General features: G+C 36.2%; 2 protein-coding genes across 2 annotated transcripts; both read right to left on the reverse strand.

Moving 5' to 3' along the window:
- Positions 1–20,207: 20,207 nt before the first annotated feature.
- LOC142341016 (UNC93-like protein MFSD11) lies at positions 20,208–88,813 on the reverse strand. The gene is made up of 8 exons (XM_075391836.1): positions 88,560–88,813; positions 76,278–76,440; positions 70,626–70,852; positions 63,237–63,391; positions 62,880–63,015; positions 21,925–22,131; positions 21,157–21,467; positions 20,208–20,629 (listed from the first exon to the last, which is right to left on the reverse strand). Exons 2-8 carry the CDS (start codon positions 76,403–76,405, stop codon positions 20,291–20,293), a joined length of 1,503 nt encoding a protein of 500 aa, XP_075247951.1. The 5' UTR covers positions 76,406–76,440; positions 88,560–88,813; the 3' UTR covers positions 20,208–20,290.
- Positions 88,814–93,112: 4,299 nt separating this feature from the next.
- Positions 93,113–134,439, reverse strand: LOC142341727 (putative pre-mRNA-splicing factor ATP-dependent RNA helicase mog-1). Its single transcript, XM_075392894.1, has 12 exons — positions 133,755–134,439; positions 133,109–133,261; positions 127,644–127,853; positions 126,452–126,643; positions 121,543–121,767; positions 121,030–121,183; positions 109,255–109,475; positions 108,775–108,945; positions 107,369–108,572; positions 104,694–104,871; positions 104,162–104,342; positions 93,113–93,569 (listed from the first exon to the last, which is right to left on the reverse strand). The coding sequence occupies exons 1-12, from the start codon at positions 134,369–134,371 to the stop codon at positions 93,323–93,325; spliced, it is 3,753 nt and encodes a 1,250-aa protein (XP_075249009.1). The 5' UTR covers positions 134,372–134,439; the 3' UTR covers positions 93,113–93,322.
- Positions 134,440–144,179: the final 9,740 nt, after the last annotated feature.

Consider the following 144,179-nt stretch of genomic DNA (forward strand, 5'->3'; position numbering starts at 1 on the left):
TGCTGCTGCCATGCCTTGATTTTACGCTTCTGATGAAGAAAGAGCAAAAGCGGCCTTTTTCTTGACAACCAGCTGAGTGCTGCACCACGTCCGTTACGGTTGAAGTAATAGCTCGTCGTTGATTTTCTGTCATTCACATCACCAGACGAGTGTGCATTAATTTCCCCCACTAAATCATAACTAGCATCTGTTGTGTAAGTAATTTTAAACCCCTTATAACTTGAAGATATCGCAGTCGTTTTCCGCATAGCCAGTGTTGATTGGTAGGTGCGTTCAGGTGTCTGGAGAGAAAGTTATTTGGGAACATGATGTCTGGCCTCGTCTGTTTGAACAAATACAGAAGTGATCCATCTGTAGATATTTTGATCCAATTATTCATCTCCGTTCTTTGTTCTCTGAAGTTTTAAAGTCAAACCAGCCGAAGTTCTTGAGGGTTTGCAATGATCCCTTTGAAACAGCTCAAGCATTGTTTCTATGTAGCGTATTTGGTCGACTGTGACTTTGCCCTTTTCCCGTCTGATTCTTAGACCCATAAACCAGTGTAATCTCCCTCTATCCATGTGAAATGTTGCCTCGAGTGACTTTTTGTTATCGGAGATCACTGTCATGCTCCTTGATGCTACTATGATGTCGTCATCCAGACAAAGATGAAAGTGTGACCCTGTGATTCTGCTCTCACGAACAAGCAATGATCGTTCCTGCTTCTGGTGAACCCCTGTCTCAGTAGGAAGTTTGCATGTTCCTTATACCCGTTGTTAGCTTCTTGTGTCAAACCATAATTTGATTCATTCAGCTGACATACTAACTATCCTCCATCTGATCATTGTTTTACAAGCGCCTGTGGCTGTTCCAGATACACTTTTTCCTCTATTGTTGATTGCAGGAAAGCCGTCCTGACATCGAACTGGTGCATCGCATGACCCTGCTTTGCTGATAATTGAAGTAGAATCCTGAATGTCTCTGGCTTACAGGTAGGCGCAAAAGTCTCAAAGTAGTCCAGTCCTTTCACTTGTTTGAAGCCTTTTGCCACATAGCCTGCTTTGTAGTTGTCTACTTGACCACTGCGTCCCAATTTCACTTTGTAGACCCATTTGCCCGGTATGACGTCCCTGTCTGTGGGTGATCTCACTAGGTTCCAGGTCTTGTTGTCTTGGAGTCTCTTGACCTCGTCCTTCATTGCCCGGTGCTACTGGTCCCAATCCTCACCTTGCTTGGCTTCGTAGATTGTTTTGGGTTCCACATAGTCACCCTCAGTCACAGCAATATGGGTCCTAACTTCTCCAAGAAATTGAGGAAAATTCATTGCTCGTGTGCCTCGTCTGCGCTCTGCCCTGTCCTCCTGCTCCAGTGCCTCCTCAAAGAAGCCATATGTCTCTGACAATGAGAAGTCCTCAATGTCACTGTCTTCCAGTGACTCGAGACTCTGAGACTCCTCTTGTTGCATTAGATTCCTCATCTAGTGCTGCTTCCTCAGCATCCGAGGCATCTCATCTCAGTGTCGATTCTTGAGTGTTCACGCTTTCTGCGTTATGCCTCTCCTCCTTTATTGCAGTAAATATGCACTGTTGCTCTTTGTTGCCATCGTCTTGATGAACATCATCTGGGTGCCAGATACCAAGTATTGCTAACTCCTCATCTAGTATATCGGGCGTCTCTGTGTTGTTAGGGTTTAAGACCGCTTCAGACTCCTTGATGATCACATCTCAAACTGCCACCACCATGAGTGTGTTGGGTATGTATACCATGTATGCGTTGTCTCCTTCAGTGTAACCCACAAATTTTCCTTCCAGTGCCTTGGGTTCAAGTTTGCTGAAGTCTCTGTCCCTCTTCCTCATGAAAACTGTGCAACCAAAAATTGATAATTTCCTATGTGAAAGCTTAGATTTCATACCTCGCATCAGCTCTGCTGGGCATTTTTCTTCTCCTCGTCTCACAAACAAGTTATTGATTCTTGTTGCGTGGAGAATTGCTGCTCCCCACATCATCTTGGGAACACCCGAGTCAATGGGGAAGCATCTTGCCAGCTCCAGCAGTGTCCTGTGGCACCTCTCAGCTAACCCATTGTGTTGTGGCGTCTCAGGCATGGTTGATCTTCTCCTGTAGAAAGCCTGCATCTAAGCAGTACATCTTGAACTGCTCTGAGAGAAACTCCTTCGTATTGTCTTGTCCCCACGCTGAGAACAAACTTCTTCTGGAGTTTCATGCAGCTAGTTCCTTTACCGAAAGTGAAGCTACGTCCCCACTCCGTGCATCTTGAGACTGATAAGAGGTTTGAAGAATAGTCAGGCACACTCAAAACATTTTTGAGTTCGCATTGGAGTTCCCCTTTGTTTGGGGATATGCTGATCCTCACACAGCCTCTGCCCACCACAAAAGAAACATCTCCGTTGGGACTTCTGACCCCTGATTGAGTGGGCACAAAGTCCAGGAACGCGTCGATGTGTGTCACTATGTGATCTGTACAACCACTGTCCACTAGCATGCCTGCTGTCTTCCACTGGGTAAGAGCTGCCCAGTGTTATTCGTCTGGTGAAGCCAATGTTGGACCCATTGCCACTGACTCATGCTTGCCTCCATCTCTCTGTCTCTTGCATGCCCTGTCTGGGTGACCTTTTTCACCACACTTGTTGCATTGTGCTGTCTTCTTCCTCCTGCAGTCCTTGGCAAAGTGTCCAGAAATCCCACACAAAAAGCAGTTTCCTTTCATGGGGCCCTTCTGGAAGTCCTGCTTCACTGCCAGTGCCACTGAACCACTGTGTTACTTGTGTCTCTGTGCTGTACTCTTATGGAAGTTCTGCAGTCTTTTCCTCAACTCAGTGAAGTTCGCTTCCGGGGTGAAGATTTCCTGTATAATAAACCTTTCATACCCCATTGGCAGACCATTGAGGGCCAAAGCGTTGAAGAGGGTCTCTGAGACTGCTTCCCTGCTTCGTGTAGCCTTGTGAGCAACTCCTGTACTCTGACGAAGAAGCTATCCTCAGAATCCTCGAGCTGCAGTCGAGCCAGCCGTGCCGCCGAAGTCACCACTGTCGGCGTCTCCACACTCTGAAATCTCTCCTGCAAAAGCTTCCAAGTCTTTGCTCGATCCCCGATGCCGTAATCTCCCATACAGTCACGTCTCATCAGCATCAGCATGAGGGTTATTGCATCTAGAGTCAGTGCCAGATGGCACCACACATTGTTCCGTTTCTCCTTGATGTCTGCAACTTCCTTCTCATATGCATCCTTCAGCACCTTGTGATTCTTCTTCTCATCATTGCTCGCCCAATTGGCTAGGGGCGTTGGGTGGTGTCCCATTGGGTTGCTGCTCTGTCCCAAGTAGCGATTTGCAGATTCCCTTTGTGTGCACCGTTGCTACAATTCTTGTGCTCCGGATTGGAAAGTCCTGTGCTTTTCCTGTGTATGTCAGCAGCTTCAATGTCTGTTGATCCATTGTAATTTGAGCAGGAAAACAGTTGTGAAAGGAAAAGTTACCCCCTGGGAATTTTCAGAAGCAAACCATATTGGGTAACCCTTGCGACCCCCACTGTAAATCATGGTGCTAAGACTAGTTTTGTATCATGACTTTCTTGCACTGATAATGGGTATATATACAGCTGATCTTTGAGCCTTTTTTCAACCCCAAAATCAAATCACCATCTTGATCTAATAATCAGATCTCTCCTGTAAATCTCTAAATTCTACTGTAAAATATCATTTTTCCTATTCTCTCATTTTGAAAAGTTAATTTTTCTACTTAGTTAAAAACAGTTTTTATTCCGCTTGCGAAAACCCATAACCCAACAGGTTATGGGCCCAGCATTATTCTAAGTCATAAAACTAATTTCTAAAACAAAACTAAATTGTTTTTGTCAGTCATAATCTTTTTCTGCGGAGTACCATAGATGGTATGCATTTACACTTTTCTAAGAATTTGTTCACGTTTCCGGTGGTATCATAATTATTCAATACATGCTGGGAAGATTTTACATCAAATAATCTCACTCTAAGAATAGTTATCTACATTCACCAATTTGTGTCGAATATTGATTCTAAGCACCATTTCTTGACGATTCATTTATATAAACTTTGTTATTAAAATCAATTTGCTCGTGTCTTGGTAATCTGGTAAGTTAAACTTTCGTTCTATTAATTCTCACTGAGTTCATGACTTTAGTTTGATCGATATTCTATCGGGTCCCAATACTCTTCCAATCGGATATAAGCCTGTTTTTGACACCTGGCCATAGAGGTTTTGTTTCAACACAACACAACAGCAGAGAGTTTTTGATCAGCACGAGCTTATATGAGTAAGTATAGTATTGACACTACTCTAAAGAGGTGACTTTCTACTCCAGAGGTTAAATTTGGTTTTAATTCAATTCGACAAAGGAGAGCTCTGGTCCGACACAAGTCTTAGGGAGATGGAATTCGGTTTGACATCATTCCGCAGAGGGGAACTTTTTTCAAACTACAACACATGGGGAACTTTTCTTTCAATACTAGTACCTAGGGGTAAGTTTGTTTTAAGAAATACTCCACTGATGTACGTGTAGGTCTCACATTTTAAACAAGTCGAGGCGCCAGACCCAAGCGATGTAAAATGATCAAAAAATTTTGGTTAGCATAGGGCTGTATAGTGCTAGCAAAGTTGGAGGGGTTTGAAAAATGTTATGGTCGTACGTACGGTATAGTCTTAAGTACATAGTTACATAAATAAGTTCTCAATAGGTTCTGAGCATAGGCAGATACAAGATTATTTACAAAATCTCCTGTTTAGATTTACCTCTGATTTGAATGGGTACTAGCGAGAATTTGTTGACTGAACCAAAAAATAACCGAGAATATTTACACTGTCAAATATCAAATTCCTAAGACCACTTCTTTACAACATTATGATATCAGTAAAAATTAGCTACGACTAAGAACTAAGGTCAGGCAGAAATAATTTTTGTTTCTGCAAGTTTTGTTCAAATTACATTATTTTTCAATCCGAGAGTTTTGTGAAGCCTGTTGAGATAGGTAAAAACAACATGAAGTCAGGTTGGACTCTTCGGAAACAACCATTTCCCAAACAAGCCTACTGAAAAACGTTTAAAAAAATCCTGAAAAAAGTGTAGCATACAATCTTTAAATGATAGCAATGCTACTTTTAGGCATAAAACCAGAATGAAAACATTTATCATGTTTTGAGCAACCAAAAAATTTTCAAGATTGCTTCTCAAAACACCAAATTCTTCGTTCTGTTTAAAATTCTTTCATTTTTTGCGGCTCTTGAGACAATCCAATGTCTCTTTTGTTTTCGAGCAAAAAGTCCACCAACATTTGTCAAATATAAACCTTCAGATACTCACAAATTGAGCGAGAAAGACAAACATATTTCCTTGTCAATGATAATATAATCAGGAGTTTGGCTGTTTGTGCCACCAAAAACCTCATGCAAGAAAATAAAGAAATTGAATTTCTTGAAATCCAGAACTTTTAAGAAAAATTAGCTAAGTAATAACCTTGCGTCACTGCTCAGACGTTTTGAATTCAAGTGGAATGAACGAATAATGGCTAATTAAACAAGGCGGCTCGGTAATGTGCGATGGCACATAAGGTTCCGACCCCGCCCATCCACAATTTTGGCATAATTGTCTACCAAATGAGGAAGAGATAGAAAAACCCAAAAAATATCTTTTGCGAATCCCAAAAAAGTCCACGTCTTTTTCAAAAAACTCTGTATGAACGATAAGATAGCCTCCAAAGCAAATAACTCAGTGGAGTAAAAATTGATGCATTAGATTGCTGTAATATGTCAATATTAAGAAAGCGAGTCAAGACGAACCGCAAAATCAAACAACAACAACAACAACAAACATTAATTACATCAAAAAATTTATGTCCCTCTTAAAAACTAAATTTAATAAAAAAAAGTCAACATACCGTCAGATAAACCTAAAACTAAACAAAAATAACTTATAAATCACCAGAAAACATATGCGACCAGTCCATAAAAAGGTTTGGTAACAATTATACAAAAAAGAACAAAAACAGTAAAGTAAAAAAATTAACTGATTTTTTTGAAACAGTTAACTACAAAGTAATAAATACCATTATGAATCAATTAATATTACCACAAATTTACGATTACCACTGTTTCTATAGAAGGGCATTAGGACCTTTCCTTATTCATTTTTTAAAGCGGCTAAAAAGAACAACAAAAAACAAACAAAATTTCAATTGAAACTTGCCAGAAAACGCTCTCAAAACCGTCAAGCCATATTTTGGCCCTCAAAATATATTCGATTGCGCCTTCTTCAAACAGCTATAACGTATTACGTGGCCATTCATTAGTAAGACTAAGTAACAAGTAGACAAAAAAGCGAAGTGCTAAAGTAATACTTTTAATTTTTTTTTTGCGAAACTAAATTACATTCAATGTCATGAAAGGCAATAATTACAAAAAGAACTATTTAAATAGGGTCGTTTATTCATGAGAGAGAAGCCCTCGAGACCTGCAATTATCCAGAATATTTCTTGCATCTACAAAAAGAACGTCAATTATGACAAAAATCAAATTAATATACTTTTTTTTGTGAAAAACCGATTTTGACACACCAATCCCTTTTATTCCCCTGACATCCATAATGTCATATTTGGCCTGTAATTAACTAACGAGATTAGGTAACAAAAGAAACATAAAAAGAACAAAATTGCGAAATTGAAAAGTTTTTTTTTTTTAATTTTGGAACTTGATTGTTTTCAAAGTCATGAAAGCCATCAGCTATCTACTATTATCAAAATATCGGTTTTTATATTTTTCCATGAAAAGCCAATGAAAGCTATCACTATACAGGAAGTTTCATACGACCGAAACGAAAAAGTATAAATGACAGTTAGACAAAATTTAAAAAATTCAATTGATTTCTTCAAGAAAGAGGCGTCGAGGCCGTTAAAACGATGATGCATATCTTTCACGATTTTAATATGTGCCTTATTCTGAATGCTAATAATGTGACATGAGAACTGTGATAATGTGACAAAATTAGAAAACGTGAAAAACTGGCAAATATCAAAACAAACAAAAATCTGAAATCTTGTAGTATCAAAGCCAGAAAACAATATATTCAGGCTTAAAACTGCAACCGAGAATAAATGTTAAATCAGTAGAAAGAAGAAACATTCTTTCTTTGCTTAAACTAAGCTGGAAGTTGAACAAATTAAGAAAAAAATAGAGGAAAAGTTAATTAAGCCATTATTTATTGAAAAGTCAATTATTTTTTTTTAAAAAAAGAAACGACCATAAACTTTCAAGTAAAAAACTAAATGCATTCGCTTTGAGCTGCTTAGTAAGCGAATTGGTTGGACCTGTCACTCCTGAGCTTTGATTTGATATGTTCTGTTCTTTATTATTAAAAAAGAGGTCTTTTTTTAAAAAAAAAGACCGACTGATTAAAACCCGATTTTTTTTTGGATTGTAACAGTCCAAGAATGGCCCAAAACTATCCCTGCTAATGCTTATTGTCCGTTAGGAACAATTGATTTTTCGAATGTTGTAGATATAGATAATTTTTTAGTTGAAAACTCAAAAACAAATTCTGCATTTTTGATAATCAACGAGTAAAGTTAGCAAAAAAGGCAAAGTTTTAACTACAGAGCACTCTCAGCGGACACTGAAGTAAGTATAGCCCCCCTCTGAGTCTACAAAGATTGTATGAGTGTTGTTTGGGGTGTACTGTCGGCAAAATTAATCAAAGTGGACTAAAGTAGCTTATTTGGTGCTGTTTTTGATGAAAAAGGCTAATTTTTGAAATGTTTATCCAGATTTTTTGACCAAAAAAATAAAATTAAAACAATCAACAATGCTTGTTCGTGTTCAAAAATAAAATAAACGACACTATTCTTAAAAATTATAGCAAATTTTAGCAAAACTGACGAAAATTTAGGCAAAAATTCCGGAAAATGTGAATAAAAACAACGTGAATTCACTCTACTTTTCTCAGAAGTTTAAACCTCGAAAACTCCTTTGGAAAACGAAAATTAAAAAAATCTTTTTAATTCCATATTCTACGCTGGACGAGCTTTCTAATGATACCAGTCTCAACTCTCTACGATGAATATATCGGTCGGCGAAAATTCACGGAACAAAAAAACCCATTTGAGTATATAGTTCCTCCCCCCTCAAGAGGGTCGGAACAACTAGGGCGTTACGAGCGGTTTATTCAACAATAAATCTTCTTGATAAATAAGGGAGTTCTGAATTTTTCTCAACTGAACAGATTTAGAACCTATTCAATAAAACGTAGATTTTCTTGCTTAAATTAGAGGCCACTTATTAAATTGTGGATCAACTTGTTTCAAACATGTGATTTTTTGGCTCTTTTCTCGTAAAATTAAGTTAATAAAAGAAACCGGATTTGACTAAATCTCTATTATTTACTTTTGCGAAGAATATAAACCACTTGATTTGTGTACTTTTTCAGAGCTGCTTTTCGAATTCAACTTTATATGTGAAGTCTATCCTTTCTGTTGGAAAGATAGGGTACTTACCTAGATTTTTGCGTGCATTGATGCAATTTTCTCAGTAGGCATAAGTACTAGAAGTTACTTGGTGTTAGTTTAATCTGCTAAGAAAACGATTGTACCCAGTTTTCCTTATAAATTAGTTAGTGCAGAAGACTTTTATGAAAGTTAAAGTTGCCTAGAGGGATCACTCAGAGGAAATAACTAAGAATTATGTTTGAATTGGTTGGATATTAGAGGCTAAGGCTCCCAAACTCCCTTACCTAAAGTCCAAACTCTACATTGGCGGCAGAGGTAGGCTACTTTTTTCCTTTAGTTTCTTTATTTTAACCGTTCATTTTACCAAAATTGTAGACAGTATCAAATTACACATGTTTCTAATTACTAGTGACGTCCAACTGGGTGTTGAAAGGTGTTGTACCATTTCAGTGAATCATACATTAGCAAACCAAATGATGTTAACTTCAACTCAAACGAACTTTGGTCTAAGGCAGAAACAAAGTGAAGGGATCACCAATTGAACCGAACGAGTCTTCCGATTTTGCATCAAAAAATCCAACACACAAATCAAGAACCAGACCGACTGGTGCATTGGTCTTGCTAGAGAGGCTCTTGGTGGAGAATTCGAACACACAACTCAGGGAGCAACCATATGTGGAATTTTCTGCCACCGTGGGACAAGCACTCTAAGGGGTCTTCACAACTCAGCGACTCCGTCGCAACCATTACTGGATAGTGATGATGAAAATGCGTGTAGCACCACATCACCATTTGGGGTGTGCGTTCTTCAAAAAAGTGGCAAGGCATGAGAAAATGGAAACATGAGAAGCACCCTTCAGCCCAGAGTTCCATTTCCATCCCCTGGATTTGGTTCTGCTGGGCATCATTTGATGAGAAGTTCTATTGAACAAATGATTTCGGACAAGAAGCAATAATCGGGATCAACAAGCTCAATCGGAGTCCCGCCAAGTAGGCCAGTGTTGCGATTAGAAAGGCCGCTACAGCCGAGGATGCGCGAGATAGAAACAATTGGCCTGCCCTGTGGTCTTTTTTGAATGCCTCAAGACTCAAAAAACTTGCTGAACTTTTTGTGAATACTAAGAGCAAGGAGTCGCCTTGCATATGTTCTATTAGTAAGGATTTCCCTAACCTTTTATCTACTAATGTAATTCTTCTAACTGTGTAATTATAACTATTCCGGAGAATATATAAATCCAAGAGCGTGGGGTAGAAACGGAATTTCTAAGTTAAGCAGTTTAAGACTATAAGAAAAATTAGCAAAACTACTAAACTTGTGTTAAATCTCCAATTTTAAGAACTTAGTTGGAATTAAAGAATGAAGGCTAAGTGTGTAAGGACTTTATAGGCTGTTTATTCAAAAAAAATTCATCCTGATAAGTAATCGCAGAATTCTCAGCTCAAATTAGAGGCTACTAAATTGAAGTGTCCTTTTTTAACCATCTGACTTTTTCTGGTTTTTCTCATAAAATTAAAGTTACAAAAAAAATCGACTTGATTATATCTCTACTATTTCTTTGCGGAATATTGCTGGATATTTGCGCTTGATTTTTGTACGGTTTCAGAACTTCTATTCAAATTTAACTTTTAAAGTGAATTCTCTCCTTGCTATTGTCACGACAGAGAATGCCGACCTGGATTTGGCGGGTTTTAATGTAGTCTTCTTAGTAGGCATAAGTACTAAATGTTAACTGTTGTTGTCCAACTTTTGCTAAGTATGGGATTGTGCCCGTTTTTCTTTATTAGATTGTTAGGGCAGAAGGTCTTTAAGAGAGTTAAGTTCGCCTAGAGGGTTAACTCAGAGAAAAATACTTAGGAATTATTTTTGAAACTTGGTGGAATTTAGAGGCTAAGGCCCCGAACCACCTTAGCTGAAATCTAAATTTCTCCAAACGAATCCCAAACCAGCGCTGCCTATGGTCTATGCTGTATTCCCCTTTATCATGTGAGAAACTTTCCCTACTGTACAGAGTCTAATTCAGCAGTACTAGACATTTAAAAAGAGAACACATGGTTGCCTGTCCTACTTGGGAGAGATGCATAAATTGTCACCCTCTGCATAATTCGTGATAAGGTATCATCTGCTTGCTTTTCACAAAATTGGTTTCCACTCGTTAAAAAACATCTGTCCCTGGGAGTAAATCGCCCACGTGAGACTTAAGATACCATGTGGTATATCCCTAATTAAGTGAGGATCAATCGTTTTTTCCCTTCCACTATTATCAAATCAGACTTTCCATCCCACCTCTCATTCAGTCAAACATCAATTTTATAACTTTGCAAATCACAATTAATTTTACAATTCGAACATTAAATTTGGAAATTTTGAACTCAACTGACAAATGAAACGTTGTCAGATATTGCTTATTTTAACATTAAGATCGAGCTTTTGTAGTAAGGACGTAAACCATTGAAAAACTATTGAAAAATTAGCAACAAATAACCTCTGCCACATGTTTAACTGTTGTTGCTGAGGTCGTCTGCAAATGCTCTTTACTTGGCCAGAAGCTCTTTAGAAAATGTGCCATATTCATTTGATCAACCCCCTTTGTACGAAAAACAGCCCTTGGAGGACCTATGAGGTTGCCTCGTCAATTTTTGCAAGCCGCTTATAAGGGTTTTTTTTCTGGTTGGAGACAAAAATTGAAAAAAAAATAATTCGCTGAGAAATTTATTTGCTTATCTGAAAAGTAACTGCTCTTCGGACGCTCTGAACAAGGTTTGAAAATATCCTACAGCGATGTCTCGCGGGCATGCTTCAGTGGCCTGTGGGACTTGATATGAAAATATCACAACCGAACATGTTTGTAAATCATTAGGTTAATTAAGAGAAAACATGCTTGCAAAATCCAGTGCTATGTAATGAGATTACTAAACGAAAAGATCGAAGGGAATAAAATGGTTAAAATGGTGTTCGGTTTATTGTCATCTAACACTTTTAAACAATAGATTACATATAAATGACATTAAAATAAAACACCATATTTTTTATTATTCTCTACAATGACTTTCAGAGTTCCACAAAATAGAGCAATAATAAATAAAATCTATTGAAGGGAGCGATGCTTGTCATGTGAGTTCATATACTAGTGACCGAAAAAATACATTTCGAGATAAGAAGATTTAACTTTTCAAGAATCGAACTGATTGAGTAAATTATGTTCCCCCTATTTACACTTTGGTGCAATCTAGGAGAGACTAGTTCAAAGTTGCAGGAAAATCATTATTGCAATCTTGAAAAGCCGATGCCTAACCGACGAGGTACACAGCACTACAATGTTTCTTTTAGGGACAATTCTTAACGCAAGGCTCATGACAGCATTGAGTGAGGAACCCGAAGACTTGACCGCACTCAAGTCAAATCATTTCTTGCTAGGAAGAGAAAACGCAAGTGCTCTATTCATGCCATCCAGATAACGCTATCATGACCTGCAAAAATCCCTTAAAATGGCAAGCATATGCCGAAATTATCTGGAAAAGACGGACTTGTAAATACATTCCACAATGGAACCAGAGATCGAAGGGCTCAACAGAACATGAGCGAAACCTGAAATAGGGTGAACTTGTTTGGCTAATAGATGACTCTGTGAAATGCTGCGAGTACAAAACTGGGACAAATCTTTGAAATCTTTACTGGCAACGACGGTGTTGTGCGATCACCGAGAGTCAAAATTGCACACGGAGAGCTGAACTGCCCGTCGTGAATTTAGCGCCAGTGTTCTACGATGGTGCTTTCGAGATTAAAAACAGGGCCCGCAAAGTTGGCACAATTTTAAATCAGCAACAAGAGCCATCAGACTGCAAAAGATGAGTTTTGAAACTGAGAAAACTTAGAATTTGTCAAAACCTAAAAATGGTCAAAGCTGAAGAATTTTATAAGTTAGGACAAATATTTGTACAGCCCTCTCTGATTTTGGAAAGGGAAACCTGAGCAATCCAGGGTTATTGGAGACGGTAAGGGTAACCTCTAAACTATACATGGACCCAACGCATTTTATGGCATCATACTCACCAGTGTGGATATTAGCGCTTATATGGTGCAAAATTCGCTTTGTGAAAATCGCAAAGTTGAATTTTTCCAGAAGGTTGTTTTTCCAGAGATACTTTAAAATATTCAAAGGCTTCTCAACTATTCTGCTGCCATTTTCTGTAATTTCCATCAAATTATTTCAAAAAATTAAAAAATTTGGCATCCTCTTCCATGAAGGTCAAGAAAAAAATTAAAATCTTGCAAGAAATCAATTTGAATCTCACAAGATTTCTGGCATATTTCTCTGACGCCAAGGGCCGTTGACTGCTTCGCTATACTAATGTTAAATGCTGCACTAGATTCATTTGGCATAAAAATAGCAATACAGATGGATCTTCATAAACTAGTTAGAAGCTTTTCACACACATTTATCTTCGATTTGTTGCCGCCAATTACGCCTTTTTCATAGTACATTTTAAACTTTTTTTCAGATCACATTTATTAGAACTTAATTTTATACTCCGTCTAATCCCCAGCAAACAAAGTTTTTGAACCTTTGTGGCTCAACATATCAAACTGTCACACACAACTGGTGACGCCAACTCATATTTTAATGGATGGTTATTATTTGTCAGCCCTTCGCTTTTCGGTTCAGAATATATTTGCTAATTACATGTTGCGAATGCTGAATATTGCAATATAGAATGATTTGAAAGTTCACGTGTACGTTTTCCTGTAAAAATTTATGTTATCCAGTTCTCGAGTTGAGCGTAGAATTTGAGCAAGGGCTCCTTTCAACAAGGCGGCAAATTCAAAGAAGTATCACAAACTGGCTATGCTGCCCGTTCTTTACTGAATAATTTTTCGTCTATTTGACCAGTCGTCTAACTGAGACGAACTACACCGTCGTCATATGCTGTTGGCTGAACTTATTTAAGACAAGTGGTATATTTGACATTGTTCTTTGTGAAGTCAATCAATTTCACAGAACTTCAGATGAACATCTAGGGATTGCCAGTACATGCAGTGAGCTTTTCTGTGGAGTAGAAGGATAATACAGCAACTAGGAACCGATTCAACACTAAAACCTGATATTGTATGGAAACATGGAAAAAACATGCAGCAATGAAGCTATTTAAAACTTTGATCCCGGAGATAATTATAATGTCCGATTACGTTTTTAAAATTAAAAAATTTGAAAAACTTAAACTGCTGATTCCATTGTTGACGCAATATTGTAGTAAAAACCGCCTTAATATAGGAGTCCCTTCATTGACTTGCAAAGGGTTCAGGAGAACCTCAAATGAACTTAACCCGGGTTGACTAAAATAACGTACCATAATAAGTACCATATATGACACCTAGTTTACCATAGAGCGGACCATATATGGTCCACAAAAGCCATTAAATAAACATATTATTAAGTCAATTCTAATTTTCTTTAAACAAGGTATTGGGAAAAACCATATTAGGTATGAAAAACGCCCAAGGAAATAATAACCAAGACAAAACCCACTAAACTGTTAAAGAACTACGCATTTGGCTATGCGTCAGCAGCCCGTGGTACTTGATATGAAATCATCACAACCGAAAATTGTCACGACCCAATTTTAATGTTAACATGGGTGTTTATTTCAGCTGGGGTTTATTTCCATGCGGTTTCACGTATAAAAGTAGTGACTTATATTAATCGAAAGACGTGATCGTAAAACAAATAAAAAATATAGGAAGACAAGTCCCGAATTCTCATTGACTAAACAAAAAACGAGGCCTAAAAGTGACTAGAACTGCATGCTGGATTTGTAAAATCATTTCAAAAAACAATAAAACATAGCAGGACAAGTCCTGACGTACAATTCAAAAACTTTTCATCCACTAAACAAAAGACTAGACCTAGAACGGACTATGAGTGAATTGGGAAACCATTTCCAAAAAACCAGACCACAAAAAACAGAAATACAAAATTAAAATGCCGCATGTGAACAAAAAAAACCACTAGCGAGAAATGAAAATTTGGTTCAAACAAGAAACTAGGCCTGGAATGAACTATGAATGGATTGGGAAAACTTTTAAGAAAAAATCCGATCATAAAAATCGAAAAAACAGTAAAAATCGAAGTGAAATTGCCGCATGTGAACAAAAGATTACTAGCGAAAAGGCGAAGTTTTGTTCAAACACCGTTTTCTCACTCTACTTTAAAATTAGAGTAAAAAAATTTCAGACCCCAAAACCACTCGCTCCACTTCCTGTTTCGGCGTGACCAAAATCACTACTCCAATTTGACTTCAAAAATCATGAAAATGTGTAAACAATCTTGAAAACATAGCCGGAAGAATTCCGGAAACGACTCGAAGGAGAAAATTGCCCAAACTTATGACCAGACAACTAGAGCAACTATTGTGAACCCTGAACCTCCACAAATGCCTTAAAAAATTAAGGAAGAATAGAAACGGCGTTCAAAAACAAATTGAAAAAAAAATTAGAAAAACTTAAGTTTTTTAACTAGTTTTTTTAATAGTACAAGGAAACATAAAGCCGATTAAAGTTCCTTTGCAATAAGAGCAATGAAAAGCTCGCAAAAGATTGGGCAAGTCATAATAGGCTAAGAAATTTCTCTAAGATTTAAAAAAAGAAAAACTGCAAAAAACAAGAAAAATGGTTTTAAAGTTTCTCATTTTTTCTGTCAATTTTCCTAAGAAAAAAATGATTTATACCAAGAAAACTTTAATCAATTGGTATCTGAATACTCCTTAAGTAACAAGCTTCTAACAAAATCCCACTTAAAGCATTAAAACAAAAAAATAGGCAAAAAATCATTACATTTCGTCTAAAAATCAGCAAAACTGATCAAAAACCTCCGAATTAGCATTAAACACAGATTAACTACTTGAAACCTTCAATTCCTATCAAAACAAGTCTAAAACTAATACAATATCACAATCAAACCTCATAACTATCAAAAGTTGCACAAAAAACTGCTTTTAAAGGCCGCACGTGAACAAAAACATTTCGCTCGCTTAGAGAAAATTTTTTCACACATCAATTTCTCGCTCTCTAAAAAAACAACGGTATGAACAAAAACCACTTTTCGCTCCGCTCTTCACTTTTGTTTAGCACCAAAATGACTCCAAATTTTTTTCACGCGTTTCATTTCCCGCTTCAAAAATCACTCCAATAAAATTGATTAAAAAAGAACTTCTCCAATACTCCTCTTCGAGTCGTAAGAAATGACAGCGCCCCAATACAATTCAAATTTTTTGAACTGTAAAAAAAACCTCGAAAAAGTTTTAAAAAGTCTAAATCAGATTGCCGCATGTAAACAGAAACAACTATCTAAACAATGATTTTTTTGTTCAAACCGTTTCTCACGTAACTCAAAGTTCGGGAGACAAAATTCCACAAAAGCCAATCAATTTTTCGCCTCACTACTTGCTTGTGCAATATTCAAAACAGTCAACTTTGTTGACACCAAAACAATGCTTATATCTTTGTACAAATGAAGGTTACGCAAATCTCGTTGAAATTGTCGACTTTGCCGATGCACAACAGTGGGAGAGAATCCCAGGCATATCATGCCAAAAGGAACTATTACGCCAGGAATTCACAGCAACAAACCCTATAATTCATTGGCACAACAACAACTTTAGAAGTCATTTCACAACAGATTCACAGATACGCCCGAAGAAGACCCCTTTCAAGCATATTCAACTTGGCCTTCCATCATTTGGTGAGTCGTCGGAACTCCTTGTAGGAACGAGCAAGACGTCTTCAGCAGCACTGCATCGCGAAAACTACATGACAGCTTTAAAATATTAATATCAGTTCTAAACAGCAGACGCCTTACAAAAGTAAGAGGCGACAGCCTCCGCGAAAGCTTACGAGCTGGACATTTTTTGACAGATATCACAATAGGCTTTCAAGTAAATTGGTGCCAAGCCATAGCTTGGTGCCAAAACATAGCTTGCAGATTGCCAGAAAATAGCCGCAAAAGCTTCGTAGATCTGCAGTCACCAAAAAAGTAAAAAAGACAGACCAAAAAAGAAATTTATTCCTTTCATTAAGGGGTGAGATGTTATATACTGATTAATAATCTGTATAAGTTATTGCTGCCTCTATTAGCTGCTCTCAAATAACCTGCATTTAGAGTGACACACACCCATTTGACCTTATCTCTTTGAATTAAAGTACATAAAAGTCAATTTCAAATTGAGGAAGTCATTTTTGTGAGTGAGGTAAGTCACGTGTGAAAAACTAAATCACGCGAAAGAACAAAAAATGCTCCATTGAGAGTGTAAAATGCCGTCATGCACGCAACTCAGTTTTTTTGCGGAAACTAAATGCAATTTGGCAGCTCATAAAAAAAGGTCCTCTGAGTACATATAAGTTAGAACAATTGTCGAAACGTCGAACAAATTTGAATTCCAGATTTAAGAGTATATATGAAGATGATAACGTCTTGACTACAATTAAAACGTACAATTCCTATCTTTTAGTCCTTCTATGATTATGAGATATTAGCCAGTAAAGATTGTCGTAGTGCTCCATAAAATAGCTGCCGCCTCAGCTACATAGTTTGTCTTCTTTTGGTTATACAAGACGGCTAATTATGACACATCTTTTTCACGAGACGGAGAAACAATTGATCTGACCCCCCTGACCCAAACGGAACTGATTCTGAATCTCTATTTAATAAGACTTATGTAAGAAGCGTTGCGTTTAAGATTCCATTGAATCGTGATCAGGGTACACATCGGAGTCATAAAAAGCAAGTTACACAAAGCGGGGACGAAGCTTGGAGGTTTTCTTGATAGTAAAGTTGTACAGGGAAATAGGCTATAGTTGCCACCAAGAATTGATATTGGGGCTCACTTGAGCTCCTATGCAAGCACTAAAAGATAGAGATTTCTATCCGCTAAGAGTCTGTATCGAGACACCTTAGTACATATATGGACTCAAATCACAGAACCTCTAAACATATAGAACGTGTAATTATAAGAAGACAAGAAGAAAACAAAGAAGCTTATGATCAGTTACAGATGTGTTCAACACATTTTAAACAACCGAAACATCAGTTTCTTTGTTTGCAGTCCTTTCAATTCCGTGACCGTTAGCTGTACCATTCTCCGTTTCGATGCCATTTTTCTCTGTCAAAACTGATGCCTCCGTGACCTTGAATGACAAACGAAGGTTACGCAAATCTCGTTGAAATTGTCGACTTTGCCGATGCACAACAGTGGGAGAGAATCCCAGGCATATCATGCCAAAAGGAACTATTACGCCAGGAATTCACAGCAACAAACCTTATACTTCATTGGCACAGCAACAACTTTAGAAGTCATTTCACAACAGATTCACAGATACGCCCGAAGAAGACCCGTTTCAAGCATATTCAACTTGGCCTTCCATTATTTGGTGAGTCGTCGGAACGCCTTGTAGGAACGAGCAAGACGTCTTCAGCAGCACTGCATCGCGAAAACTACATGACAGCTTTAAAATATTAATATCAGTTCTAAACAGCAGACACCTTACACAAGTAAGAGGCGACAGCCTCCGCGAAAGCTTACGAGCTGGACATTTTTTGACAGATATCACAATAGGCTTTCAAGTAAATTGGTGCCAAGCCATAGCTTGGTGCCAAAACATAGCTTGCAGATTGCCAGAAAATAGCCGCAATAGCTTCGTAGATCTGCAGTCACCAAAAAAGTAAAAAAGACAGACCAAAAAAGAAATTTATTCCTTTCATTAAGGGGTGAGATGTTATATACTGATTAATAATCTGTATAAGTTATTGCTGCCTCTATTAGCTGCTCTCAAATAACCTTCACTTAGAGTGACACACACCCATTTGACCTTATCTCTTTGAATTAAAGTACATAAAAGTCAATTTCAAATTGAGGAAGTCATTTTTGAGTGAGGTAAGTCACGTGTGAAAAACTAAATCACGCGAAAGAACAAAAAAATGCTCCATTGAGAGTGTAAAAAGCCGTCACGCACGCAACTCAGTTGAAATTGCATGAATGAATGAACAAAAAGCCGATTTGAAGTCATTGTGACGTCATATGGCCGTAACAAAAAATCTTGACGACGAAATAAAATATGGCAGTATAAGTCCTGACGTAAAATTTAAAGAAATTTCATGGACTAAACAAAAGACTAGACCTGACGCGCCCGAATCGACTATGAGTGATATGGGAAAACGATTTGCAAAAAAAGCAGATCAAAAAATAAAAAATAGAAATCAATGTTAAAATGCCGCATGTGAACAAAGAACCATTAGCGAGAAGGGGAAGTTCAAAAAAACTAGGCCTAGAATAAACAATGACTGGACTGAGAAAACCATTAACAAAATCCTATCCAAAAATTTGAAAAACTGGAAAAAAAATGAAACTGACGCATGTGAACAAAAAACCACTAGCGATTAAGCGAATTTTTGTTCAAACACGGTTTTCTCGCTCTACTTTAAAGTTAGAGCCAAAACATTTCACGCCAAAAAACCACTTGCTCCACCTCCTGTTTCGGCGTGACCAAAATCACTACAATTTGACTTCAAAAACGAAAATAAATGAACAGATCTCAAAAAAAGACAACGCCCCAATACAATTCAAATTCTTTGAATTGTAACACATTCTTTGAAAAGTAAAAAAACAAGAGAATGCCAACAATAGCCTCAGCTATCGCTTCGCGGCTATTAAACAGTAGGCAAAGGGTAGCGCAGGCATTTCGTGCCGAAAGGAAGTATTAAGCCAGGTTCTGTACGCACCACCAGCCCTGGCGTCAGTGAAGCCAGCCGATTAGCTCGGTTCTCTGACGTCCGATTGCAGCACCACTATTACAGTAAAAATTATCAGACGGCTGAACAACCTTACAGCTTTGGCGTGACGAAAATCACTACTAGAATTTGACAAAAATTATCAAAATTTGTGAAAAGTTCTTTACAAAGATAGCAGTTAGGAAAAATAAGGGAAAATCAAAGCTTTGACACATCATGATTAAAATCTTGAGCCACCAAAAATCGGGCAGAAAAAGAAAGCAGATTATCTCTTTGGGCAGCAGAGTTGGACCGTTTTTTTTATCTGACTTCAAACCATTGATTACAAATTTTTTTTGCGGAAACGAAATGCAATTTGGCAGCTCATAAAAAAAGGTTCTCTGAGTACATATAAGTTAGAACAATTGTCGAAACGTCAAACAAATTTGAATTCCAGATTTAAGAGTTGGTCAGAATACATGAAGATGATAACGTCTTGACTACAATTAAAACGTACAATTCCTATCTTTTAGTCCTTCTATGATTATGAGATATTAGCCAGTAAGCATTGTCGTAGTGCTCCATAAAATAGCTACCGCCTCAGCTACATAGTTTGTCTTCTTTTGGTTATACAAGACGGCTAATTATGACACAACTTGTTCACGAGACGGAGAAACAATTGATCTGACCCCCCTGACCCAAACGGAACTGATTCTGAATCTCTATTTAATAAGACTTATGTAAGAAGCGTTGCGTTTAAGATTCCATCGAATCGTGATCAGGGTACACATCGGAGTCATAAAAAGCAAGTTACACAAAGCGGGGACGAAGCTTGGAGGTTTTCTTGATAGTAAAGTTGTACACTGAAGAGGGAAATAGGCTATAGTTGCTCCTATGCAAGCACTAAAAGATAGAGATTTCTATCCGCTAAGAGTCTGTATCGAGACACCTTAGTTCATATATGGACTCAAATCACAGAACCTCTAACCATATAGAACGTGTAATTATAAGAAGACAAGAAGAAAACAAAGAAGCTTATGATCAGTTACAGATGTGTTCAACACATTTTAAACAACCGAAACATCAGTTTCTTTGTTTGCAGTCCTTTCAATTCCGTGACCGTTAGCTGTACCATTCTCCATTTCGATGCCATTTTTCTCTGTCAAAACTGATGCCTCCGTGACCTTCAAATTTTTCACAGCTTTCTCATCATCCCTTTCTGTTGAGGTATCCTCTCCAATATTCACAATGATGCAAAACACGGCAAGTGTGAGCAGACTTCCAACTGCCATGATGTAAATATGCAATCGAAGGCCGAAATGGAGGTGGTTGGTGTAGAAAAATACAAGAATTCCACCAATGGCTTGGAAGAATGAGAACATAGCCATTGCACTGGGTGTGGCCTCCTAAACAGAAACATAAACCGACTTACATCGGATGAAGTGCTTTCGGGCGACAGGCGGGGCAATTTAATTTAGAGGGGGTATAGATTAAAAAATTTTTATTGATGCAAAAAACCCGACCCAATATAGGGGCTGCAACCGGGGGCTCAGGGATGTTAGACCGATATCTGTACCACTAAGCTACAATGTCTTTGCGTCTCTTTCTCTCGCATTCGCTTTTATATGAGCAACAACTTTATTTCGGAGTAGAGCAATTGAGATCACTATAAAAATGAAGAACTAGAGTGTGAAAAGGCCACTCAAGAAGTCAAAGAATGTTCTAGAACAAGAGCGCAAAAACGTTCAAGCCAAATGCTGCGTAAAAAAGACATGCTTACAATAATGGCTTCAAACTTCGTTCCTGGGCGGCGATTAAAAAGGAATTTGTAGAGAACTTAGATCCTAGATCCTAAAAACATACCAAAAAAGTTCTAGGAACAACTGCTTTTCCAAGAAAGAGCAAAGTAACGGTAAGGGTGACAGAAACTCACTTTAAAATTTGAGCCGATGAAACTGAAAATCTCAGTTTGGAATAGACAGTCAGAAAATCCAAGAAGAAAGGAGCACAAGACTGCTATTGGCTGATTTGGCGTGAAAACTGAGATTTCATCTGTTTTCTGATTAGGCGAGTCGTCTGGCAAGAATAGATACATGAGTAGGAAACACACACAAGCAACACAGAATCCCGTGGACACGCAGAATAGCTGAAGAGAACCCTTTGATTCGTGTTCTTGCTGTTTGCTCTTTGTGTGGATGACCAGTTTGCTCCAACAGATGCGCCCACAGGCGGCCGTGATTTGGCCTAAACCAGGAAAACGTAAAACGAACACCAGGCCACAGCCTGTTTTAGCACGTGAGAACAAATTAACGCTTGTTTTTTGGGATCATCGTGGTTTGAATAGACTGATAAGAGGTGGGACTAACGATAGCAATTAGTATTATATATCAGTTACCTATCAATTATTATTATTATTATAGATGTTCATATTATGACGGGGAAGATTAAACAGTTCCAGCAAATGGATATCAACATAACTTCATCTCAAAATAAATGTGTCAGAAATGAGAAATTGCTTTCAAACAAGACAAACTTTGGACAGTAAAAAGACCAAGAGCAAAGAGCCCATATAATCAGTGCAAACTTCACCTGTTGAGTAATTTAAAACTTTCAACTCAAAAGTTTGATACTATTAATGTCCGAACAATTAAATCTTACACAATTTTTGTACGTAACAGTACGGGAATAACACAACACCCACCGATGCCAACAAATATTCCTGATATTCCAGCAAGCCAGTAGGCGTCGTTTTTGAAGTACATGGTCTGTCCCACACACGCACCATAGACACCCATGAAGAAACTCTGATAGATACCAGTGAAGATGTATGGCACAATCAGAAAGAGCGCCTTGAAGTCTCTCAATAAAAGAACTGTCTCCTTTACTGTATCAACACTCGTTTTGAAACCTGTTAACATAACAGACTAACGTCGAGCGAATTGCTCTCAAACGACTGGCGAGCGGTTGACTTCGTCAGTAGCTAGCTTAGATTTAGTTCAGTAGGTAGCTACTGCTTAGTGAGGCTAGCTTTAGCTTAATTGAAGGGGCGCGAGGTTGCGAGAAAGGGGTGAAAAAAGAGGTGTCAAAAAAAACCGCCCTGCACACCATGAGCATACGTCTCCAATACAGTTTCTGTGAATCGCATACACTGAGAAAAGCGAGCTGAAAGGCTCTAAGAGAACTTAATGCCCTCTGGGCGTTACCTGTTTATCCCGTTTTTGAGGACGAAAAGTCAATGGGTCAAACGGAAAATCGGTCATGCGAAAAATCGCATAAGAAAAGACCACAGGACTAATATAATTACTACAAACTTTGATTGAAGACAGTTAAACAGATATATCAAATACAAACCTAAAGCGACAAACGTCGGACCACTTGCTCTTTAACGATATGTGGGACAATTCAATTAAAAGGCCTGTAGCCTAGATGAATTTTAATGTTTAACTAACAGGCCCGCAAAACCATAACAAGAAAAACATTTACACGAATAGGTTTAAAAGAAGTAAAGGTTTTTGTTTCGCACCAACTCGGGCTCGAACCCATACCCCTCGTCTAACATCCATAGATTTCACCACATAAGCTATCCATGCGTATTCCACTTGTCTTTTGCTCTTTCTACAGCAATATTCTGGACAATGGAACCTGTTGAATTGCTTGTTTTTGCTATACCGCATGCTTAATCAGCGCAAAAAATGTGCATATTAGGAGCTTAGAAATGATGGTAAAACGCGTCTCAAAACGCATTTATTACGCTAGGTTGCATGATTAAAATATGTTACGATAGGAGCGCTACTGACCATTGTGCTCAATTGCGACTGATATTTACTATGAAAGGGGAAGATTAGACAAGACGACTAACTTCAGATTAGCAGTCCTCCATCTTACGAGCTGCACTATAACCACTACAAACCACGGTTCCTCACAATCGCTTTTGTCTTAAAAACAAACATAATTCAGATAGAGAGCATTTGAGAATACCCAAACATCTAAAATTAAAACGAGAAAAGTTAGTTGAAAGCTAAGAGTGCTCTAGATTAGCACAGAATCTTTAAAGCTAAAAAATCGCAAAAGCCACACACAATTACAATAAAACCTCAAACTTCGTTCGGGAGCAATTAAAAACCACATAGTACCCAGGTCAGTGAATCCGCCTTCTGGGCGAGCATACTTTCAAGCCCTCACAGCCTCGTGCTGAATGCGCCTGACTAACAGTCTTTATCCCAGGTTCGGTTCTCATACATCAACTTTGAGCCTTTTAGGTCATTGACCACTCCCGATAGAATCGCTTAACCATGCTGCTCAACCCTGTTCTTGTACATGCGCTTCGAGAGGTCCCCTTAAACATGCAAAAACTTCGAACCATTTCGAGCTCAAAGGCTTAACATATAGGATTATCAGTTTTCCCCCAAACACAAATATGAACATAAAACGAATCGCGTCGCAAGAATTGCTCTCGAACAAAAGGCCTCTTGGTGTTGATTAAAAATTTCCATGTCTACAAAAGGAAAAGTAATCGACACGAGTTTGAACTCTAGTCCCTCAGAATAGCAGTCCTCCATCTTACCAACTGCACAAAAAAAACCACAGACCAACGTTTCTCACAAAGGCTTTACTCGTATCAATAATTATATTTCAGATTGAGAGCATTTGAGATTACGCAAAAATCAAAAAGTAAAAGCGCGAAAATTTTAATTAAAAACTAAGAGTGTTCTAGAATAGCGCAAAACCTGTACAGCTAAAACTTTGCAGAGAAACACGTTTACAACGAGATCTTCAAACTTAGTTCACCATTAATTAAAAAACACTTAGTACCTAGGACAAAACATCCTCACTCTGGGCGAGCATGATTTTGAAGGCCTTTTAATCTCGTGGCACCTGACTAACAGTTTTTTGTCCGGGGTTCGGTTCTCACCAATCTACATTGAGCCTTTTAGAATATTGACCTCTCGATGTGTCCGTCTAACCATGCTGCCCAATACGGCTCTTAAACATGTGCTTAGAGAGACCACTTAACCATGCAAAACTTTTACACAATTTTAGAGCTAAAGCTATTAAAATATAGGATCGTTCATCTCACTCCATATTTTCACTTAAACAGGCTGCCTAATGCGGCTCTCACACATGCGCCTCGAGAGGCCCATTAAACATGCAAAAATTTTGTCAAATTTTAGAGATCACGCGTTTAATATATAGGATCAGCATTTTTATCTCACAAACACACGCAGGAAGAAAACCGAATCGGAACGCAAGAATTGCTCGCAAACAACAGACGGCATGGTATTGATTAGAAATTTTCATGTCTAAAAAAGGGATGGTAACCAACACCGGTTCGAACTCTGTATCCTCAGAAGAGCAGTCCTCCACCTCACCAACTTTGCTATAAGGACTGCATACCTCCGTTTCTCACAAACGCTTTTATCGTATCCATAAACATATATCAGATTGAGTACATTTTGAGATCCCGCAAAAATCAAAAGGAAAAGAGTGAAAAACTTAGTTGAAAGCTAAGAGTGTTCTAGAATAGCGCAGAATCTGTAAAGCTATAACTTTGCCGAAAAACACGATTACAATAAGAATTTCAAACTTAGTTCGAGAGCAATTAAAAAACACGTCGTACCCAGGACATTAAAACCTTGCTCTCTGCGAGCATACTTTCGAGTCCTCTTAGCCTCGTGGTAACTGCACCTGACAAACAGTCTTGTCCCAGGTGCGGATCTCATCCGTCTACATTGAGCCTTTACGGTCGTTCATCTCACTCCATATTTTCACTTAAACATGCTGCCTAATGCGGCTCTCACACATGCGCCTCGAGAGGCCCATTAAACATGCGAAAATTTTGTCGAATTTTAGAGCTCACGCGTTTAATATATAGGATTAGCATTTTGTTATCTCACAAACACACACAGGAACACGGAACCACTCAGCGTCGGAAGAATTGATCTCCGGCAGCATGATGTTGACTAGAAATTTTCATGTCTAACCGGACGATACCCGACACGGGTTCGAACCCTCAACCATCAGAAAAGCAATCCTCCGTCTTGCCAACTGCGCTATAACGACTACATACCAACGTTTCTCACAATCGCTTTTATCGTATTATTGAACATATTTCACATTGAGAACATTTTGAGATCACGCAAAAATCAAAAAAGAGTGAAAAACTTAGTTGAAAGCTAAGAGTGTTCTAGAATAGCGCAGAATCTGTAAAGCTAAAACTTAGCAAAAAAACACGTTTACAATAAGAACTTCAAACTAAGTTCGAGAGCAATTTATCCCAGGTTCGGTTCTCATACATCAACTTTGAGCCTTTTAGGTCATTGACCACTCCCGATAGAATCGCTTAACCATGCTGCTCAACCCTGTTCTTGTACATGCGCTTCGAGAGGTCCCCTTAAACATGCAAAAACTTCGAACCATTTCGAGCTCAAAGGCTTAACATATAGGATTATCAGTTTTCCCCCAAACACAAATATGAACATAAAACGAATCGCGTCGCAAGAATTGCTCTCGAACAAAAGGCCTCTTGGTGTTGATTAAAAATTTCCATGTCTACAAAAGGAAAAGTAATCGACACGAGTTTGAACTCTAGTCCCTCAGAATAGCAGTCCTCCATCTTACCAACTGCACAAAAAAAACCACAGACCAACGTTTCTCACAAAGGCTTTACTCGTATCAATAATTATATTTCAGATTGAGAGCATTTGAGATTACGCAAAAATCAAAAAGTAAAAGCGCGAAAATTTTAATTAAAAACTAAGAGTGTTCTAGAATAGCGCAAAACCTGTACAGCTAAAACTTTGCAGAGAAACACGTTTACAACGAGATCTTCAAACTTAGTTCACCATTAATTAAAAAACACTTAGTACCTAGGACAAAACATCCTCACTCTGGGCGAGCATGATTTTGAAGGCCTTTTAATCTCATGGCACCTGACTAACAGTTTTTTGTCCGGGGTTCGGTTCTCACCAATCTACATTGAGCCTTTTAGAATATTGACCTCTCGATGTGTCCGTCTAACCATGCTGCCCAATACGGCTCTTAAACATGTGCTTAGAGAGACCACTTAACCATGCAAAACTTTTACACAATTTTAGAGCTAAAGCTATTAAAATATAGGATGAGCATTGCTCATCCTCCAAACACACCCAGGAGCATCAAACGACTCAGCGTCGCAAGAAGTGCTTTCGATCAACAGGCGGCATAGTGCTGATTAGAGACTTCTACGACTACAGAAGAGAGGGTACCCGACACAGGTTCGAACCCCGACCCTGAGAATAGCAGTCCTCCATCTCACCAACTGCGCTATAACGCCTACATAACAACGTTTCTCAAAATCGCTTTTATCTTATCAATAAACATATTTCAGATTGAGAGCATTTGAGATTACTCAAAAATAAAAAAATAAAGAGTGAATGAAAAACATAGTTAAAAACTAACAGTTTTCTAGAATAGCGCAAAATCTGTATAGCTAAAAGTTTGCAGAAAAACACGTTTACAAAAAGAACCTCAAGCTTAGTTCGGGAGCAAATTAAAAAAACGTAGTACCCAGGAAAGTAAATCTTCCTTCTGGGCGACCATACTTTTGAAGCCCTCATAGCCTCGTGGCAACAGCACCTGACTAATAGTCTTTTGTCCCAGATTAGGTTCTCACCCATCTACTTTGAGATGTGAAGGTCATTGAACTTCTCGGTATGTTCGCCTAACCATGCTGTTCAATGCGGCTCTTAAAGCTGTTCTTAGAGAGGCCACTTAAACATGCAAAAATTTTGTCCTAATTTAGAGCTCACGCGTTTAAAATATAGGATTAGCATTTTTCATCCCCCAAACACACAAAAGAACACAAAACCACTCAGCGTCGGACGAATTGGTCTCCGGCAGCATGATGTTGACTAGAAATTTTCATGCCCAACCGAACGGTACCCGACACGGGTTAGAACCCTCAAACCTCAGAATACCAATCCCCCATCTCACCAACTGCGCTATAACGACTACATACCAACGTTTCTCACAATCGCTTTTATCGTATTATTGAACATATTTCACATTGAGAACATTTTGAGATCACGCAAAAATCAAAAAAGAGTGAAAAACTTAGTTGAAAGCTAAGAGTGTTCTAGAATAGCGCAGAATCTGTAAAGCTAAAACTTAGCAAAAAAACACGTTTACAATAAGAACTTCAAACTAAGTTCGAGAGCAATTAAAAAACACGTAGTACCCAGGACAGTAAAACCTTCCTCTCTGCGAGCATACTTTCGAGTCCTCTTAGCCTCGTGGTAACTGCACCTGACAAACAGTCTTGTCACAGGTGCGGATCTCATCCGTCTACATTGAGCCTTTAAGGTCGTTCATCTCACTCCATATTTTCACTTAAACAGGCTGCCTAATGCGGCTCTCACACATGCGCCTCGAGAGGCCCATTAAACATGCAAAAATTTTGTCGAATTTTAGAGATCACGCGTTTAATATATAGGATCAGCATTTTTATCTCACAAACACACGCAGGAAGAAAACCGAATCGGAACGCAAGAATTGCTCGCAAACAACAGACGGCATGGTATTGATTAGAAATTTTCATGTCTAAAAAAGGGATGGTAACCAACACCGGTTCGAACTCTGTATCCTCAGAAGAGCAGTCCTCCACCTCACCAACTTTGCTATAAGGACTGCATACCTCCGTTTCTCACAAACGCTTTTATCGTATCCATAAACATATATCAGATTGAGTACATTTTGAGATCCCGCAAAAATCAAAAGGAAAAGAGTGAAAAACTTAGTTGAAAGCTAAGAGTGTTCTAGAATAGCGCAGAATCTGTAAAGCTATAACTTTGCCGAAAAACACGATTACAATAAGAATTTCAAACTTAGTTCGAGAGCAATTAAAAAACACGTCGTACCCAGGACATAAAACCTTGCTCTCTGCGAGCATACTTTCGAGTCCTCTTAGCCTCGTGGTAACTGCACCTGACAAACAGTCTTGTCCCAGGTGCGGATCTCATCCGTCTACATTGAGCCTTTACGGTCGTTCATCTCACTCCATATTTTCTCTTAAACATGCTGCCTTATGCGGCTCTCACACATGCGCCTCGAGAGGCCCATTAAACATGCGAAAATTTTGTCGAATTTTAGAGCTCACGCGTTTAATATATAGGATTAGCATTTTGTTATCTCACAAACACACACAGGAACACGGAACCACTCAGCGTCGGAAGAATTAATCTCCGGCAGCATGATGTTGACTAGAAATTTTCATGTCTAACCGGACGATACCCGACACGGGTTCGAACCCTCAACCATCAGAAAAGCAATCCTCCGTCTTGCCAACTGCGCTATAACGACTACATACCAACGTTTCTCACAATCGCTTTTATCTTATCAATAAACATATTGCAGATTGTGCATTTGAAATTACGCAATCAAAAAGTAAAAGCGTGAAAAACTTAGTTAAAAACTAAGAGTGTTCTAGAATAGCGCAAATTCTGTACAGCTAAAACTTTGCAGAGAAACACACGTTTATAACAAGATCTTCAAACTTAGTTCAGGAGCAATTAAAAACACGTAGGACAAAAAATGCTCCATCTGGGCGAGCATTCTTTCGAGTCCTCTTAGCCTCGTGGTAACTGCACCTGACTAACAGTATTTTGTCCCAGGTGCGGTTCTCATCAATCTACATTGCGCCTTTTAGGTAATTGACCTCTCGATATGTTCGTCTAAACATGATTCCCAATGCGGCTCTTAAACATGTGCTTAGAGAGACCACTTAACCATGCAAAACTTTTACCCCATTTTAGAGCTAACGCGTTTAAAATAAAGGATTAGTATTGTTCAACCCCCAAACACACCCAGGAGCATCAAACAACTCAGCGTCGCAAGAAGTGCTTTCAATCAACAGGCGGCATAGTGTTGATTAGAAACTTCAATGTCTACAGAAGAGAGGGTACCCGACACAGTATCGAACCCCCGACCCACAGAATAGCAGTCCTCCATCTTACAAACTGCGCTATAATGCCTACACAACAACGTTCCTCACAATCGCTTTTATCTTATCGATAAACATATTTCAGATAGAGAGCATTTGAGATTACTCAAAAAAAGCAGTGTGAAAAATATAGTTAAAAACTAAGAGTGTTCTGGAATAGCGCAAAATCTGTAGAGCTAAAAGTTTGCAGAAAAACACACATTTACAAAAAGAACTTCAAGCTTAGTTCGGGAGCAAATTAAAAAAACGTAGTTCCCAGGACAGTAAATCTTCCTTCTGGGCGACCATACTTTTGAAGTCCTCATAGCCTCGTGGTAACAGCACCTGACTAACAGTATTTTGTCCCAGGTTAGGTTCTCAACCATCGACTTTGAGATGTGTAGGTCATTGACCTTCTCGGTATGTTCGCCTAACCATGCTGTTCAATGCGGCTCTTGAACAAGTGCTTAGAGAGGCCACTTAAACATGCAAAAATTTTGTCCCAATTTAGAGCTCACGCGTTTAATATATAGGATTAGCATTTTTCATCCCCCAAACACACAGGAACATAAAACCACTCAGCGTCGGAAAAATTGATCTCAGGCGGCATGATGTTCATTAGAAATCTTCATGCCTAACCGAACGGTACCCGACACGGGTTCAAACCCTCAAACCTCAGAATAGCAATCCCCCATCTCGCTAACTGCGCTATAACGACTACATACCAACGTTTCTCATAATCGCTTTTATCTTATCAATAAGCATATTGCAGATTGAGCATTTGAAATTACGCAAAAATCAAATATTGAGCAACGCAAGAATTGCTCTCGAACTACAGACGGCATGGTGTTGATTGCAAATTTTCATGTCTACAAAAGAGATGGTAACCGACACAGGTTTGAACTCTGTACCCGCAGATCAACAGTCCTCCACCTCACCAACTGCGCTATAAGGACTGCATGCCTCCGTTTCTCACAAACGCTTTTTATCGTATTAACAAACATATTTCACATTGAGAACATTTTGAGATCACAGAAAAATCAAAAAGAAAAGAGTGAAAAACTTAGTTGAAAACTGAGAGCGTTCTGGAAAAGCGCAGAATCTGTAAAGCTAAAACTTTGCAGAAAAACACGTTTACAATAAGAACTTCAAACTTAGTTCGAGAGCAATTAAAAAACATGTAGCACCCAGGACAGTAAAACCTCCCTCTCTGAGAGCATACTGTCGAGTCCTCCTAGCCTCATGGTAACTGCACCTGACTAACAGTCTTTTGTCCCAAGTGCAGATCTCATCCGTCTACACTGAGCCGTTACGGTCGTTCATCTCACTCGATATTTTCACTTTAAAATGCTCATTAATGCGGCTCTCACACATGCGCCTCGAGAGGCCCATTAAAATGTTGTCGGATTTTAGAGCTCACGAGTTTAATATATAGGATTAGCATTTTGTTATCTCACAGGAACAAAAACCGAATCGGAACGCAAGATTTGCTCGCGAAAAACAGACGGCATGGTATTGATTAGAATACTTCATGTCTACAAAAGGGATGGTAACCAACACCGGTTCGAACTCTGTATCCTGAGAAGAGCAGTCCTCCACCTCACCAACTGCACTATAAGGACTGCAAACCTCAGTTTCTCAGAAACGCTTTTATCGTATCCATAAACATATCAGATTGAGAACATTTTGAGATCACGCAAAAATCAAAAAGAAAAGAGTGAAAAACTTAGTTGAAAACTAAGAGTGTTCTAGAATAGCGCAGAATCTGTAAAGCTAAAACTTTGCAGAAAAACACGTTTACAATAAGAAATTCAAACTTAGTTCGGGAGCAATTAAAAAACACGTAATATCAGGGACAGTAAATCCTCCCTCTGGGGCAGCATACTTTCGAGCCCTCTTAGCCTTGTGGTAACTGCACCTGACCAACAGCCTTTTGTCCCAGGTTCGGTTCTCAACCATCTATTTTGAGCCTTTTAGGTCGTTGATCTCTCTCAATATTCTTGCTTAACTATGCTGCTCAAGGCGTCTCTTAAAGATGCGCTTCCAGAGGCCCCCTCAAGAATTGCTCTCGAACTAAAGACGGCATGGTGTGGATTACAAATTTTCATGTCTACAAAAGAGATGGTAACCAACACATGTTCGAACTCTGTACCCTCAGAACAACAGTCTTCTATCTTACCAACTGCGCTATAAGGACTGCATGCCTCCGTTTCTCACAAACGCTTTTTATCGTATTAACAAACATAATTCACATTGAGAACATTTTGAGATCACACAAAAATCAAAAAGAAAATAGTGAAAAACGTAGTTGAAAACTGAGAGTGTTTTAGAATAGCGCAAAATCTGTAAAGCTAAAACTTTGCAGAAAAACACGTTTTCAATAAGAACTTCATACTTAGTTCGAGAGCAATTAAAAAACACGTAGTACCCAGGACAGTAAAACCTTGCTCTCTGCGAGCATACTTTCGAGTCCTCTTAGCCTCGTTGTAACTGCACCTGACAAACAGTCTTTTGTCCCAGGTTCGGTTCTCATCCATCTACATTGAGCCTTTAAGGTCGTTCATCTCTCTCGATTTTTTCGCTTAAACATGCTTCATAACGCGGCTCTCACACATGCGCCTCGAGAGGCGCATTAAACATGCAAAAATTTTGTCTAATTTTTGAGCTCACGCGTTTAATATATAGGATTAGCATTTTGTTATCTCACAAACACACACAGGAACAAAAACCGAATCGGAACGCAAGAATTGCTCGCGAACAACAGACGGCATGGTATTGATTAAAAATTTTCATGTCTACAAAAGGGATGGTAACCAACACCGGTTCGAACCCTGTATCCTCAGAAGAGCAGTCCTCCACCTCACCAACTTCGCTATAAGGACTGCATACCTCCGTTTCTCACATGCGCTTTTATCGTATTATTGAACATATTTCACATTGAGAACATTTTGAGATCACGCAAAAATCAAAAAGAAAAGAGTGAAAAACTTAGTTGAAAACTGAGAGTGTTCTGGAATAGCGCAGGATCTGTAAAGCTAAAACTTTGCAGAAAAGCACGTTTACAATAAGAGCTGCAAACTTAGTTCGAGAGCAATTAAAAAACACGTAGTACCCAGGACAGTAAAACCTTCCTCTCTGCGAGCGTACTTTCGAGTCCTCTTAGCCTCGTGGTAACTGCACGTGACTAACAGTCTTGTCCCAGATGCGGATCTCATCCGTCTACAATGAGCCTTTAAGGTCGTTCATCTCACTCGATATTTTCACTTAAACATGCTTCTTAATGCGGCTCTCACGCATGCGCCTCGAGAGGCCCATTAAACATGCAAAAATTTTGTCGAATTTTTGAGCTCACGCGTTTAATATATAGGATTAGCATTTTGTTATCTCACAGGAACAAAAACCGAATCGGAACGCAAGAATTGCTCGCGAACGACAGGCGACATGTTGTTGATTAGAAATTTTCATGTCTACAAAAGGGATGGTAACCAACACCGGTTCGAACTCTGTATCCTCAGAAGAGCAGTCCTCCACCTCACCAACTGCGCTATAAGGGCTGCATACCTCCGTTTCTCACATTCGCTTTTTTCGTATTATTGAACATATTTCACATTGAGAACATTTTGAGATCACGCGAAAAATCAAAAAGAAAAGAGTGAAAAACGTAGTTGAAAGCTAAGAGTGTTCTAGAATAGCGCAGAATCTGTAAAGCTAAAACTTTGCGGAAAAACACGTTTACAATAAGAACTTCAAACTTATTTCGAGAGCAATTAAAAAACACGTAGTACCAGGACAGTAAAACCTTCCTCTCTGCGAGCATACTTTCGAGTCCTCTTAGCCTCGTGGTAACTGCACCTGACAAACAGTCTTGTCCCAGGTGCGGATCTCATCCGTCTACATTGAGCCTTTAAGGTCGTTCATCTCACTCCATATTTTCACTTAAACAAGCTGCCTAATGCGGCTCTCACACATGCGCCTCGAGAGGCCCATTAAACATGCAAAAATTTTGTCGAATTTTAGAGATCACGCGTTTAATATATAGGATCAGCATATTTATCTCACAAACACACGCAGTAACAAAACCGAATCGGAACGCAAAAATTGCTCGCAAACAACAGACGGCATGGTATTGATTAGAAATTTTCATGTCTAAAAAAGGGATGGTAACCAACACCGGTTCGAACTCTGTATCCTCAGAAGAGCAGTCCTCCACCTCACCAACTTTGCTATAAGGACTGCATACCTCCGTTTCTCACAAACGCTTTTATCGTATCCATAAACATATATCAGATTGAGTACATTTTGAGATCCCGCAAAAATCAAAAGGAAAAGAGTGAAAAACTTAGTTGAAAGCTAAGAGTGTTCTAGAATAGCGCAGAATCTGTAAAGCTAAAACTTAGCAAAAAAACACGTTTACAATAAGAACTTCAAACTTAGTTCGAGAGCAATTAAAAAACACGTAGTACCCAGGACAGTAAAACCTTCCTCTCTGCGAGCATACTTTCGGGTCCTCTTAGCCTCGTGGTAACTGCACCTGACTAACAGTCTTTTGTCCCAGGTTCGGTTCTCATCCATCTACATTGAGCCTTTAAGGTCGTTCATCTCTCTCGATTTTTTCGCTTAAACATGCTTCATAATGCGGCTCTCACGCATGCGCCTCGAGAGGCCCATTAAACATGCAAAAATTTTGTCGAATTTTTGAGCTCACGCGTTTAATATATAGGATTAGCATTTTTTTATCTCACGAACACACACAGGAACAAAAATCCGAATCGGAACGCAAGAATTGCTCGCGAACGACAGACGACATGTTGTTGATTAGAAAAATTCATGTCTAAAAAAAGATATGGTAACCAAAACAGGTTCGAACTTTGTACCCTCAGAACAGCAGTCCTCCATCTTACCAACTGCGCTATAATACCTACATACCACTGTTTCTCATAAACGCTTTTATCGTATCAAAAAATATCTCAGATTGAGAGCATTTGAGATCACGCAAAACTCAAAAAGTAAAGCGTGAAAAACTTAGTTAAACTAAGAGTGTTCTAGAATAGCGCAAAATCTGTATAGCTAACACTAAGCAGAAAAACACACGTTTACAATAAAAAATTTAATATTAGTTCGGGAACAATTAGAAAACACGCAATGCCCAGGACAGTAAATCCTCCCTCTGGGCGAGCATACTTTCGAGTAAGTACTTTTCAGAAGGCAGGGCACCCGACACGGTTTCGAAACCTCGACCCTCAGAATAGCAGTCCTCCATCTTACCAAGTGCGCTATAATACGTACATTTCACTGTTTCCCATAAACGCTTTTATCGTATCAATAAATATCTCAAAAAGAGAGCATTTGAGATCACGCAAAACTCAAAAAGTAAAGCGTGAAAAACATAGTTAAACTAAGAGTGTTCTAGAATAGCGCAAAATCTGTATAGCTAAAACTAAGCAGAAAAACACACGTTTACAATAAAAACTTCAAACTAAGTTCGGGAGCAATAAACACGCAATTCCTAGGACAATAAATCCTCCCTCTGGGCGAGCATACTTTCGAGCCCTCATTGCCTTGTGGTAACTGCACCTAACTAACAGTCTTCTGTCCCAGGTTCGGTTCTCACCCATCTACTTTGAAGCTTTTAGCTTCTTGATCTCTATCGATATGTTCGCTTAACCATGCTGCTCAATGCGGCTCTTAAACATTGCTCTTCGAGAGGCCCCTTAAATATGCAAAAAATTTATACAAAAATGGAGCGCACGCATTTAATATATAGGATAGTGCAAAAACGTCCAACCAGGGTGTCATTCGCTCCCTTGAACTCCTCAGTCCCAGCCTTATAGCCTTCATCACTGGGCTATAAAGCCCAGCATCAAGCAGCAATCGCTTTTACTTCACCAGCAAACTATATTAAGAGTGAGCGCAATTGAGATCACTCAAAAATGATGGAGAGAAAAGTTACTTGAGAAATAAAAGAAAGTTCTAGAACAAAACCGCACAAATGGTCCAGCAGGAAAATTGCACAATGAAGATACACTAGTGTACAATAATTGCTCCAAACTTCGTGCGAGAGGAATTAATTCACTTTTTAAAGGTACGTTAATTATCTCATGTAAAAAATCCACCAATACTTAAATAAAGAAAGCCGGCAATTAGCCGGCGTTGACGCGCTTGATGCACATCGGGATTGAAACAGAAAAAGAAAAATAGGCAAATTGACTGAACTTTTTTTTCAGTGTCAAAAAGTGTTCTAATTTGGCGTGCAGTTTGTTAGATTCTTAAACTGTACATAATTGAGCTTCTAAACTGAAAGAAGCCAATGAACTTAATACCGATATCAGCTAGCAAACATTCTAAAGAACGTTGATAACCTATTTCTCGAGGACTTAATGAACGGGCTCCATCGGTTTATCCCGTCTCTTTTGATTTTGCTCTTTTGATTTTGACATTATTGACTATATTGCGTGAATCAATGCATGAAAGATTTTAAAATCCATTCAGTTGAAACAGTGAGTGAATTAAGTCAGAAGTCAAACGTGAAAATTGTGATTTACGCAAAACGAAAACGTGATCAAAAGGTAAAGCGAAATTAAAAAAAAAACAAAGAAGGACAAGTCCTGTCGTACAATTCACAGAATTCTCATTGACTAAACAACAGACTAGACCTAGAACGGACTTTGAGTGAATTGGGAATACCATTTCCAAAAAAATCAGACCAAAAAATTAAAAACAAAATTGAAAATAAATGTCAAAATGCCGCATGCGAACAAAAAACCACTAGCGAGAAAAAGCAAATTGATTCAAACAAAAAACTAGGCGTCAAATGAACTATGAGTGGATCGGGAAAAACCATTAAGAAAAAAAATCCGATCCAAAACATAACCAGCAGATTGCCGGAAAATAGCCGGTGTTGATGCGCTTGATGCACATCGGAATTGAAACACAAAAAAAAGAAGAGATAAATTGACCAAATTTTTTCTATTTTTTAAGTGTCAAAAAGTATTCTAATTTGGCGTGCAGTTCCAGTTGGATTCCAGAACTATACTTAAATCAGCTTCTAAACTGAAAGCTAATAAGCGAATGAGGTAAAAAAGCAAAACAAGAACAGATAGAAATTCACAGAATTTTTTTCTAGGTCTCAAAAGTCTTCTAATTTGGTGCGCAGCTTCAATTAGATTCTAAAACTAAACTTAATTCAGCTTCTAAACCAAAAAACTATTAAGCTTATTACAAATTTCAACTAGCAACCGCCAATATGAAGTTTAATAACCTAATTCACTATGGCTTGATGACTAGGCTTTATCAGTTTTTCTCGTTTCTTTTTATTTTGTCTTTTAATTCTGCTCTATTGAAACTGACCGTATTCCCTCAATTGCGCAATTCATTGGGTGAAAGAATTCATAATCAATTCAGTTGACACAGTGAGTGAGAAGTAACGAGTCAAACGTAAAAATAGTGACATTTGTAAAACGGAAAACGTGATCAAAAGCTAAAGCGAATTTAAAAGGGAGACCGCTTTAATAAACATAAACCGACAAATGCCAGAAGAATTGCTCTTGAACGTCAGGCGAGGCAATTTAATTCATGGTCTTTAGTATAGATCAATTGTGCTGTATTGGTGCAAAAAACTTTAACTCCACCGGGATTCGAACCACTGACCTCTCGATCCATGGCCACCCGCACTAACCACCGCGCTACGAGTCACTTAATTTTTCTTTGCTGCAACCAATTTTATATTAGCAACTTCGAAGCACTAGAGATCACTCCAAAATGATGAACGAAAGCGTGAAACAGTCACTGGAGAAGTCAAAGAATGTTCTAGAAGAAAAGCGCAAAATTGTGAAGCAAAAAATTTGCATAAAAAAGACACACACGTTTACAATAATTGCTAAGAACTTCGTTCAAGAGCAATTAATTGCCATTGAGAGGCTGACGGCGGCTATTAGAAAACCCACCAGATATTTCAACGATTGCCTATGAAATTCAATGCCGTTCAATGCTATCAAAAAATATGCCCCAAAAAACGTTTGCCAGAAGTTTGACATAGCAGAAAAAAGAAGAAGGCCTTCATAACAATTAGTTAGCTGCAAAACCTAACGCAATTGCCAACGTAAACAAATATTCTATAAGTCCTTAGGTAACTTTTCCTTAGAAAGCAACACAAAGGAAGTAACACGTAAATTGCGCTCTAAGTCCGCAAACTGCACTCTAAGTCCAAAAACTGCACTGAGAGCTGGACAGAATAGCTCTCAACACTCAAAAACAAACAAAGTCGACGCAAATAAAAAGTTCACTGTGGTTCAATGAGACACATTGAAATGAGGAAAGCCTCAAAATACCCCCCCAAATTCATAAAAAAAACAAAAGGTCCAAATCAGTAGTTTGATAACCAAAAAATGATAGCAACAACACATTTTTTCCTTTCGATTCATACAAGGTGACCCAATTTAGTAACAAAAACAGATGTAAAAAAATAACCTCTGTAAAGGAACCAAGTTCTGTTATACTTCCCCGCTTACACGCACACAAACACACACACACACATTTTCCTCCACTCATATACATTTCTGTCCATTCCAAACCCTTTCATTTCCTGACTTCCATTCCCCCAAACTGTTTCCATGGATGCTCTTTTTATTTGCAGATTTCATTGAAGAAGTCAGAAGTGGTTGATATAACTTCCAATAGTATTTGTAGTAAGGGATTTCCCGTTTCTGACCATAAATTTTGTGCCAATGGCGCGAACTGTTATGTATATACGAGGAAACAATCAAGACACATTTGGATAAAAACTACATCACAACCGCAGACCTCAGTTGCAGACACTCTGTTTGGTACCTTCCTCATAAGTAGAGGGTAAAAAATGCCCTCTGCGCAATTTTAAGATTTCTTAAAATACTCATTTTACACAATCTCGAGCCCTCGGATCATCATCAAAAATGGGCATTTGCCTCACGTATTTACCCAAATTTAAAACTTTTATTTTTATTCTACTGAAAACCTGCGTTTTATCTCTAACTATATTTCTGATCTCAAACTATGTCTTAATTGTGAGTGGGAAAACCCAGTCACAACTATGGCTTTTACCTACTCTATTGTTTTGTTTTAGACTGATTATGATTTGAACTCGAGCTACCAGGGAACCTGCTTCGCAGGCAGTTTCAACTCGAGCTAACGTCTCAGCTTGGGTTAAAGTCAAACCTATGGTCTCAACTATAACATTAGATGAGGTTTTCGCCAAAGCCCTAGCTTTGACGCACAGGGCACTTTTTACCCACTATTTGGATAAGGTTAATACTATATTTAATAGCATGTTCTCTGAACTTAATTTTTGTATGACGAAATCTATATCTCTGTACGTAAGTACATAATCTACATTTTTCTGTTTTAAATCTAAAGTAAGAAATATGTTTAAATCTTACAGGAGCAACAAGTTATATACAGATCTGGAATATTATACTGTTCGCTCATATGATTAGTTCTATCTCCTTTCTTTGATATGATATCACATATAGAACAATTATAAGGCTATCTCTACAATTATCGCAACATTTACTCTATGGCTTATGTTCACAATCATTACACTTTAGAATCATTTTGTCTATTTTTGAAATTCAAATTTTTTATTAAAAATGAATATTAATATAAGCTTTGAGTGTGACAATTGCAATTTATCAACTCAAAGAAAGATTATCTCAAACATAAATTAAGTGATTATCACTTAAGCAGAGCAAGAGGAATATGACGAGGAATTTGATTCTGTAGCTAAGGCTGAGTATAAAGTTGAAACTGAAGATAATACTAAAGATAAAACAATAACGAAAAATCGGTCAGGCAAAAAATAGCATTAAAAAGACCCAGGACTTTGCGTGAAAATTGCTTCAAAAAGACTCAGGACAACTGTGTTTGAGAGCCATTAACAATTTTAAAATGAATCCTTAAAATGAGCTTTTCATTTCAAAAAAAAAGATTGTTTAACCTGTAGAATGCATCTACAGATACTCGAGTTGTAAAAATACCGGCAACACTGATATAATAGCAACGAACATTGTTTGCGCGACTGAAACCAGTAATATTTTCAAAAACAAATTCAGTTACCGTCGTTAAAACCATTAGCTGCGTACAGAAAGTCTAAGCAAATTTAGTAGTCCCTCGTTACGAAGATCCTCCGATCAGTCATTAACGAGGCTAAGTGAAAGTTAACAAGACCAAAAAATTGTGCTTCATACCATGAACTCATGTCTACTCGACAGTTTCGTTGAATCACATTCTTAGAGACGAGTAAGGCTCTTACAGATCTGCTCAGGAACTTAATGCCCTCAAAAGTAACTGGTTTATTCCGTTTTTCTCGACAAAAACATGCGAATCTTGTTGGTCAGAAAAAAAGACGATCAGACAACTCCGTAGTACAAAAAATGCATGAAATAAAGAACTGATACAATTGTCACTAAATTCGCGTTTGCAAACAACTTAAAACTATCCGTTGCTTACTCAAGAACTCCAATAATCCACCATTAGAAAATCCACCACAGTTCTTTAATAGCATCAGAGAAAAACTAGAGAAAAAACAACACTTAAATTAGAACGAGTGAGTGCTGGAAAACTATGCTAGACCCCTTATATGGGTAAAAAGAGAAAGCATTACCTTTGGAGACTCATTGCGACAACTTCTCAGAATTGTACGGCTGCTTTGCGAGACAGAAGAGGCAAGTTCCGATAATAGCACTCACAGTTTTGACGCACAGGGCACTTTTTACCCACTACTTGGGTAAGGTTAATATTATATTTAATAGCATGTTCTCTGAACTTAATTTTTGTATGACGAAATCTATATCTCTGTACGTAAGTACATAATCTACATTTTTCTGTTTTAAATCTAAAGTAAAAAATATGTTTATAAATCTTACAGGAGCAACAAGTTATATACAGATCTGGAACGCAAGAATTGCTCGCAAACAACAGACGGCATGGTATTGATTAGAATTTTTCATGTCTAAAAAAGGGATGGTAACCAACACCGGTTCGAACTCTGTATCCTCAGAAGAGCAGTCCTCCACCTCACCAACTTTGCTATAAGGACTGCATGCACTTTAAGGTCGTTCATCTCACTCCATATTTTCACTTAAACATGCTGCCTAATGCGGCTCTCACACATGCGCCTCGAGAGGCCCATTAAACATGCAAAAATTTTGTCGAATTTTAGAGATCACGCGTTTAATATATAGGATCAGCATTTTTATCTCACAAACACACGCAGGAACAAAACCGAATCGGAACGCAAGAATTGCTCGCAAACAACAGACGGCATGGTATTGATTAGAAATTTTCATGTCTAAAAAAGGGATGGTAACCAACACCGGTTCGAACTCTGTATCCTCAGAAGAGCAGTCCTCCACCTCACCAACTTTGCTATAAGGACTGCATACCTCCGTTTCTCACAAACGCTTTTATCGTATCCATAAACATATATCAAACTGAGTACATTTTGAGATCCCGCAAAAATCAAAAGGAAAAGAGTGAAAAACTTAGTTGAAAGCTAAGAGTGTTCTAGAGTAGCGCAGAATCTGCAAAGCTAAAACTTTGCAGAAAAACACGTTTACAATAAGAAATTCAAACTTAGTTCGAGAGCAATTAAAAAACACGTAGTACCCAGGACAGTAAAACCTTCCTCTCTGCGAGCATACTTTCGAGTCCTCTTAGCCTCGTGGTAACTGCACCTGACAAACAGTCTTGTCACAGGTGCGGATCTCATCCGTCTACATTGAGCCTTTAAGGTCGTTCATCTCACTCCATATTTTCACTTAAACAGGCTGCCTAATGCGGCTCTCACACATGCGCCTCGAAAGGCCCATTAAACATGCAAAAACTTTGTCGAATTTTAGAGATAACGCGTTTAATATATAGGATCAGCATTTTTATCTCACAAACACACGCAGGAACAAAACCGAATCGGAACGCAAGAATTGCTCGCAAACAACAGACGGCATGGTATTGATTAGAAATTTTCATGTCTAAAAAAGGGATGGTAACCAACACCGGTTCGAACTCTGTATCCTCAGAAGAGCAGTCCTCCACCTCACCAACTTTGCTATAAGGACTGCATACCTCCGTTTCTCACAAACGCTTTTATCGTATCCATAAACATATATCAGATTGAGTACATTTTGAGATCCCGCAAAAATCAAAAAGAAAAGAGTGAAAAACTTAGTTGAAAGCTAAGAGTGTTCTAGAATAGCGCAGAATCTGTAAAGCTAAAACTTAGCAAAAAAACACGTTTACAATAAGAACTTCAAACTTAGTTCGAGAGCAATTAAAAAACACGTAGTACCCAGGACAGTAAAACCTTCCTCTCTGCGAGCATACTTTCGGGTCGTCTTAGCCTCGTGGTAACTGCACCTGACTAACAGTCTTTTGTCCCAGGTTCGGTTCTCATCCATCTACATTGAGCGTTTAAGGTCGTTCATCTCACTCCATATTTTCACTTAAACATGCTGCCTAATGCGGCTCTCACACATGCGCCTCGAGAGGCCCATTAAACATGCAAAAATTTTGTCGAATTTTTGAGCTCACGCGTTTAATATATAGCATTTTTATACTAAGCATTTTTATATTATCATATATTAGCATTTTTTATCTCACGAACACACACAGGAACAAAAATCCGAATCGGAACGCAAGAATTGCTCGCGAACGACAGACGACATGTTGTTGATTAGAAAAATTCATGTCTAAAAAAAGATATGGTAACCAACACAGGTTCGAACTTTGTACCCTCAGAACAGCAGTCCTCCATCTTACCAACTGCGCTATAATACCTACATACCACTGTTTCTCATACTCATAAACGCTTTTATCGTATCAAAAAATATCTCAGATTGAGAGCATTTGAGATCACGCAAAACTCAAAAAGTAAAGCGTGAAAAACTTAGTTAAACTAAGAGTGTTCTAGAATAGCGCAAAATCTGTATAGCTAACACTAAGCAGAAAAACACACGTTTACAATAAAAATTTAATATTAGTTCGGGAACAATTAGAAAACACGCAATGCCCAGGACAGTAAATCCTCCCTCTGGGCGAGCATACTTTCGAGTAAGTACTTTTCAGAAGGCAGGGCACCCGACACGGTTTCGAAACCTCGACCCTCAGAATAGCAGTCCTCCATCTTACCAAGTGCGCTATAATACGTACATTTCACTGTTTCCCATAAACGCTTTTATCGTATCAATAAATATCTCAAAAAGAGAGCATTTGAGATCACGCAAAGCTCAAAAAGTAAAGCGTGAAAAACATAGTTAAACTAAGAGTGTTCTAGAATAGCGCAAAATCTGTATAGCTAAAACTAAGCAGAAAAACACACGTTTACAATAAAAACTTCAAACTAAGTTCGGGAGCAATAAACACGCAATTCCTAGGACAGTAAATCCTCCCTCTGGGCGAGCATACTTTCGAGCCCTCATTGCCTCGTGGTAACTGCACCTAACTAACAGTCCTCTGTCCCAGGTTCGGTTCTCACCCATCTACTGTGAAGCTTTCAGCTTCTTGATCTCTATCGATATGTTCGCTTAACCATGCTGCTCAATGCGGCTCTTAAACATTGCTCTTCGAGAGGCCCCTTAAATATGCAAAAAATTTATACAAAAATAGAGCGCACGCATTTAATATATAGGATAGTGCAAAAACGTCCAACCAGGGTGTCATTCGCTCCCTTGAACTCCTCAGTCCCAGCCTTATAGCCTTCATCACTGGGCTATAAAGCCCTGCATCAAGCAGCAATCGCTTTTACTTCACCAGCAAACTATATTAAGAGTGAGCGCAATTGAGATCACTCAAAAATGATGAAGAGAGAAAAGTTACTTGAGAAATAAAAGAAAGTTCTAGAACAAAACCGCACAAATGGTCCAGCAGGAAAATTGCACAATGAAGATACACTAGTGTACAATAATTGCTCCAAACTTCGTGCGAGAGGAATTAATTCACTTTTTAAAGGTACGTTAATTATCTCATGTAAAAAATCCACCAATACTTAAATAAAGAAAGCCGGCAATTAGCCGGCGTTGACGCGCTTGATGCACATCGTGATTGAAACAGAAAAAGAAAAATAGGCAAATTGACTGAACTTTTTTTTCAGTGTCAAAAAGTGTTCTAATTTGGCGTGCAGTTTTAGTTAGATTCTAAAACTGTACATAATTGAGCTTCTAAACTGAAAGAAGCTAATAAACTTAATACCGATATCAGCTAGCAAACATTCTAAAGAACGTTGATAACCTATTTCTCGAGGACTTAATGAACGGGCTCCATCGGTTTATCCCGTCTCTTTTGATTTTGCTCTTTTGACTTTGACATTATTGACTATATTGCGTGAATCAATGCATGAAAGATTTTAAAATCCATTCGGTTGAAACAGTGAGTGAGGTAAGTCAGAAGTCAAACGTGAAAATTGTGATTTACGCAAAACGAAAAACGTGATCAAAAGGTAAAGTGAAATTAAAAAAAAACATAGAAGGACAAGTCCTGTCGTACAATTCACAGAATTCTCATTGACTAAACAACAGACTAGACCTAGAACGGACTTTGAGTGAATTGGGAATACCATTTCCAAAAAAATCAGACCAAAAAATTAACAATAAAATTAAATGTCAAAATGCCGCATGCGAACAAAAAACCACTAGCGAGAAAAAGCAAATTGATTCAAACAAAAAACTAGGCGTCAAATGAACTATGAGTGGATCGGGAAAAACCATTAAGAAAAAAAATCCGATCCAAAACATAACCAGCAGATTGCCGGAAAATAGCCGGTGTTGATGCGCTTGATGCACATCGGAATTGAAACAGAAAAAAAGAAGAGATAAATTGACCAAATTTTTTCTATTTTTAAGTGTCAAAAAGTGTTCTAATTTGGCGTGCAGTTCCAGTTGGATTCCAGAACTATACTTAAATCAGCTTCTAAACTGAAAGCTAATAAGCGAATGAGGTAAAAAAGCAAAACAAGAACAGATAGAAATTCACAGAATTTTTTTCTAGGTCTCAAAAGTCTTCTAATTTGGTGTGCAGCTTCAATTAGATTCTAAAACTAAACTTAATTCAGCTTCTAAACCAAAAAACTATTAAGCTTATTACAAATTTCAACTAGCAACCGCCAATAACCTAATTCACTATGGCTTGATGACCAGGCTTTATCAGATTTTCTCGTTTCTTTTATTTTGTCTTTTAATTCTGCTCTATTGAAACTGACCGTATTCCCTCAATTGCGCAATTCATTGCGTGAAAGAATTTATAATCAATTCAGTTGACACAGTGAGTGAGAAGTAACGAGTCAAACGTAAAAATAGTGACATTTGTAAAACGCAAAACGTGATCAAAAGCTAAAGCGAATTTAAAAGGGAGACCGCTTTAATAAACATAAACCGACAAATGCCAGAAGAATTGCTCTTGAACGTCAGGCGAGGCAATTTAATTCATGGTCTTTAGTATAGATCAATTGTGCTTTATTGGTGCAAAAAACTTTAACTCCACCGGGATTCGAACCACTGACCTCTCGATCCATGGCCACCCGCACTAACCACCGCGCTACGAGTCACTTAATTTTTCTTTGCTGCAACCAATTTTATATTAGCAACTTCGAAGCACTAGAGATCACCCCAAAATGATGAACGAAAGCGTGAAACAGTCACTGGAGAAGTCAAAGAATGTTCTAGAAGAAAAGCTCAAAATTGTGAAGCAAAAAATTTGCATAAAAAAAAGACACACACGTTTACAATAATTGCTAAGAACTTCGTTCAAGAGCAATTAATTGCCATTGAGAGGCTGACGGCGGCTATTAGAAAACCCACCAGATATTTCAACGATTGCCTATGAAATTCAATGCCGTTCAATGCTATCAAAAAATACGCCCCAAAAAACGTTTGCCAGAAGTTTGACATAGCAGAAAAAAGAAGAAGGCCTTCATAACAATTAGTTAGCTGCAAAACCTAACGCAATTGCCAACGTAAACAAATATTCTATAAGTCCTTAGGTAACTTTTCCTTAGAAAGCAACACAAAGGAAGTAACACGTAAATTGCGCTCTAAGTCCGCAAACTGCACTCTAAGTCCAAAAACTGCACTGAGAGCTGGACAGAATAGCTCTCAACACTCAAAAACAAACAAAGTCGACGCAAATAAAAAGTTGACTGTGGTTCAATGAGACACATTGAAATGAGGAAAGCCTCAAAATACCCCCCGAACTTCATAAAAAAAACAAAAGTTCCAAATCAGTAGTTTGATAACCAAAAAATGATAGCAACAACACATTTTTTCCTTTCGATTCATACAAGGTGACCCAATTTAGTAACAAAAACAGATGTAAAAAAATAACCTCTGTAAAGGAACCAAGTTCTGTTATACTTCCCCCCTTACATGCACACAAACACACACACACACACACACACATTTTCCTCCACTCATATACATTTCTGTCCTTCCAAACCCTTTCATTTCCTGACTTCCATTCCCCCAAACTGTTTCCATGGATGCTCTTTTTATTTGCAGATTTCATTGAGGAAGTCAGAAGTGGTTGATATAACTTCCAATAGTATTTGTAGTAAGGGATTTCCGGTTTCTGACCATAAATTTTGTGCCAATGGCGCGAACTGTTATGTATATACGAGGAAACAATCAAGACACATTTGGATAAAAACTACATCACAACCGCAGACCTCAGTTGCAGACACTCTGTTTGGTACCTTCCTCATAAGTAGAGGGTAAAAAAATGCCCTCTGCGCAATTTTAAGATTTCTTAAAATACTCATTTTACACAATCTCGAGCCCTCGGATCATCATCAAAAATGGGCATTTGCCTCACGTATTTACCCAAATTTAAAACTTTAATTTTTATTCTACTGAAAACCTGCGTTTTATCTCTAACTATATTTCTGATTATATCTCAAACTATGTCTTAATTGTGAGTGGGAAAACCCAGTCACAACTATGGCTTTTACCTACTCTATTGTTTTGTTTTAGACTGATTATGATTTGAACTCGAGCTACCAGGGAACCTGCTTCGCAGGCAGTTTCAACTCGAGCTAACGTCTCAGCTTGGGTTAAAGTCAAATCTATGGTCTCAACTATAACATTAGATGAGGTTTTCGCCAAAGCCCTAGCTTTGACGCACAGGGCACTTTTTACCCACTACTTGGGTAAGGTTAATATTATATTTAATAGCATGTTCTCTGAACTTAATTTTTGTATGACGAAATCTATATCTCTGTAGGTTAAGTACATAATCTACATTTTTCTGTTTTAAATCTAAAGTAAGAAATATGTTTAAATCTTACAGGAGCAACAAGTTATATACAGATCTGGAATATTATACTGTTCGCTCATATGATTAGTTCTATCTCCTTTCTTTGTTATGATATCACATATAGAACAATTATAAGGCTATCTCTACAATTATCGCAACATTTACTCTATGACTTATGTTCACAATCATTACACTTTAGAATCATTTTGTCTATTTTTGAAATTCAAATTTTTTATTAAAAATGAATATTAATATAAGCTTCGAGTGTGACAATTGCAATTTATCAACTCAAAGAAAGATTATCTCAAACATAAATTAAGTGATTATCACTTAAGCAGAGCAAGAGGAATATGACGAGGAATTTGATTCTGTAGCTAAGGCTGAGTATAAAGTTGAAACTGAAGATAATACTAAAGATAAAACAATAACGAAAAATCGGTCAGGCAAAAAATAGCATTAAAAAGACCCAGGACTTTGCGTGAAAATTGCTTCAAAAAGACTCAGGACAACTGTGTTTGAGAGCCATTAACAATTTTAAAATGAATCCTTAAAATGAGCTTTTCATTTAAAAAAAAAGAAGATCGTTTATCCTGTAGAAGGCATATACAGATATTCGAGTTGTAAAAATACCGGCAACACCGATATAATAGCAACGAACATTGTTTGCGCGACTGAAACCAGTAATATTTTCAAAAACAAATTCAGTTACCGTCGTTAAAACCATTAGCTGCGTACAGAAAGTCAAAGCAAATTTAGTGGTCCCTCGTTACGAAGATCCTCCGATCAGTCATTAACGAGGCTAAGTGAAAGTTAACAAGACCAAAAAATTGTGCTTCATACCATGAACTCATGTCTACTCGACAGTTTCGTTGAATCACATTCTTAGAGACGAGTAAGGCTCTTACAGATCTGCTCAGGAACTTAATGCCCTCAAAATTATTCCGTTTTTCTCGACAAAAACATGCGAATCTTGTTGGTCAGAAAAAAAGACGATCAGACAACTCCGTAGTACACAAAATGCATGAAATAAAGAACTGATACAATTGTCACTAAATTCTCGTTTGCAAACAACTTAAAACTATCCGTTGCTTACTCAAGAACTCCAATAGTCCACCATTAATAATCCACCACAGTTCTTTAATAGCATCAGAGAAAAACTAGAGAAAAAACAACACTTAAATTAGAACGAATGAGTTCTGGAAAACTATGCTAGACCCCTTATATGCGTAACAAGAGAAAGCATTACCTTTGGAGACTCTTTGCGACAGCTTCTCAGAAGTGTACGGCTGCTTTGCGAGACAGAAGAGGCAAGTTCCGATAATAGCACTCACAGTTTTGACGCACAGGGCAATTTTTACCCACTACTTGGGTAAGGTTAATATTATATTTAATAGCATGTTCTCTGAACTTATTTTTGTATGACGAAATCTATATCTCTGTAGGTAAGTACATAATCTACATTTTTCTGTTTTAAATCTTAAGTAAAAAATATGTTTGAAAATCTTACAGGAGCAACAAGTTATTTACAGATCTGGAATATTATACTGTTCGCTCATATGATTAGTTCTATCTCGTTTCTTTGTTATGATATCACATATAAAACAATTATAAGGCTATCTCTTCAATTATCACAACACTTACTCCATGGCTTATGTTCACAATTATTACACTTTAGAATCATTTTATCTATTTTTGAAATTCAAATTTTTTATTAAAAACGAATATTAATAGAAGCTTCGAGTGTGACAATTGCAATTTATCAACTCAAAGAAAGATTATCTCAAACAAAACTTAAGTGATTATCACTTAAACAGAGCAAGAGGAATATGAAGATGAATTTGATTCTGTAGCTAAGGCTGAGTATAAAGTTGAAACTGAAGATAATACTAAAGATAAAACGATAACGAAAAATCGGTCAGGCAAAAAATAGCATTAAAAAGAACCAGGACTTTGCGTGAAAATTGCTTCAAAAAGACTCAGGACAACTGTGTTTGAGAGCCATTAACACTTTTAAAATGAATCCTTAAATTGAGCTTTTCATTTCAAAAACATAGCCGGCAGATTGCCGGAATAGCTGCGAAAGAATAGACCTGCGTGACATATAATGGAGATAGCAACAGATACAGATTTGAATTGCAAAAAAAATCGACGCCGCTCAAAGAAACTAGGTAAAAAACATTCAGCGATAATTTAAAAAAGCTTGTTAAAATTCATTCCGCAGAAGCCTCTTATTAGGGACCATTACTGCACAAATGAGTTCCTTTGACCTTAAACAAATTCAAATGAAACTTAAGTTTTAAAGTGCAAAAGTCGTTTTATTGAGTGAGGTAAGTCACGTATGATCAAAATCTAATCACGCCAATAACCTAAAACCTTTTGCTAAAGCGAGTGAGAAATGGCGTCACGCGCGCAAATGCCGTTAGTGAGAGGAAGAAATCATTCAGAAAATTTGACTTTTTAGCTTTGCTGTGTGAACAAATGTAAAACGAAAAAAGAGCGTCAGACGACGAAACAAAAAAAACCAAGAGCACCGCAATATAGCTTCGCTCAGCTTACAGTTTCGCAGCTATAAAAAAGATTGTTTAACCTGTAGAATGCATCTACAGATACTCGAGTTGTAAAAATACCGGCAACACTGATATAATAGCAACGAACATTGTTTGCGCGACTGAAACCAGTAATATTTTCAAAAACAAATTCAGTTACCGTCGTTAAAACCATTAGCTGCGTACAGAAAGTCAAAGCAAATTTATTAGTCCCTCGTTACGAAGATCCTCCGATCAGTCATTAACGAGGCTAAGTGAAAGTTAACAAGACCAAAAAATTGTGCTTCATACCATGAACTCATGTCTACTCGACAGTTTCGTTGAATCACATTCTTAGAGACGAGTAAGGCTCTTACAGATCTGCTCAGGAACTTAATGCCCTCAAAAGTTAATGGTTTATTCCGTTTTTCTCGACAAAAACATGCGAATCTTGTTGGTCAGAAAAAAAGACGATCAGACAACTCCGTAGTACAAAAAATGCATGAAATAAAGAACTGATACAATTGTCAATAAATTCGCGTTTGCAAACAACTTAAAACTATCCGTTGCTTACTCAAGAACTCCAATAATCCACCATTAGAAAATCCACCACAGTTCTTTAATAGCATCAGAGAAAAACTTGAGAAAAAACAACACTTAAATTAGAACGAGTGAGTGCTGGAAAACTATGCTAGACCCCTTATATGCGTAACAAGAGAAAGCATTACCTTTGGAGACTCTTTGCGACAACTTCTCAGAATTGTACGGCTGCTTTGCGAGACAGAGGAGGCAAGTTCCGATAATAGCACTCACAGTTTTGACGCAGAGTGCACTTTTTACCCACTACTTGGGTAAGGTTAATATTATATTTAATAGCATGTTCTCTGACCTTAATTTTTGTATGACGAAATCTATATCTCTGTACGTAAGTACATAATCTACATTTTTCTGTTTTAAATCTAAGTAAAAAATATGTTTATAAATCTTACAGGAGCAACAAGTTATATACAGATCTGGAACGCAAGATTGCTCGCAAACAACAGACGGCATGGTATTGATTAGAAATTTTCATGTCTAAAAAAGGGATGGTAACCAACACCGGTTCGAACTCTGTATCCTCAGAAGAGCAGTCCTCCACCTCACCAACTGTGCTATAAGGACTGCATACCTCCGTTTCTCACAAACGCTTTTATCGTATCCATAAATATATATCATATTGAGTACATTTTGAGATCCCGCAAAAATCAAAAGGAAAAGAGTGAAAAACTTAGTTGAAAGCTAAGAGTGTTCTAGAATAGCGCAGAATCTGTAAAGCTAAAACTTAGCAAAAAAACACGTTTACAATAAGAACTTCAACTTAGTTCGAGAGCAATTAAAAAACACGTAGTACCCAGGACAGTAAAACCTTCCTCTCTGCGAGCATACTTTCGAGTCCTCTTAGCCTCGTGGTAACTGCACCTGACAAACAGTCTTGTCCCAGGTGCGGATCTCATCCGTCTACATTGAGCCTTTAAGGTCGTTCATCTCACTCCATATTTTCACTTAAACATGCTGCCTAATGCGGCTCTCACACATGCGCCTCGAGAGGCCCATTAAACATGCAAAAATTTTGTCGAATTTTAGAGATCACGCGTTTAATATATAGGATCAGCATTTTTTATCTCACAAACACACGCAGGAACAAAACCGAATCGGAACGCAAGAATTGCTCGCAAACAACAGACGGCATGGTATTGATTAGAAATTTTCATGTCTAAAAAAGGGATGGTAACCAACACCGGTTCGAACTCTGTATCCTGAGAAGAGCAGTCCTCCACCTCGCCAACTGTGCTATAGGGACTGCATACCTCCGCTTCTCACAAACGCTTTTATCGTATCCATAAACATATATCAGATTGAGTACATTTTGAGATCCCGCAAAAATCAAAAAGAAAAGAGTGAAAAACTTAGTTGAAAGCTAAAAGTGTTCTAGAATAGCGCAGAATCTGTAAAGCTAAAACTTAGCAAAAAACACGTTTACAATAAGAACTTCAAACTTAGTTCGAGAGCAATTAAAAAACACGTAGTACCCAGGACAGTAAAACCTTCCTCTCTGCGAGCATACTTTCGAGTCCTCTTAGCCTCGTGGTAACTGCACCTGACTAACAGTCTTCTGTCCCAGGTTCGGTTCTCATCCATCTACATTGAGCCTTTAAGGTCGTTCATCTCACTCGATATTTTCGCTTAAACATGCTCCTTAATGCGGCTCTCGCACATGCGCTTCGAAAGGCCCATTAAGCATGCAAAAATTTTGTCGAATTTTAGAGCTCACGCGTTTAATATATAGGATTAGCATTTTTTATCTCACAAACACACACAGGAACAAAAATCCGAATCGGAACGCAAGAATTGCTCGCGAACGACAGACGACATGTTGTTGATTAGAAAAATTCATGTCTAAAAAAAGATATGGTAACCAACACAGGTTCGAACTTTGTACCCTCAGAACAATAGTCCTCCATCTTACCAACTGCGCTATAATACCTACATACCACTGTTTCTCATAAACGCTTTTATCGTATCAATAAATATCTCAGATTGAGAGCATTTGAGATCACGCAAAACTCAAAAAGTAAAGCGTGAAAAACTTAGTTAAACTGAGAGTGTTCTAGAATAGCGCAAAATCTGTATAGCTAACACTAAGCAGAAAAACACACGTTTACAATAAAAAATTTAATAATAGTTTGGGAACAATTAGAAAACACGCAATGCCCGGGACAGTAAATCCTCACTCTGGGCGAGCATACTTTCGAGTAAGTACTTTTCAGAAGGCAGGGCACCCCACACGGTTTCGAAACCTCGACCCTCAGAATAGCAGTCCTCCATCTTACCAACTGCGCTATAATACCTACATACCACTGTTTCTCATAAACGCTTTTATCGTATCAAAAAATATCTCAGATTGAGAGCATTTGAGATCACGCAAAACTCAAAAAGTAAAGCGTGAAAAACTTAGTTAAACTAAGACTGTTCTAGAATAGCGCAAAATCTGTATAGCTAACACTAAGCAGAAAAACACAAGTTTACAATAAAAAATTTAATATTAGTTCGGGAACAATTAGAAAACACGCAATGCCCAGGACAGTAAATCCTCCCTCTGGGCGAGCATACTTTCGAGTAAGTACTTTTCAGAAGGCAGGGCACCCGACACGGTTTCTAAACCTCGAAACTCAGAATAGCAGTCCTCCATCTTACCAACTGCGCTATAATACGTACATTTCACTGTTTCCCATAAACGCTTTTATCGTATCAATAAATATCTCAAAGTGAGAGCATTTGAGATCACGCAAAACTCAAAAAGTAAAGCGTGAAAAACATAGTTAAACTAAGAGTGTTCTAGAATAGCGCAAAATCTGTATAGCTAAAACTAAGCAGAAAAACACACGTTTACAGTAAAAACTTCAAACTCAGTTCGGGAGCAATAAACACGCAATTCCTAGGACAGTAAGTAAATCCTCCCTCTGGGCGAGCATACTTTCGAGCCCTCGTTGCCTCGTGGTAACTGCACCTAACTAACAGTCTTCTGTCCCAGGTTCGGTTCTCACCCATCTACTTTGAAGCTTTTAGCTCCTTCATCTCTGTCGATATTTTCGCTTAACCATGCTGCTCAATGCGGCTCTTAAACATGCTCTTCGAGAAGGCCCCTTAAATATGCAAAAAATTTATACAAAAATAGAGCGCACGCATTTAATATATAGGATAGTGCAAAAACGTCCAACCAGGGTGTCATTCGCTCCCTTGAACTCCTCAGTCCCAGCCTTATAGCCTTCATCACTGGGCTATAAAGCCCTGCATCAAGCAACAATCCCTTTTACTTCACCAGCAAACTATATTAAGAGTGAGCGCAATTGAGATCACTCAAAAATGATGGAGAGAAAAGTTACTTGAGAAATAAAAGAAAGTTCTAGAACAAAACCGCACAAATGGTCCAGCAGGAAAATTGCACAATGAAGATACACTAGTGTACAATAATTGCTCCAAACTTCGTGCGAGAGGAATCAATTCCCTTTTTAAAGGTACGTTAATTATCTCATGTAAAAAATCCACCAATACTTAAATAAACAAAGCCGGCAATTAGCCGGCGTTGACGCGCTTGATGCACATCGGGATTGAAACAGAAAAAGAAAAATAGGCAAATTGACTGAACTTTTTTTTCAATGTCAAAAAGTGTTCTAATTTGGCGTGCAGTTTTAGTTAGATTCTAAAACTGTACATAATTGAGCTTCTAAACTGAAAGAAGCTAATAAACTGAATACCGATATCAGCTAGCAAACATTCTAAAGAACGTTGATAACCTATTTCTCGAGGACTTAATGAACGGGCTCCATCGGTTTATCCCGTCTCTTTTGATTTTGCTCTTTTGACTTTGACATTATTGACTATATTGCGTGAATCAATGCATGAAAGATTTTAAAATCCATTCAGTTGAAACAGTGAGTGAATTAAGTCAGAAGTCAAACGTGAAAATTGTGATTTACGCAAAACGAAAACGTGATCAAAAGGTAAAGCGAAATTAAAAAAAAAACATAGAAGGACAAGTCCTGTCGTACAATTCACAGAATTCTCATTGACTAAACAACAGACTAGACCTAGAACGGACTTTGAGTGAATTGTGAATACCATTTCCAAAAAAACCAGACCAAAAAATTAAAAACAAAATTGAAAATAAATGTCAAAATGCCGCATGCGAACAAAAAACCACTAGCGAGAAAAGGCAAATTGATTCAAACAAAAAACTAGGCGTCAAATGAACTATGAGTGGATCGGGAAAAACTGTTAAGAAAAAAAAATCCGATCCAAAACATAACCAGCAGATTGCCGGAAAATAGCCGGTGTTGATGCGCTTGATGCAAATCGGAATTGAAACAGAAAAAAAGAAGAGATAAATTGACCAAATTTTTTCTATTTTTTAAGTGTCAAAAAGTGTTCTAATTTGGCGTGCAGTTCCAGTTGGATTCAAGAACTATACTTAAATCAGCTTCTAAACTGAAAGCTAATAAGCGAATGAGGTAAAAAAGCAAAACAAGAACAGATAGAAATTCACAGAATTTTTTTCTAGGTCTCAAAAGTCTTCTAATTTGGTGTGCAGCTTCAATTAGATTCTAAAACTAAACTTAATTCAGCTTCTAAACCAAAAAACTATTAAGCTTATTACAAATTTCAACTAGCAACCGCCAATATGAAGTTTAATAACCTAATTCACTATGGCTTGATGAACAGGCTTTATCAGTTTTTCTCGTTTCTTTTTATTTTGTCTTTTAATTCTGCTCTATTGAAACTGACCGTATTCCTTCAATTGCGCAATTCATTGCGTGAAAGAATTTATAATCAATTCAGTTGACACAGTGAGTGAGAAGTAACGAGTCAAACGTAAAAATAGTGACATTTGTAAAACGGAAAACGTGATCAAAAGCTAAAGCGAATTTAAAAGGGAGACCGCTTTAATAAACATAAACCGACAAATGCCAGAAGAATTGCTCTTGAACGTCAGGCGAGGCAATTTAACTCATGGTCTTTAGTATAGATCAATTGTGCTTTATTGGTGCAAAAAACTTTAACTCCACCGGGATTCGAACCACTGACCTCTCGATCCATGGCCACCCGCACTAAGCACCGCGCTACGAGTCACTTAATTTTTCTTTGCTGCAACCAATTTTATATTAGCAACTTCGAAGCACTAGAGATCACTCCAAAATGATGAACGAAAGCGTGAAACAGTCACTGGAGAAGTCAAAGAATGTTCTAGAAGAAAAGCGCAAAATTGTGAAGCAAAAAATTTGCATAAAAAAAGACAAACACGTTTACAATAATTGCTAAGAACTTAGTTCAAGAGCAATTATTTGCCATTGAGAGGCTGACGGCGGCTATTAGAAAACCCACCAGATATTTCAACGATTGCATATGAAATTCAATGCCGTTCAATGCTATCAAAAAATATGCCCCGAAAAACGTTTGCCAGAAGTTTGACATAGCAGAAAAAAAAAGAAGGCCTTCATAACAATTAGTTAGCTGCAAAACCTAACGCAACTGCCAACGTAAATAAATATTCTATCAGTCCTTAGGTAACTTTTCCTTAGAAAGCAACACAAAGGAAGCAACACGTAAATTGCGCTTTAAGTCCGCAAACTGCACTCTAAGTCCAAAAACTGCACTGAGAGCTGGACAGAATAGCTCTCAACACTCAAAAACAAACAAAGTCGACGCAAATAAAAAGTTGGCTGTGGTTCAATGAGACACATTGAAATGAGGAAAGCCTCAAAATACCCCCCGAACTTCATAAAACAAACAAAAGGTCCAAATCAGTAGTTAGATAACCAAAAAATGATAGCAACAAAACATTTTTTCCTTTCGATTCATACAAGGTGACCCAATTTAGTAACAAAAACAGATGTAAAAAAATAACCACAGTAAAGGAACCAAGTTCTGTTATACTTCCCCCCTTACACGCACACAAACACACACATTTTCCTCCACTCATATACATTTCTGTCCTTCCAAACCCTTTCATTTCCTGACTTCCATTCCCCCAAACTGTTTCCATGGATGCTCTTCTTATTTGCAGATTTCATTGAAGAAGTCAGAAGTGGTTGATATAACTTCCAATAGTATTTGTAGTAAGGGATTTCCCGTTTCTGACCATAAATTTTGTGCCAATGGCGCGAACTGTTATGTATATACGAGGAAACAATCAAGACACATTTGGATAAAAACTACATCACAACCGCAGACCTCAGTTGCAGACACTCTGTTTGGTACCTTCCTCATAAGTAGAGGGTAAAAAATGCCCTCTGCGCAATTTTAAGATTTCTTAAAATACTCATTTTACACAATCTCGAGCCCTCGGATCATCATCAAAAATGGGCATTTGCCTCACGTATTTACCCAAATTTAAAACTTTAATTTTTATTCTACTGAAAACCTGCGTTTTATCTCTAACTATATTTCTGATTATATCTCAAACTATGTCTTAATTGTGAGTGGGAAAACCCAGTCACAACTATGGCTTTTACCTACTCTATTGTTTTGTTTTAGACTGATTATGATTTGAACTCGAGCTACCAGGGAACCTGCTTCGCAGGCAGTTTCAACTCGAGCTAACGTCTCAGCTTGGGTTAAAGTCAAACCTATGGTCTCAACTATAACATTAGATGAGGTTTTCGCCAAAGCCCTAGCTTTGACGCACAGGGCACTTTTTACCCACTATTTGGATAAGGTTAATACTATATTTAATAGCATGTTCTCTGAACTTAATTTTTGTATGACGAAATCTATATCTCTGTACGTAAGTACATAATCTACATTTTTCTGTTTTAAAACTAAAGTAAGAAATATGTTTAAATCTTACAGGAGCAACAAGTTATTTACAGATCTGGAATATTATACTGTTCGCTCATATGATTAGTTCTATCTCTTTTCTTTGTTATGATATCACATATAAAACAATTATAAGGCTATCTCTTCAATTATCGAAACAGTTACTCCATGGCTTATGTTCACAATTATTACACTTTAGAATCATTTTATCTATTTTTGAAATTCAAATTTTTTATTAAAAACGAATATTAATAGAAGCTTCGAGTGTGACAATTGCAATTTATCAACTCAAAGAAAGATTATCTCAAACATAACTTAAGTGATTATCACTTAAACAGAGCAAGAGGAATATGAAGATGAATTTGATTCTGTAGCTAAGACTGAGTATAAAGTTGAAACTGAAGATAATACTAAAGATAAAACAATAACGAAAAATCGGTCAGGCAAAAAATAGCAATAAAAAGACCCAGGACTTTGCGTGAAAATTGCTTCAAAAAGACTCAGGACAACTGTGTTTGAGAGCCATTAACACTTTTAAAATGAATCCTTAAAATGAGCTTTTCATTTCAAAAACATAGCCGGCAGATTGCCGGAATAGCTGCGAAAGAATAGACCTGCGTGACATATAATACAGCAACAGATAGCAACAGATACAGATTTGAATTGCAAAAAAACGTACTGTGGCAAAAACGGAGATCATCCCAAATTAATATTCAAAATCAAAAACTGAAGACTCTATTAATCAAGAATTAGGGCATATATGTTTGGCACTACTTAGAAGCACACTATTGACCTTTAACAAGTAAATGATCATAAAATTTAAAGTTCCATAAGTGAGTTCAGAAGTCATTTTTTTGAGTGAGTTTAGTCATTAAAAAAGCCAATTCCAAGAAGACGAAACAAAAATCTGTTAGACGAAAAAGAAAACTTAGGCCGCGGCGATTTAAAATTAGTATAAATTTTCGTTTTTAGCGAGCGGTTGTTGGCTAGCCACGGGAGGGGGGAGGAGGTGCAGTGGAGTGCTTAAGGGGGTGGCAACAGTCGGGTGGAGAGGGCAACAGCGACGTGAGGGGGGGTAATAGTGGGGGGTCAACAGTGGGGGGTCGTCAACCTCTAGGAACCGCTCTTCACACCATAAGTATAAGACATCGCCCGTTTATCCCGTTTTTGAGTACGAAAAGTCAAAAGCGTCAGACGAAGAATCGGTCAAGCAAAAATTTTATTAAACATAGCCGGCAGGTTGCCGGAATAGCTTCAAAAGAACAGACCTGCGTGCCATAAAATAGAGATAGAAACAGATACAGATCTAAACTGAAAAAAAAATCGACGCCGCTGAAAAAAACTATGTAAAAAACATTCAGCGATAAATTAATAAAGCTTGCTAAAATTCATTCCACAGAAGCCTCTTATTAGGGACCTATACTGTACATATGAGTTCCTTTGACCTTAAACAAATTCAAATTAAACTTAAGTTTTAAAGTGAAAAAGTCATTTTATTGAGTGAGGTAAGTCACGTATGATCAAAATCTAATCACGCAAATAACCTAAAAACTTTTGCTAAAGCGAGTGAGAAATGGCGTCACGCGCGCAAATGCCGTTAGTGAGAGGAAGAAGTCATTCAGAAAATTTGACTTTTTTTAGCTTTGCTGTGTGAACAAATGTAAAACGAAAAAAGAGCGTCAGACGACGAAACAAAAAAAACCAAGAGCACCGCAATATAGCTTCGCTCAGCTTACAGTTTCGCAGCTATAAAAAAGATTGTTTAACCTGTAGAATGCATCTACAGATACTCGAGTTGTAAAACTACCGGCAACACTGATATAATAGCAACGAACATTGTTTGCGCGACTGAAACCAGTAATATTTTCAAAAACAAATTCAGTTACCGTCGTTAAAACCATTAGCTGCGTACAGAAAGTCAAAGCAAATTTAGTAGTCCCTCGTTACGAAGATCCTCCGATCAGTCATTAACGAGGCTAAGTGAAAGTTAACAAGACCAAAAAATTGTGCTTCATACCATGAACTCATGTCTAGTCGACAGTTTCGTTGAATCACATTCTTAGAGACGAGTAAGGCTCTTACAGATCTGCTCAGGAACTTAATGCCCTCAAAAGTAACTGGTTTATTCTGTTTTTCTCGACAAAAACATGCGAATCTTGTTGGTCAGAAAAAAAGACGATCAGACAACTCCGTAGTACAAAAAATGCATGAAATAAAGAACTGATACAATTGTCAATAAATTCGCGTTTGCAAACAACTTAAAACTATCCGTTGCTTACTCAAGAACTCCAATAATCCACCATTAGAAAATCCACCACAGTTCTTTAATAGCATCAGAGAAAAACTAGAGAAAAAACAACACTTAAATTAGAACGAGTGAGCGCTGGAAAACTATGCTAGACCCCTTATATGCGTAACAAGAGAAAGCATTACCTTTGGAGACTCTTTGCGACAACATCTCAGAAGTGTACGGCTGCTTTGCGAGACAGAAGAGGCAATTTCCGATAATAGCACTCACAGTTTTGACGCACAGGGCACTTTTTACCCACTACTTGGGTAAGGTTAATATTATATTTAATAGCATGTTCTCTGAACTTAATTTTTGTATGACGAAATCTATATCTCTGTAGGTAAGTACATAATCTACATTTTTCTGTTTTAAATCTAAAGTAAAAAATATGTTTATAAATCTTACAGGAGCAACAAGTTATATACAGATCTGGAATATTATACTGTTCGCTCACATGATTAGTTCTATCTCTTTTCTTTGTTATGATATCACAAATAAAACACTTATAAGGCTATCTCAACAATTATCGCAACATTTACTCCATGGCTTATGTTCACATTTATTAAATTTTAGAATCATTTTATCTTTTTGAAATTCAATTTTTTTTATTAAAAATGAATATTAATAGAAGCTTCGAGTGTGACAATTAAAATTTATCAACTCAAAGAAAGATTATCTCAAACATAACTTAAGTGATTGTCACTTAAACAGAGCAAGAGGAATATGAAGAGGAATTTGATTCTGTAGCTAAGGCTGAGTATAAAGTTGAAACTGAAGATAATACTAAAGATAAAACAATAACGAAAAATCGGTCAGGCAAAAAATAGCATTAAAAAGACCCAGGACTTTGCGTGAAAATTGCTTCAAAAAGACTCAGGACAACTGTGTTTGAGAGCCATTAACAATTTTAAAATGAATCCTTAAAATGAGCTTTTCATTTCAAAAAAAAAGATTGTTTAACCTGTAGAATGCATCTACAGATACTCGAGTTGTAAAAATACCGGCAACACTGATATAATAGCAACGAACATTGTTTGCGCGACTGAAACCAGTAATATTTTCAAAAACAAATTCAGTTACCGTCGTTAAAACCATTAGCTGCGTACAGAAAGTCTAAGCAAATTTAGTAGTCCCTCGTTACGAAGATCCTCCGATCAGTCATTAACGAGGCTAAGTGAAAGTTAACAAGACCAAAAAATTGTGCTTCATACCATGAACTCATGTCTACTCGACAGTTTCGTTGAATCACATTCTTAGAGACGAGTAAGGCTCTTACAGATCTGCTCAGGAACTTAATGCCCTCAAAAGTAACTGGTTTATTCCGTTTTTCTCGACAAAAACATGCGAATCTTGTTGGTCAGAAAAAAAGACGATCAGACAACTCCGTAGTACAAAAAATGCATGAAATAAAGAACTGATACAATTGTCAATAAATTCGCGTTTGCAAACAACTTAAAACTATCCGTTGCTTACTCAAGAACTCCAATAATCCACCATTAGAAAATCCACCACAGTTCTTTAATAGCATCAGAGAAAAACTAGAGAAAAAACAACACTTAAATTAGAACGAGTGAGAGCTGGAAAACTATGCTAGACCCCTTATATGCGTAACAAGAGAAAGCATTACCTTTGGAGACTCTTTGCGACAACATCTCAGAAGTGTACGGCTGCTTTGCGAGACAGAAGAGGCAATTTCCGATAATAGCACTCACAGTTTTGACGCACAGGGCACTTTTTACCCACTACTTGGGTAAGGTTAATATTATATTTAATAGCATGTTCTCTGAACTTAATTTTTGTATGACGAAATCTATATCTCTGTAGGTAAGTACATAATCTACATTTTTCTGTTTTAAATCTAAAGTAAAAAATATGTTTATAAATCTTACAGGAGCAACAAGTTATATACAGATCTGGAATATTATACTGTTCGCTCACATGATTAGTTCTTTCTCTTTTCTTTGTTATGATATCACAAATAAAACACTTATAAGGCTATCTCAACAATTATCGCAACATTTACTCCATGGCTTATGTTCACATTTATTAAATTTTAGAATCATTTTATCTTTTTGAAATTCAATTTTTTTTATTAAAAATGAATATTAATAGAAGCTTCGAGTGTGACAATTAAAATTTATCAACTCAAAGAAAGATTATCTCAAACATAACTTAAGTGATTGTCACTTAAACAGAGCAAGAGGAATATGAAGAGGAATTTAATTCTGTAGCTAAGGCTGAGTATAAAGTTGAAACTGAAGATAATACTAAAGATAAAACAATAACGAAAAATCGGTCAGGCAAAAAATAGCATTAAAAAGACCAAAGTGAAAGTTAACAAGACCAAAAAATTGTGCTTCATACCATGAACTCATGTCTACTCGACAGTTTCGTTGAATCACATTCTTAGAGACGAGTAAGGCTCTTACAGATCTGCTCAGGAACTTAATGCCCTCAAAAGTAACTGGTTTATTCTGTTTTTCTGGACAAAAACATGCGAATCTTGTTGGTCAGAAAAAAAGACGATCAGACAACTCCGTAGTACAAAAAATGCATGAAATAAAGAACTGATACAATTGTCAATAAATTCGCGTTTGCAAACAACTTAAAACTATCCGTTGCTTACTCAAGAACTCCAATAATCCACCATTAGAAAATCCACCACAGTTCTTTAATAGCATCAGAGAAAAACTAGAGAAAAAACAACACTTAAATTAGAACGAGTGAGCGCTGGAAAACTATGCTAGACCCGTTATATGCGTAACAAGAGAAAGCATTACCTTTGGAGACTCTTTGCGACAACATCTCAGAAGTGTACGGCTGCTTTGCGAGACAGAAGAGGCAATTTCCAATAATAGCACTCACAGTTTTGACGCACAGGGCACTTTTTACCCACTACTTGGGTAAGGTTAATATTATATTTAATAGCATGTTCTCTGAACTTAATTTTTGTATGACGAAATCTATATCTCTGTAGGTAAGTACATAATCTACATTTTTCTGTTTTAAATCTAAAGTAAAAAATATGTTTATAAATCTTACAGGAGCAACAAGTTATATACAGATCTGGAATATTATACTGTTCGCTCACATGATTAGTTCTATCTCTTTTCTTTGTTATGATATCACAAATAAAACACTTATAAGGCTATCTCAACAATTATCGCAACATTTACTCCATGGCTTATGTTCACATTTATTAAATTTTAGAATCATTTTATCTTTTTGAAATTCATTTTTTTTTATTAAAAATGAATATTAATAGAAGCTTCGAGTGTGACAATTAAAATTTATCAACTCAAAGAAAGATTATCTCAAACATAACTTAAGTGATTGTCACTTAAACAGAGCAAGAGGAATATGAAGAGGAATTTGATTCTGTAGCTAAGGCTGAGTATAAAGTTGAAACTGAAGATAATACTAAAGATAAAACAATAACGAAAAATCGGTCAGGCAAAAAATAGCATTAAAAAGACCCAGGACTTTGCGTGAAAATTGCTTCAAAAAGACTCAGGACAACTGTGTTTGAGAGCCATTAACAATTTTAAAATGAATCCTTAAAATGAGCTTTTCATTTCAAAAAAAAAAGATTGTTTAACCTGTAGAATGCATCTACAGATACTCGAGTTGTAAAAATACCGGCAACACTGATATAATAGCAACGAACATTGTTTGCGCGACTGAAACCAGTAATATTTTCAAAAACAAATTCAGTTACCGTCGTTAAAACCATTAGCTGCGTACAGAAAGTCTAAGCAAATTTAGTAGTCCCTCGTTACGAAGATCCTCCGATCAGTCATTAACGGGGCTAAGTGAAAGTTAACAAGACCAAAAAATTGTGCTTCATACCATGAACTCATGTCTACTCGACAGTTTCGTTGAATCACATTCTTAGAGACGAGTAAGGCTCTTACAGATCTGCTCAGGAACTTAATGCCCTCAAAAGTAACTGGTTTATTCCGTTTTTCTCGACAAAAACATGCGAATCTTGTTGGTCAGAAAAAAAGACGATCAGACAACTCCGTAGTACAAAAAATGCATGAAATAAAGAACTGATACAATTGTCACTAAATTCGCGTTTGCAAACAACTTAAAACTATCCGTTGCTTACTCAAGAACTCCAATAATCCACCATTATAAAATCCACCACAGTTCTTTAATAGCATCAGAGAAAAACTAGAGAAAAAACAACACTTAAATTAGAACGAATGAGTGCTGGAAAACTATGCTAGACCCCTTATATGCGTAACAAGAGAAAGCATTACCTTTGGAGACTCTTTGCGACAGCTTCTCAGAAGTGTACGGCTGCTTTGCGAGACAGAAGAGGCAAGTTCCGATAATAGCACTCACAGTTAAGATAGACATAGTCAAATAGCGAGTATTGTCCGAGATGAGATCCACCTGAACCAACAATTACGTGAACAGAAAAACGATTACATAATAATTCCCGTTCTTGTTCAAAATTCAGCTATGCTCTTCACTCCAACAGATTCTATGCTTTTACAGGATACAAATTATCAGCAATTCAAAACCTATTACATAAATTGCGAGGAGACACAAAGCAATGGCATTCCGTTTGCCAAGCAAACTTAAAACGTAATTTAATGCAGTGCGCACCTCACCTCGTAGAATGTGAAAAATAGTACTCCATTTCCAAACAGGTAGCTGAACTGAGCAATGAGCCAGAAGAGGGAGGTGTTGACCTCCAGGTATTCTGTGGGGCAGGACACTGTGATCAAATTAAAACCAGCTGCCCATAAAAGACTAGTGCACACCCCTGAAACAAATCAAGTATGTATTCCGTCTTTCCGTTGAAACCCTGTCAAAGCTCATCTTTAAGTGTCTCAGACAGCTTTTTCAACAGTTTTTGCTGAAAAGATAGACCATCTCAAAAGTTTCCATGACCTTTCAAAATCAGTTTTTTAAAATAGCAAAGCAGCTAACAAACTGAATTATCATAACTCTTTGTTCAAAGCTTTTTATGAAAGAACAAAACGTATCGCGGAAAAGTTTAGACAAAAGTTTCGTGGAGTTTAGATTAGTTAAACAGGCTCGGTTTATCTCAAAAGGATAATTTTTTGTGGCTGCAGCTTCCCTGTGTTTTGAGTAAAAAAATCAACAGATAGCGATGATACAATAATTTGACGTCTTGTAATATACAAAGATTGTAAACAAAGCTGTCAGTTTGGCGTAAAACAGCTGCGATACAGCTGCTGAGATAGAACTGTAGTCTCAAATAAATATAAAAATTCGACCTACATATTTTGAAAAAGAAAGTTTTTATACATATTGTTGCCATGTTAAGGCTAAGGTACTGTACAGATGCCCCCAAATAACTCCGACGAAAAAAACATACACCCAACTCCGCCGATTAAAGTATGTAAAAATCTATCAATTTGAGAGGAAAGGTCATTTTGAGGGTGAGGTATGTCACATATGAGCTAACTATTTATTCAAAATGTTTACGGTTCGAAAGGTTCAGAAATGTTTAATGTTGTGGCCTTTAATAGGTGTGAAACATTCATTTTAAAATTTGGAAATCTTTTCAAAGGTTATGAATTTCGTAGTTAGACAAACTCCTGTTTTTGAATGAGTGGATAGAGAGATTGGTATTGATACCAAAAAACATTAGAACAGATAGCTAAAACTAAATAGAACAAACTTCAAACACCGGACATCTAAAATTGGGCTTTACAGGTGCATCCCATTTATTATTTATTGTTTTCCTCCTCCACAGCTGTTTGAAAGCTTTTTCAGGAAAAGGAGAGAAAGAAGAGTTAAACTAGCCCATATACGTCAAAATGACTTCACGCAAAATGTCGAAACAAACTTTTATTCGACGAAGTAAAAAATAGGCGCGCAATGATAGCCTGTTGAGAAGCTGAGGGCAGCTAATAATCGCCCAATATATTTCTATGAATTAGAAACAACCACATAACCACACAATCAGTCAAGTGGCTCTATAAACTTCTATAAAAATACAAAATGAAGAAGTAATATAAGTTGGGGTGGGAGAGAAATTGAAATAGTGGGCTTGTTGTCTAGAGAGATCTAAAATCAAGATCTAAAATCAAAAAATGCAATCAATTTCGGCTCATTTTTCATTTGACACTTAGTGGTAAAATACAGCCATTTGATTTTAGCTGCTAAAAACATTAAAGCAGAAAAAAGTCGTTCGATTTACACACCCAAACATCACGAAAAGCACCTCATCATATCAAGAGTTTTAGACTTGTCAGCGGCTTCGGTGAACTGCGTCCCTCGAAATTTCGAGGCCCGAAGAGAATTGCTCACTCACTTAATGCCGTCGACTTTACCAGTTGATCCTGTTTCTTAGCCTAAAAGCTTTCGAATGAGATGAACTTATAAAGATAGCCGTAAGTATTTAGGAAGCAACTCAGCGCGTCGCACTTTGCGAAACAAAAAACGTGATAGCAGCCAAACCCCATTCTTTACCTGGGAATAATAAGTCTTTGAAGCACCAAAGTTAACTGAAATATTTGCGTTCCATAATGATTTAAAGATACTACACAAATGATAAAACTATTTTAACCGATAGTTTTATACGTCATAGCTTCGATGAGAAAATTCAATTTGAAATTTTGATTGAAATTTACCTCAAAATTTCTTATTAAACAGACCTGGTAACGTTGAAAAAAAAACAAATACCACCAGGCTAAAAAATTGTCACGGAATAGCCAAAAATTTAAAACTAAGCAATTAACTCCGCGACCCGGAAGACAGATTGTGAAAACATAAAGAATCAGACGTTCATAGAAACGTATTTCTGAGAATCAGCTAAACTAAGTCCCAACAAAAAGTTTGGTTCAGCATTTCAAAAAATGAAAGATAGTTCTCTTGCTTGTTGGAGATATCTCCGATAAAATGAAATTGTTTAAGTGCAAAAATTAAAATAACCAAGAAAAGGGCAAAGGGAACAGATCAGAAATTAGAAGGCAGAAAGTCATTGGTTACCAAGACCGAGCCACAAGGAATTTCTCAGTACATAGAAGTCATTTACAAAATGTTTGCGAGGACTCATAAACGCAGGCCAAATAAAACTAAACAACAAGGCGATATTTCACCACAGATTAATGTGAGAAACAAAAAAGGGGGCAAACGCTGGAATGTGGAGGACACACTTCAAAAACAGTAAGAAGGCGTATTCATAATTTGGAAAATGAAATCAAAGAAGTATAAAACAAGCACACTTCAATAATTGGCTTTGTAGGGTCAGTAAAATTAATCAACCATCTTTCTGTCATCATAAAACGAAGAAAACTTAATTCGGAGATTCTTAACATTTCGACAAAAAGGTCAAAATATTGTTAAAATTGCCATTATGAAATAAGTTATTAATGCATTTCAAACGCCTAAGGCAAATAAATAATTGAATTATCATGAGATGAAACTAATAAACCTGGCGGCGCACATAAAACCTTATTCTGGTAACAAAAACAAAACATACCCAACAGATTGCCGACAAATAGCCGCCGTTGATTCCCATAACTCTATTGGGATTGAAAGGAAAGAAAATATCAACAAAAATTGATTTTTGTATAAAAACATTTTTAAGTGCGATTTGTTGTGATGTCATTTCGTAATTGAACATACTCCTGTCTCAGTGAGAGGCTACAGGGTCTAGTATCAATACCAATAAGCATTATAGATAGTAACTAAAACTTATGAGAACAAAGTTCAAGTACCGGGCATCAAAAGATGGGCTTTATGGGCTTATCCCCTTTCTATTTCTGACTTTGATGTTGTTATACTGACTCTCTTCATTTTGAATTGCTTTGCTGAGCAGCTGCTGTTTAAAAGGATTTTGGGCAGAATGACAGAAGAGTGAAACTAGCCTAGAGAAGTCAAAAAGATTTCACGCAAAATGCCGAAAAAGCGGCAAAGGGTAAAGCCAAAAAAAAGTTCGACGAAGTAAAAAAAATAGGAGCACTATAATAGCCGATTGAGAAGATGAGGGCGGCTATTAACCAACAACAATTAGAATAAAAGCAAACAACCCACCGAACTGTGTTTTCTTTTTGTACAAATTTATAAAAGAGACATATACAACGTCAAAAATTGACAAACGCAGGTAACAGAAACGCACTACTGCAGCTTCGACATATTTATCACAAAACCCTTACAATATACACTGATTAAAAAACTAAACAGAGCCGGCAGATTGTCGGAAAATTGCCACGATAGACGCTTGTGGCCTTCCATGAATTGAAACAACTTAAGAAACAAGATACGCAGATACCAAAAGACCACTAGATTTTTTGGGTTAGATACGTACTGTCAATTTTATGATACACATGCGGTCTATAATGAAAAACCCCCTAAAAGGGCTTTTTCAAAATTGATTTTCGAGATCATAAATTCAAAGACTAATACTCAATAATTAGGACATATAAGTTTGGCACTACTTAAATGCACCCTATTGATCTTTAACTAGTAAATGTTCATTAAAAAAGTTTCAATTTTCATTGACAATACAAAAAATTAGACCTAGAACGAACTATGGGTAAATTGAGAAAACCATTTCTAAAAATCAGATCAAAAAATTAAAAAAAAAACAAAATCAATGTCAAAATGCCGCATGTGAACAAAAAATTATAAGTGAGAAATGGAAATTTGGCTCAAACAAAAAACTGGGCCTAGAATGGACTATGAATGGATTCAAAAAATCATTTAGAAAAAAATCCAATCCAAAAAATCGAAAAAACAGTAAAAATCAAAGTGAAATTAAATTGCCACATGTGAACAAAAAACCACCAGCGAGAAAGCGAATTTTTATTCAAACACCGTTTTTTCACTCTGCTCTAAAATTAGAGCAAAGAAATTTCACATCGCAAAACCACTCGCTTTTTCGCACCATTTCCTGTTTCGGCGTGACCAAGATCACTACTCCAATTTGACATGAAAAATCATGAAAATGTGTGAACAGATCTTAAAAGACAGCGCCCCAATACAAATCAAATTCTTTGAAATGTAAAAAAAATTAGGAGCACTATAATAGCCGATTGAGAAGATGAGGGCGGCTATTAACCAACAACAATTAGAATAAAAGCAAACAACCCACCGAACTGTGTTTTCTTTTTGTACAAATTTATAAAAGAGACATATACAACGTCAAAAATTGACAAACGCAGGTAACAGAAACGCACTACTGCAGCTTCGACATATTTATCACAAAACCCTTACAATATACACTGATTAAAAAACTAAACAGAGCCGGCAGATTGTCGGAAAATTGCCACGATAGACGCTTGTGGCCTTCCATGAATTGAAACAACTTAAGAAACAAGATACGCAGATACCAAAAGACCACTAGATTTTTTGGGTTAGATACGTACTGTCAATTTTATGATACACATGCGGTCTATAATGAAAAACCCCCTAAAAGGGCTTTTTCAAAATTGATTTTCGAGATCATAAATTCAAAGACTAATACTCAATAATTAGGACATATAAGTTTGGCACTACTTAAATGCACCTTATTGATCTTTAACTAGTAAATGTTCATTAAAAAAGTTTCAATTTTCATTGACAATACAAAAAATTAGACCTAGAACGAACTATGGGTAAATTGAGAAAACCATTTCTAAAAATCAGATCAAAAAATTTAAAAAAAAACAAAATCAATGTCAAAATGCCGCATGTGAACAAAAAATTATAAGTGAGAAATGGAAATTTGGCTCAAACAAAAAACTGGGCCTAGAATGGACTATGAATGGATTCAAAAAATCATTTAGAAAAAAATCCAATCCAAAAAATCGAAAAAACAGTAAAAATCAAAGTGAAATTAAATTGCCACATGTGAACAAAAAACCACCAGCGAGAAAGCGAATTTTTATTCAAACACCGTTTTTTCACTCTGCTCTAAAATTAGAGCAAAGAAATTTCACATCGCAAAACCACTCGCTTTTTCGCACCATTTCCTGTTTCGGCGTGACCAAGATCACTACTCCAATTTGACATGAAAAATCATGAAAATGTGTGAACAGATCTTAAAAGACAGCGCCCCAATACAAATCAAATTCTTTGAAATGTAAAAAAAATTAGGAGCACTATAATAGCCGATTGAGAAGATGAGGGCGGCTATTAACCAACAACAATTAGAATAAAAGCAAACAACCCACCGAACTGTGTTTTCTTTTTGTACAAATTTATAAAAGAGACATATACAACGTCAAAAATTGACAAACGCAGGTAACAGAAACGCACTACTGCAGCTTCGACATATTTATCACAAAACCCTTACAATATACACTGATTAAAAAACTAAACAGAGCCGGCAGATTGTCGGAAAATTGCCACGATAGACGCTTGTGGCCTTCCATGAATTGAAACAACTTAAGAAACAAGATACGCAGATACCAAAAGACCACTAGATTTTTTGGGTTAGATACGTACTGTCAATTTTATGATACACATGCGGTCTATAATGAAAAACCCCCTAAAAGGGCTTTTTCAAAATTGATTTTCGAGATCATAAATTCAAAGACTAATACTCAATAATTAGGACATATAAGTTTGGCACTACTTAAATGCACCTTATTGATCTTTAACTAGTAAATGTTCATTAAAAAAGTTTCAATTTTCATTGACAATACAAAAAATTAGACCTAGAACGAACTATGGGTAAATTGAGAAAACCATTTCTAAAAATCAGATCAAAAAATTAAAAAAAAACAAAATCAATGTCAAAATGCCGCATGTGAACAAAAAATTATAAGTGAGAAATGGAAATTTGGCTCAAACAAAAAACTGGGCCTAGAATGGACTATGAATGGATTCAAAAAATCATTTAGAAAAAAATCCAATCCAAAAAATCGAAAAAACAGTAAAAATCAAAGTGAAATTAAATTGCCACATGTGAACAAAAAACCACCAGCGAGAAAGCGAATTTTTATTCAAACACCGTTTTTTCACTCTGCTCTAAAATTAGAGCAAAGAAATTTCACATCGCAAAACCACTCGCTTTTTCGCACCATTTCCTGTTTCGGCGTGACCAAGATCACTACTCCAATTTGACATGAAAAATCATGAAAATGTGTGAACAGATCTTAAAAGACAGCGCCCCAATACAAATCAAATTCTTTGAAATGTAAAAAAAATTAGGAGCGCAATAATAGCCGCCTGGAATTGCTGACGCGGCTATTAAAAATTAGGAAATGCTTTGTTAGGTTCTCAGAAACATTAAAATCAATCCCAGAAGGTTACATATTAATTCAGCTTTGACAAAACTTCTACAAAAACCAAACTACAGCCAAAAAACATGGTTGGTAGGTTGCCAGACATTATCTGCGATAGCTTTGTAGATCTTCAGTCTCCAAAAGATAAAAAGGCTGCGAAAAAAATTTTTAATTTAACTAAATGCTGAGATGGTATATTTTGATTTTATAAAATTGTCTTCCACATTACTGTTTTCAACAGCTACCCTCAAATAAGCTTCGATTAACGACACACAATCAATCAAGCTTATCTACTTCAATTAAAGTAAGCAAGAGTCCCTTTGAGAGTAGGGTAAGTCATGTGTGAGGTAACCAGCAACCTATTCACGCAAAGAAACGAAAAACTCGCCCCACTAAGAGTGAAAAATGACGACAAGCACGCAATTCAGTCAAAATTGCATACATGAAAGAACAAACAGTAGATTTGAAGTAATATGGTCGTAACAAAAATCTTGACGACGAAAACTCGAGAAGGCCAGTAATAGCTATCGGAACTATTAATGAGCCAAACAGACAAACGGCTCAAAAACAGTAGCCTATATGCGCCATTCTCTCAAAGTCATAACCAATTGCGTGTAACTAGGAATTAGTGGAATCACGTTTAATCAATACGGCAGACAGTTCAAACTGTTTAAGGCCGGTTTAGAGTTCAAACTGAAACAGAAGGCCGGCTGACGTCGTTTACTGTTCCTCTGTATCATTATTTATAAGTCTAGCACCAGAATAAATCCGTTTTTCCTTTCAGACAAACGGTTGTGCTGAGATGCAACAAACCTGATATCGATGTTGACACATATAAAGCGTACACATTGGGCTTCAGGAAGGAAGCTGCATATAGGACAAAACTGACCGAGGCAACGAGCAGTGATATTTTGTCCAAAAGTACTCGAACAAGGAAGGGAGTTACGAATGGTCCAAGGGCAAAGAATATGTTGAAGAGCATAAGAGTGGTATAGCCAAAACCCTGTCCAAATCCTGCATCGGCATGAGTAGACTGGTAGCTAAAATCAAATCAAAACAAACATAGCTGGCAGATTGCCAGAAAATAGCCGCAATAGATTCGTATATCGGCATTAAAAAAACAGTAAAAAAGACGGACCAAAAAAATTTGTCTTTTCATTGAGGGCTGATCTGTTATATTTTGATTAAAAATCTGTTTAATTTATTGCTGCCTCTATTAGCTGATCTCTAATAACCTTCATTTAGAGTGACACACACCCATTTGACCTTATCTCTTTGAATTAAACTAAATAAAAGTAAATTTCAAAGTGAGGAAGTCATTTTTGAGAGTGAGTAAGTCAAGTATGACAAAAAAATTTAATCACGCGCAAGAACCAAAAAACTCGCTCCACTAAGAGCGAAAAATTATGTCACACACGCAATTCAGTTGAAATTGCATGAACGAATGAACAAAAAGTGGCTGTGACGTCCAATGGTGGCAACAAAAATCATATGACGACGAAATAAAAAAACATAGCAGGACAAGTCCTGACGTACAATTCAAAGAATTTTCATTGACTAAACACAAAATTAGACCTAGAACGGACTATGAATGGATTGGAAAAATCATTTAGAAAAAAATCCGATCCAAAAAATCGAAAAAACAGTAAAAATCAAAGTGAAATTGCCGCAAGTGAACAAAAAACCACTAGCGAGAAAGCCAATTTTTGTACAAACATCGTTTTCTCACTCTACTTTAAATTTGGAGCAAAAATAATTCACGCCGCAAAACCACTCGCTTTTTCGCTCGACTTCCTGTTTCGGCGTGACCAAAATCACTACTCCAATTTGACTTAAAAAATCATGAAAATGTGTGAACAGATCTTAAAAACATAGCCGGAAGAATTCCGGAAACGACTCGAAGTGAAAATCTATTTAACCGCCATCCAACTACTCATCAGAAAAAAAACTTGCCTCCACTAATTTATAATTTTCTCGAACTCAAACCATAAAACAAAAAAGTAAAAACAAAAAAATCAAATCTGTTAAAATCTGATCAAATTTTGTCATAACTTGAGATACCGAAATAACTATCTCTGTCAAAATTACTTCATCAAAACAACTAGTTCTTACTAAAACCACTTAAGTGAATGTTTAAAAAATACTTGAGGTCAACTTATGAAAAAAAGCTCTAAAAAAGCTCTGAGAAAACAACTTGCACAAAAAGTAAGTAAGTAAATTTCTTACTATCACAAAAGCATATATATCCAAAGAAAAAATCGTTTAAGCCAATAGGGCATCATGATGCTCGAAAAAACAATAGACAAGTAATAATAGTCTAAGAAACTTGTCTCAAAAAACAAAACCCGAAAAACTGCAAAAAAAAATTAAGAGAAATAGTTCCAATTTTCGCCATTTTTTGTCATACTTCTCAACAAAAAATTGATTCATACCCAATATTGCCCATACTTAATACTAAACAACTAGAACAACTATTATGAACCCCAAACCTCCACAAATGCCATAAAAAAATAAGGAACAGAAACGGCATTCAAAAACAAATTCAACAAAAAAACTATAAAAACTCAATGAGTTTTTTTTAATAGTACAAGGAAAAATAAAGCCGAATAAGGTTCCTTTTCAATTAGAGCAATGAAAAACTCTCAAAACAATGGGCAAGTTATAAAAGGGTGGGTAAGATTAAAAAAAAAGAACTGCAAAAAATGAGAAAAATGGTTTAAAATTTCTCAATTTTTCGGTCATTTTTCCTTAGAAAAAAATGATTTATACAAACAAAACTTTAGTCAATTGGTATCTGACAATTCCTTAAGTAACAAGCTTCTAATCAAATCCCACTTAAAGCAGTAAAACAAAAAAACAGGTAAAAAATCGTTAAATTTCGTCTAAAAATCAGCAAAACTGATCGAAAACCTCCAAATTAGCATTAAAAATCAAATTAACTACCTGAAACCTTCAATTCCTAACAAAAATTAAACTAATACAATATCATGATCAAACCTCATAACCTTCAAAAAATGCCAAAAAAACTGCTTTTAAAAGCCGCACGTGAACAAAAAAATTTCGCTCGCTTAGAAAACAATTTTTTCACACATCAATTTCTCGCTCTCTCAAAAACAGCGGTGTGAAAAAAACCACTAACATTTCACGCCTCACTTCACTTTTGTTCAGCACCAAAATCACTCCAAATTTTTTTACGCGTTTCATTTCCCGCTTCAAAATTCACTCCAAAAATTGATTAAAAAAAACATAGCAGGACAAGTCCTGACGTACAATTGAAAGAATAACAGAAAAACTTGACCTAGAATGGACTATGAGCGAATTGAAAAAACCATTTTGAAAAAATCAGATGAAAAACAAGAAAAACAGAAAATCAATGTCAAAATGCCGCATGTGAACAAAAAAACCACTAGCGAGAAATGAAAATTTAATTCAAACAAAAAACTAGGCCTAAAATGAGCTTTGAATGGATTGGGAAAACCATTTAGAAAAAAAAACCGATCCAAAAATTGAACAAACAGTAGAAATCAGAGTTAAATTGCCGCATGTGAACAAAGAACCACTACCGAGAAATCGAAATTTTGTTCAAACACCGTTTTCTCACTCTACTTTCAAATTAGAGCGAAAAAATTCACGCCGCAAAACCACTCGCTTTTTCGCTCCATTTCCTGTTTCGGCGTGACCAAAATCACTACTCCAATTTGACTTCAAAAATCATGAAAATGTGTGAGCAGATCTTAAAAAAAACAGCGCCCCAATACAATTCAAATTCTCTGAATTGTAAAAAGGACTTCTCCAATACTCCTCTTCGAGTCGTAAAAAGACAGCGCCCCAATACAATTCAAATTTTTTGAATTCTAAAAAAACCAGGAGAAGGCCAATAATAGCCCCGGCTATAGCTGTGCGGCTATTAAAAGTGAAGCAGGAGCTAAATTCAAGTTAACACCCTTTTATTTTTAGCATTTGAAATAATTCAAACTTTATCACAAATCCCGTGAAGGCTATGATCCTCTGCTGCCAGCTCATTGAAAATTAATTATTCTCAAAAGCCTTAATTGGACAATTGAAAACCCCGAAAAAGAACAATGAATAGCCCAACAGGAGAGAAAGAGAGAGGGAAAATAGACTAGAACATACTTCTTCCATTCATTTTTTTCTGAAGCTCCTTGTTTTCTTTATAAAGTTGCAGTTCTAGAGAAAAAAGCAAACGGACTTCATAAAACATAGCTGGCAGATAGCCAGAAAATAGCCGCAATAAATTCGTAGATCGGCAGTCTAAAAAAAAACAGTAAAAAAGACAGACCAAAAAAATTTGTCTTTTTATTGAAGGCTGACAGGTTATATTTTGATTAAAAATCTGTATAAGTTATTGCTGCCTCTAATAGCTGATCTCAAATAACCTTCATTTAGAGTGACACACACCCATTTGACCTTATCTCTTTGAATTAAAGTAAATAAAAGTCAATTTCAAAGTGAGGAAGTCATTTTTGAGAGTGAGGTAAGTCAAGTGTGACCAAAATTTAATCACTTGCATGAACAAAAAAACTCGCTCCATAAGAGCGAAAAATGACGTCACGCATGCAATTCAGTTCAAATTGCATGAACGAATGAACAAAAAGCAGATTTGAAGTGATTGTGACGTCATATGGTCGTAACAAAAATCATGACAACGAAATAAAAAAACATAGCAGGACAAGTCCAGACGTACAATTCAAAGACTTTTCATTGACTAAACAGAAACACTAGACCTAGAATGGACTATGAGTGAACTGAAAAAAATCAGAACAAAAAAATAAGAAACACACAGAAAATCAATGTCAAAATGCCGCATGTGAACAAAAAAACCACTGGCGAGAAATAAAAATTTAATTCATACAAAAAGCTAGGCCTAGAATGAGCTGTGAATGGATTGGGAAAACCATTTAGAAAAAAATCCGATCTAAAAAATCGAAAAACAGTAAAAATCAGAGTGAAATTGACGCATGTGAACAAAAAACCACTACCGAGAAACCGAATTTTTGTTCAAACACCGTTTTCTCACTCTACTTTGAAATTAGAGCGAAAAAAATTCACGCCGCAGAACCACTCGCTTTTCGCTCCATTTCCTGTTTCGGCGTGATCAAAATCACTACTCCAATTTGACTTCAAAAATCATTAAAATGTGTGAACAGATCTTAAAAAAAAACATAGCCGGAAGAATTCCGGAAACGACTCGAAGTGAAAATCCATTTAAACGCCATCCAACTACTCGTCAAACAAAACTTGCCTTCACTAAATTATGATTATCTTGAAACAAAGTCATGAAGCAAAAAAGTAAAAACAATAAAATCAAATCTGTTAAAATATGATGAAAAATCTGATCAAATTTTGTTATAAATTGAGATCCCGAAAAAACTATCTCTGCCAAAATAACTTCATCAAAACAAATAGTACTTAAAAAAACCACTTAGGTGAATTTTGAAAAAAATACTTTAGGCTAAATTATGAAAAAGCTCTTTCAAAAACAACTTTCACTGAAAAACTGGAAAAATTTACTAAATTTTTTAATATTTCAAAAAACATATAAATCAAAAGAAAATATCCCTTCAGCCAAAAGGGTATCCAGATGCTCGCAAAACAATAGACAAGTAATAATAGTCTAAGAAACTTGTCTCCAAGAAACAGAAAACCCGAAAAACTGCAAAAAAAAATTCAGAGAAATAGTTCAAATTTTCGCCATTTTTTTGTCATATTTCACAACAAAAAATGATTCTTACCCACAAAACTGTAACCAATTGTTATCATAAATTTTATCAAGTAGAAGGGGTTTCTTCAAGACCCATTTGAGCCAGTAAAACAAAATAATCGTCAAGAAAACGCAAAAATTAGCCCGAAAATCAGCAAAATTCATTAAAAACCTCCGAATTATCATAAAATTCATATGAATTTCCAGAAACCTTCAAACCACTACCGAAACCAGCTTAAAATTAAAACCAAATTATAAAAACCTCTTAACCAAAATAAATTAAAAAAAACTGCTTTAAAATGCCGCACGTGAACAAAAAAAAAATTCGATCGCTTAGAGAAAAATTTTTCACACATCAATTTCTCGCTCTCTCAAAAACAGCGGTATGAACAAAAACCACTCTCTTTTCGCTCCGCTCTTCACTTTTGTTCAGCACCAAAATCACTCCAAATTTTTTCACGCGTTTCATTTCCCGCTTCAAAAATCACTCCAATAAAATTGATTTAAAAAAAGGACTTCTCCAATACTCCTCTTCGAGTCGTAAAAGGACAGCGCCCCAATACAATTCAAATTCTTTGAATTGTAAAAAAAAACCAAAAGAAGGCCAATAACAGCCCCAGCTATCGCTGTGCGGCTATTAATAAACGAGAACAGTCACCAGTTTATACCGGAGCACTTAAAACTCATCGATAATTCGACTTTCGTACTTAATATGCCGGAGCAAAATAAAGGGAAATGCGGACCTGTTGAGAACTAGCTCGGATGTATTGGCGACTGCATTGAATGCAGAGTAGAGACAGAGGAAGGCAAACCCAATGATGAGGGTATTAGCAGTTATATGGCTGAAGCTGTCACCCAGTGAGATCCTCATCTTGCATTATCTAATTGTGACCTCGTAGCACAAGTCTGTCAAACAACACAATTATCATCAAGTGACTACAAATTATCCCTAGAATCCACTCACTTATTTCATAAATTTTTAAAGCCAGTATTCTTGATTTGAGTTTTCAATACCTCAATTCCTTAAAAAAATGGGAAAAGGGATCAAAAGGATGTAAGGGCTGATCAGAAAAAGGTTTCTAGCTTCAATTTAAACTACTGTAACAATAAACATAGCTGGCAGATTGCCAGAAAACAGCCGCAATCGCTTCGTAGATCTGCAGTCTCAAAAAAGTAAAAAAAAAAAGAGACAGACCAAAGAAATTCGTCTATTCATTAAAGACTGATATATTAATTTTTGATTAAAAATCTAAATAAGTTTTTGCTGCCTCAAATAGCTGATCTTAAATAACCTTCAATTAGAGTTACACACACCCATTTGACCTTACCGCTTTGAATTAAAGTAAATAAAAGTCAATTTCAAAGTGAGGAAGTCATTTTTGAGAAAGAGGTAAGTCAAGTGTGACCAAAAATTTAATCACGCAAATGAACAAAAAAATTGCTCCACTAAGATCAAAATATGACGTCACGCACGTACTTCAATTGAAATTGCATGAACGAATGAACAAAAGGGAGATTTGAAGTGGTTGTGACGTCATATGGTCGTAACAAAAATCGCGACGACGAAATAAAAAACATAGCAGGACAAGTCCTGACGTACAATTCAAAGAATTTTCATTGACTTAACAGAAAACTAGACCTAGAACGGACAATGAATGGATCGGGAAAACCATTTAGAAAAAAATCCGATCCAAAAAATCGAAAAAACAGTGAAAATCAAAGTGAACTTGCCGCACGTGAACAAAAAACCACTAGCGAGAAATCGAATTTTTGTTCAAACACCGTTTTCTCACTCTACTTTAAATTTAGAGCGAAAACTTTCACGCCGCAAAACCACTCGCTTTTTCGCTCCACTTCCTGTTTCGGTGTGACCAAAATCACCACTCCAATTTGACTTCAAAAATCATGAAAATGTGTGAACAGATCTTAAAAAAAAGACAGCGCCCCAATACAATTCAAATTCTTTGAATTGTAAAAACATAGCATGACAAGTCCTGAAATACAATTCAAAGGATTGAGCTAAAAACTTAGCCGTACTCTACCTGGCCGGCAGATCAATTGAACAATGCCGGCCAAAACACAAACAAAATCATCTCAAAAAAATTGAGAAACTAAAACAATCAAACAAACTAAACAAAAATATACTCATTGCAAAACTCTCGAAGCTTTTACCCCTAAGGCATAATTTGATCCCTTTAAATATACCTATTTCAAAAATACGTTCAAAACCAACTTTTGTAATCAGTCCAGTATTGTATCTGCAAGACCTGAAACCAAGCGTTGAAAAATTCATTGGCTCAAAGATCGATAGGCAATAATTAGAAATTTCAAATTTCAAAAATAAAGAAATTCGTTCTATTAATTTGTTGAAAACGTTTCAATAACCCCCTAGCAACTATTTAATAACATACATTCAAACCCCGGATGAGGTTACCCGGGGCAAGAAAAAATGAATAAAAGAAATGTTTTGAAAAATCTTGAAAAAATTGCAAATTTTATCAAAAAGTTTCTAAAATTCCAAAGGTTAAATTGTTGAAAACGTTTCAATAACCCCCTAGCAACTATTTAATAACATACATTCAGACCCTGGATGAGGTTGCCTGGGGCAAGAAAAACTGAATAAAAGAAATGTTTTGAAAAATCTTGAAAAAAACTGCAAATTTTATCAAAAAGTTTCTAAAATTCCAAAGGTTAAATTGTTGAAAACAAATCCACTGATACTAACAACCGTGCAGTAACTTTTTATCAGACCGCGGAATCAGTTTTCTGGCACTTGATAAGGGACAAATATCAAAAATTGACAAAAACTTTAGGAAACCTTAAAGAAATTGCAGATTTTATCAAAAAAATGCTGAAATTCGAGACACTAAAATGTTGAAAACCAACTTGAAAATCAACCCATTGTTACTAGAAACATTGCCATTCCCTATTATCGAACCTTACAGGAGATTCCCTGGCCGCTAAGGCTGGAAAAACTCTAAACGAAAAAAATTTTCAAAAAACTTGAAAAAAACTGCAACAATTAGTATCATTTTGCGCGTTTGTGTTTGTGGTACCGAAACATATAGCTCATAAAAAGGCTAAAACAAGTAATTTTGTATCGCAAAAGGCCTTCATCAATTTTTAAAAACTTCAACCTAATACTAATCAAACAGAAAACTCCAAAAACCCCAAAGAAACATGAAAAATTGCACCATTTTGAGCCAAAACTCCTAAAAATGACATTTAAACCTTACATTGAGGCCATCCCAGCAGCTGCGCCACTCTAAGCACTTGAAAGACTACTAAACCCCACTTTGGGCCTCTAATAAAACTTAATCCCCGCTGGGTTAAAGTCAGTGAAAAATGTGTGAACACATCTTAAAGAAAACGGCGCCCCAATAATTTGAATTGTAAAAAAACAAAGACAAGGCCAATAATAGCCCCAGCTATCGCTGTGCGGTTATTAATAAGAGTTATTAGTTCCATTCACGGAGGATAAATTTCATTAAAGGGTCCATGAAACACAAAATAGCTATCTCGTAGCCGTTGCCGATCATGGCAATTTTGAAATACCCAATCAGAGATTGAGCATATATATTAAAAACAATCAAGCTTCACCTATAAACTCTGATAACTTAACGCACTATGACTTAAGGACCGGGTTGCGTCTATCCTTTTTTCCTTTTGCTCCTTTGAATTTGACCAAATTCACAACATTGCGTAAATTTGTTGAACAAATTCCGAACCGTTATTGAGTGCTAGCAATTCTAAAAATTTCCAAACTGCAGATAGACTAAAATGAGTGTTACAGTAAAACCACGGAGGAAACAAAGAGAATTTAAAAACATGGCTTGCAGATTGCCAAAAAATAGCCGTAAAAATAGCTTCGTAGGCCTGTAGTCTCAAAAATTAGTAAAAGAAACAGACTAAAAAAACCAAAAGCTGAGATGTTATAATTTGATTAATAATCTGTTTAACTTATTGCAGCTTCTATTAGATGCCCTCAAATACCCTTCAATTAGAGTGACACGCACTCAATTGACTTTATCTCTTTGAATAAACGTAAAGAAAAGTTAATTTTAGAGTGAGAAAGTCATTTTCGAGAGTGAGGAAAGTCGCGTTTGACCAAAAATTTAATCACGCATATGAACAAAGCTCCCTCCAGTAAGTGTAAAGGTGACGTCACGCACGCAATTGCATTCAAATTGAATCAACCGATTAACAAAAAGCAGATTTGGATTGTGACGTCATGTGGTCGTTACAAAATCTTGACGAAATAAAAAATCATAGCAGGAGACAGGCTGAAATACAATCCACAGAAGTGAATTAAATAATGACCCAACAATTAAATTGTTATGGCAACAGCAAACTAAGACAGTCAACAAATCCCCTAATCTTATATGCGCAAAAGAACAAAAAAATCTCAAAACACTTTCCAAGATTTAGTGTTTTAAGAATCCCTAAAATTATCAACAACTTATGAAAATAATATTGACCCTACGAGCACTTATAAATAATACAAAATACAACCTTGTAGGAATCAATAACAGATAAACATATAAAGCAAAAAAGGCGCAAACTAATGGCTGACAAACTGTCAATAGAACTACAAATGATGGCAAAATTCGCAAAAAATTCGAAAGCAAATGATATCTCAAAAATAAAAAAGCTGGCTGAAAGAAAAAACTGATTCAAATTACGCCGCACTAAAAGGCCGATAAGAATTTGTTATTTTTAAGATTAAGCAATAAGATCGCAAAAAAAACACTTAAGACCAAAACATCAACTTTTATTTTTCAAAAACCAGGTGTCAAAATCTTAGAAACGACCGCACTGATCTGAAGCAAATAGTCATAGAAATAATTAGCCATGAACTGGAACAATTCAATAGATTAAGATGATTCTCATTAGCAACTTATGAGATTTTCCCATAATGAGACAGCAAAAAGTACAACACGTACTCAAAACTCACTCATTTTAGATATTGCGAGCACAAATAGTGTCAAAGTCATGAAAATCACCAGCCATACATTCAAACAATTATTTAGGTTCATTTATGCTTCATTAGCAACCAATGCTAGTGTCATTAATCAAATAAGCTGACAAGGCATAATGACAAATAAGGGGCAAATATCAAATTTTCGATTAGATTTTACAACAACAAAATAGCTGCGGGCCGATGGGTTCAAACGATTCCAAATATGCGTTATTAGAAGACATATGTATCATACTAAAAATACTCAAGCGCAGAAACACTGAGAACAGCAGTCAAAATGCCGCACGGTAAAAAATTGCTTTCAAAAACCTAATATTTGTTCAAATATCAATTTCTCACTCCGTTTCAAAGGTGCTTGGGAAAAATGAAGCTTCAAACCTGCTCGAATTTTCGCTCCCTTTACTTTTCCGACGTGAATGCAATCATCACTCTAATCTCTCTGAAGCGAAAAAGCCGAAAAAGTGTGACCAATCCTTAAAAAAAGACAGCACACCAATACAATCCAAATACTTTGGATTGTAAAAAAAATAGAAGGTGGCCAACAACGGCCTCCTCAGCTAGCTCTATGCGGCTATTAAAAAGCAATGAACAACCGTCTAACATCGGATAATTCTTCTCAAATGACTGCCATGCATTTATATTTGCTTATAGCTAGCTTGACCTTAGTGAAGCTTTGCCCCGAGGGGGCAGCAGAAAATTCTAGGGCCCGGCTGAGACTTAGGGTGATGAGGGGAGGCAATTCAAGCTTAACAAAATGGCCTCTACGGCCATGGAAATCAATCATTTTAGCAAACTCCATAATTTATGCAGTTTTGGCTAACTATAATTGGAGACCAGCAAGGAAAGGTTCAGAGCAACCCAAATGCCCTCGGGCTCAAACAGTTTCTGAAAACTACAAGTTAACTCAGCCAGACCAAACGATCAGGCGGAAAATGACACAGTAAAAAAGCGATTAGACCAAAATAAACACACCCGCCATATTGCCGGTAAATAGCCGCCGCTGATTCCAAGAAGCATAATTGGGATTGAAAGAAAAGATATTGAAAGAAAAGATTTTTGTACAAAGTCCGATTAATTTTGATGGCATTTCGTAGTAGAACATACTCCTGTTTCATAGAGAGAGGCCATAGGGGCTACTATCAATACCTATAAGCATTAGAGATGGTAGCTGAGACTTATAGGAACGACGTTCAAATAGCGGGCATCTAAATTGGGCTTTATGGGTTTATCCAGTTTCTACTTCTCACTTCAATTTTTTATACTGACTCTTTTCATTTTGAATTTCTTTGCTGAGCAACTGATGTTCAAAATCACATTTAGCAGAATGAGAGAGGAGAGAAACTAGCCTAGTGAAGCCAAAAAAATTCACGCAAAATGTTGAAAAAGCGGCAAAATGAGGTAAAGCAAAACATTTTTTTGTTCGACGAAGTAAAAAAAATTAGGAGCGCCATAATAGCCGGCTGAGAAGATGAGGGCGGCTATTAATAATTAAACATAACCGACTATTGTCAGAAGGATTGCTCTCGAACGACTAGTGGGATCAGCCTGCATCAGTCGACTAGGAATCTACTGCAGCCTGCATCAGTCAGTAAGGAGCTTCAAATGACGTCATATTATAATAACTAAAACATTGACACCAATTTTGGCGCACATTTCAATTGACTTTTAGTAGTGAACTGCCGCCACTTTAAAAATGCGGCATTGAAAAGGTAAGGGCACAGAAGTCATTCGAAAAGCCAAATCTGCCAAGCAAAAATTTTGCAAGAAAAGACAAACAGGTTTGCAATTTCGTGCGAGAGCAATTAATCACTTTGTTTGAGCAATTTCTCATTTCCCTGCAGCAATATTAAAACGGTGAAGTTAAATTTGGTCGGAATTGTTCATTAGAAAGATCGGTAAAAACGACTTTAACCAAAGAGGCCCATAATTGACTACATGAACAACTGCTATATATTATTTTGAAGAATATTCAAAAGTTTAATATAAATAACGAGAGAAATGATTAACTGTAACTTTTATTAACTGTACCAAGTTAAGAACACGATAGTAGATTGGTTTCGATTAGGGTGGGTTTAACAAGGATTGATCGATATTTAAATAACACAATGTGTTTAATTTGTGGTTCATAATGTCGACAAAAGCGGTGACCTTCCTTTCGACCTACACCGTTTATGCGCAAAAGAACAAAAAAAATCTCAAAACACTTAGGAAAGTTCATTTTTCAAAGATTTACTCTTTTAAGAATCCCTAAAACTCTCAACAACTTATTGACCCTAAGAGTCCTAAGAAATAATACATATTACGACTTTGTAGGAATCAATAACATATAAACAGATAAAGCAAAAAAGGCGCAAACTAATGGCTGACTAACTGTCAACAGAACTACAAATGATGGCAAAATTCGCAAAAAACAAATATTTCGAAAGCAAAAGCTATCTCAAAAATAACAAACCTTGGCTGAAATAAAAAAACTGATTCAAATTACGCCGCAGTAAAGTGCCAATAAGAATTTGTTATTTTTGAGACTAAGCAATAAGATCGCCAAAAAACACGTAAGACCAAAACATTAACTTTTATTTTTCAAAAACCAAGTGTCATAATCCTATAAACGACCGCAATGAACTGAAGCAAATAATTAGAAAAATTTATCACCCGAGAACAACTGTTGGAATCTGTAAAATGGGATATAGTGATAAAACGGCAATAAATAAACAAATACTAAAAACTAAAAAATTCAATAAATTTTTTTAAAAAAACTAACAGCGAATAAGTCATAGAAAGCAATATCTATGAACTGAAACGATTAATTAAACTAATTTAGGCATACTCAGGAACGGATAATACTTCTCATTAAGGAGACTGAGAAAAAACAACAATTTCAGCAATCAAAAACTCGATATTTACTGAAAACAATGAAAGTCAAAGTCATAGAAATAATTAGTCATGAACTGAGAAAATTAAATAGATTAACACGATTCTCATTAGCAACTGATGAGATTTTCCCATAATGAGACAGCAAAAAGTACAACACGTACTCAAAACTCACTCACTTTAGATATTGCAAGAACAAATAGTGTCAAAGTCATGAAAATCACCAGCCATACATTCAAACAATTATTTAGGTTCATTCATGCCTCGTTAGCAACCAATGGTAGTGTCATAAATCAATTAAGCTGACAAGGCATAATGACAAATAAGGGGCAAAAATAAAATTTTCGATTAGACAACAACAACAAAGTGTCACAGTAAAAAAAAAATAGCTGCGCGCCGATGGGTTCAAGCGATTCCAAATATGCGTTATTAGAAGACATATGTATCATACTAGAAATACTCAAGCGCAGAAACACTGAAAACAGCAGTCAAAATGCCGCACGGTAAAAAATTGCTTTCAAAAACCTAATATTTGTTCAAATATCAATTTCTCACTCCGTTTCAAAGGTGCTTGGGAAAAATCAAGCTTCAAACCTGCTCAAATTTTCGCTCCCTTTACTTTTCCGACGTGATTGCAATCATCACTCTAATTTGACTTCTCTCTGAAGCGAAAAAGCCGAAAAAGTGTGACCAATCCTTAAAAAAAGACAGCACACCAATACAATCCAAATACTTTGGATTGTAAAAAAATAAAAGGTGGCCAACAACGGCCTCCTCAGCTAGCGTTTTGCGGCTATTAAAAACAACGAACAACCGTATAACATCGGATAATTCCTCTTAAATTACTGCCATTCTGTTGTCTTTGATTATAGCTTTGCCCCGTGATTATAGGGAAGCTTTGCCCCGTGGGGGCCGCAGAAAATTCTAGGGTCCGGGTGACACTCAGGATGATGAGTGGAGGCACTCCTAGCTTAACAAAAACCTCTATGACAATGGAATTAAATCATTACAGCAAACTGCATAAATTATGCAGTTTTGGCGAACTGTACAATTGGAGACTAGCAAAGAAACGTTCAGAGCAACCAAATGCCCTCGAGATCAAACAGTTGATCTTGCTTTTGAAAACTAACAGCGCATAAGTCATAGAGCGCAAAATCTATGAACTGAAACGATTAATTAAACCAATTTAGTCATCCTCAGCAGCTGATAATACTTGTCATTACGTACACTGAGAAAAAAAGACAACAAAATCAGCAATCAAAAATTCGATATTTCCTGAAAACCATGCAAGTCAAGGTCATAGAAAAAATTAGCCATGAACTGAAATATTTAAATAGAATAAGATGATTAACATTAGCACCCGATTAGATTTATCTGTAATGAGACTGCAGAAAGTACAACACATACTAAAAACTCAAAATTATTTAAGATATTGCGAGAAAAAATAGTGTCTAAGTCATGAAAACCACCAGCCATACATTCAAACAGTTAATTAGGTTCATTTATGCATCATAAGCAACCATTGATACTGCCATTAATCGTATTAGCTGACAAGGCATAATGACAAATAAGGGGCAACGTAAAACTTTCGATTAGATATTACAACAACAAAGTGTCAGTAAAAAAAATTAGCTGCTCTTCGATGGTTTCAATCGATTCCAAATATGCGTTATTAAAAGACAGATTGCAATCATAACTCTAATTTGACTTCTTACTGAAGTGAAAAATCCAAAAAAAATTGTGACCAATCTTTAAAAAAAGACAGCACACAAATACAATCCAAATACTTTGAACTGTAAAAAACAAAGAATTAAAACAAAGAGAATTTGCACTATTAAAAACAACAAACAACCGTCTATCATTGGACAATTCCTCTCGAATGACTGCCATGCAGTTATATTTGCTTATAGCTAGCTTGACCTTAGTGAAAATTCTAGGGCCCGGGTGAGACTTAGAGTGATGAGGGGAGGCAATTCAAGATTAACAAAATGGCCTCTACGGCCATGGAAAAAAAATCATTTTAGCAAACGGCATAATTTATGCAGTTTTGGCTAACTGTAAAACTGGAGACCAGCAAGGAAAGGTTCAGAGTAACCAAATGCCCTCGGGCTTAAACAGTTTATCCTGTTTCTGAAAATTTACAAGTAAACTCAGCAAGACTAAACGATCAGGCGGAAAATGGCCTAGTGAAAAACCAACATGACTAAAATACACATACCCGGAAGATTGCCGGTAAATAGCCGCCGTTGATTCCAATAAGCATGATTGGGATTGAAAGAATAGAAGATATTGAAAAAAAGATTTTGTACAAAAACATCTTTTAAGTCCGATTAATTTTGATGGCATTTCGTAATTGAACATACTTCTGTTTCTTAGACAGAGGCTACTATCAATACCAATAAGCATTAGAGATGGTAGCTAGGACTTATAGGTTCGACGTTCCAATAGCGGGCACCTAAAATTGGGCTTTATGGATTTATCCCGTTTCTACTTCTCACTTCAATTTTTTATACTGACTCTTTTCATTTTGAATTGCTTTGCTGAGCAACTGATGTTCAAAATCACTTTTAGCAGAATGAGAGAAGAGAGAAACTAGACTAGTGAAGCCAAAAAGATTTCACGCAAAATGTTGAAAAAGCGGCAAAATGAGGTAAAGCGAAACATTTTTTTTTGTTCGACGGAGTAAAAAACATAGCAGGACAAGTCCTGAAATACAATCCAATGAATTGAATAAAATACTGAGAATTAATGAGAACCTGATCAGCAGATCAAATGAACAATCCCAGCAATAAGACAATCTCAAATTTGAGAAACTAAAATAATCAAACAAATTAAATAAGAAAATAATCATGGATAAAACTCTTGAAGCTTTTATCATGAAGGCCAAATATGATACAATTCAATATATTCATTTACTCACGCACAAGACATGAAAGAGACTCCACTAAAGATAGATAAACTCGAGAAATTTGACGAACGCTTCAAAGAAACTGACAAGCGCAAAATTTGAAGTTTCTAAATTTTGCGGCAATAAGATGTTCAAAACCATTTTTTGGTCCGTGGTTTTCTGCCATATAACTCTTCTGCAAAACCTAAACAGTGTTTTTGGCCAGTAAAGATAGTTCAACTCAGAAACGGCAAAAAATTTCAGAATTAAAAAACAATTAAAAATTTTAACAAAATAATGCTAAAATTCGTGATATTAACATCTTCAGAACTGTTTCATTTTCTCCAGGAACTATAAAGTATTTTTATTTCAAACCTTATACAGTTTCACTGGCTCATAAGTGTTAATAAATTTGGAACATAACAATTTCCAGAAACATTGAAAAAAAAAAACAATTAATTTTTATCAAAATATTACAAAAACTCATGTTATTAAAAAAGTGATAACCAATCCATTACCTCTAGAAAAATGTGCAGTTACCTATTCATTGCCACTAGAAACTATGGAGTAACCTACTTTTAAACCGTAGAGGAAACTCCGTGGCCTCTGATGATTGAGAAACCTAAAAAATGACAAAAACTTTCGAAAAAACTTGCAAGTTTTATAAAAAAAATGCAAAAACCCGTGATGTTAAAATGTTCAAAAACCATTCCATTAACACTAGAAACTATGTAGTAACCTATTATCAAACCCTGAAGCAGGTTTCTTGAAACCTAGGGCTGAAAAAGCTCGAAAAATGACACAAAAATTTTTAAAAAACTCATTAAAACTTTTCAAATTGTAAAAATTAGTATAAAATTGCGTGTTTATATTTGGAGTACCAAAACATATAGCTCTTGAAACGGTCATAGAAAATAATTATGCCTTGGAAAAGACCTTTATCAAGGTTTACAAACCTCAATTTTAGACTGGTCCTACAAAAAATTCGAAAACTGGCAAAAAACGCAAAAAATTGGAACATTGAGGGCTCGAAAACTCCTAAAAATGACCTTTTAACCTTGAATTACGGCCTTTCCAGTAGCTTCGCCACTCTAAGCAACTGAAAGACTATTAAACGCGTCTAAGGGCCACTAATGAAAGTTGATGCCCGCTGAGCTTTACCTGTTCATCCCGTTCTGAAAGCTCAAAGTCATGAAAAGTGTGAAAACATCTTACAAAAATAAAAAAACATAGCAGGACAAGTCCTGACGTACAATTCAAAGAATTTTCATTGACTTAAAAACCTAGACCTAAAACGGACTATGAATGGATTGGAAAAACCATTTAGAAAAAAAATCCGATCCAAAAAATCGAAAAAACAGTAAAAATCAAAGTGAAATTGCCACATGAGAACAAAAAACCACTAGCGAGAAAGCGAATTTTGTTCAAACACCGTTTTCTCACATTACTTTAAATTTAGAGCGAAAAAATTTCACGCCGCAAAACCACTCGCTTTTTCGCTCCATTTCCTATTTCGGTGTGACCAAAATTACTACTCCAATTTGACTTCAAAAATCATGAAAATGAGTGAACAGATCTTAAAAAAAAGACAGCGCCCCAATACAATTCAAATTCTTTGAATTGTAAAAAGACAGATCACCAATACAATCCAATTCTTGGATTGTAAAAAATAGGAGCGCTATAATAGCCGGCTGAGAAGATGAGGGCGGCTATTAATAATTAAACATAACCGACTATTGTCAGAAGGATTGCTCTCGAACGACTAGTGGGATCAGCCTGCATCAGTCGACTAGGAATCTATTGCAGCCTGCATCAGTCACTAAGGAGCTTCAAATAACGTCATAATATTATATTAACTAAAATTTAAAGTTAAAACAATGACACCAATTTTGGCGCACTTTTCAATTGACTTTTAGTAGTGAACTGCCGCCACTTAGAGTTCAGCTGCTTAAAATTACGAATCAGAGAGAAATTTTGATCTCGCAAAAACAAAAAAGGTAAAGGCACAAAAAAGCCAAATCGGCCAAGCAAAAATTTTGCAAAGAAAAAGACCAACAGGTTTGCAACTTCGTTCGAGAGCAATTAATAATTTTGTTTGAGCAATTTCTAATTTCCCCGTAGCAATATTAAAACGGTGAAGTTGAATTTGGTCAGAATTGTCTATTCATCAGAAAGATCGATAAAAACGACTGTAACCAAAGAGGCCCATAATTGACTACATGAACAACTGCCATACATTATTTTGAAGAATATTCAAATATAAATAACGAGAGAAATGATTAACTGTACCTTTTATTAACTGTGCCAAGTTAACACTATCAGCAGCAGTAGTAGGAGCAACAAAGCAGTGATGTTCTTGTCATGCACACTTCATACAACCACGATAGTAGATTGGTTTTGATTAGGGTGGGTTTAACAATGATTGATCGATATTTAAATAACTCAATGTGTTTAATCTGTGGTTCATAATGTCGACAAAAGCGGTGACCTTCCTTTCGACCTTCACCGTCGTCTCATTGCTTGATTCCAATACTAACCAATCAATCTCTGAAATTAACGAATCAAATAAATTAGAGCAAAGCAAAGTTATGCTCGTGGGTTAATTCAAATAGCAACCAACACAATCGGCAAATCATTGAATGCATTCATTTTTAAGAAAAAAAATTAAGAACTGATTCAACTTTGTATAACAACGTTGTATTCAACTTTGAGTCAACAAATAGCAACTAATGATGAGCAACGGATGACTACCCATCACATGTGACTTAGCAGAGAAGGAAACGATTCGTTAAAAACTGTTTTTCCATAAAAACAATTCTTGTACTTTTGATCGGCAACATTATCAAAAATTTTATCACTGATTGAATGTTTCTCAAATTAGCATCCGATATCAGCCTATCTTTCCTCAAAAACAAGCAAATAGAAAAAACTGCTTCGAACAAACTAATAGATTGAATTCCCCAGCTCCAGTGGTAAATTTTAGCTTCGCTAAGCTGCTTTCATTGTACAAAACCAAATAAAAGTCTGTTCAATTTCACATTATCAAGTTCTTGAATGCTTCAATCGAGCTCTGGAAACAGGACTTTTATACTTTTGACATTTGATCGATTAACTGCCACCAGGCGCCAAATTTAAGCTGCCTCGTTTGAATAAGAGCTAAATCGGCAACACAAAAACCCTAAATCGACAACACAAAAAGTTTTAAAAAGTCAAAAAGTTTAGGTGCATGTGAGATTGGTAAGATAGGGGTGTAGATAGTGTGTGTGTAAATAGTTGCCCACAGGGTGGTAGATGTGGATGTTTAGGGAGAAGTAAAGGGTTGGTGGGGGAGGGTGGGATAGGAAAAGTGGATAGGTGGTGGGAGCGGGGGTTAGGTAGGTGGGGGGGGGGGGGCAGATGGGTGATGGGGGTTAGGCAGGGGTTTGAAAATTAGATGGTCGGTCTGCAGTTTAGACAGGTTGGAGGGATTAAAAGTGATCAGAAATTTTCAAAATGATCTCTTCACCTCAAATATTACCAGCAATTCATAAACATAGCCGGCAGATTGCCGGAAAATAGCCGCGATAGACGCTTGTGGCCATGCATGAACTGAAACAACCAAAGAAATAAGAGATAGATCAACCACCAGTCCTTAAATAGACCACTTGGGATAGATTCGGACTGTCAATTTTATGACACATACGGTCTATAGGGAAAAAGTGCTCAGAGAGCTTTTTCAAAATTGATATTCGAAATCAAAAACTCAAGACTAATACTCAAGAATTAGGGCGTATAAGTTTGGCACTACTTAGATGCACACTAATGATCTTTAACTAAAATTTTCATAAAATTTAAAAATTAAACTTCCATAAATGAGTTCAGAAGTCATTTTTTTGAGTGAGGTAAGTCACACAATTGGCCTAAAAGCAGAAATGACGTCACGCACACAAATTTTAACTGCAAAGCAATAGAAGTTAGTGAAAAAGTCAATTCCAAGAAGTCAGGTCGTAAGAATCATCGATGGAGACGACGAATTAAAAAACATAGCAGGACAAGTCCTGAAATACAATCCAAGTAATTGAATGAAAGACAGACCTAATGAACCTGACTGGTAGATCAATTGAACAATCCCAGCCAACAAGACAAAATCTCAAAAGTTGAGAAACTAAAAGAATCAAACAAACTGACCAAAAAACGATCATTGCTATAACCCTTGAAGCTTTTAACTTGAAGGCAATATATGACTCATTTCAAAAAACTCATAAACTCACGCAAAAACCTTTAAAGAGAGAATCTGCCACTAAAATTAGATAAACTGGACAAATATGACAAATGCATCAAGAAACTGAGAGAAAATTTAAAGAAAATTTCCAAAAATAGGGCTACAAATATTTTTTTTGACTCTGGAGTTCTGTTTTGTAAACCGTCTACAACATTTAAAAGGTTTCGTTGGCCAGTAAAGATAGTTAAACTCAGAGAATGACAAAAAAAATCGAAAAATTTGAAAACAATCGAAAATTTTAAATTGCAAGCTTTAAAAAATTCCCTACAATTGCAAAATTGAAAAATTGGAAACTAGTTTATTGCCCCTAGAAACTATGTAGTAACATATTAGCAAACCATATAGCAGGTTCCCTGGCCACTGAATAAAAATTTCAAAAATTTTAAGAAATTGCAACTTTATCAAAAAAAATTTCAAAAATTAAGAAATTGCAACTTTATCAAAAAAATTGGTAAAAGATATTCAAATGTTGAATACTATTCCCTGGCCAAAAAATATTTTCAGTTAACTGTTAGCAAACCCTAGATGAGGCTTCTTGCCCCCTGGGGCTGGAAAACTTGAATAATGACAACAAATGTCAGAAAATTTGAAAAAAAAACCAAAAATGATTTAAAAAATTGGTAAAATTCATGAAGTTAAAATGTTTAAAACCACTTCATTACCACTAGAAACTATTCAATAACTTATTATTAAACCTCAGAGGAGCTTTTTTGACATCAGAGTGTGAAACAACTCAAAAAATTACAAAAATTTTCGACAATTTGAAAAAATTAGTATAAATTACCGTGTTTATGTTTGGAGTAGCAATAGATATAGCGCTTAAAGTGGCCGTAAAAAGCAATTACGTCTTGCAAAGGACCTCTATCAACTTTAATAAACCTCAATTTCAGACTGGTCTAACAAAAATCCAAAAAATGACGAAAAAGTGCTAAAATTTTCATTATTTTAGGCTCAAAAACTCCCAAAAATGACATTTTAACCTTGAATTACGGCCTTCCCAGTAGCTTCACCACTCTGAGTACTTGAGGGACTACTACACGCGGGCCTCAAATGAAACTTGATGCCCACTGAGCTTTACCTGTTTGTCCCGTTTTGAAAGCTCAAAGTCATGAAAACAGGTGTGAAAACATCTTACAAAAATTTAAAAAAAGACAGAGCACCAATACAATCCAATTCTTGGATTGTAAAAAAACCACGATGTCCCCAATAATAGCCGCTATCGCTTCGCGGCTATTAATTAATATATATTACAAACTAGGCTATTGTAAAAGCCCAATGTTACTATACAACAAAAACTAAGCTACAAGTTCAAGTAAATTGTTCGAAAACAGGAGTCCCAGTTCAAAAACAAGTCAATGTTTGAATAGAAAAGTCAAAATTCAAGCCGCGAATAAATTTGCTTCAGCTACAAAAAAAAATATCCGGTCAAACAACGGACACTAGAAGAGTCGTGCGCTAAAAATTTTTTGAACCTACCTATTTCCAATCGTTACAAAAAATAAAGCAATATATAGTAAAAAGCAAACTCGAAAAACATTTTTAGAAAAGAACCCCATCACAAAATTCAGTAAAAATTGAGGCCAAACTCCATTATGTGGGCAAAACACAAGCAAGAAAGCGAATCTTACTTCAAATACTGTTCTCACTACTTTAAAATTAGAGCGAAAAAATTATGCTGCAAAACCACTCGCTTTTTCTATTAGATTCCTAATTCGGAGTAACCAATTTATCACTCCAATTTGTCTCCCAAAATAATGAATAAATGTGAACAGATATTAAAACAAAGCATGACAATTTCAGCCATACAATTCAAGAAATTTAATTTACTAAACTAAAACGAGACCTAGAAGAGATTATAGATGGATTGAAAAAAAAATAATTTAGAAAAAACGATCAAACAATCGCGAAAAAACAGTAAAAATTAAAGATAAATTACCGCATGTGTACAAAAACCACAAACGAGAAGGAAATTTTGTTGTAACACCCTTTTCGAGTGGAGAAAATTCACGCCTTAAATCGACTTGCTTTTTTGTTTCACTTCCTGTTTCGGTGTGACCAAAATCACTACTCTAATTTGATTTCAAAAATAATGAAAAAGTGTCAACAGATCTCACGGCGGTTAATAAAAAACCTGTGTAATATTAATATTCCTCTTCGAGTCATAAGAACCTGTGTAACACCAATAATACTCTTCGAGTCGTAAAAAGGACACTTACGTTTACAAAAATTGCTTCAAGCTTCGTTCGATAGCAATTAAAAACTTGAACAAAAGGCCATTCTCAAAAAGGGCAGCTCCTAAATAAAAACTATTCGATTATATGACGTGGCAGTCCAAAAACTGTCTACATCGGCTATTTATATCTCTTTATAAATACCTCACTTTATTTCAAAACACCTCTCTACAAATTTTTGACGTAGAAAGTAGACAAATTTGAAGCATTGGTAGAAAACAACAAAAGTTTCAAGGGCGACTGGGTGAAAATGGTCAGACTACTATTTAACAAATGTTATTTTATTTCTCGTCTAATCAATCCCTAAATACAAATATATTCATTTCTCAGAGTTAAGTCGGGAAAAGACATTTTCAAAAGAGCATGAGATGAGCCATTTATTTAACAAGACTAATCTACTCGTAAAACAAAGATCACATTGTGCGTTAAAATACTACTTTTCATCGTGACAAAAACCTCGGCCTCTGAGTCACTCTTCTTTAATCCCGTCATCGCTCCGCACCGAGAGGCATCTGTAACTGAATGCAGTATATCTCAGTTGCACAAAACTTCCAGTTTTCTCACAATCCTACCGAGTGTGGTCGCTTTCTCATGAATCCGGGGCGCCTGTCAGACGCCGGACTCGGTGGTTCGCGTCTACCTGGAGTTGCAATTCGGCTGCGAGACAAGCAAATAGATGACATAGCGGCCGTCCCTTCAGTCTCTCGCTCCTTTCTCTTCTCTGCAATCACTTCACTTGCTCTTCGCATCTCCTCTTCCATAGCTACCATGTCCTCACGCATTTTGCGGCGATTCTCTTCACGCGACCTAAAGCACGCGCTAAATAGCTCGTCGCCTCAATTTCAAACAAACATTTTTTAAAAAAAAACAACCGAATAACGTCGGGCGAATTGCTCTCAAACGACCAGCGAGCGGTTGGCTTCGTCAGTAGCTAGTCATGGTTTAGTGAGGCTGCACGGGGACTTTACGGCTTGAATGATGTTCAGGGGTGGGAGAGGTGGAGTGAGTCGTGGGGGGGGGGGGGGGGGGGGTTGGAGGTCAACATCTAAAAACCGCCTTTCACGCCATAAGTATAAGTCTCTGAAACATTTTCTGTGAATCGCATACTTGGAGACTTATGAGATGAAAGGCTCTAAGAGCACTTAATGCCCGCTGGGCGCTTCCTGTTTATCCCGTTTTTGAGTACGAAAAGTCAAAGGGTCAGACGAAAAATCGGCCAAGCAAAAAATCGCAGAAAAAAGACCAACAGGACTAATTGCTACAAACTTTTTAGCTCCCTTTGCTACAAACTTTTTAGCTCGCTTTTTAGCTTCCTTTGCTTTTCCGACGTGATTGAAATCACGAATCCACTCTAATTTGACTTCTCACTGACGTGAAAAAGTCCAAAAAAGCAGGAACAGAGCTTTAAAAAAACGCACACCAATACAATCCAAAGTCTTTGGATTGTAAACATTGCCGTCGCTCCAAAAATATCGGTAAATTATTAAAGTTGGTTAAAATTCATTCCCCGATAGCCTTTATTAGAAACCTATATTATACATACGAGTTCCTTTGACCTTAATTTAATTCAAATTAAAATCAAGTTTTGAAGTGCAAAAGTCAAATTATTGAGTGAGGTCAGTCAAGTATGATCAAAATCCACAATAACGAATCTAAGATGCAAGATAATAAAGTTAACAAAAACTTGCAGAACTCAAAAATTCTATAACATTTCTCGAAAACAATTGATGTCAAAGTATTAGAAGGCATCAACTTTGAACCGAAACGATATAATCGACTAAAATAACCCCTATTAGTAACCTATGAGGCCTTTTATTAATGAGAATAAACGGCAAGACAACAAAGATTACAACAATACAACAAAAACTCCAAAAATAACCAATAATTTTAGAGAAACAGTAGTAGAGATAACCTTGGACAATTAATTAGTTACTTTTGCGCCTCATTATCAATTAAGGAGACCCGTCCTTGATGATACTACTAAGTCATAAAACAACAGAAAAAAATTTTTGAAAGTGGGCAAAATCACAATCTTTAATGTTTTTTGACAAATAGTGTTCAGGTCATAAAAAGTATCAACTGCCCCTTGATGAATTCTAGCAGTTTCAAATAGGCGCAATTAGAACACATGTGTATCATACTGAAAGCACACAAGGAAAAGGAACTCTGAAAACAGAAATTAAATTGACGCACGTGAAAAAAACCGAAAATGTTTTCAAAAACCAATTTGACTCCACTTTAAAGGTAGTTTGACAAAAATCACGCCATAAAAAAAACAAATTTTCTCCCTCTTTAGTACTTCATCTGACTGACACCACCACTCTAATTTGACTTCTCACTGACGTGAAAAAGCCGAAAAAGGTTTGAAAATATCTTTAAAAAAGACAGGACACCAATACAATCGAAATCCTTTGAATTGTAAAAAACCAAGGTTGTCCCCAATAATAGCCGCTATCACTTCGCGGCTATCAATAAAATAAAATGGAAAGTCTGCGGAATAGGCAGCTTTCATTTTTAATATTCAAAATGGCGTAAATTACGTGATTATAGAAAAATTTTAGGTGGTCGGATAGCCCATATTACCCACTACTGCATATCTTTTTCATATTTCACTTTCTTCTATCTTCCCTTGTTTTATTCAAAACGTAATGGATTTCTTAGAAGCGCTGATTAACGTGGCAAGCCATGTGACTCAAACCGACGCAGATCGTGACTCAAACTAATTCAAAAGAAATTCATAAAAAAAGCCAAAAGATGAGACAAAAGTGTTCAAAGAGCTCCTCCTCCTTCTGACCTCGACTCGCTCTTTAGCTCCCTTTGCTTTTTCCGACGTGATTGAAATCACGATTCCACTCTAATTTGACTTCAAAAAAAGCGTGAACAGATCTTGACTTAAAAACTAAAAAAAGCGTGAACAGATCTTTAAAAAAGCCCGCACACCAATACAATCCAACTTCTTTGGATTGTAAAAATTGCCGTCGCTCCAAAAAATATCGGTATATTTAAAAAGTTGGTTAAAATTCATTCCCCGGTAGCCTTTGTTAGAGAACTTATTACACGTCCGAGTTCCTTTTACCTTAAATTAATTCAAATTAAATTTAAGTTTGAAGTGCAAAAGTTTAACCACACAAAAACTTTTGCTAGAGAGAGTGAGAAATGACGGCCCGTGCGGAAAAACCGTTAGTGAGAGGAAAAAGTCATTCAACAAATTAGACTTTTTTAGCTTTGCTGTGTGAAGAAATGTAAAACGAAAAAAGTGCTTCAGACGACGAAACAAAAAACATAGCAGGACAAGTCTTGACGTAAAATTCAAAGAATTTTCATTGACTAAACAGAAAACTAGACCTAGAACGGACTATGAATGGATTGGAAAAACCAAAAAAATCATATCCAAAAACTCGGAAAAAAATCAAAGTAAAATTGCCTCATGTGAACAAAAAAACCACTAGCAAGAAAGCGAATATTTGTTCAAACGCCGTTTTTTACTCTACTTCAAAAGTTAGAGTGAAAAAATTTCACGCCGCAAAACCACTCGCTTTTTCGCTCCACTTCCTGTTTCGGCGTGACCAAAGTCACTACTCCAATTTGACTTCAAAAATCGTGAAAATGAGTGAACAAAAGACAGCGCCCCAATACAATTCAAATTCTTTGAATTGCAAAAACCAAGAGCACCGCAATATAGCTGCACACAGCTTACAGCTTTGCAGCTAATAAAAACATTGGCTGCCCCTTGAGAGACGCAAATAATTATAGCGATGCAACAATGGAGCTCATGTATCACTTTAAGTAGATGAAGGAAAAACAGCGTAATCAAAACTCACATTGCCACATGCGAACAAAAACTTACGAAAACTTGTTCAAACATAATTTTCTCACTCTGATTCCAATTCAGAAAGAGTGGTTTCAGGCCTTAAAACCACTCGAAATTTCTCTCTCTCTCTCTCTCTCTCTACAACTTATGCCTAATAAAATCACCACTCCAATTTAAAACTGATCACTCCTATTTGACTACAAACTAAGTTAACAAAACTGCAAAAAATCGGGAATTTTTCGCATCGGGAATTCAGCAGAATTCCCGAAGCGGCTCGAAGTGTCAGGCCTTCCCCAACAAAAACGTTAACGCAGACAAAACTATCTTTTGTCTCAAAACAATTGTGCTTGCCACGCCAGATTTAACAAAAGACCTGGTGACAATTTGAACCACTGTCACAGCAAGACAAACTTGCGCAATGACATCGTTAAATCTAATTAAAACCTAAATCAGGAAACACGCAAAAGCCGCACAGACTTAAATCTCAAGGGAAAAATTTATATGCAAAAACTCCTCGAACAGCAAAAACTTGACACCTCAAAACTTTGTATTCCCAAAACGTTTAACATGGACAGAAAGTGATAAGCTCAAAAAACAGTATATCCCTTCAAATAAAAGTGGTTCTAAAAAACTGAACTCTACAATTAACTCGGCCGCTCAACAGAAACATTTGCAAAGTACAAGCCACGCTATATTCCTGGAAAATGATCTGAATTATGGTTTAAAGAAAACTAAAAACTAGTTCAGAAGACAAAAAAATGTTGTTTGGCGTCATCTCATTTCAAAAATAACAAACACTTAACTCCTGTTGTCGATATCTTTTCGCTACAATGATTTCAAAAAACTGCCAAGGGTTTGATTACAAAAACATCACAACCCAAAAAATCAATCTCATTGAATAAACATAGCTTGCAGAGTGAGGGCCAAAATAGATTTGCGTGCCGAAAAACACAGACAAAAAATAGAGTGGAAAAACTTTCGGCGCCTCTTTAAAAGAAGCCTTAATCTTAGTTCATTAATTAACCCTGCTTTTTAAACCACTGTTACAGCAAAAAAAACTTGCGCAATGACATCATTAAATTAAGCCAAAATCTAATTAAAACCTAAATCAGGAAACATACAAAAGCCAGATAGATTTAAATCTCAGGAGAAATAAACAGCAAAAATTCCTTAAATCTCAAGGGAAAAATTTATATGCAAAAACTCCTTGAACAGCAAAAACTTGACACCTCAAAACTTTGTATTCCCAAAACGTTTAACATGGACAGAAAGTGATAAGCTCAAAAAACAGTATATCCCTTCAAATAAAAGTGGTTCTCAAAAACTGAACTCTACAATTAACTCAGCCGCTCAACAGAAACATTTGCAAAGTACAAGCCACGCCATATTCCTGGAAAATGATCTGAATTATGGTATAAAGAAAACTAAAAACTAGCTCAGAAGACAAAAAAATGTTGTTTGGCGTCATCTCATTTCAAAAACAACAAACACTTAATTCCTGTTGTCGACATCTTTTCGTTACAATGATTTCAAAAAACTGCCAAAGGTTTGATTACAGAAACGTCACATCCCAAATAATAACACTCTCATTGACTAAACATAGCCCGCAGAGTGATGGTCAAAATAGATTTGGTCAAAACTGAAAGTGATAAGCTCAAAAAACAGTATATCCCTTCATATAAAAGTGGCTAAAAAAACTGAACTCTGCAATTAACTCAGCCGCTCAACAGAAACATTGGGAAAAACAAGTCCCACTATATTCCTGGAAAATGATCTGAATTATGGAAAAAAACTAAAAATTAGTTCAGAAGACAGACAATTTTTGTTTGGTGTCATCTCATTTAAAAACTAATACTTAACTCCTGTTGTTGATATCTTTTTGTAACAATCATTTCAAAATACTGCTCAGTGTTTGATTACAAAAACATCACAACCCAAAAAATCAATCTCATTGACTAAACATAGCTTGCAGAGTGAGGGCCAAAATAGATTTGCGTGCCGAAAAACACAGACAAAAAATAGAGTTGAAAAACTTTCGGCGCCTCTTTAAAAGAAGCCTTAATTTTAGTTCATTAATTAACCCTGCTTTTTAAACCACTGTTACAGCAAAAAGAACTTGCGCAATGACATCATTAAATTAAGACAAAATCTAATTAAAAACTAAATCAGGAAACACACAAAAGCTAGATAGATTTAAATCTAAGGAGAAAATAAACAGCAAAAAATCCTTAAACAGTGAAACCTTGACACCTCAAAACTCTGTATTCCCAAAACATTTAACATGGACAGAAACTGATCAGCTAAAAAACAGAAGATTTTGTCAAATAAAAGTGGTTCTCAAAAAATTAAACTCTGCAATTAACTCAGCCGCTCAGCAGAAACCTGGGAAAAGTACAAGCCACACTATATTCCAGGAAAATGATCTGAAATATGGAATAAAGAAAACTAAAAATTAGATCAGAAGACAAAATACATTATGTTTGGCGTCACTCTTGTTGATATCTTTGTTACAAAAATTTCAAAATACTGTTTGATCACAAAAACGTCAAATCCCAAAAATTCACACTCTCAATGACTAAACATAGTCCGCAGAGTGAGGGTCAAATTAGACTTGCGTGCCCAAAAAAAGACAAAAGAAGATAGAAATGAGTTGAAAGGTCCGTCGGCGCATCTTAAAAAGAAGCCTAAAATTTATTAATTAAAGATACTTTTTAACCCACTGTCACAGCAAGACAAACTTGCGCAATGACATCATTAAATTCAGCCAAAATCTATTTAAAACCTAAATAAGGAAAAACAAAAGCCACGCAGATTTAGATCAAAAGAGAGAAAATTAACAGAAAAACTCACTAGCAAAACCTTGCAAAACTCAAAACTTTATATTCCCAAAACTTTTAACATGGATAGAAACTGATAAGCTCAAAAAACAAAATGCCTTCAAGTAAACGTGGTTCGCAAAAAACTGAACTCTGCAATAAACTCAGCCGCTCAACAGAAACATTACAAAAGTACAAGCCACATATTCCTGAAAAAAATCTGAATTGTGCAATAAAGAAAACTAAAACTTAGTTCAGAATAAAAAATATTTTGTTTGGCGTCATCTCATTTCAAAACCTAGCCAGCAGATTGCCAGAAAATAGCCGCGATAGACGCTTGGGGCCTTCCATGAATTGAAACAACTAAAGAGATTAGATACAAAGATCGACCACCGGTTCTTTAATAGACCACTAGAATTTTTGGGTTAGCTTTGGACTGTTATTTTTATGAGACGCATGAGCTCTATAAGGAGAAAGCCCTAATAGGGCTTTTCAAAATTAGGATCTTTTCCGTTTGTGCCTCCTCAGCTTAGTGGGCGCATATTATTTGCAACCCTCAGATGCACGTGCAATATTTTTTACATAATGACTTACTATGTAATGGCGCGTGCTCTGTAACTGGGGGCGCATAACGTACTGGGGGCACAAACGGAGATCCCAAAATTAACATTCGAAATCAAAAACTCAGGACTCTAATAATCAAGAATTAGGGCATATATGTTTGGCACTACTTAAATGCACACTATTGACCTTTAACAAGTAAATGTTCATAAAATTTTAAGTTCCATAAGTGAGTTCACAAGTAATTTTTTTGAGTGAGGTAAGTCATTGAAAAAGACAATTCCAAGAAGTCAGGGTAAGACGAAACAAAAATCTGTTAGACGAAGTAAAAAAACATTAGGAGCGCTATAATAGCCGCCTGGAATTGAGGACACGGCTATTAATTCCTAAATTAAAATGCGCTCAAGGGACTTCAGCCGCCTAACACTCTGAAGAGATGCATTAAGCAAAAATCAAATTTCAGAAAAAATCGAATCTTATAACGAAGAAAAACAGGGCCTAATTGAGGACGCGGTTATTAAAAATAACAAAAAATTATCTCCTCTTGCTGATATCTTCTTGTTACACTGATTTCAAATTACTGCTAAGTGTTTGATTACAAAAACGTCACATCCCGAAAATTCACACTCTCATTGACTAAACATAGTCCGCAGAGTGAGGGTCAAAATACATTTGCGTGCCGAAAAACACAGACAAAACACGATATTGAAATGAGTCGAAATAACTTAATAAATTAAAATTAAGGCCCCTTAAAAAGAAGCCTTAATTTTAATTTATTAGTCTATTTTAATTTTAAAACAAAAATTTTAGTTTAATTTTCTAAAAGCAAAAAACATTTTTACCCTAGAAAAATTTTGAAAAATTTTTTTGACGTTGAAGACGTTTGAAACCGCGATCTCCCGGATAACGGCCAGAGCCCTTAAACACACGGCGATAACGCCTTTACACCTTTACTGACCTTAATCATATAGAGACTGGTATAAGTCATTTATTTATAACGAATAATAATAATAATAATAATAACTAATAACGAAATAAAGAATAAAGCTAACTCACTGCTAAATTGCGTAAAAAAGGTCACGCATTTTAAAAGCAGTGAAAGAGCGGCGTGAAAAGATTTAAAAACAGTTTTCCTTGAGGTTTGTGACATTAAGACATAGCCAAATAAAGAAGGGTGAATTGCTCTCAATCAACTGGCGGGCAGTTGGCTTCGCTAGTAGCCACCTGGCGCTTTGTGGGGCTAATTTAAGCCGAAGCGAGGAACAATTTTGGCGAAATTTTCAGTTGATTTTTAGTAGTGCCTCCTTTTGAGCTTAGCTTTTGACACTTGAGAAAGGGAGAGAAAATTTAGATCAAACAAAACAAAAAGTCAAGGGCGTAAAAGTCATTCGAAAAGTCAAATACAGCCAAGCCAAAAATTTGCATTAAAAGACCAGATTTTACAAACATAGCTAGCAGATTGCCAGGAAATAGCCGCAATAGATTCGTAGATCGGCCGTCTAAAAAAACAGTAAAAAAGACAGACCAAAAAAATTCGTCTTTTCATTGAAGGCTGATCTGTTATATTTTGATTAAAAATCTGTATAAGTTATTGCTGCCTCTATTAGCTGATCTCAAATAACCTTCATTCAGAGTGACACAGACTCATTTGACCTTATCTCTTTGAATTAAAGTAAATAAAAGTCAATTTCAAAGTGAGGAAGTCATTTTTGAGAGTGAGGTAAGTCAAATGTGACCAAAAATTTATTCACGCACATGAACAAAAAAACTCGCTCCACTAAGAGCGAAAAATGAAGTCACACATGCAAATCAGTTGAAATTGCATGAACGAATGAACAAAAAGTGCCTGTGACGTCATATGGTCGTAACAAAAATCATGACGAAATAAAAAAAAACATAGCAGGACAAGTCCTGACGTACAATTCAAAGAATTTTCATTGACTAAACAGAAAACTAGACCACGAACCGACTATGAATGGATTGGGAAAAACATTTTAAAAAAATCGATCCAAAAAATCGAAAAAACTGTAAAAATCAAAGTGAAATTGCCGCATTTGAACAAAAAACAACTAGCGAGAAAGCGAATTTTTGTTCAAACACCGTTTTCTCACTCTACTTTAAAATTAGAGCAAAAAAATTCACGCCGCAAAACCACTCGCTTTTTCGCTCCACTTTTTCTAGAGTGACACACACTCATTTGACCTTATCTCTTTGAATTAAAGTAAATAAAAGTCAATTTCAAAGTGAGGAAGTCATTTTTGAGAGTGAGGTAAGTCAAATGTGACCAAAAATTTAATCACGCACATGAACAAAAAAACTCGCTCCACTAAGAGCGAAAAATGAAGTCACACATGCAATTCAGTTGAAATTGCATGAACGAATGAACAAAAAGTGCCTGTGACGTCATATGGTCGTAACAAAAATCATGACGAAATAAAAAAAACATAGCAGGACAAGTCCTGACGTACAATTCAAAGAATTTTCATTGACTAAACAGAAAACTAGACCACGAACCGACTATGAATGGATTGGGAAAAACATTAAAAAAAAAATCGATCCAAAAAATCGAAAAAACTGTAAAAATCAAAGTGAAATTGCCGCATGTGAACAAAAAACAACTAGCGAGAAAGCGAATTTTTGTTCAAGCACCGTTTTCTCACTCTACTTTAAAATTAGAGCAAAAAAATTCACGCCGCAAAACCACTCGCTTTTTCGCTCCACTTCCTGTTTCGGCGTGACCAAAATCAGTACTCCAATTTGACTTCAAAAATCATGAAAATGTGTGAACAGATCTTAAAAAAAACAAAGCCGGAAGAATTCCGGAAACGACTCGAAGTGAAAATACATTTAAACGCCATCCAACTACTCATCAAACAATACGCGCCTTCACTAATTTATGATTATATTGAAACAAAACCATGAAACAAAAGAGTAAAGACAATAAAATCAAATCTGTTAAAATATGATAAAAAATCTTTTGTTACAAATTGAGATCCCGAAAAAACTATCTCTGCCAAAATAACTTCATCAAAACAACTAGTACTTAAAAAAACCACTTATGTGAATTTTGAAAAAAATACTTTAGGCTAAATTATGAAAGGAAAGCTCTCAAAACCAACTTTCACTGAAAAACTGAAAAAAGTTATCAAATTTTTTTAAAATTTCAAAAGCATATAAATCCAAAGAAAAATTCATATCAACCAATAGGGTATCCAGTTGCTCGCAAAAAAATAGGCAAGTCATTATAGGCTAAGAAACTTAGCTAAAAACATAAAAAACGAAAAACTGCAAAAAATTAAGAAAAATAGTTCCAATTTTCGCCATTTATTTGTCAAATTTCTCAACAAAAAAAATAATTTTTACCAACAAAATTGTAACCAATTGTTACCATTAGTTTGCTCAATTAGAAGGGGTTTCTTCAATACCCATTTGAGCCATTAAAACAAAATAATCGTCAAAAAAACGCAAAAATTAGCCCGAAAATCAGCAAAATACATTAAAAACCTCCGAATTATCATAAAATTCACATGAATTTCCAAAAACCTTCAAAGCACTACCGAAACCAACCTAAAATTAAAACAAAATCATAACAAAACCTCTTAACCAAAAAATGAAAAAAACTGCTTTAAAAAGCCGCACGTGAACAAAAAAAAATTTCGCTCGCTTAGAGAAAATTTTTTCACACATCAATTTCTCGCTCTCTCAAAAACAGCGGCATGAACAAAAACCACTCTCTTTTCGCTCCTCTCTTCACTTTTGTTCAGCACCAAAATCGCTCCAAATTTTTTCACGCGCTTCATTTCCCGCTTCAAAAATCACTCCAATAAAATTGATTAAAAAAAAGGACTTCTCCAATACTCCTCTTCGAGTCGTAAAAAGACAGCGCCCCAATACAATTCAAATTCTTTGAATTGTAAAAAATTCTTTGAATTGTAAAAAACCAAGAGAAGGCCGATAATAGTCCCAGCTATCGCTGTGCGGCTATTAATAATTGCTTCAGACTTTGTTCAAGAGTAATTAAACAAAGCAGCTCACGAAAGTATATTTTACGTATTCCATTTTCCTGGATAGGTCTACTTATCGCGCCTCGAGGCATCAATCCAATAAAAATGAGTCAGTTTCTACATTTAACTTCAAAAACTAGAAATGGTTGGGTATTCATGATGCTTGATTAATTTCTCTGGCAGTGACCCAAGATAAATTTTGTTTACCTTGTGGAATCCTTGACCTTGTAAAACACAGGACCCACTTCAGCCAGCCACAGTCCATCGACCATAGTAACACACTGCATGTACTCCTTCGAGGTCATGACCAGCTCATGGTACACAATGTAGTCGGCTGTGAATCCCAGGCCATACAAAGAGGATACTGGGTGGAGGAAACAAGGCATGCCTAAACAAAACAACAGTCGCCCATCTCCAACATCGATTAAAAGCTTTTTTTACAGATAGTACACGCAACCTTTAAATGTACATCTGATTTGACTGATAAAAGGGGCTATAAATTAAATTTTAATTCCTTCATATTTTATGCACTTATCGGACTTCATCGGATCTAATTATTTCCCTATCTGTTAACGGTTATTTAAGTTCCAGGTTACATATTCATGCCTAAAATTTCGTTAACGCAGAAGAGTTTCAATCCTAAAATGCGAGCAATAGCGACAAAATTGAATTAGTTTTTTCGAAAAGGAATTTTATTTTGATCAACTTAACCATCTTTTATCAATTGCACCCAACTGACCTGTGCGCATGTTGACATATTCAGCGTATCCCTTCAACTTGGCCGCATTCTGGAAGTACGCAGAGCATACACACTTGCGAATAATGTCCCAATCTGTTCCTGAAGAGTTCAGAGGTAGCTTCTGCTGTTGCATTATATCCTTTAGTTGTTCGCGAATCTCACGCACTTTCTTCATTGCCTGAACAAAATATTCTTATTTGAGCAATGAGCTGAAATTGTTTATACTACTGTCAAAAGCAGTTCCTGGATAGTCTCATTGAAAGAGATACTAACCAACAACCAAATCATAAATTTCTGACAGTTCCATTAGGGCACACTAATTTCTCTGGTTAGTCAAAAAATTTGATTTGATCAATTTAGTGAATCAATAAAACAGTATCATTATGTTGCCCCCATTTCATAAACTCGGCTATCAACCACTATTAAACAAAGCCGGCAGATTGCAGTAAAATAGCTGCCGTTGACGCATTTGATGCATATCGGGATTGAAACAGAAAAAGAAACGAAGAGGCAAATTGACTGAACTTTTTTCGTTTTTTTTTCAGTGTCAAAAAGTGTTCTAATTTGGCGTGCAGTTTCAGTTGGATTCTAAAACTACACTTAAATCAGCTTCTTAACTGAAGCTAATAAGCTTAATACCGATATCACCTAGCAAACACTAACGAATTTTGATAACATAATTCTCAATGATAATGACCGGGCTTCATCAGTTTGTCCCGTCTCGTTTGATTTTGCTCTTTTGACTTGACCGCATTCACAATATTGAGTAAATCAATACATGATAAAATTTAAAATCCATTCATTTGAAACAGTGAGTGAGGTAAGTCAGAAGTCAAACGTGAAAATCGGGACTTAAGTAAGACGGAAAACGTGATCAAAAGGTAATGCGAATTTTTTAAAAAAACATAGCAGGACAAGTCCCGAGGTACATTCACAGAATTCTCATTGACTAAACAAAAGACTAGACCTAGAACGGACCATGAGTGAAATGGGAAAACCATTTCCAAAAAAAATCAGATCAAAAAAATTTAACATAGCCGGCAGATTGCAGTAAAATAGCTGCCGTTGACGCATTTGATGCATATCGGGATTGAAACAGAAAAAGAAAAGAAGAGGCAAATTGACTGAACTTTTTTCGTTTTTTTTTCAGTGTCAAAATTGTTCTAATTTGGCGTGCAGTTTCAGTTGGATTCTAAAACTACACTTAAATCAGCTTTTTAACTGAAGCTAATAAGCTTAATACCGATATCACCTAGCAAACACTAACGAATTTTGATAACATAATTCTCAATGATAATGACTGGGCTTCATCAGTTTGTCCCGTCTCGTTTGATTTTGCTCTTTTGACTTGACCGCATTCACAATATTGCGTAAATCAAAACATGAAAGAATTTAAAATCCATTGATTTGAAACAGTGAGTGAGGTAAGTCAGAAGTCAAACATGAAAATCGGGACTTAAGTAAGACGGAAAACGTGATCAAAAGGTAATGCGAATTTTTAAAAAAAAACATAGCAGGACAAGTCCCGACGTACAATTCACAGAACTCTCATTGACTAAACAAAAGACTAGACCTAGAACGGACCATGAGTGAAATGGGAAAACCATTTCCAAAAAAAATCAGATCAAAAAAATTTAACACAGCCGGCAGATTGCCGGAATAGCTGCGAAAGAATAGACCTGCGTGCCATATAACAGAGATAGAAACAGATCTAAGTTGAAAAAAATCGACGCCGCTCAAAAAACTTTGTAAAAAACGTTCAGTGATAAATTAACAAAGCTTGTTAAAATTCATTCCGCAGAAGCCTCTTAATAGGGACCTTTACTGCACATATGAGTTCATTTGACCTTAAACAAATTTAAACAAAGCTTAAGTTTTTAAAGTGCAAAAGTCATTTAATTGAGGGAGGTAAGTCACGTATGATCAAAATCTAATCACGCAAATAACCTAAAAACTTTTGCTAGAGCGAGTGACAAATGACGTCACGCGCGCAAATGCCGTTAGTGAGAGGAAGAAGTCATTAAGAAAATTTGACCTTTTCAGCTTTGCTGTGTGAACAAATGTAAAACGAAAAAAGATCGTCAGACGACGAAACAAAAAAAACCAAGAGCACCGCAATATAGCTACGCTCAGCTTACAGCTTTGCAGCAATAAAAACAAAACTGAAAATAAATGTCAAAATGCCGCATGCGAACAAAAAAACCACTAGCGAGAAAGCGAATTTTTGTTCAAACGCCGTTTTTTACTCTACTTCAAAAATTTCACGCCGCAAAACCACTCGCTTTTTCGCTCCACTTCCTGTTTCGGCGTGACCAAAGTCACTACTCCAATTTGACTTCAAAAATCGTGAAAATGAGTGAACAAAAGACAGCGCCCCAATACAATTCAAATTGTTTGAATTGTAAAAAGTAGAGCGCCTAAATAATAGCCGTTTAAGAGGCTGATGGCGGCTATTAATAAAGTACAAGCAATAAATTTAGCACATATCCTTCGATATTTGAGGTGCCAAATATGACCCCCCCTTCTGTGCTTCTGTTTGATTCATCAAACGTATTTTTATATTATACTAAAATTGACCATTTTCGATGATAAATTAGTTGTCAATTACACTTTTCTTTTCAAAATTGGAAAATGGTTTTGTCTCGTGAAGATATATTCATCGTTGAAATATTTACCTTTGCATGAACGAAATGCTTTGCACACCACTGTGAAGAATATTGATTGGTTTTCCACTGCAAATATACATTGAGCAACGTTAAATGATCACTCTCAGGAACTGAGAACTTCTCCCTCAAAGCGTCCGATTCCTCTTCTTTGCCTTTTGGTCGGAAGAAAATGGCTGGTACTGACAACATAGATACTATAATCAAGGCTTCAGCGCTACATCCCATTTCACACGACACAATCAACATTTTACTCAGAGCTGGATCTAATGGGAACTCAACCATATGTCTTCCGAGATCCGTCAATTCGCCTGTATTATCCAGAGCTCCTAATATCCAAAGCTGGTACATCGAATTCAACATGTTATCTTGCGGAGGTGCGTCCATGAAGGGAAATTGCAGTAAATCTTGGACACCCAAACTCTTAAGCAACAACACAACATTGGCAAGATTCGTACGTTGAATCTCAGGTACCGCACAAGGCAACAATTCATCTCGGTACGCTCGTTCTGTGTACAACCTCCAACATTGACCTGGACCAGTTCTGCCAGCCCGACCTGACCTCTGATTGGCATTAGCCTGGCTAATCGGGAATACTTGAAGAGCGTCCATACCAATTCTCGGGTTGTAAACCTTCAACTTTGAATAACCAGGATCAACTACATACATAATACCATCTACAGTCAAAGAAGTTTCAGCAATATTGGTCGCCACTACACATTTCCTCACGCCATCTGGGGCCTTTTGAAAAATTCTAGCCTGCAAATCAGTCGGAAGTTGGGAATAAATAGGAAGTACTGCTAAAGGAGGAGGATCATCTAAATTAGCCAACCTTTCGTTTATTTGTTCACAAGTCACTTCGATATCCTCCTGACCAGGCATGAATATCAAAATATCTCCAGGAGGCGCACCAAGATGAATTTGAATTGCTTGTTTAATGGCCGCATCAACGTAATCTTCAACGCAAGTTTTACTGAAGAATGTATCCACGGGAAACGTTCGACCTGGGATTGTGTATACAGGTACATTTCCAAAAAAGCTGGAGAATTTTTCACTGTCCATAGTTGCTGACGTCACGATTAGTTTCAAATCTGTTCTACGAGCACAAACTGTTTTGAGGAGGCCGAACAGAACATCAGTGTTGAGTGAGCGCTCGTGGGCTTCGTCCATTACAATTGCACTGTAGCGATCCATGTCAGGTTCATTAAGGGACTCCCTAAAAGCAATACTTATCATTTAGCTCAGATCAACTTGTCATAATGAAGCACCTCTTTGGAATTGCTTTCTTCTGCAAAATCCGCAATTTGTCATGATGAAATGATGCTAGTCTGAGCAAAGTTTACATTTAAGATAGATATATTAATTTCGTGTTAAATTTGCGACACCCATTACGCTTGCGCTGCTACAAATAAAGTAACCTGAGTAGGATTCCGTCTGTCATGTACTTGATGACAGTCTTCTCACTAGTGCAGTCTTCGAACCGGATTGCATATCCCACCTCCTCACCCAACTCACAGCCCATCTCCTCGGAGACACGTTTCGCCACACTCATTGCCGCAACACGTCTCGGTTGAGTACACCCAATACTCCTAAGGTAAACAAACCGTACTCCTAACTTTTTAGAATTCAATCCCAATTCACCCAATTCGTAATGTAATCCCACAACCCAATTGATTCCAATATTGATTTATAATCTATACCTCTTCGCAATAAAAAAGAAAAAACTCAACTATAATCAAAGGTCGTACTGACAAACGCATTTTGGATGTGTCTTCTAGAATTTATATGTTCTCACACCTCATTTGGTCGACCATATTGTGTTTAACCAGTCTCATCTCTTAACAGTCCAATTTTAACATGGAAATTTAAAAATAACAAAGGCTTTTAAAAAAACTAACCCAAATTTGCTGAATCCCTCCTCATGGAGATATTGAGTCAATTGAGTGGTCTTTCCAGATCCTGTCTCTCCAACAATCACCACAATGTTGTTTTCACGAATGATGGTGAGCAGTTCTTGACGCACCGCATATACGGGGAGAAACTGGCGTTGTTCTCTGAGGGATCGTCTTTTTGCAAACTCACTCACAGCCTCAGTCTTCTCTTTCATGTGGTCCGCAAACTAAAGTAATACAAAAGAAGTTGCATTCAGAAAGCAAATATCGGAGGATAGTTGACATGCGTGCTCAAATCAAACACCGGTTTCTTAAATATTAAAAATCACAAACTCAAACACACACGACAGAATGCTAGGAAATAGCCGCCATTGACTCCTATAACCCTGATTCCTATAACCCCGAGAAAAAACTGATTGATGTACAAAAACAATTTTGAAGTGCGAGCTACTTTGATTTCATTTTGTAGTTAGACATACTCCTGCTCCTTAATGACAGAATACAGGGGGTAGTATCAATGCCAATAAACATTAGAGATGGTAACTAAGACTTGCAAAAACTAAGTTCAAGTAGCGGTAATCTAAAAATGGGCTTTAGGGGTTTATCCCAATTCTAATTTTCATTTCGTTTTTTATACCGATTCTGTTATTTTTAGATTGCTTTGCTGATTACCTGCACTTTGAGCAGAAAGAAAATTACATTGGGCGAAACGAGCGGAGAATGAAACTAGCCTAGACACGTCAAAAAGATTCATGCGGCATTTTGAAAAAGCGGCAAAAAATTGATAAAGCGAAAACTTTTTAATCGAAGTTGAAAAAATCTAGCAGGCAAAATCCCGAAACAATTCACAGAATATTTATTCACTAAGCAAAAGACTGGAACCAGGATGGACAATAGATGGGTCGGAAAAAACACTTAGAGCAAAATCTGATAAATTGAAAATAGCAGAAGCAAAGTCAGATTGACGCATGTGAACAAAAACCACAATAAAGAAACTGAATCTTTTTCAAGGACTGTTTTCTCACTCTACTTTGAAATTGGAGTGAAAAAAATTACGCTGCAAAACCACTCGCTTTTTCGCTCACTTCCCTGTTTCGGCGTGACCAAAATCACTTCTCCAATTTGACTTTAAATATAATGAAGATGTGTGAACCGATCTTAACACGTAGCCGGAAGAATTCTGAAAAATTCTCAATTACCAAACCTCACAGATGTAATGCATTTACTACATAATTACATTGAACATTTTGAAAAAGCGAGAGGATAACTAACATGATAAAAATGACAAAAACTGTACATCATCTGATAAAACTTTCATATAGTTAGTAATACATAGTAGTAATATGATATATACATAGTAAAAACATTCATATAGGTAGTAGCTTTTAATATAGGTAGTTCGCAACCCCATGATACCAATTGAACGATAATCTAACAAAATCGGTTCATGAGCAGAAAAACTGAGAAAAATGATCAAAAAAACAATACAGGAATTCTAACCACAAAACTCTCCACATGCCGTAAATAATTAAATCAGATGGTCAAAAATGGTTTCAAACACACAATTACCAGTTGAGAGAAACGACTTTGAATGAAACCTTTGGAGTTAAAATTAAAAACTGCTGTGAAAAAGTCGCACATGATTAAAAAATTCGCTCACTTAAATAGCTAAAATTACTAGCCCATAAGAAGGGCATCCAAAATTAGTACGTAACAACTTTCTTATTAAATTTAAACCCAAGAAGTCACAGAACTATGAAAAAGGGGAAAAGAAGCCTATTAAAAATCATTCGAGAACAGAAGTTATACAATTATGATCAGAAGTGATCTTTTCTCGGTGTAAATAAATTGTTCTTATAATATAAGAATATTACGTCACACTAGAGGCATATTTGAGAGAAACAACTTTGAATGAAAACTTTGGAGTTAAAACTAAAAACTGCGGTGAAAAAGCAACACATGATTAAAAAATGTCGTTCGCTTCGCAAAAATTTCACACAAACTTTTTTCGCTCTCTCTCAAACAGCGGCAAGAACAGAAAATCACTTGCTCTCCTCTGCTCTGGAATTCGTTCACTCGTTTGACTTATACACTTAGTTTTTCACGTGCGGCATTATATTTTACATCCTGTTTTAAATAAACTCCTCTTCAAGTCGTAAAAAGACAGCGTCTGAATAAATTCAAATTCTTTGAACTGTAAACATTAGCGGCTGAGAGGCTGACGGCTGCTGTAATCAGAAATGATAAAATCAAAGTAGGACGAAAAGAAAAAGCTCATGACTCGAATAAAAAATATGCTACTTCTCATAAAGTATCGTTAATCAATTCGCACTCGTGAACAGCGAACGATATCTACTAAAAAACTGATGAGCTTGCACAAAACTTAAAATCATACGCAGCGTTCAAACAGACAAATCTGATAGAAGCTCTGGATTCACTCGCTTTCTATGGGCAGAAAAGGAGAGGGGTGTCCAAAACAATAAAAAATGGCATTCCTACCAACTGCCATTCAAACCATGCACTGGTTCCTTAGCAACTTCGGTGCTCTGTACACTTAAATCCTGTAGGGGCTCAGAGAGAGCTACACAGAGACCTAATACCCTCGGGCAGCACCAGTTTGTTCCTGAGGACGAAAAGTCAAAACTCTCTAGGTAACGAGGAAACATTCTGAAAATAGTCAAGCAAAAATTCAGCAGAAAAAAGTACACGCCACAATGCTACAAGCTCTTTAGAGAGCAAGCAAACACACTGATAAGATTGTTCGATAAAGAAGCAAATTTCTCAAAAAAGTCATAGATAATTTGTTACAGTAGAAGGTTGAACATCTGGTGCAGACATTAAATATCACAAAAAATCGGAGATAACTTAAGTAAACAAAAACGCGAAGCAATTACCAGACAATTCAAAATCTAAGATAATCAAAACATATTAGCAAATAAACCACCATGAAAAAGGCCAAAGATCAGCTCATTTATCAAATAAAACAGACGATTAATACCTTTTATCACAAAACTGTAATTGATAGGGGGGGGGGGGTTTACCTCATGTCCATTTTTCTTCCCTCCTCATTCTCATGTAATCCCTAACCAAAGCGCCAATAAACCTTTGTAATCATATTATTTAGATCTTAAATAATTAGATGCAAAAACATTTGGTTCTTATTTCAAACTAGGACCATCTAAGAAGTTTTTGGTGAAATAATTATACTAATAAAGCGGGTCTCAAAACTCGTTTGTATATGCACCCACTCAACACCAAGAAACGTGAAAGCCGTATCTAATTTTTCGCTCCCATCCCAACAAATGAGACTTGAATATTGTAGAGCAATTGTGCTCAGATCATTATACTATTCCTTTAAATCTTGACCTAGATTACCAATATGCAAATGGGCAAGCTTATACGATCAGCTCTTTCAATGAGGCTGACTTTTCTTCGCATCTCTCACGATCTTTTGCTCCGGAATGCCACAACTTGAATCCTGATTTTCTCAACGTTCTATCGGAAAGTATTTTGCGCTCTCAACAAAAGTCTCAACTGAAAACGGAGAAAGCGCTTTGAAGTTCCATTCTATTAGTCATCACAGACTATGCATTTTTTAAATAAACTAAATACAGCTCGCAAAAATCACCAAAATTCAGTGGAATGCCTCGAAAAGGAGCTAATGATTCTTATTGACAGGGACAAGCAAGTCCTGTTGAACAGTGTACAGAAGTTTAATACAAATGAAGCGTTTGCTTTGTGGAAAAGTTTAAACGGAAGAAGTTGCTACCCTAAACAAATGTTCTACAAAACCGAGAGCGTCTTTTGAAGGCTCAGTGAAAGCTAATCTGTTCAAGATTCTTCGAACAGTTTGTCAACCTAAAACTGAATAACGGTTAACTGACTTTGTCTGCGGCAATGCGATCAATTATCCGATGTTCAGTTCAACATTGATGAAATTCAAAAACATCTTTTCGGTGACCCATGTAGCTCGATTTCTGCATTTAATGGCATACCGCCGACTATATTAATCAAAGCGGCTCATACATTAGCACCATTCACTCATCTTGTTTTCATATATATTATTAAATCGCAAATTTGGCCTGAGAATTGGCAATGTGCATATATTACCCCTGTTCACGAAAAAGGACCTCAAGCGTATGTTAAAAAATATTGACCTATTTCAATACTCCCGAGGTTATATTTAATTTTAGAGAAAATTCTAATTCTGTTTTTATATCCGAAGATTAGAGATCGCAGGAATCCTAGACAACATGAACTTCGTGCAAAACATTCAAGAAGTACGCAATTGCTCACAGGTCTGCATGGGTTATATCTAAATTCTAACGAGATCGTTGAGCAAGTTGTTGTTTATGTAGATTCCAGCGACGCTTTTGACTCTGTGGGCCACTCAACGTTACTTTCAAAAATTATTCATTTTGGTTTTGATAAAGATTTTGTGAAACTCATTGATTCTTATTTATCATCTAGACAAAAATGTGTTAAATTAGATAGTTTTCTGTCAGAGGGCCACGCAGTTACTAGTGGTGTTCCTCAGGGAAACGTGTTGGGACCGGTTTTCTTTCTGATTTTCACTGATGATATGATCTGATTAGAACAGCTCGAAAAACATTGACCTGCGTTGGTGCTTTGGTTACAATGACTACTCCTCCCTGCTAAAAATATCAAACCCTCTGCCAATAGAATATCAACTTATCCAGAGTGATATACGTGTTTTTACGGCAATGAGAATTGCATATCTTTTGACAGCTTTTTCAAGTTGGACTCAAAGGTCTTAAACCTACGAACTATTGATCGTGAACGTCTGGCACTCACACGAGCAAAAAAAATGTATAGAAAAATCTATTTTCTTAAGAGTTGAACGTATTATAAATACGTTCATTATAAATACCGCGGATTTAATTAATGTCATCATCAATTTTTTCAAGAACTTGCAAATCGAAAACCGCAACTCAGAATCTACTAATGGCAATGAGAAACGATAAATTTGATTTTGTTTATCTTTCAAGTGGTACCTTAGGCGTAGATGTAGTTTTTTATAGCATGGTTCTCTGTTCAATTGTTGATTATATTTTTTCTAGCTCTTTTACATAACTTGTATCAGTTTTCATCTTCATGTCTCCATTTTTATCATCATTGTTTATACCCTCAGAAAGCAATTGAAGTCTTATACAACTACTATTACTACTACTACTACTACTTAAAAAATTAGTTGAAAGAAGATTTGGTTCTTATTTCCATCTAGGACCATCTAAGAAGTAAAGTACTTGGTGAATTATACTGATAAAGAAGGCGACAAAATTCGTTTGTATCCAAATTCAGTCGTGTACCCAATCAACACCAAGAAATATGCAAGCCGTATATGAACCCGTTTGAGAGCGCAGCAAATATTTACGAAGGAACATTACAGCCCGATGTACATATCTACGGAACAACTGGGAAACAAACACTGGATAATCGCTCTGAGAATCAAATGAAGAAAACTCTCCCAAGACACCTGAAAACCTTCCCATAGTTCAATTTTCTGTGCATTTTCTGTGCTTGACAAGTAACAACTTTATAGACGTCCGGTTTCTTTGTAAGTTTAAAATAGGATGAGTTATTTTCTTTTGAAACGCATTTGTCGAGAACACAGCATAGTAGCCAAAAAGGGGATAGTAGTCGAAACCGGCTATAATATAATGCAACATAATCCACTTACAACAGCACTGTGAAAAAGCTACAATTATTAGCCCATAAGAAGGGCATCCAAAATTAGTACGTAACAACTTTCTTTAGTACGTAACAACAAATTTAACAACAAATTTAACAATTCTTCAGTACATTACGTAACAACGTAAAATTAGTACGTAACAACAAATTTAAACCCAAGAAGTCACAGAATTATGAAAAAGGGGAAAAGAAGCCTATTAAAAAATTCATTTGAGAACAGAATTTATACACTACTATGACTGCTCCGCAGCTAGATGTCTCATTTGATGTCATTTTTTTTATATGCGCTCAGAGGTGATCTTTTCTCAGAGTCAATAAATTGTTCTTATAGTAAGTATATTACGTCACACTAGAGGCATGATTAATGCGCTCTTTAAAACTCCTTCACACAAGGACTGGGAAAAACTCTGAAATATCATGGCACGCAACTTCCTGGCCAATTGTAAATTTTTTTCAGGAAAAAAATCTGGCTGCCTAGTCCATAGGGCGCAAGATTTCATTTCATACAGATGGTACGCTGTTTGATATACAATTATCCTTACTAGCAGGCCCGCAAAAGCACGACAAGAAAATCGTTTGAATAGGTTTTAAAAAACTAGATTTCTTTCGTATGACCTTGGGCTGGAACCCCTGCCCCTCATTCAACAGCCGTAGGTATTACCTTACGCTACCGATGTGTTTGGTGTAGTATAAAACCCCAAGCACCGGCAAATTTTTGTTGGCTTTGCTATTTGGCAAATTTAAGGGGCGCGACGACTTACACAGATAACGAATTTCTACAAGGTGGCAAAGCTTAACGAATATAATACTCTAAGCTGCATCTTTAAGGAGTAAAGATAAGGAGCTTAAACATGCGAAGGAGGAAAGAGGGAAAACAACTGAAGGAGAGAAAAGTCAGGAGAAAGAGAGCAGAACAGGAAAAAAATAGAGAAACGCGAGAGAGAAAGGAGAAAAAAGACAGAAGAGACAGAAAAAGAAAGGAACAGAAGAGAAAAGACAGAACAAATAGATTACAGAAACGAAGAAAGGGAGAACAGAGAGATAGGAGAGAAATAGAGAAAAACAAGATATGAAAGAAGGAGAAAATAGACTGAAAAGAGAGAAAAGGACGAAACAAAAGCGAAAAAAGTTTTAAAAAATAGAAAAGCGAGAGAAAAGAAAGTTAGAAAGAAGACAAAAGCAAGAGATTAGAGAAAAACAGAAAAGCTTGAGAAACCAAAGAGAAACGAAAAGACATAAAAGAGAACAAAATCAGAGTAGAGCAAGAGAAAAAAAGAGGTAAAAAGACAGATTATATATTTGTATATATATTTTTTTTATTATCTATATATTATATATATTATATATACATATATATATTTATATATATATATATATATATATATATATATATATATATATATGAGGGAAACAGAGAATTGAAAGACAACAAAACAAGGACCAATGAAAGAGATAAGAACCCCGGAAACAAGAAACCGAAAAAGACAGACAAGAAAGAGAGAAAAGCAAAAAAAAGGAAAAAAGAAGAAACAAGAAAAAACGAGATAAGAGAGACCAAAAAGCATTAAAAGATTAAAAAGGAAGGCCGAAGCAAAAGAACAGAAAAGAAAGAATAGAGGGGGAAAGAAAGAGAGAAGAAACACGGAGTAGAAAAAAAGAAAAGAAACAAAAAAGAAAAAAAGGCTGAAAAGAACAGAAAAGCGCAAAAAGAAAGAAGAGAAAGACAGAAACGCAAGACAGAAAGGAAGAGAAAAGCTAGAGAAAAGAATGAAAAGCAAAAAGAGAAAACAAAGGCAGAAGAGAAAGAGAACAGCAAGAGGGAAAAGGAGTGAAAAAATACAGGAGAGAGAGAGAGAGGAGAGAGAGAGATGAAAGACAAAAAAGACCATTGAAAGAGAAAAGCAACTGAGAATCTACCAAAAAAGAAAGGAAAAAAAAGAGAAAAGCAGAAAAAGAAAAGAAGATAGAAGAGAAATGAGAAAGACGAAAGAGCAAGTAAAAGAAAAAGAACAGAAATAGTGGAGAAAAGAGAGAAGAAAGTCGGGAAAAAAAGAGAAGAAACAAAATAGAAAGGACAGAAAAGAACAGAAAAAAAGGGAGATAGAGAAAGAGAGAGGAAAACAGAGAAATGAAAGAAATCAAAAAAGGACAAACGAAAAAAGAAAGAAACTCAGAAACAAAAAACGAAAAGTAAGACAAAAGCAAAATAGAAGAGGAGAGAGAGAGAAAGAGAGAGAGAGAGAGAGAGAGAGAGAGCGCAAAAAAAAAGAAAAAGAGAAAAGGAAGGCAGAAGAAAAGGAACAGAAAAGCAAGAGAAGAGGGGAAAAAGATAAAACAAAAACGAAAGAAAGAAAAAAATTAGAAAAGGCAGAAAATAAGAACAGAAAAAAGAGAAAAGAAAGAAGAGAAAGGCAGAAACGAAAGACGGAAAAGAAAAAGCAAGAAAAAAGAAAGGCAAAAAGAGAAAAGAAAGGCAGAAAAGGAAGCAAGAAAAGTAAGAGATAAAAGGAGAGAGAAAAAACAGCGAAATGAAAGAGAAAACACTGAAAAGACTGCTGAAAAAGAAACCGAAAAAACGAAAAAAAGAAAAGAAAAAAACAAAAGAGAAGAAGGAGACAAGAGAGAGATAGAGAGCGAGAGAGAGAGAGAGAGAGAGGAAAAAGAACAGCCAAAAAAATAGGAGGAAAAAACGACCGAAAAGAAAGAGAAAAGAAAGACAAAAGAAGCAAAATAGAAATAAAGGCAGAAAAGAGGAACAGCACAAAAAGAGGAAAGAGAGAAGGGAAAGACAGAAACGAAAGACAGAAACGGAAGAATAGCTAGAGAGAACAAATTATAAAGGAAAGACAAAAGGACAAAAAACTAAAGACAACCGAAAGGCGATCGAAAGACAGAACAAGAGAAAAGAAAGACAGGAAAGAAAGAGAGAAAAAAAAGATAAAGAAAAAAATGAAAGAAAGAAATAAAGAAAGAAGAAATGCAAGAGAGACGAAAGAGAAATAAAGAAAAAAGGAAAGACAGAAGAAAAGAACAGCAAAGAATCAAAAGAAAGAAAAAAACAAAAGAATTCAAAAGAGAGAAAAGATCTTCCTCCGAGAGTCAAAAGTAGAACCCGAACAAATTCTTCGCAGCCTAACTTCATTTTATCTAATAAAACTGACAACAAGTGATTAGGTTAATCAATCATCAATTGTTAAAAACTTTTATGAAACTGAGAACATAAATAAAAAAAGTGAAGCAAAAGATCATTTAAAAAACCATTTGTCAGGCACACATATAACGTAATAAGTTCCAATTGAGAGAATTGGATAAATTTATATGTTAGGAGAATTTTTAAACGTTACACAATCTTGTCACTGCCGCATTACTACCTAGCTAATTAAAATCATCTTACATGGACAATTTTCTATCTTCGATTTAATTTCGGTAATTGACCTTTACGTAGAGAATCTTTATTCTGTCGACATCTGTGATGCATCAGCACATATAATTGAGAGAGCATTTTCGTGTAATAAATGGATTCAAGTTGTATTAGCAGTTTTTCAGTCATTGACCTATTTTTGCATCCGCAGTTATTCGGTCGTTGACCCTTTTGGCACAAGTAACTTTTCGGCCAAAGAAAGATTTACGGTCAATGACATCTTTACATCCGGGGCTAATCAATCATAGAAATTTATGGCATAGGTAACTTTTCGGTAATTGACTTTTTGGCAATGGCAGCTTTTCGACCAAATGCAGCTTCTCGGTCAATGAGCAGCTGCATTTGGTCCGCGACTACTCAGTCATTGAGCTTTATGACAGAAAAAAAACAAGAGAACAATTACAGAAAGGAAAGAAAAAATATTAAAAAAAAAGCGAACGGAAGGGAGAAACTAAAAAGAGAAAAGAGAATAAAGAGAAAAAAGAAAGGCAGGAAACAACAGAAAAAGAGAGAATAGAAAGATACAAAAGAGACAGAACAAAACGACAGAAAAAAGAGAGAAGCAAGAGAAAAGGAGAGATAAAGACAGGAAAAAAGAAAAAGAAAGAGAAAGGAAAGTTAAAAGCAAAAAAAGAGAAAAAAGAAACATAACCAAAACAAACAAATGAAAGAGAAAATAAAAAGAAAAAGGAGCAAAGAAAACAAGGAGAAAAGATCTTCTTTCGAAAGTAAAAAAGAAAAATAGCATAAATTTTTCACAGCCTAATTGTTCAATTAACCTAAAAAAAAACTGGCAACAAATGATTCAGTTAATTAAATTTCAGTTGCTCAATAGTTTTATGAGACTGAGATCAAGCAAAACTGAAAACCAAAGAAGCAAAAGATTGTTTAAAAATTGGTCAAGCAAACATGCAGCGTAAAAAGTTCCGATTAAAAAAAATCGCAACGACCTATGTTCAGGAGAAATTAAAAACGTTACGTAAAAGCTTGTCCCCGGCACATTACTCTCTAGCTAATTTAAACTTATTAAAATGGACGATTTTGCATCTTCGAATTCTTTTCGTTAATTGAGCTTTACTTAGATATTCTTTATTCTGTCAATATCCTTGCTGCATCAGCACATGTCATTCAAGGAATATTTGTGTCCTAATTTTTTTGGCATTTTTTATAGCAGGTTTTCAACCATTGACCAGTTTTTGAATCGGAAGTTTTTCAGTCGTTGACCCTTTTGGCACAGGCAACTTTTCTGTCATAGGCAGCTTCTCGGTCAATGACCTATTTTTACATCCGCGGCTATCCAGTCGTTGAACTTTATTGCATAAGTTACTTTTGGGTCATTGACTTTTTTACAATGTCAGCTTTTCGGTCAAAGGCAGCTTTTCGAACAATAACCCATTCTTACATCAACTATTCAGTTATTGACCTTTACGGCATAAGTAACTTTTCGTTCATTAACTTTTTGGCAAGGTCAAGTTTTCGGTCATTGACCTTTTTCAAAACACATGCGAAACACACTGCTTTGCTGTATATTTAAGAGGCCTTAAAACATGTGAAGATTAGGAGCTCTATTTATCTACTTTTAATATATAGATAGATCGAAGATAGATAGTGACAGGAGAAAAACATGGAGCACAAAAAATTGGGAAAAAGGAGGGCTTGGAGAAAGTAGAAACAGATGCGACGTTAACGAACAAAAATCCCGATAAATACGCGGCTCATCTGTTTCTTAGCTCAACTCATTTCGCTTTTGCCTCTTAACTCACAGACCTCGGTTCGAATCCGACTGTTGCCAGTCGCTTTTTGCCGAAGAGCATGTTTAGGAGCTGTTTAAACATGTAAAGATTAGGAGCTTAAACATGGTGCCTTTTATGTCGACACTGAATTAATATATAGATCAAACGGTTGAAACATAAACGACTAAGTCAACTAATAAAACGCTTTCAGGCAATTGGCTTTTTCAGAAGCTATCTGCTGCTGAGGAAGGCTAGCTATAGCTTAAAGTAAACTGTTGAGAGGTCAAACTATACAAATTATCCTTCAAATCATCAATTTATGTCTCAAACTGCTTCGGTGAGTCGCATATTTGGATACTTAGACTAGTGGGCCGTATCTAAGAGAACTTAATGCCCTCCGGGCTCAGTCTTTACCTGCTTATCCCGTTTGTGAGTCCGGAATTCAAAGGGCCAGACGAAAAATTGTTCAAGCGGAAAATTGCATAAAAAAGACCACAGGACCAACACAACTGCTACAAACTTTGTTTGAGAGCAATTGAAAAACACGCTGTCCGTGGCCGCAATTTTACAAAAGATTGGTAATCGATTGAGTGCACTAACTTGAAAACAATTATTTGAACTTAAAACTCACTCAATTGGAGGGAATTCAGTTGTCACCCAAGACAGGGATAAATTTATCACTTCTCTTGAATTTTAGATCACAGAGACAGCGAGTAGAAAAAGTACGATCATGCATCACAATCAGAAGTTTTGCCAAGTTGACCAAATAACTGATGATTTACTGATCAGTTAACTATTCAAACAAAAAGTTGCATGCACCGTGGAATAGTGAAAGGCAATCATAATGGCAGCCTCTCCGAACAACCGCCATTTTTTGAGCTCAACTAAAGAGATTCCGAAAAATTGGTATCTGACCTTTTGTGCATCCTTGTAGTTGATGTCACTCTCTGATCCCTCCTCCTGTCTGCTCTCTCTGTCATCCTCCTTCTTCACACCCATTATATCCCCCAAATTAGTCCCCGCTAATTCCCAGTGTTTGTCTTGTGCTTTTTTCTTCTCCTTTTGGTCCCTGTGCGCAAGAAACAGAGTCGTGGATACAGTAAATAAATTAAAGAAGCAATTGGATTTAACCCCCTAAGAAAAAACCTTGTCAAATGAACACTAATGTGCTTCGAACTTCAAAAATTACACCAATCATCATGCAATTAGGCATTCCTCCTAGTAATTCTTAGCTTATCAACTTTGTTGCGTACGCTTAAATAAGGTATCTTGACTTAATGCCCCCGGGTTTTACCGGTTCATCCTGATTTTCTATCGCCACAAGGTCAAATTGGACAGACGCCAGCAAAATTGCTTAAAAATGACACATCGGTCAAAATAATATCCATGAATGTTCGAGAGAAATAAGTAACAGCCTGGGTTACCAGCCTGTGGTGTCTCACAACAGCACTGCCCTGTCTGCATATCTGTGCCATGTCTGATGTGCCATCCTTCACTGGCAACACTGGCTCTGGCTGCTTTGTAAACACCAGTCGTCCATCCAGGAATGGAGGCACAACATTCTGTACCAAAAGGTGGATTTTAGCTTCACTCGACTCGTCAAAATCTTCATCCTCATAGGACAGTTTCTGCATCACACCACTCTGCATTATCCTGAAAATATACACCGCAGCTAAGTTGCATGCAATAATATTAAAGATCAGTAATGCGAATATGAAGATGAAGTATGAAACTTGCGGCTGGTAGAATTATGCTTTCAATGCTTTCCGCACATAAAAGCATTGAAAGCATTGCGTTGGTCCTGGAATGTCGATGCACGTCGAGAAAAAGCATAGTCCACGATTATCTGATGGTTTAACCGATAGTTTGTGCTATCCCGTTTCTATTTCTGATTTAGTTTTTTCAGTACTGACTCTGTTCATTTTGAATTGCTTTGCTGAGCAACTGCTGTTTAAAAGTACTTTGAGCAAAATGAGGTAAAACGAAACAAATTTTTGTTCGACGAAGTAAAACAGGAGCGCTAGAGTAGCCGGCGGAGATGAGGGTGGCTATTCAATACCAAAAAAACGCTATATACAGAGAAAACAGAGGAAAGGAGAAAAAGAAAAGGTTAATAAAATTGCTAAACATGGAAGTCCAGAAAACGATTAAAATGCCACCTCCCGATTTTTATTCTGAGAACCGTTAATAAATTATTCTGGTCGATCAGAGCTCTGCGCAATTCGAGCCAGAGAAACGCTATACAACAATAAAAAGGCAAACGAAAAATTGGAAAAACGAATTTAAATGTTTTTTTTTCAGTACGAATTGCGATTTATAACAGATCCGACTAGCGTCGGGCGAATTGCTCTCAAACGACCGTCGAGCGGTTCGCTTCGTCAGTAGCTAGCCACGGTTTAGTGAGGCCGGCTTCAGCTTGATTCGACTCTGCTACTTTTAGTTTTCTCGCCTTGTTAGTAAATAATTCAAATAAAATCTGATATTTTAAAAACTTGAAAAACATTGCACAATTTAAATGAAAAGCTTCCAGATTTCGCAGTGAAAACGTTCAAAACTATTTTTTGTCTCTGGAGTTTTTGTCAAGTAACCAATCTGCAAGACTGGAAAAGCCTCATTGGCCAGTAATGATCGTTGAACTCAGAAAAGGACAAAAATATTCAGAAAATTTAAAAACAGTCGCAAATTTTATCAAAATCTTGCTCAAATTCAAAATATTTAAATCTTCAAAACCATTTCATTGTCTAAAGAGGCTATCCAGTACCCATATCACAAGCTTTAAATAGTTTCAGCGGCTCAAATATTCAAACTTGGAACATGACAAAAATTTTCCGAAAATTTGAATTAAAACTTATCAAAAAATTGCAAAAACTGGAGTCATTAGAATATTGATAACCAAACCCTTAACTAAAGAAACTATGCAACAGCTTATCATCAAACCTTGGAGGAGGTCCCTAAGACCCTGGTGCCGGAAAAATGATAAAACATTCAAAAAGATTCAAAAAACTTTTCTTTTCTAGAAGCTATGCAGAAACCTATAAACAAACCATAGATGAGTTTTGTTGGCTCTTGAGGGTAGATACACCTAAATAATGACAAATAATTCAAAAAAATTGAAAAAAATTGCCAATTTAGCAAACAAATTGCCAAAATTTCATGGTCCATTTTGCCAAAACTATTTCATGGTCCATAAAAAATTTTTTTGTAACTTATTGTTAAATTCTTAATGAGGTTTTTCTGACCCCTGGGTCCGTAAAGACTTGAATAATGAAAAATAAATGTCAAAAAAAAGAAAAAAATTGCAAGTTTTGTCAAAGAAATGCGAAAATTTGTAATGTTAAAATCTTGAGGAACATTCCATTACATCTAGAAACTATAAAATCACCTCATAGCAAACCCTAGAGGAATTTTTTTTGCTCTTGAGGCTCGAGACACCTAAAAATCACAAATTTTTTTTAAAAAATGAAAAAAATTGCCAGTTTCATCGAAAAATTGCTATTTGTTATATAAAGGAATTTGAAAAAATTTGTTAAGAAATTTGTTATATTAAAAAGTTGAAAGATATTTCTTGGCCAATAAAACTTTTCACTAACTTATTTTTAACCCCTAAGAAGGTTTTCCGGCTACTAGGTCAGGAAGGACTTGATAATGAAAAATAAATCTCAAAAAATTGAAAATTGCAGGTTTTGTGAAAAAAAGCTAAATTTCGTGATGTTGAAATAATGAAACCATTCCACCACCACTAGAAACTATGCAGTAACCTATTATAAAACCCTAGAGGAAGTTCCTTGGCCGGGGGCTGATGGGGAGCGAGGGGTTGGGCAACAGTGGGGGTGCGGGCAACATCGCGGTGGTGGGATGGGGAATATTAGGGGGGGGGGGTCAACAGTGGGTGTGTTTTCTTCAACATCTAAGAACCGCCCTTCACATCATAGGCATAAGTCTCCAAAACAGTTTGAGCTGAGACAGAGCTGAAAGGCTCTAAGAGCACTTAACGCCCGCTGGGCGCTACCTGTTTATCACGTATTTGAGGTCGAAAAGTCAAAAGCGTCAGACAAAAAATCGGTCAGGCAAAAATAGCATAAAAAGACCGACAGAACTAATATAATGGCTACAAACTGCGTTTGAGAGCTATCAGAAACTATGAACAGTCACATCTCAGAAGCAAAACCTATATAACAGTTCTAGGTTTAAATAGTGAACAACAAAAGCTATTGCTGAATGCTTAATTAAGAAATAAGTAGAAAAAACTTACCGGAAAACCGGAAAGTAAACGCTTCTGGCCTTCCATGGAATTGAAACATCTAAAAAAAGATAGACAGATTGACTACCAGTCATTTAATAAAGAAATTTGTTATATTAAAAAGTTGAAAGATATTTCTTGGCCAATAAAACTTTTCACTAACTTATTTTTAACCCCTAAGAAAGATTTCCGGCTACTAGGTCAGGAAGGACTTGAATAATGAAAAATAAATGTCAAAAAATTGAAAAAAAATTGCAGGTTTTGTGAAAAAAAGCTAAATTTCGTGATGTTGAAATAATGAAACCATTCCACCACCACTAGAAACTATGCAGTAACCTATTATAAAACCCTAGAGGAAGTTCCTTGGCCGGGGGCTGATGGGGAGCGAGGGGTTGGGCAACAGTGGGGGTGCGGGCAACATCGCGGTGGTGGGATGGGGCAATATTGGGGGGGGGGGTCAACAGTGGGTGTGTCTTCTTCAACATCTAAGAACCGCCCTTCAAATCATAGGCATAAGTCTCCAAAACAGTTTGAGCTGAGACAGAGCTGAAAGGCTCTAAGAGCACTTAATGCCCGCTGGGCGCTACCTGTTTATCACTTATTTGAGGTCGAAAAGTCGAAAGCGTCAGACAAAAAATCGGTCAGGCAAAAAATAGCATAAAAAGACCGACAGAACTAATATAATTGCTACAAACTGCGTTTGAGAGCTATCAGAAACTATGAACAGTCACATCTCAGAAGCAAAACCTATATAACAGTTCTAGGTTTAAATAGTGAACAACAAAAGCTATTGCCGAAAGCTTAATTAAGAAATAAGTAAAAAAAACTTACCGGAAAACCGGAAAGTAAACGCTTCTGGCCTTCCATGGAATTGAAACATCTAAAAAAAGATAGACAGATTGACTACCAGTCATTTAATAGACCACTGGACTTTTTGGGTTAGATCCGGACTGTCATTTTTATGAGACACATACCCTCTATAATGAAAAAGCCCTAGTTTTTTTCAAAATTAATATTCGAAATCAAACACTCAAGACTCTAATACTCAGGAATTAGGTCATATACGTTTGGCACTACTTAGATGCACAGTATTGTAAATCTTTAACTAGTAAATCTTCATAAAATTTAAAGTTCATTAAGTCAGTTCAGAAGTGATTTTGAGTGAAGTAAGATTTAAGTAAAATTACCCATTTCTTTTAACAAACACAACCAAAAAATATCTATTCAGTCGAAAGACCACCTAAACATGAAAAACAGCTACGTTCAACCAAAAACTCCAGAGATGCTACAAAAAATGCAGTAAGAATACAAAAACCACTAAAAAACCGCATCCCAACAGGGCAAAAAATAGCTCAAAATTGCGCCTGAAAGTCTTATGTTTTCAATCAGAGGGTCAAAAAGGCCTCCAGAAGCACCAGTACCAGTTTAGTTGATTGAGACAAACGTCGTTATCCGATGTAGTTAGAGTGAAAACTAAAAACCGCTTCAAAAAACCCGCACGTGATCATAAAAAATTTCGCTCGCGTAGCGCAAATTTTTTCACTCCTGGTTTTCTCGCTCGCGCTCTCTCTTTCTCAGAGTGATGCTTGAACAAAAAACAACTTTTGAGTTCTCTCTGCTTGACTTTTGTTCAGCAGATTGGCCTAAACACTTCTTTTCACATGCAGCATTTGGCTTCTTCTAAAACGCATCCTCTAAAAAAAGTCAACGATTAAAAAACAGATCACCATTACTCCTCTTCGAGTCGTAAAAAAGGAGAGCACCTAAATAATAGCCGTTGAGAGGCTGACGGCGGCTATTTATATCTGAGAGCAATATCTTGGTTAAACGATCAAATAATTTTCAAGACGTGCATCAACAGTCCATCAACTCGCTACTTTCATGATTGACCAAATCATACACATCCCGAAGCCTCGAAATTTTCACCAAACTCCCTCTCTTCCACCTCTTTTTTTTCAATTTGCAAACAGTCGCTCGGTATATTTGTGCTCCCCAATCATTGGGTGAGACATATATATTTGTCGCAGAATGAAAAAGTGTAGTGCTAATATTAAAGTATTACTAGTCTGGTTTCTGTAGCTCAGCGCGTAACTATACCTGTTCATTTCCCACTTCTCAATGTCTTTATTCTTCTGCTGCAGTCTGGCTGATATCTTCTTGGCACTTCCCCTGTTCATGGTGTCCTCTCTCTTCTGTACGTACTCCTCTGGAATAGCAGAGAAGGGGTTGTAGTCCTCATCATACCCTCCAGCCCCACTGTCCTCCATGTTGTACCACTCACGATCCAACCTGCAGAAACACAAGGCGGAGTTAACTTGATACAAAGACAGATACTTGCCACATTCAGTTGGCGATGAAGTTGCAGCTTTTAAAGATGGAAAAATTCAGCTCACAAAAGCCATAGAACTTTTGCGTTGCCCCCCCCCCCCCCCAAAGCTTATCTGGGGCGTATATTTGCAACCCCAACAACATGTGCTATATTTTTACATAATGATTTACTGAAATAGCCGGCAAATTGCCGGAATAGCTGCGAAGGAGACTTCTGGGCCGTAGAAGACATAGAAACAAATACAGAAATGAGTTGAAATTTATCGATACCGCACAAAAAATAAAAAACATCAGCCACAAATTAATATGGCCTGTTCAAATTCACTCCCCAAAAACCTTTTAATTAGGGACCTTAATTACACAGGTGTTTCTTTGACATTAAATTAATTCAAATTAAGTTTTAAAGTGCAAAAGTCATTTTCTTCAGTGAGTTAAGTCACGTTTGATAAAAACCTAATCACGCAAATAAGGTAAAAACGTTGACTAAAGAGAGTGAGAAATGACGTCGCAAATGCCGTTAGTGAGAGGAACAAGTCATTCAGAAAAATTGACTTTTCAGCTTTGCTAGGGTGAACGAAAGAAAACAAAAAAGAGCTTCAGACGACGAAACAAAAAGAAAAACCAGGAACACAGCAATATAGCTACGCTCAGTTTAATGCTATAATGAAATAATAAGTGCTCTGTAACTTGGGGGTGCATAAGCTATTAAGGGGGGGGGGCACAAACTGAAAAGATCCGAATTTTTCATTAAGAGACATAAAACGCTTCAAATCTCATAAAACGCTTCAAAGCTCATAAATCACATAAAACGCTTCAATCTAAGATTCCTTCAAAAAATATTTAAAACAATTTTGCCTAAAATTAGTCATGTGGAAACCAGATGCGCATACAGTGAATACAACATCACTATTCATTTGCAAATATAACAAAAGACAAGACTTTTGAATTTAATCTACGAAACCTTTTCTGTTCTTGCTCCCACTCCCTCTTCAGCTCTGGATCTTCATCTGCAGCTGGCGTGTCACCCACGTGTCTTCTACTCGACTGTACACTCCTATCTCCTCCAGTAGAATCTCTCATACTGCTACCAGTACCTCCCCGGTGCCTGCCTCCCCCTGCCCACGGGTTGTACTTGTGAGTGGGTGTAGGAAGCGGAGTCTCGTCAGGGTACCTGAAAACGTCAATCTGTTTCATGTCTTCATATCTACTTTATTATTTCATGCATGCATTTCTTTTTGTTCCTGTTTATCAACAAACAGGCTCAAAAATCCTGCTTTGCAAAACCTGATATCTAAACCACAGCTCGTTAACGTACAAGTGAATCTACAAAAGTTTTTTTTGAGTGCGTATGTTTTCAGATAATTTTTTTTTTGGATTTCTATACTTTAGATCGTGAGACCTCCCGTCGGCTGATTTATTTCCTCTATTTCTAGAATTATTTAGATATATACACGGCAGTAAACCTCACAATTCCCAAAATATCAAGTATAAACCAAGTAGTCTGCAGAGCTGGAAAACAAAGGCTCATTCAGCGAAGCAAACGTTGGAGTCTTTTTCCCCATCATTGAGGTTTACCGCAGTGTATATCTAAATATGGGCCCGGAAGGGGCAAGAGTTCTAGAACAACGAGCGACATGGTTATGAAAATTTTCTGATTTGATCTTTTAAGATGCAAACAACTGTCTGCAAATATGATGTGCTAAATAGGATGATATCAGCATAATTGATAGGATTAATATCAACGACTGGCGAGGGGTTTGCTTTCTGCTACAAAAACTATATAAAAGTCAATTAAAATTCAATCTTCTCAGAGCATTAACCAGATTCAAATTTGTTTCCACTTCAAAAGTTACAGGGCGACGAACCTCTTAAGGTCTCTGAACATTTATTTGAATATTTCAGAAATAAATTTCAAAAAGTGAAAGAATATCTGAATAACGAAATTGTTCAGGTGAATCATACAATTTTATGTACAAAATTTGATTAACTTATGCCATAAAAATTAAATGTGACGTAAAAAACAAGGCTGTTAAACAGGTTGTTGAGCAAATCAAGGAAGAACTAAAGACCGAAATTCTTCGACAAGTTGAGGGCGACCTATACTACCAAGAGGAACGTTGCAATGCTGTAGCGATGTCTCAAGCTGAAAGTATAGAAAATTACAATAGAGAGAAAATAAAAGAATCATTGGTTTGAAGGAAGACGTCGAACAGATTGACAATGGCGGTATTATACTTGAAAAAGACACTCACAATAAAGAAGGTTATTGAAGTCGCGTCGCCGTTGGGAGTGGCAATTGACGAGAAGGATATTTCGACTGCCCACAGACAGCCAGGAGGCAAAGTGGGTGAGCGTACAATAATCGCTCAATTTGCGCGTAGAGTCGCGAAGACTGATATTTTAAGAAGCAAGAAGTTATCAGCGAATACTAACAGCGTAAAAACATTTGAAAGTATTTCACCTGCACGGGCCAAATTTCTTTTCATGATGAAGAAAGATTCGCGTGCGGAGTCAACGTGGACACAAGAGGGAACAATTCTTTATCTGTGGAAGGAAAAAAATAAAATATACAGGGTGCTGGATTTACTCGACGCAGCCAAAAATCTGAATTATGACTTTTCGGAATTTATGAAATGTTTCCGACCATCTCGCAGCAATATTTTTCCCACCTCTTCGCCCATTGACTACACCTAAAAACAGAACTTCAATATCTTGTAGTTCACTTAATGTTTTAATTCTAAATGTTCGCTCATTGAAAAAACACCTTGAGGACCTGGAAGCACTTGCGTATAGTCATGAGTCTCCTCCTGACATACTTTGTTTAACATAATTTGGTTATCAGTATCTTTTATCGAAAGTTCGTGACTCAAAAGGTGGTGGCATTATGATTCAAATTAGAATCAATTGTTCCTTCCAAAAAGTGCTTGATTGCGACATTAAAGAGTCATTGTTTGCTAACGCAGATAAAAAAGGCTACATATTCCGATTAATGATAATATACAATAAACCCACGGCAAACAAAAATTAATGCAATGAAATCTTAGACAAAGTTGTTAACCCAAAAATAATTAAATTCCATTCATTCAAATGGCTTCAGCATAACACCTAGTGAACCAACCCGGGTAAAAAATAGCTCAGCAACTTGTATCGATCATTTCATCTATAAAAACTTAATTGCACGCTGAGATTTTAGATCATCAGAGTTTCTCTGACCATTAACCCGTTTTGCTCAGATGCGCTATAAAATATACGGAAGATGAAAGCAAAATAGTAAGAGATACATCTTTTCTACGTTATCCAAGCATTCTAGAAAAATATTTCTTCCTTTTGAGTCACGAACTTTTTCCAAATTATCGAACAGTGGCATTTTTTCTTTACATGAAGTTTTCTTGTCCGTTACCGAGAACTACGCTCCATTTAAACACATAAATCCGAACAAAAAGAACCTTACGCCTGAATGGTTTGACAATAAGCTGAAGAAATTACGTTCTGAACGCAACCGGGCTCATAGTAAATGGAAAAGAGACCCATCTAAATTACCTTTGCTATATAGGTTCAAAGAAATTCGAATTCGTTTTGAAAAAAATGTCAAATCAGCGAAGCGGATTTACTATAAAAATATGTTTGATAATTGTTTAGGAGACTCAAGACAGACGTTCACTCTTTTAAACGAATTATCAGGAAAAAGCCGACCGAATAATAGCTTTATTAAATTGGCTTCGTGTATTTCAGACACCAAGCCTAATCCGTCAACCCTTGAAGTAGCTGAGAAGTTCAATGAGTTTTTGTTGTTAGCATTGGAGAAAACATTAAGCATAGTACTCCTTCAGAGACAATCGAACTTCCTAGCGATGTAAACATGTCAATAAGAATGAACCCAGTGTATGAAATAGAAGTGATTGATATTATTAACTCTCTAAAACAATAAATCGTCATCAGGTCAAGACGATATAAGTAATATATTGGTTAAGACTGCAGGATCAGTGATTACCAATTACATTACATCATTGATAAATGTATCTTTTTACGAAGGATCTTTCCCCTCTGAACTCAAAAAAGCTAAAGTGTTTCCGCTTTTTAAAAACGGATCATGTGTAGAAGAGAATAATTATAAGCCAATTTCTCTTTTGAATGTCTTGAGCAAAATATATGAGCGCGCGATGTTCACGAGAGTATACGAATGAATATCTGGAAGGTTTTAATCTTTTGTATTTTAAACAGTTTGGTTTCCGTAAAAAATATTCAACTATTGATGCCCTAGCTGAACTCACAGAAAGGATAAGATCAAGTAAATCTGAGACAGTTTTTTCTTGATCTGAAAAAGGCCTTCGATACACTAGATCATGAAATTTTGCTCAACAAGCTGGAACGGTACGGTATACGTCATCCAATTGGTTAAGTATCACTATTGGTGTTCCTCAGGGTTCCATTCTTGGACCTTTGTAGTTCCTCATTTATATCAATGATTTACCTAAAGTCTGTAATCATGTTAGTGTGTATCTGTTTGCTGACGATAAAAATGTATGTGGATTAGACTGCTCCAGATCAGATGTTCAAACAGACCTTGACAATGTAGCAAGATGGTTAAATGCAAATAAACTCAAGCTTAATTTAAGTAAAACGTTTCAAATAAGTACAAAAGCAAGTGCTTCCAGTCTCAGGTTTGATATTGTATCTAGTCTTATAAATGAATGTAAGTATCCAGGATTGAAAATTGATTCAAAGCTTTCCTACCACGCTCATATAAGTTCCGTTACTGAACGTCCTGGACGACAGTGCGGTGTAATATCCAAATTAAGACACTTTGTTCCGCGTTACCAACTGATTGAATACTATAGGAATGTGGTATGCGCAATTAGCCAATATGGTGTTCTTGTTTACGGGTGTTGTAGCTTCTCATCCCTTTCTCCGATTTATCAATTGCAGAAGAAAACAATCAAAAGTAATATACTTCAGAAAACGTCATGATGATAGTGAAGACTTGTTTACGGCTAATAAGATACTGTGTTCGAAATGCATATCTATGAACTAATAAAAATTGTTTTGAAGTCATTAATTCATATGCATTCCGAGGATTATCTTAATACTATTTTCCAGTTCGGAAGTTGCTCTCATTCAACTAGACGCGCTGATTTTATGCTACTGAAAGTTCCATTATGCAAAACTAAAATGAAGCGAAACTCGATTTGTGACCGAGCTTCCAAATTGTTTAATATGATGAAAATACAATTTCTCATACCTGACTATGTTGGAAATGCAACCATTAGGCAAGTCTCTGATATCTATCATAACTTGAAGAACTCATATATACAAGGGAATTATGATCTCATTCGAAATGTGTTTGTTGGATAATTTGTCACATCCCTGCAACTCCTGGTAATTCTTTGAAAATAATTGAAAAGTATACGCAAAAATGCGTGCGGTGCCTTCCTGAAAGGCACCCGATTCGATTTCTGCTGTCAAAAATCACTTTTTTCAATTTCTAAAGACAGTTTTAGTCACTTTCTGGGATATCCTTCATAGGATCATTTGACAAAACACGACAATTTTTAACTTGCAACGTTGCTCTCTGCTGTAAACAAGTTTCAATTCGATGTAGTTTAAGTACTTATCTCCGGGCTCTGGGGGAGCAATAAGTTTGAGCAGTTAAAAGGTTGCTAAAAAAAATCATTTACAAAATGGCAAAAATATTAAATTGAAAAAAAAAATTTTTAAGTTTCTCCACTCTGAAGTTTATATTACAGGGCACGCTGGAAAGGAGGTCTAAGGACCTCGTTGCTCGTCCTTTCCCAGCCTGAAATAATCTTAAATAAATTTTAATTTGATTGTTGGATATACTAAATGCATTTATTTTTCGATGTTCGATTATGATTTATGTAGTGTTTTGATTATCCTTCTTTGTACATTTGATTTATAGGCCGCAATAAATTAATTCTCTCTCTCTCTCTCTCTCAAAAACAAGGTTTTGCCTTCATCATTATTAACTGTCAGACCATTTTTTCAGAAAATTCTTTTTAACATTCTTTCTTCTGTGTCATTAATATCAAAGATCTTTGTGATCTAGAGATTGCAAAACTCCTTATAAACATTAAGGCACGATTTATTCTCTAATTATCTTTACTTAACGATTCATATTTTAGAAGCTATCTTTGGATGGAAATTCAAAATTAAAACTGGGGAGCAAAACTGTTGCGGAAACTTTCCTGAAACTTAAAAAATAATGACAAAACTCAAATGTAAAAATCTAACTTTTGGAAACTTTTTTTAGTTCGGATAATGTTTATAGCTTTCAAATGGCAATATTCACTGCATGCTTACAACTTTGAAGACTCTCATTCTGCAAAAAGTCTAAAATCTGTACAATAATTCTCATCTAGTGATTTAAATTAGACTGGAATAGAACAATCCAATGATAAACGTGCTTACTTGTGTCTGGAGCTTATTCTAGAGGTGCTCTTCTGTCTAGTGTCCCACACAGATGAGGAGTGGGAGTGTGCGGGTGAAGGGGTGTCCCACGAAGACCTCTTATGTCCTTTCGAGGATGAGCTGTAGCCACTGTCATCTTCATCATCCCAGCTCCTGTAACACACATTAAATATTGGCGGATACTTACGAGAGAGACTACTCGGCTATCTCATGTCTGAAATCGCCGACCACGGATTATCCATCGGCAACCAGAGTTTCAAGTATAAATTTGTTCCAACCTTTAACTAACAATAAATGACGCGAGGACTCGACTAGGCGTGAGAACATATTTTTTTCGTAGGCTGGTCAAACGCAACATTATATAGATGTAATCAGTGCAATCTCTTTTCCTGGCTCACAATAATTCCATTTTTTCACCATTAAAAGACAATATAATACACGAACTAAATATCTCGTGCACTCTTCACAATCAGATCACATTTTGATACCACAGCCGTCTGTTTCTATCACATCGCAACTTGCTCGGCTCTTGATTAACAATTTCAGCTTTTGATTAACAATTTCAGCTCTTGATAACGATTTCACTCACAGATAAAAAAAAAACTTCCAGGTGGATAACAGTTCCAAATACGATTATAGTTTTTACCTAGAGCTTCCTCTGTGTCGCCCACTTGATGACCCGCCATCATCACGCGATCTGGAATGATAAACGGGCGTATCTGCACCAGAGTTTGACTCCCATGGCGAAGCATAGGGATCCCTTTCATCATGACCCGATTTTTGACTAAGTCTGGTTTCATCTTTATCCGAAGAACCCCTCGATTTTCGGTTCCCACGCGAATCATGATCTCTGTGCTTTGCGCTGGATGATACTAAACCTCGTCTATGATCCTTCGACGACTGTTCACTTCTAAAATCTCTCGACTTTTCAGAAGGAAAAGACGGTGTATCTGGTGCAGGGCTTTCATGACGTCTATAATTCCGTTCCTTCTCCGATTCTCGCTGCTGTTCCCGCTTTTCCGAATCCAATTTTCGCTTCTTTGCGGCTAATACATCCAAACCCAACAAAGACTTTGTAACCTTTGGAGGCGGTACGTCTGGTACCTTAAATTTATGTTCAGTAACGACTTCACTTTTATCGTCCGTGAATAACGAATTTTGTTTTGGTTTCTTCAGAATCAAACCACCACATTGGGTGCCTTCATCAATTCCAGGTAAACAATCCAACTGTTCTGAATCATCTGAGGGGTCAAATACTGGCATGTTTACTCGCCAATGTTTGGACTAAACATGTTAATACTTACTCCATCGAATACTCAATCATTGAATACTAATCTGAATCAAATATCGTATTTACTATCAACAGAAAAAATTTGACGTTAATTCTATAAATGATGATATAAAAGAGATAAAATTAAAAATAAATCTCTTGCTGTCGACATTGGTTATTTCAACCTCGGCTGGAAATAAGATTTTTCAAAAAACAACTAAACCATTTTAATTTTAATTGGGCTCTCAGACAAAAATTACGGTTTGTGAGACGGCAACGGTAAGTTTAATATCGTCCTGAAATAAAAACATTATAAGCTTAGATAGATCAGAACTTTCTCAAAAACAACTAAGAACATACACGGCATTACCGGAAAAAAAGCCGCCATTAATTAACATAAACCCGACTGAGATTCCAACCAAAACAAAAAAATTCAATTATTATTCAAAAATAACTGGTCTATCCATTTAAAAGCTGCTCTAAACTCAATCAAATAAACAAATAGAATAAGAGTTCATTAGAGGGCCGATGATACCTGCCATTGAGGACAAAGAGACAAGACAAACAACAAAATAAAATAAAAACAGCAAGCATTAGTAACAACAAAAACTCAATCTATCTAAAAAACACTTAAGAGCAAAGTCACAATTGCATCAGATAAAAACTACACTAAACAAATTGACTTACAATTCACCAAAAAAAATTATGGGACCTGTTTTTATTTAAAACATGTACACAAAAAGGGGGAAACTTAAAAAGGTGTTTATAATTTCTGAAAACATTTAATCTCAAGGCAAAAAAAACCATGCGCAAACAAATGAAATTATTACATAGCTTCATTTATAACTACATAGGAAGCAAAAGAGACCTGTCATTAATCAGAATGTCAAACATCTATTAAAAGGGCAAAATACAGGCAAAAATCAGAGTATATTATATTTTCTGAGAAAACGGTGTCGAATGCTTTAAAATTGTAATCAATTCACTAAAAACTTCAAATAAAATCAAAAGCGCCTTTCTTAACGGCATTAATGTGATACGCGGCTTGTCATTAATGTGACAATTGGATAAGACAGCAAAAAGAACATCAAAAATTGGAAAATGTCCCAACATAAAACTCGTAACACCAAAGCCATTAAAAAATATTTAAACGGTTAAACGGCAATGTAGACAACAGAGTAAATGAGTTGAAAGGGACTTCTCTGGTCTGTAATTAACATAGAACTAAAAATCAATTTAAACATAATAAACAAACAATAAACAAAAAACGAATGAATATATATATATATATATATATATATATATATATATATATAAATATAAATAATGGCAAAAACGATTAGGTATCAACTGAAAGCTAGTTCAGCTGAAAATCAACTGATTAGATAGTTTCTTTAATAGCACCTAAGGTAGCGGTTAAGACCTATGATTAGGTAGTCTGTCATAAGACTTAAAAAAGAACGAAAAATACTTGCAAAACTCAAGAATTCATTAAATAATTACAACATATATTTTCGGAGCCACAAAAACTATGAGCTTTACTCAGAAATCACAATTTTTATTCATTGGGCCTCTATTGAATGGGGATAAATGAAAACAGACTATTCTTTCGTCAGGACCAAAAAATGAAAAAAAAATATTTTAAATGATGACAGAGCAAAAGTACAATCCAAATCCTTTCGCTAAAAATCAATGATAAGAGCAGAACTTGTCATGCTATCGCTGCGCGGCTGTCAAAAAACTTCATTATTACAAATGATTGCACAATAGATATTTGGACAAGCCAAAAGTATAATATTTTAAAAATGAATGAAGCAGTTTTGATAAAAATTGATTTAAAGTAGCAAAAGGGCGCCAATTTGTCAGTTCAAGAACTCTTTCTAAGGAATTAGAAAATACCTCTCATCTGAGTAAACGACAAGCATGTCGGCAGTTTTAATGTCTGCACTACCGGTCATTTGGACGAAATGGGCTAGAAAAGTGTTTGGTGCAATTTTCCATGAAAAACAAAAATGACAAGTTTTCAAAAACTTAGCCTACATTTTCGCTAAAAAAGCAATCCAGCAATTTTCTTTTATCTTTAAAAGTAAAAGCAATGAGACTTTCGGTAAAAATTTATAAATTTTTAAGCAAAAATGATCAAAATTTTAGCAAAGTTATGAAAGCCTACATTTTAGCCAAAAAAAGTTGGTTCAAGCAATCCAGCAACTTTCCGTTATCTTTAAACGTTAAAGCAAGGAGACTTACGGTATCAACTTTTATCATATTTTTAAGCGAAATTGATAAAAATTTCAGCAAAGATTTTCGGGGTATCCCAACAGAAATGAGCCAAACGTTTGCAAAAATTTAAATCTCCATAACTCCTTTAAAACACACGAAATTAAAAATCTTAAATTGATATTCTACATATGACAAGCTTTCTAACGATAACACTCACAATTCAGTCAGAAGAAAATCGATGGGCAAAAATGACTAAACAAAAAACCCAATTGAGAATATGTTTCCTCCCACACTAAAGTGGGCCCGAACAAATAGAACAAAGCAAAAGATTAGTTATTTCAACTTCGGCTGGAATTAGAACAAAGCGAGGAAAAAATCAGGCTTACAGAACTGGGCTTTATGGGATTTTGATTTTATTTTTTGAGTTATTCTCTTCATTTTAAATCGCTTTGCTTATAAACAGCTGGATCAAAAGGACTTTAAGAAAGAGCAAAAAATAACACTAGATGCAAGAACTCAAAAGGATTTCACGCAAAATGTCGAAAAAGCTGAAAATTGGGCAAAGTGAAAAATTTCTGTTTGAATACAAAAAATATTTGAGAGCAATAACAGCCGACTGAGATATTTTGTACTAAAAAGCCTTTGAAATCATATATTCTGATTCCTGAAGTCCCAAGATAACAGCACTTCTGTTACCAATTAGTTGGGTCGATACCAATTTTTCTGGAAAAAACCACGAATTTCAATTAAGTTAAACTTTTACCTTGATTGGAGGAAACGCAACAAACTGTTTAAGAAAACTTCACTCTATTCTATACTTACGCATTTCAATGTTCAAGATGTGTTAAAATGAGAAGTTTTGAGAAATTTCAAATTATCATTGATAACATAACAATATAGAAAATAGTGATAGTTTTCAAAATTAAAATATAAAAAATTTCAGAGAAGTTCATTTTATCTAGTTTTAGATTATTTTGGTAAGCTGAGACCAGTGATTTTGTAAGATATTCAGAGACCGCAGTATTTCCAGGATATACTTTGAAATTCCAAAAAAACTTTGGAATTTATTTTCTACAACAATACGGTTATCCCCAATTTTGCCCGAAGAGTATATTGTTGAAGCATTTTTAATGAAGAAAAAAAATGGTCTCCGACTATTGGATTTTGAAATGACCAATACAAAATGGCGGATAACCAATTGGCGTTGGGTTTTTGTGGTACCAAAAAAACAGAACGATAAGAAAAATGGCAGCTGAAGTGCGGGAAAAGTCCGGGAAAAGGCTGGGAACAATATTTGTCCTCTTGACTTCCGAAATTGTTATTGTTATTGCAGAAATTAAATTTTTATAGCCTTTGGAAAAGTGAGTTTTATATTTGAACTCTTTTGTGGTGCAATTTGAATTAGTTCCTAGCGCGGTTAGCTGGCTCCCTCTTTAAAAATGAATCTACAACATTGGTGGGGTAACATTGACAATTTGTTTACCTCCTGGACGAGTACGGTAACACCATGATTTTTTTCGATAGAAAAATGCGTTTCTAAAATATCTTCCATCTTTCCAATGAGAGGAAGATTTTTTCCGGCCGTTGCATTTTATTTGTAATAATTGATTGTATGCAATTTGGTGGTGAAAAGGCAGAAGGACAAATTCGGGGCCTCAAAAATTATCAAGTTGTAACCAATACAAAATAATAAATTAAAAGACCCACCTTTTTTGAAACACTATTTAACATTGTCAGCTCAACCACTAAATAGACAATTTTCGTTACCTTTGTCTGACAACCAATTTCACTGAATTTCAGTTACATTCAAAATATGGTTTAAGGTTCCGACAAAACTCGACTTGTGACTTTTGCACGCTTTCCATATCTGACGAATAATTCAAAAAGTTAGTGAAAAACAATAGCAGCTCTGTACCGAACTGACTTTTGTTTTAATTTAGCTCCTACACATTAGATCAACAAATTGGTTGAAATAATTGCATCTGGACTTTCTCAACTGACTTTCTCAAAGAAACGACAATGAAAAAAAAAGTAAGTGACCTCTGAGCAGTCATTGACCTCAATACAAAATTAGGAAGCTCGTATACATGCGTCCATACACATGTACATTTTATTTGTCAATGAACACATCCTCATATTCAAGGAACTTCGTCCAGAAGTCAAGGATCGTCAAGATTTTGTACTCACATATGAAAACGCAAGAAAATAAAAGGCCATATTGAAAAATTGAGAACAGCAAATTCCGAAATATTTATTTCCGAGCAGCATAATGCTTCAAGTCTGTCCACACACTTTCTCCAACGTTTTCAAACATATTTGTTCACCCAGAAACAGAACAAAAAGTGAGAGCATAATATATTACTTTACCTGAGTTCATTATAAAAACTATAACAATAATTGAGCAAATAAGCTCCAACGAGGGCAATGGCAGTAATAACCGGAGTTTAAAAATACCCTAACGAAAAGGATCTATACTAAAACAGTGTCAACCAGACACTTTCAAGAAGCCTAGCTAGGGTACAAAAGTTTTCCTATTTGCAACTCCCTCGAAAATTTTTGCCTTCAATAGGTCATAAAAAACTGAAAGCATGAAAACTAAATACGAAGTGTCCTTCACGGAATCCAATTATGTCTCAAAGTTTCCGCGAATAGCATATGATTCAGTTTTGCAACCATGAATCATGATTAAAATGTCAATTATAGGGCACATAACAGTAAGCTCGGGCAGATTCGCAGAATAGTTTCTAAATCATCAAACATATGCGTCTACCGTCGGACGAATTGCACTCAAACAACAGGCGAAGTTTACTTTGGTAGTCCCTAGCTGAGGCTTAGTGAACCTATCGCCAGTGAATGAGGGGAGGTGAAGCGTGGAACTCCAACAATTGACTTTCACACTATCCACTAATTTATGTGCGGTGAATCAGATACTTAGCGGCTAGCAGAGCTCTAAGAGAGCTGATCAACTATTCAATAGTCGGATCTTAGCAGTTTACACCACTGCTCTAGAAGAAAAGCTACGAAAGTTTCTTGGTCAGCCGAACCACTAGTCTTAAGGAAAAAAGTCAAAAAATATGCCCGGCAAATTGGCAGAAAATAGCGGCAAGTGAGTAACATATCTCCGATTGTGATTGAATAGAACAGAGCTTTACAAGTAATAGTTTGATTGTTCTACAAGTAACAGTTCTAAAACGCAAGCTATTTTGATTGAAGTTTTGTAGCTATTATCAATACCAATGAACGTTAAAACAAGAAATAAAGACTAATTAAAACCAAGTTCCAAGTACTGGGCATCTAAAATTGGTTGTGTTATCCCTTCCTATTTTTCAATTCGTTTCTCAAAAATGATTTTGTTCAATTTAGACTCCTTTGCTTAGCAACTCCTGTTTAAAAATGATTTGAGCAGAATGTGAATGAGAGAGTGGAACTAGCCTAGATAAACAAAAGGATTTAATGCAAAATGTTGAACAATCTGTCAATTAAGGTAACGCGAAACAAATTTTTGTCGAAGTATAAAACACTGGACGAATCCTGAACTACGATACAAAAGGAATGACAAAATTAAAAAACTTTCTATCAAATCTTTTCACAAAAACTAGCCACTGATTTTCAAGAGAGCACATGAGCCCAAAAACACATTGAAAAACAGAGCAGAAAAACAAGTTTCGAAAACAGTTTTCTAGATTTTTTTGACGTGGAAGTCAATGGAACAAGTGAATTAATACTGAAATCCCTAAGCATATCATAAAAAACGCAAAAAAGTACACCAAATCCTTCATTACATTAAGTGAGACAGGGACGAGCATACCCAGAAACTATGGCATTACTAAAAAAACGAGCGTTCGAAAAAATGTGCTATTACTATTGACAAAAGAAGAAACAATAAATAAAGGCGAAACTAAAAATGCCTAATATTTAACTGAAACACTGTGTCAAACTCGAAGGCTGGAAGAGAGGGGGGCTGCAAGCACCAGGTACAGAAGGGAGGACAGGGATTTACTCCAAAAAATAATAAATAAACTGAAAGCATTAAATAGGTTAATCATTACCTTATTAAAACTTAATGTCAACCACCATTCTTGACACTATATGCCAAGACGACAGACACAACAACAAAAGGAATAAAATACATCAAAAGGAAAAGGCTGAATCTAAAAATTTCTTGTCTTTTTTCAAGTCGCATATTTAGAAAAATTGTTTTTAACAAACCCTGTGATACAATTAGTTTTCATTTAGAGGATTACTACTAAATGATAGACAAAGCTACAGAATAAATTCCGAGCAAATCGAGGAAGAGGGGAAAGAAAACCAAAAAAAACAAACCCAAGAAAAAATTAAAACAATAACTCCAAAAGTACCGATGACGCGAAAAACGATCTGAAGATATCGTACGATACTTTTCCGGGCTAAGTGCTCTCAAACGACTGGCGAGTGGTTGGTTTCAGTACGAGCAAGCTAGGGCATAGGGCTGCTAGCATTTGGTGGGGAGGGTGGCGTGATTGAGTGTGGGTGAATTGCTGTCAAATTTCCAAGTTTAAGAACCGCCCTTTGCACAATGCAAGGGTCTCCTCAAACAAATGCAAGGGTCTTCTCAAGAATCGCATTTTAAGACACTGGATAGGCGTAAGCCTCTAGAGAATTTATTACCCTCCGAGGGTTACCTGTTTATCACGTTTTTGAGGCCGAAAAGTCAAATGGGTTAGACAAAATAATTGTCTACTTTGCTACTTGACGCCATTGTCTACAATGCTTTGCTACTTGACCCAATTTCTCTCAACGAGAAACCGGATCATTTCCGTTTGTGCCCCCGGTATAAATCACGTGCCATTATATAGTAAATAATCTGTAAAAAAAATAGTACATGCTATTGTGCGTGCAAACAAAATGCACATACCAAGCTGGGGCGAGTAATCTGTATATTGTAGCAGCAGTGGTAAGAGAGGAGAGATCATCAGAAAAATGTTTATTTTTGATACAATTTTGATATCAGAAATGAAGTATGAGAAAATCACTGTTTCAGCGATTCTTTCACATAAGGTTAAAACGAAATTTGTATGAGAGCAGTTTAAAACGAAAACACAAACAATCACATGAAAAGAACAACAAGGACAAAAAATGTAACCAAATTGTGTTTTTAGATCAATCAACGATATTTTGCATTAAAAGAGATTCTGAGCATAACCAAATAACGCCGGCCAAGTTTTGGTAATAGCCTAGCAAGGTCACTCCTTCACAGACTGCGACAAGTGAAGTTCTCTAAGAAGTTCATATTAATTTAATGGCCACATTCTTTGCTACTTGACCCCATTTCTCTCAACGAGAAGTCGGATCATTTCGGTTCGTGCCTCCGGTACAAATCACATGCCATTACATAGTAAATCATCTATAAAAAATAGTACATGCTATTGTGGGCACAAAAGAAGTTCACATACTAAGCTGGGTGAGTAATGTGTATACTGTAGCTGCAGTGGTAAGAGAGGAGAGCTCATGGGAAAATTCATTTTTGATGCAATTTTAAAAAAATTTATATCAAAATATAATATGCTAAAATCATAGTTTTAAAAATTCTTTCCAATAACGTTAAAACAAACTTCGTATGGGAGTAATTTAAAACGAAAACACAAAGAATCACATGAAAAGATCAACAGGGCCCAAAAAATGTAACCAAATTTTGTTTTGAGATAAATCAACGATATTTTGCATTAAAAGAGATTCTGAGCATAACCAAATAACGCCGGACAAGTTTTGGTAATAGCAAAGCAAGGTCACTCCTTCACAGACTGCGACAAGTGAAGTTCTCTAAGAAGTTCATAGCAATGTAATGACCACATGCTTTGCTACTTGACCCGTTTCTCTCAACGAGAAGTCGGATCATTTCCGTTTGTGCCCCCGGTACAAATCACGTGCCATTACATAGTAAATAATCTGTAAAAAATAGTACATGCTATTGTGGGCGCAAATAAAATGCACATACCAAGCTGGGGGAGTAATGTGTATACCGTAGCTGCAGTGGTAAGAGAGGAGAGATCATCGGAAAAAAGTTTATTTTGATTTAATTTTGAAAATTTTGATATCAAAGACAACATGCTAAAATCACTGTCTTAACGATTCTTTCGCATAAATTTAAAACAAACTTCGTAATAGAGTAATTTAAAATGACAACATGAAGAATCACATGAAAAGATCAACAGAACCAAAAAATGTGACCAAATTTTGTATTGAGATCAATCAACGATAATTTGCACTAAAAGAGATTGTTAGCATAACCAAAAAACGCCGGGCAAGTTTTGGTAATAGTAAAGGAAGGTCATTCCTTCACAGACTTCGACAAGTGAAGTTCTCTCAGAACTTCATAGCAATTTAATGACCACATTCTTTGCTACTTGACCCCATTTCTCTCAACGAGAAGTCGGATCATTTCGGTTTGTGCCTCCGGTACAAATCACATGCCATTACATAGTAAATCGTCTATAAAAAAATAGTACATGCTATTGTGGGCACAAAAGAAGTGCACATACTAAGCTGGGTGAGTAATGTGTATACTGTAGCTTCAGTGGTAAGAGAGGCGAGCTCATGGGAAAAATCATTTTTGATGCAATTTTAAAAAAAAAATTATATCAAAATAGAATATGCTAAAATCATAGTTTTAACAATTCTTTCCAATAACGTTAAAATAAACTTCGTATGGGAGTAATTTAAAACGAAAACACAAAGAATCACATGAAAAGATCAACAAGGCCCAAAAAATGTGACCAAATTTTGTATTGAGATCAATCAACGATAATTTGCACTAAAAGAGATTGTTAGCATAACCAAAAAACGCCGGGCAAGTTTTGGTAATAGTAAAGGAAGGTCATTCCTTCACAGACTGCGACAAGTGAAGTTCTCTCAGAACTTCATAGCAATTTAATGACCACACTCTTTGCTACTTGACCCCATTTCTCTCAACGAGAAGTCGGATTATTTCGGTTTGTGCCTCCGGTACAAATCACATGCCATTATATAGTAAATCATCTTTAAAAAAATAGTACAAGCTATTGTGGGCACATAAAAGAAGTGCACATACTAAGCTGGGTGAGTAATGTGTATACTGTAGCTGCAGTGGTAAGAGAGGAGAGCTCATGGGAAAATTCATTTTTGATGCAATTTCAAAAAAATTTATATCAAAATATAATATGCTAAAATCATAGTTTTAAAAATTCTTTCCAATAACGTTAAAACAAAGTTCGTATGGGAGTAATTTAAAACAAAAACACAAATAATCACATGAAAAGATCAACAGGGCCCAAAAAATGTAACCAAATTTTGTTTTGAGATCAATCAACGATATTTTGCATTAAAAGAGATTCTGAGCATAACCAAATAACGCCGGCCAAGTTTTGGTAATAGCAAAGCAAGGTCACTCCTTCACAGACTGCGACAAGTGAAGTTCTCTAAGAAGTTCATAGCAATGTAATGACCACATGCTTTGCTACTTGACCCGTTTCTCTCAACGAGAAGTCGGATCATTTCCGTTTGTGCCCCCGGTACAAATCACGTGCCATTATATAGTAAATAATCTGTAAAAAAATAGTACATGCT

This window comes from Convolutriloba macropyga, chromosome 6, assembly GCF_964194025.1.
Source record: "Convolutriloba macropyga chromosome 6, txConMacr16.3, whole genome shotgun sequence".
NCBI classification, from domain to species: Eukaryota; Metazoa; Xenacoelomorpha; order Acoela; family Convolutidae; genus Convolutriloba; species Convolutriloba macropyga.

Bases quoted from the DNA above. Each gene is read 5' to 3' on its own strand.
- LOC142341016 (XM_075391836.1), bottom strand. From the start codon at position 76,405: ATGAGGATCTCACTGGGTGACAGCTTCAGCCATATAACTGCTAATACC. The intron at 63,392-70,625 runs GTTTGTTGCATC...GATTTGTTTCAG, and splicing joins TGTGTCAACATCGATATCAG to GGGTGTGCACTAGTCTTTTA. The intron at 21,468-21,924 runs GTGGGTGTTGTG...TTCCTGGTTTAG, and splicing joins AGGAATATTTGTTGGCATCG to GCCAAATCACGGCCGCCTGT.
- LOC142341727 (XM_075392894.1), bottom strand. From the start codon at position 134,371: ATGCCAGTATTTGACCCCTCAGATGATTCAGAACAGTTGGATTGTTTA. The intron at 127,854-133,108 runs GTAAGCACGTTT...TGACGTTTTCAG, and splicing joins AGAATAAGCTCCAGACACAA to GTACCCTGACGAGACTCCGC. The intron at 121,768-126,451 runs GTATAGTTACGC...GTATATTTTCAG, and splicing joins GAGAAGTGGGAAATGAACAG to GATAATGCAGAGTGGTGTGA.